The sequence below is a fragment of the Lithobates pipiens genome, unplaced genomic scaffold, assembly GCF_037356315.1.
Source record: "Lithobates pipiens isolate NorthernLeopardFrog02 unplaced genomic scaffold, aLitPip1_a1.2 Scaffold_8, whole genome shotgun sequence".
NCBI lineage: Eukaryota > Metazoa > Chordata > Amphibia > Anura > Ranidae > Lithobates > Lithobates pipiens.
Genome location: NW_027507903.1, coordinates 646,445,755 through 646,565,020, shown reverse-complemented (window position 1 = coordinate 646,565,020; position 119,266 = coordinate 646,445,755). Strand labels below are relative to the sequence as shown.

At 46.5% G+C, this 119,266-nt stretch overlaps 2 protein-coding genes and 1 non-coding gene across 4 annotated transcripts; all 3 read right to left on the bottom strand.

The window, feature by feature from the left end:
* Positions 1–22,467: 22,467 nt before the first annotated feature.
* On the bottom strand, positions 22,468–61,358 carry LOC143961669 (uncharacterized). Its single transcript, XM_077470991.1, has 6 exons — positions 61,198–61,358; positions 39,414–40,132; positions 33,880–33,990; positions 32,425–32,479; positions 29,067–29,234; positions 22,468–22,884 (listed from the first exon to the last, which is right to left on the bottom strand). The coding sequence occupies exons 1-6, from the start codon at positions 61,241–61,243 to the stop codon at positions 22,736–22,738; spliced, it is 1,248 nt and encodes a 415-aa protein (XP_077327117.1). The 5' UTR covers positions 61,244–61,358; the 3' UTR covers positions 22,468–22,735.
* A 20,299-nt stretch (positions 61,359–81,657) lies between these two features.
* LOC143961668 (eukaryotic initiation factor 4A-I) lies at positions 81,658–93,181 on the bottom strand. 2 transcript variants are annotated; one of them, XM_077470990.1, is made up of 11 exons: positions 93,067–93,181; positions 87,172–87,226; positions 86,294–86,426; positions 85,578–85,717; positions 85,061–85,229; positions 84,669–84,778; positions 84,104–84,247; positions 83,708–83,845; positions 83,412–83,501; positions 83,108–83,187; positions 81,658–82,317 (listed from the first exon to the last, which is right to left on the bottom strand). In XM_077470990.1, the coding sequence occupies exons 1-11, from the start codon at positions 93,087–93,089 to the stop codon at positions 82,173–82,175; spliced, it is 1,227 nt and encodes a 408-aa protein (XP_077327116.1). In that variant the 5' UTR covers positions 93,090–93,181; the 3' UTR covers positions 81,658–82,172. The 2 variants fall into 2 exon arrangements, with proteins under 2 accessions (XP_077327116.1, XP_077327115.1); XM_077470989.1 differs by lacking the exon at positions 93,067–93,181 and adding an exon at positions 92,610–92,653.
* LOC143965219 (small nucleolar RNA SNORD10) lies at positions 84,329–84,468 on the bottom strand. The gene has a single exon (XR_013271598.1). It is a non-coding gene; the product is annotated as a small nucleolar RNA SNORD10 (small nucleolar RNA).
* Positions 93,182–119,266: the final 26,085 nt, after the last annotated feature.

The following is a 119,266-nucleotide window of genomic DNA, read 5'->3' as shown; positions in this document are numbered from 1 at the left end:
CCCCCCAGTCTCCCACATTGCCCCTGAAAAGAACCCCAGCCTTCTGAAGAAACACCCAGACCTCTCCATAGACCACATTCCCCACAGGTGACCCCCCCCCCCCAGCTCCCTTCAGGAACTGCATCACCTTTTGTGCCTCCAAGCCCCCTAAGAGCCCTCAGAATCCACAGTCCCCTCCAGTCTCTTACATTGCCCCTGCAAAACCCCCAGCCTCCTGGAGAGACGTCCAGAGACCACACCCCCCACGGGTGCCCCCCACCTCCTTTCAGAAACTGCATCACCCTCTGTGCCTCCAAGTCCCCATAGAGCCCTCAACCCCCACAGTGCCCTCCAGTCTCCCACATTGCCCCTGAAAAAAAAAAACAGCCTGGAGAGATGCCCAGACCTCTCCATAGACCACATCCCCCACAAGTGCCCCCCAGCTCCCTCTAGGGACCCCATCCCTACGAGTTGCCCCTAGCTCCCTTCAGAAACCACATAGCCCTCTGTGTCTCCAAGCCCCCTAAGAGCCCTCAGCCTCCACAGTGCCCTTCAGTCTCCCACATTGCCCCTGCAAAACCCCCAGCCTCCTGGAGAGATGCCCAAAGCTCTCCAGAGACCACATCCCCCACAAGTGCCCTCCAACTCCCTCTGGAGACACCATCCCGGACGGGTGCCCCCAGCTCCTTTTCAGAATTCGCATCCCCCGCTGTTCCTATAAGCCACATAAGAGCTCTCAGTCTCCACAGTGCCCGCTAGCCTTCCACAGTGCCCTCCAGTCTCCCACATTTCCCCTGCACAAAAAAAAACAACCTTCTGGAGAAACGCCCAGACCTTTCCATAGACCACTTGCCCCACAGGGGCCCCCCGGCTTCCTCCGGAGACCCCATCCCCCACTGGTGCCCTCCAGCTTCCTTCAGAAACCACATCACCCTCTGTGCCTCCAAGCCCCGTAAGAATCCTCAGCCCCCACAATGCCCTCCAGTCTCCCACATTGCCCCTGCAAAAAAAAAAAAACAACCTCCTGGAGAGGCGCCCAGATCTCTCCATAGACCACATTCCCCACAGGTGTCCCCCCAGCTCCCTCCAGAGACACCATCCCCCACGGGTGCTCCCAGCTCCTTTTCAGAAACCGCATCCCCGCTGTGCTTATAAGCCACATAAGAGGCCTCAGCCCCCACAGTGCCTGCTAGCCTTCCACAGTGCCCTCCAGTCTCCCACATTGCCCCTGCAAAACCCCCAGCCTCCTGGAGAGACACCCAGGCCTCTCCATAGACCACATCCCCCACAGGTGCTCCTCAGTTCCCTCCAGAGACCCCATCCCCCAAAGGTTCCCCCCTAGCTCCCTCTAGAAACGTCATCCCCCACAGGGCCATCAATTCTATGGCAGAGTTCCCTAGCCCCCTCCAGAACTTTCACTTCCCCCATAGCAACACTCAGCCCCATCCAGAAACTATCATGGAATCCAATACATATTTTGTATTCCAATACTTTGATTGCATGAGTATAAACTTTATTTTGGCTTCAGAAGGTTTCTGATAAGAGACCCAGATAGAACACCTTTTGGATGAATTAGAGTGGAGACTACGAGCCAGGCCTTCTTGTCCAACATCAGTGCCTGACCTCACAAAACCGCTTCTGGAAGAATGGTCAAACATTCCCATAGACACACTCCTAAACCTTGTGGACGGCCTTCCCAGAAGAGTTGAAGCTGTTATAGCTGCAAAGGGAGGGCCAACTCAATATTGAACCCTCCGGACTAAGACTGGGATGCCATTAAAGTTCATGTGTGTGTATAAAGGCAGGTGTCCCAATACTTTTGACAACATCATGTATGTTTGGATTGGAGTTTCACTGTAACTTAGTGGACTATTTATGTATCCGCTTGTCTTCTTATCTCACGTAAACGATTTCCCTGTTCAGTGATCCTGACCCCCCCTCCCTACGTATTGCAAACAACAGTTGCAAAATCCATCCTGCAGCACTCCGTAGAGGAAGTTGTGTTTCCAAGTGCTGAACACAGCAGATTATTGAGGATACCGGTTGTTGAAGCAGAAAACAATTCCGACTTTTTTTTTTTTTTTCTTTGTGTTACAGTAACAGCTGACATCTCTTAAAATAAAAAATGGGGGGATGGGGCGAAACGTCTAGTGAAGTCACCATGTTCGTAATATAGTCCAAAAAAGCCGCAAGCGCGTCAAAAATTTCAATGCTGAAGCATACATACACTTTTTTTTTTTTTTTAACTATTGCATATATTTTCATTTATTCATTATTTCCTCTTTTCCTCTACCCTCTCACTTCCTCATTCCCCTCGCAGCCTCCTACGATGTTCTTTTACATGACTTTATTGAGATTGATGGGGTTGCACCTTCATCGGGAACAGTGATCTCTGTCATGTCCCTGCCGGCCCATCACCCCCTACAGCTAGAACACGCTGAGGGAACACAGTTAACCCCTTGATCCCCCCCCCTATTGTTAACCTCTTCCCTGCCAGTGACATAATTACATTGATCAGTGCATTTTTATAGCACTGATCACTGTAATAATGTCGCTGGTCCCCAAAAAGTGTCATTTGGGGTTAGATTTGTCCACAGCAATGTCACAGTCCTGCTAAAAAGCGCAGGCTAGTAAAAACAATAAAAAATAAAAGTCCCTAAATCTATCCCATAGTTTGTATATGCGATAAGTTTTGCGCAAACTAATCTATATACGCCTATTGCGATTTATTTATTTTTTTTTCAAAAAATATGTAGAAGAATATTTATCGGTCTAAACTGATTAATTTGTTTCTTTATATACTTTTTACATATGTATTATAGCAAAAAGTAAAAACTACTTTTTTTTTTTTTTTTTTTAATTGTCGTTCTTTGTGTGTTTATAGCGCAAAAAACTAAAACCGAAGAGGTGATCAAATACAACCAAAAGAAAGCTCTATTTGTGGGAAAAAAAGGATGTCAATTTTATTTGGGTACAAAGTCGTACGACCGCACAATTGTCAGTTAAAGCGACGCAGTGCCGTATCATAAAAAATGGCCTGGACATTAAGGGGGCAAATCCTTCCAGGGCTGAAGTGGTTAAAGAAAAGAAAAAAAGGAACCTTTAGAACCACTTTAAGATATTTTCTCTTGACTTTCTGTGTTTGTTATGAGTGGTTCTCACTCCTCTGTTTGAATGGTTTTAGGAACATCCAAGACTCTAAGGCCGCGTACACACGGGCGGACTGTTCGCCCAACTTTGTCCGTCCAACAGTTTCGGCAAACAGTCCGCTCAAAATTAGCATGGACGGACATGGCCACACACGACGAACGAACAGTTTGCTGAAACCGTGCGCGATGACGTGAACGGCACGTACGACGGGACGCAAAATACGACGTCCTATACACTGCATTATAGCTTTCGGCGTGAAAATCCTTTCTGAGCATGCGCGCAACTTTGTTTGACGAACAAGCCTACACACGAGCGGGCTGTTCGCTGAAACAAGGTTTCAGCGGACAGTTTTTCGGAAATTCCGAAAAACCTTGTCCGTCCAACTGTCCGCTGAAAGCCCACACACGAGCGGACTGTCCGCCCAAACACTGTTCAGCGGACAAAGTTGAGCGAACAGTCCGCCCGTGTGTACGCGGCCTTAGATTCATCAGCCCATCATATCTATAGCTCAATCCTAAACCGCTACATCAACCCATCCTAACTATATTCAAAGTCAGTGGGTACATCAACACACCATAGCTGTACTCAAAGCCAATGGATCCATCAGCCCATCATATCTATAGCTCAATGCCAACAGCTACATCAACCCATCATGGCTGTACTCAAAGCCAATGGGTCCATCAGCCCATCATATCTATAGCTCAATGCCAACAGGTACATAAACCCATCATAGCTGTACTCAAAGCCAATGGATCCATCAGCCCATCATATCTATAGCTCAATGCCAACAGCTACATCAACCCATCCTAACTTTATTCAAAGTCAGTGGGTACATCAACACACCATAGCTTTACTCAAAGCCAATGGGTCCATCAGCCCATCATATCTATAGCTCAATGCTAATAGCTTCATCAACCCATCCTAACTTTATTCAAAGTTTGTGGGTACATCAACACACCATAGCTGTACTCAAAGCCAATGGGTCCATCAGCCCATCATATCTATAGCTCAATGCCAACAGGTACATCAACACACCTTAGGCCGCGTACACACGGGCGGATTGTCTGCCCAACTAAGTTCGTCAGACAATCCGACAAACAGTCCGTTCAACTTTTGAATGAACGGACTTGACCACACACGATGAACAGACAGTCCGCTGAAAGCTTGCGCGATGACGTATACAGCACGTACGTCGGGACTAGAAATACGACGTCCAATACACTGCAATGCAACCTTCGGCCGTGTAAATCCTTTCTGAGCATGCGCCATACTTAGTCCGTCCAACTTGCCTACACACGAGCGGACTGTCCGCTGAAACCAAGTTTGGACGGACAAAACCAAGTTTGGACGGACAAAATTACGGAAATTCTGAAAGACTTAGTCCGTCAGACTGTACGCTGAAAAAATCCGCTGAAGCCCACACACGAGCGGATTGTCCGCTGAAACACGGTTCAGCGGACTAAGTTGGGCAGACAATCCGCCCGTGTGTACGCGGCCTTAGCTGTACTCAAAGCCAATGGGTCCACCAGCCCATCATATCTATAGCTCAAAACCAGCAGGTACGTCAACCCCTCATAGCTGTACTCGAGGCCAATGGGGCCATCAGCCCATCATATCTATAGCTCAATGCCAACAGGTACATCAACCCATCATAGCTGTACTCAAAGCCAATGGATCCATCAGCCCATCATATCTATAGCTCAAAGCCAATAGGTCCATCAGCCCATCATATCTATAGCTCAATGCCAACAGGTACATCATCCCATCATAGCTGTACTCAAAGCCAATGGATCCATCAGCCCATCATATCTATAGCTCAAAGCCAATAGGTCCATCAGCCCATCATATCTATAGCTCAATGCCAACAGGTACATCAACCCATCATAGCTGTACTCAAAGTCAGTGGGTACATTAACACACCGTAGCTGTACTCAAAGCCAATGGGTCCATCAGCCCATCATATCTCTAGCTCAAAGCCCGCAGGTGCATCAACCCCTCATAGCTGTATTCAAGGCCAATGGGTCCATCAGCCCATCATATCTATAGCTCAAAGCCAATGGGTCCATCAGCCCATCATATCTATAGCTCAAAGCCAGCAAGTACATCAACCCATCATAGCTGTACTCAACGCCAGTGAGTACATCAGTCCATCCTATCTATACACTTTTTAGTAGCCTTCCATACTAGACCAGAAGAGACTTTCAATAGAAAATCCTATGTGCTCCCCTGCCCTGCAGCTGCCTCAGGAATACCCACTACTCCTAGGTAAGTAGTAAAATGGGGCACATCTTCTTACCCCCACAAAGTGCAGACCTTGATTTATAAGCAGCTAATTTCTGGGTCTCAGTGCTGTCACATGAAGAGGAGAACAACAGCAGCTGATCTAGCAAAAACTCCAGCTTCCTCCCAGTCAGCATAGGATCTGCAATAGATTTGTGTGTGTTTCTGTTCATTCTGGACCTTTGGAGGTAACAGTTTTGCAAACAACTGCAATGGATTTGTTGTTTTTGTGGCAGTTTTCCACTTAAACTCTAGTCAGAACTGTATTCAGATATAGTTTAGTTTATAGTATAAATAAAAACAGTAAGCCAGTCCCTGTAAAACCCATCCTCTAATGAGCATGCATGAGCATGTTTTTACTAGTGTCCAAGGAGAATGAACTCTTTTTCTTAAGCTCTGCTGAGAAAAGTCTAACCGGTCTTTGTTAGCTTTTGTCCTTCGTTTTTTTCCCATCAACTTCAGTCATGACTCCTCACTACAGTACTGCTTGAGCTGGTCTCTATATAGCAGTTTTCCTAAACCTGACTTTGGAGTGCCGTACCCCGGGCTTACAGGACTGGATGCACGTGGATAGCGTGTCTGGAGTGTCAGGTCTAGAGACATGGCATTGCCTCAACACTTGACCCTATCTGTGAAGTCTTACTTTGTGAGTAAGGCCATTTAGGATGTAGCACCAGGAGCTACCTCGCTACCTCGCTACCGCAATCAGCCAACAAAAACCTCCTCCTCGTGCCCAAAGCCCGGTATAAATCCAAGGGTGATCGGAGATTCGCTGTCCAAGGGCCTCGGCTATGGAATGCTCTACCAATCAACATCCGCCTGGACGAAAATCACCTGGCTTTTAGGAAAAAACTCAAGACCTTCCTCTTTTAGCAGATGATCAAAGCTCGCCACAGCGCCTAGAGGCGATTCAGTTCGCATTGTGCGCTATACAAGTATTTCATTCATTCATTCATTCAACCCTCTTGCTGCTGCTTCTGCTTACTAAGCACCATGTAGAGCTCTTGTCTCCTGCCCATTCCCGCTGCCCACTGGTAGAAGGCTTGCTACCCTTAGGGAGTCTATTGATCAGCAGCTAGAATCCCTCTTTAAAACTGAATAGGTTAAATGCTTGTTTTGCCCTAGGGCAATGATGGTGAGCCTTGGCACCCAAGATGTTTTGTAACTACATTTCCCATGATCATGCACTCTGCAGTGTAGTTGAGCATCATGGGAAATGTAGTTCCAAAACATCTGGGGTGCCAAGGTTCACCATCAATCACTGCCCTAGGGTATAAGTAAAAAGCATTTTTACGTATTTTATCTGGAGGATTACTTCTCTAGCATTCCACTCACTAATGCCTTGCCTCCTTCAGTTCCCCTTTTTTTTATCTCCCATGTGCTGCTGCACAGGACAATGCACCTTTCCCAGTCTTCTTGGGTTCCTCATACCTCATGACCCCTTGCTCCAGTCCATATGTTAACTTTGTCCCATCCAGGCCTCCACTCTCTGCTTCAAGAAAATCCCCTTTCCTTGGGATTGAAAAGCCCCTTGTGGCCTATGGTACCCTCCAGTGTGTCTTCCCTTTTAGAGGGACTACTTGACATTTAAGGTTGACCAAGAAGAGCTTTGACTGCTCTATACCTGTATAAGAAACTGGATCCTCAGGGTCACTCTGGCACACGTGCTACTTTTCAAAGCATTGACCATTGTTTTTAGCCTAGTGTCTTTTCCAGGCACCCTCATCATGGGATGCTCAGATGATTACTTGTGAAGCGATCTTTATAGACCCTTGTCGTCAACACCTTCCCGAAGGTGCCTAACACCTGCAACATCTGGCCAAATTAGGCTGCACTGGGTTCCATCCTTGACAGCTACCTGTCGCCAGTGAACAAGGCTATTCAGCTTAACCCTTGCTAGAAAAAGGTCCACACCCTTAGATTGTTATGTCCTCAAACAAAGGAGTTCAACCATTCTTCTCTATTGTGGGAATGTAGGATGTTGGGAGGAACCCCCTTCAAGGTGGCCTGAGCATACTCCTCTTTTTTCCTGGTCCTTTTCAACCCCCCTCTCTGTGGTCACAGACTTGAATTCTGGGCCAACCTCAGAATTCTGTCTCTATAGATCAGGTAGTCCCTAGTATGATTCTTTATCCTCTTTGGGTGACTGGGTGGTTCTTTCTCCCTTTACCTCAGGATTTAATTATCTGTAGTACCTCTATCCCCAGGGTTCCTGTTTGGTTCCTCCAGAGCAGAGAGTTCCCTCCAAGTCAGGGGACCCCGCCTTGAGCAAGTTTCTTGTTTTAGACACCATCTTGGGTGTTGCAGTGACCTTGCATATAGAGGGGAAGTACTCTGGTCCCTGTTCTGAACGATGCTGGGAGTATTAGCTTTGCTTGTTCTGTCTCCTGTAAGAACAATGTCTCCTCAAGAGAAGGATTGTGCACCTAGGTGCACCTCAGATCCTACACAATGGGCAGACATCGTCGTTTGAGGGTCCTATTCCTCCCTGGATTGTTGACAGGAGGACCACACCTGCTTCCTATTGTAGATATGTTCTGTGGGAAATCCAGAATCCAAAGCACATCCAGAGTACTTTATGGAACCTGTTCAATGGGGATACATTCTCTTTCTTTGGACTAATCTGCAGCCTCTTAAGAAAGGTCTTCCAGCTGCCTTCCCCTGTTCTGCCCGTAATCAGATGAATGGTAAGATTCCTGTACCCCGCTCCAAGGCTGTTGGTGCTTTGCTGGACCTGGGGGAATCAAGAGCTTCTTGGACCCATAGCTTCTAAATGGGACTAGGCAGGTTTTGCAGCATCCTTCTACAGAGCCCCCCAGTGACACCTCCCGGGGATCAGTTCCTTCTGCAGATTAGGCAGGTGCCTTTTATATGTATGACCTTGGTCAAAGGTGGACATTTCATGCAAATAGTTTAAATCATACGGTACTCTTTGAAAAACCTGCACAGATCCATGATATGAGGACATGTTGTATAACTGGGCAAAGAAGTTTAATCTTTGCATATGGAAAGGCTTATTTACAGGAAGAGCTGTGAAAATGTGGAACAGTCTGAGAAAATAATGCAAATATTTTATAAATTATAATAAAAAATACAGGATCGTTCAAGGGAAGGAATTCATCCCCTGGTGGTTCTATTTCCATTATCTGACACCTCCGCAGAATAACAAACTTTGGGAGACATCTCGCCTCTTTCGAGAAAGCATGTGAAGGAGAAGGTCCACCCAAGTAGGAAGTGAACTAGACATTTCTGTTTCTGACAATGAATGGTGGGATGATTGTTTCTTGGTACCTAAGAGTCCTGTCTGCAGTCTAAGCCAGAAAACGAATTATGAGACTTTAACACATTGGTATAGAACCCTATTAAATCTAAGCAGGATATATCCTCCTCAAGTGCCCCAGATATGTTGGAGATTACTTAGGAATTGGATTCTCCTATATCTTTTGGTCATGCCTTAAGTCCTATTGATGGAAAAAAGACAACCTGATAACCAGTATCACAGGAATGGATTATCGGTTTACTCCTGAGACATATTTTGTCCACTTAGTTACCAGATGACTCGTCCTTTACAAAACCCTTGCTCAGACATTTGATAAAGGCAGCACGGGCAAAATTTCCAAGATGTTGGAGGTCAGCCCGAACTCCGTCCCCAACAGAGCATAACAGGTAACTCTTATACGGTATGTGAGTTGGAAGAACTATTGTTAAGTAAAGAAGAAAAACTAAAAAACTTTTATACGTAAACATACAAACTATTGATGCCTAAAGCCCCATTCACACCATCAGTTTTTCTGCTGAGTTTTTCCTTCGGATTTACCAAAACCATATAATATGAGGTCAAACCTTAGGAGTTTCAATGTGTATGCAATCAGGCAGGCCCTTGCACTACATGGTTTTGGTAAACCTGAAGGAAAAAAATCAGCAGAAAAACTGGCCGTGTGTATGGGGCTTGATACTGACTAAGCTAGTCAATATCACTCATAGATGGTCCTGCCCAACCCAACGATCGACAAATGTCTTGGAATTCCCCTGGGTTGGGAATGGGGAGGGGGTGCTGACTCTGCACTACTTACTACTTGTATATACAGATTTGTTTTTTTCCCTTTTTCTCTACACTTCCTTGCCCTTACTATCCTCCCCCCCCCCTTCTTGACTATGCTTGTTCATACTATTTCTTAGCCCCTGTACACACGGTCGGAGAATCTGTCGGAATGAGTCTTATCGGACCGTGTCGACAGATAATCCGACTGTGTGTGGTATGCATCGGACTGATTCTGTCCGAATCTCCGTCCGACCCAATTTTCCAACTTGTTGGAAATATTTCCCGACCAACTAGGCCGGACGGACCTAATCCGATCATGTGTAGAGAATTTTCATCGGACCAAGTGCCACGCATGCTCAGATCAAATTCCTACATCAAAGCTATTGGCTACTAGCCTGAATGTAGTCCCATCGTAACTAAATTACGTCATCACGTTCTGAAAGATCGGATTTTTCGCCAACTTGGCCCGACCGTGTGTATGCAACAGATTCGGACACAATCCGTCGGACTAAATCCGACGGATTTGGTTGGCAAAATCTCCGACCGTGTGTACGTGGGCTCAGACTTACCCATTCAAGAGGCCCCCTGACTCCTACTTCTCTCCATATGTCCTTCATAACAAAACATACCTACCATGTCCCATATATCCCTTACCTTACTGTATATGTCTGCAAGCCAATAAAATGAAACCCTTGAGAAAGAGCTTGGGTAGATTGGAGCAGTCCCTTTATTCTCCCTTACATATAATTCCAATACATGTATTTGTTTTCATGTTTTATGATATTTAATGGACGTTCCATTATGTCGCAATGCATGTGGCCTTGTAAATCACTTGATGATATTGTGCATCAAGAAGGAGCCTATTGTTTAGTACTGGAATTAACATATAATTATATGTAGAGCAGAGGTACTGAAATAAAATTCACGGAGGTCAGGTTAATAACATTTTCTTTCCACAAAGGAAATCTAATTTTAGTCCGAATCTAATTTTTTTTTTCTATGACTCAGGTCTTTCACCTAACGGCCCCCTTTACATTAGTGTCCTCAGTCCCCTCTTTCCCATCACAGCCCCCTTTCACATCAGAGCCCCCCCGCCCAACATTACAGCCCTGCTTACATCACAGCTCCCCTTGCAATCACAGACCCAGGGGCGGCTGGTGTTTTTTTTGGTGGGGACAAAAAAACACCCATCCCACCCCCCCCCCCACGAGCAGCACCAACCCCCCTCCCCACCCCAGACAGTCCAATAGGATTGCTTGGGGGGGGTGGCACCCATGCACCCTTAATGGATGGACCGCCTCTGCACAGACCCCTCACTCACAGCACAGACCCCTCACTCACATCACAGTCCTTCCTTACATCACAGTCCCCCTTGCAATCACAACCCCCCACATCACAGCTCCCCCCCCCTCGTAACATCACAGCCCCCTTTTAATCACACCCCTCTTACTCACATCACAGAACCTTCATATCACGGTTTCCTCCTCTCACATCACAGCCCCCCATATCATAGCTCCCCCTCACATCACAGTCCCCTATATCACTGCTCCCACTCTCACATCACAGCCCCCCCCCCATATGACAGCTTCCTCTTCTCACATCACATCCTGCCCATCTCACAGCTCCCACTCTCACATCACAGCCCCCCCCCCCCCCATATGACAGCTTCCCCTTCTCACATCCCATCCTACCCATCTTACAGCTCCCACTCTCACATCACAGCCCCCCCCCCATATGACAGCTTCCTCTTCTCACATCACATCCTGCCCATCTCACAGCTCCCACTCTCACATCACAGCCCCCCCCCCCCATATGACAGCTTCCCCTTCTCACATCCCATCCTACCCATCTTACAGCTCCCACTCTCACATCACAGCCCCCCCCCATATGACAGCTTCCCCTTCTCACATCCCATCCTACCCATCTTACAGCTCCCACTCTCACATCACAGCCCCCCCCCCATATGACAGCTTCCCCTTCTCACATCATATCCTGCCCATCTCACAGCTCCCACTCTCACATCATAGCCCCACCATATGACAGTTTCCCCTTCTCACATCACATCCTACCCATCTTACAGCTCCCACTCTCACATCACAGCCCCCCCATATGACAGCTTCCCCTTCTCACATCACATCCTGCCCATCTCACAGCTCCCACTCTCACATCATAGCCCCACCATATGACAGTTTCCCCTTCTCACATCACAGCCCCCTGTATCACAGCTCCCCCCTCTCACAGCACAGCCTGCCCATCTCACAGCTCCCTCTCTCAAATCACAGCCCCCCCCCATATTACAGCACTCCCTTCTCACATCACAGCTCCCCCCTCTTACATCACCGCTCCCCCCTCTCATTTCACAGCCCCCCTTTACACAGACTCCCCCCTCTCACATCACAGCTCCCCCCTCTCATTTCAAAGCCCCCCCTTTACACAGACTCCCCCCTCCGACATCACAGCCTGCCCCCATAATCTTCCCCCTACCCTAACTCGGCATTGTGGAGGGTGGGAGGATTTGCAGGGTGGACTCTTCTTTTAAATGTACTGACTTGCTGCCACCGCTGCTAAACTCACAGCAGGGAAAAGGACGGGAGGCAAAAAGGTCTACACTGAAGGCAAGAGCACTTTGTTAATATGAAAGGTTGAGCAGCCGCTGCTCCCCCTGTAGACTCTCCGTGCCTCCCATCCTTCTCCCTACTGTGAGTTCAGCGGCGGTAACATGCAAGCACATTCACAAGAGGAGTCCACCCTGCCATTTCTCCAACCCTCCTCCCTGCTGTGAGTTCAGCAGCGGTGGCATGTGAGTACATTCACCAGAGGAGTCCACCCTGCCATTCTTCCCACCCCATTCTCTGCTGTGAGTTCAGCAGCGCCAGGCAAAGCGCATACAGAAGAGGTGTCCACCCTGCCATTCTTCCCGCCCTCTACAAAGCTGTGATTTTTAATAGTTGCACTGATGAGAGATGAAAAGAGGAATCCACTTGGGCTGCTAAGTGGTGCGGCCACGGTCCAGACAGGACTGTCACCCGGTCCGTGTGGGGACCACGGTCTGCCATTTAGTGATGCCTGATGTAGAGAATGGATAAATTTAAAAAAAACAGAGTATCGCTACCTGCATATGATTAGAACTTTTTGGGAGCAGTCTCAGGAACATGGTTATATTAATATACACTATATGACTAAAAGTCTGTGGTCACCTGGCCATCACATGAGCTTGTTGGACATTCCATTGCAAAACCATGGTCATTAATATGGAGTTGCCGTCATTGCAGCTAAAACAGTCCCCACTCTTCTGGGAAGGCTTTCCACAAGATTTTTGAGTGTGTCTGTGGGAATTTGTGCCCATTTGGAGGGAAAGACCTGGTGCACAATAAAAAATTCCAATTCATCCCTCAGTTGTTCAGTAGGGTTGGGAACAGGGCTCTAAGGATGCTACTGAAGATTCTCCACACCAAACTGGTCAAACCATGTCTTTATGGAGCTGGCTCCGCTTTTTCGGGAAGCCTTCCCTCATGATTTTTGGAGTGTTTCTGTGAGAATTTGTGTCCAAACAGACAAAAGAACATTTGGATGAGAAGGCCTGGCTCACCATCAGTGTTCCAATTCATCCCAGAAGTGTTCAGTAGGGTTTAGGCCAGGGCTCTGTGCAGGACACTCAAGTACATTCACCTATTACACCTATATCAGCTTGTTGGTCATCCCATTCCAAAACCATCACCATTGATATTGAGCCCCCTCCCCTTTTTTTGCAGCTATAACATCCCCCACTCTTCTGGGAAGACATTTCACAAGATTTAATAGGGTGTCTGTGGGAATGTGTGCCCATTTGTGAGGTCAGGTACTGATGTTGGTTTGAAAGGAGACCTGAGTCACAATTGGTAGTACTTCAATTCATCACAAAGGTCCAAAGGTAAAATAGGGTTGAGGTCAGGGCTCTGTGCAGGACACTGGAATTCCTCCACACCAAACTGGTCAAACCATGTCTTTATGGATCTGGATTTGTAGACAGGGATATAGTCATTCTGAAACAGAAAGAGCATAGGATGCACATGTGGTTAAGGGAGAAGAGTAGTCTCAGAGAGGGAAGTGTGATTTCTCGAGAGGGAAGTGTACCTGCTGGAGCCAAAAGTCACATTATGTACACCAGAGTCAGAAAGGTTTTATTAGCAATGATGGAGAGTTTTTTTTTTTTAAACGAGCAACAGAATTCTTTATATTCTTTATATTTCTAGGGACAACTGCACTGTCAGGGTTCAGGTTCGGAGACTAGTAGCTGTAGCATTAGAGAATTTCACAATGACCAGCAAGATAAGTACTCAAGCAAGTCAACCTCCTGGATGACGCAAGTTCACCCAAGGCACCGTTTGTAAGCGCCCCCCTGTGGCCAAGCTGAACATCTCATCGTCCTAACACAGGAGCCAAATTTAGTCAAATTGGCACAAACCAAACTGTGGTTTGGGTAAAGCTTTAATTTTGAAAACATAGCATGTGCTTTTCAGGAGCCCGCTGCTACATATGTAAATAAGACATCTTCTTTTATGGGGCTTTAGCTTAAGTGTCAAGGAGCAGGTTGCCTGATGTCTGACAATTGCTGGCATGGCATTCACTTGACCTCACACACTATTTTCCAGCTCCTGAGAGTACATAACAGTGTGCAAGTCCTCTACATGGATCTGTTATTTGCTGTTATGCACACACAGGAGCTGTGAGCATCTGTAGGGTGTCAGGCTGGGCTGCCAGTGTCAGACCTCAGAGGTCCTCCCAGCAGTAAATCTAGATAAGGGGACAAATATAAGCTGTCCACAGGGAAGCCCACACACTCTAAAGTAGAAGTATAATGAGAAAATGCTGATGATAGTTTTATTGTTATGGGGAAAGAGACTCTGTAGGTCTCATCATTTAAGCAGCAGTGTTTTTTTTTTTTAAGCCCACCAAAAGGCTTATTTTTGGATGATGTAGGGTAGGGTTACATCTTCTGTTGGGTTTTTATTGCTGTGTCCATGCTGTGAAGATGTTCTCTTGTTTTGACATCCAGCACTTGCACAGAAAATCAGGAGGGAATCTCCCCAATGAGGACACAATCAGGAATGATATCCTGATCAAGGTTCTAAATCTTCCCTACTCTACTAAAAATCTGCGTTTATTGCTTTTTACTTCCTGTTTTGTTAAATAGGAAGGGTGCCTTGATAAATAAGGACATGGGCTGCAAAAAAAAAAAAAGATAGTTGGCAAAAGTTACATCCAAAAAGAACAACTTTGGCTGGAGTTAAAGTGAAAAAGGGCCATAAAAACAACAAATCTGTCAGAGCTGTTTGCAAAATTGTTGTGGCTGGCAATCCAAAGCTGAAGGTGTTGGAAACACACAGGTCTCTGACAGATCTTTTTCCCCCAGTGTAAATGAGGTAGGTTTTTGCTATGTAAGAGTCTGATTCTGTTTCTGTCCCCTTCTATCCCTTCTGTGTTGCACTACGCCCATGTAACAGCACTGAGACTTGTCGACAGGTGTGCACTGTGTCTCGTTTCACCCCTTACCCAGAAGAAGAGCTTTTTTTCAGCTAGAACTCAGTTCCACCACCTCTAGCCCATGTACTTTGCGCTCTGTGTGTAGCGCACCCCTGAACTCTGCGCTCTGTGTGTAGCGCACCCCTGAACTCTGCACTCTGTGTGTAGCACACCCCTGAACTCTGCACTCTGTGTGTAGCACACCCCTGAACTCTGCACTCTGTGTGTAGCACACCCCTGAACTCTGCGCTCTGTGTAGCACACCCCTAAACTCTCTGTTCTGCGTGTAGCACACCCCAGAACTCTGTGTTCTGTTTGTAGCGCACCCAGGAACTCTGCACTCTGTGTGTGGCGCACCCCTGAACTCTGCGCTCTGTGTGTAGCACATCCCTAAGCACTGCACTCTGTAGCACACCCCTGAACTCTGTGCTCTGTGTGTAGCGCACCCTTGAGCACTGTAGTCTGTGTGTAGCGCACCCCTGAACTCCATGCTCTTTGTGTAGTGCACCCCCGAACTCTGCACTCTGTGTGTAGCGCACCCCTAAGCACTGCACTCTGTATGTAGAACACCCCTGAACTCTGTGCTCTGTGTGTAGCACACCCTTGAACACTGTAGTCTGTGTGTAGCGCACCCCTGAACTCCATGCTCTTTGTGTAGTGCACCCCCGAACTCTGCGCTCTTTGTGTAGCGCACCCCTAAGCACTGCACTCTGTATGTAGCAGACCCCTGAACTCTGCGCTCTATGTGTAGCACAGCCCCGAACTCTGCACTCTGTGTGTAGCACACCCAGGAACTCTGTGCTCCATGTGTGTCACACACCCAGGAACTCTGCGCTCTGTGTGTAGCACACCCCAGAACTCTGCGTGTAGCACACCCCTGAACTCTGCGCTCTGTGTGTAGTGCACCCCTGAACTCTGCATTCTGTATGTAGCACACCCCTGAACTCTGTACTCTGTGTGTAGCGCACCCCTGAGCACTGTAGTCTGTGTGTGGTGCACCCCTGAACTCTGTGCTCTGGACTTAATGCATAAGTTATATGTTATACTTACCTCCACTGTGCAGCTCGTTTTGCACAGAGTGGCCCCGAACCTGCTCTTCTGGGGTCCCTCGGCGGCTGTCTCTGCTTCCTCCCGCAGGTACTTCTCACGTTCATACAAGCTCCCTCGCATGGTGAGATGCACCTGCGGGCGCGCTCCTGTGATACAGCCGGTGGCTATAGCCGTTCGCTGTATCACATGGCCCCGCCCCCCGGCGCTCCGCATCAGTGGTTGTGATTGACAGCAGTGCGAGCCAATGGCTGCGCTGCTTTCCATCCATCCACTCCAGCCAATCAGGGGCCAGGCTGAACGGTGAAGAGGACAGCGGGGGCGAGCGCGGGATTTTCGAGGGGTCAGGTAAGTAAAACGGGGGTGCTTGGGGCGCAGGCAGTGTCAGATGTTTTTTCACCTTAATGCATAGAATGCATTAAGATGAAAAAACATTTACCTTTACAACTCCTTTAAGTACCCTCTACCAGAATGCAAAGCAGGACGACCCGCCCACTGAGTTGATTCCGAGAAAGATGGCACCCAATGCACCCAGCTGAACTGCGTTCTCACACCTGCCAGAGATGACAGCGCCACCTATAGCCAAGCAGAACACAGTGCAATCCAGCCAGACTGGTACTGAGACCACAATTTGGTGTAATTGAACCCAAAACCAAACTGTGGTTCCAGGAATGTTAAATGAGAAAAACACATAGCGCGTGCTCTTCAGGAGCCGGCGCTACACCTGTATTCTGTGCATAACACTCCTGTCCCCTGCATTTTGTGCATAACACCCCTGCCCCTTGCATTCTGTGCATAACACTTCTGTTCCCTGCGTTCTGTACAAAACTCTTCTGTTCCCAGCATTCTGTGCATAACACTCCTACCCCCTGCATTCTGTGCATAACACTCCTGTCCCGTGCATTCTGTGCATAACACTCCTGTCCCATGCATTCTGAGCATAACACTCCTGCCCCCTGCATTCTGTGCATAACACTCCTGTCCCATGCATTCTGTGCATAACACTCCTGCCCCCTGCATTATGAGCATAACACTCCTGCCCCCTGCATTTTGTGCATAACACCCCTGCCCCTTGCATTCTGTTCATAACACTTCTGTTCCCTGCGTTCTGTACAAAACACTTCTGTTCCCTGCATTCTGTGCATAACACTCCTACCCCCTGCATTCTCGGCATAACACTCCCACCCCCTGCATTCTGTTCCCTGCATTCTGTGGATTACACTCCTGTCCCGTGCATTCTGTGCATAACACTCCTACCCCCTGCATTCTGTGCATAACACTCTTGTTCCCTGCATTTTGTGCATAACGCCCCTGCCCCTTGCATTCTGTGCATAACACTTCTGTTCCCTGCGTTCTGTACAAAACACTTCTGTTCCCTGCATTCTGTGCATAACACTCCTACCCCCTGCATTCTCTGCATAACACTCCCACCCCCTGCATTCTGTGCATAACACTTCTGTTCCCTGCATTCTGTGGATTACACTCCTGTCCCGTGCATTCTGTGCATAACACTCCTACCCCCTGCATTCTGTGCATAACACTCCTGTTCCCTTCATTTTGTGCATAACACCCCTGCCCCTTGCATTCTGTGCATAACACTTCTATTCCCTGCGTTCTGTACAAAACACTTCTGTTCCCTGCATTCTGTGCATAACACTCCTACCCCCTGCATTCTCTGCATAACACTCCCACCCCCTGCATTCTGTGCATAACACTTCTGTTCCCTGCATTCTGTGGATTACACTCCTGTCCCCTGCATTATGAAGTTCTTCTTTAACCTCTTGGCGCAAGCCGCATGCAAATATGTGGTCTCTCAGCGGGTGTACCTTGGTGCTGAGCGATCTCATATTTGCACTCACTAATGCAAAAACAGGTAAGCCTGCCCACACCCCCTCATTCTGAAGTTCGAAAGTTGGGAGGTAGGTCTTCATATCAAACATCTCAGAAGGCTTCAGGTCCCTAAGTGCAGACGTTTTTCAAGATTCCACACCTGCGTACACGTTGGCTATAAAGGTGCAAAAATCTCACAATACTTCGGCCCTGATCAAGCCATCCTCCTCCTCTGATAGGTTTTTCCATCTGACTTGACGTTTTTGTCCTGCCAGCAGCCCTTCGTAATTTCTTTTCCATTTCAAAGCTGAAAGTTACAAACATCTGGAATCTTCAATCGTTGCCAAGTTCAGGAAACGCAACCTTAAACTTCCTCTATGGAATGTCACATGATGGGTTTTGTAACTGTTGTTGCAAAATGGGGTCATACTCAACGAAAAAAGGGAAACCGTTTTCAAGAGAAAATCTCTCTTTTCAAAATTTTTGGTCTTTTTTTTATTTTTGCGCAAATAATAAAAACCCCAGTGGTGATTAAATACCACCAAAAGAAAGCTCTATTTGTGGGGGGAAAAATTATAAAAAAATGTGTTTGGGTACAGTGTAGCACTAGTCTCAAGGAACCCTTACTAAAACCAATTCATTGGTGGTCACCTGTTCGGGACAGTACTAGCAGTAGGGAAAGGTTCCTGAAGAGGAGGGAAAGCGTAGGGTCCCAACTCCTTTTGGACATCTTCCTGCTTTGGGCAAGAAATGACTAGGCCGCATTTCCGCAGTCTTAACAGATGCTGTGAATCCAACTGATACCTATCATCTTCACATCATTGGAACCCGTGAGTGTGTACCCGGCTGGGCAGGCATCTCCCTGGGTTGATCATTGAGCCAGAAGAGTGACTGACACTGTGTGCCTGGCTGCTGGTGCTCTTATTGTGGAAGGAACCTTGAAACCAAACCAGAGGGCCATTTTGGGGGAGAGTGCTACAAATCCTTTGCATGGGGCATTTTGTCTCTCTCTCTCTGCAGACCTGTCTTTCTCAAAAATGTTATCCTGGAGGAACCCTTGAAATCATTTTCTAGTCTCAAGGAACCCTTACTAAAACCAATTCATTGGTGGTCACACTGGTCAGTAAAAACAAATGGCTCTTACATTTGTGGTCATGTGGAATGAGGCGGCCCAAAAAGATTGTTGGCTTCATGCAACTGGCTCTACCAAGTGGCATTGACCTCAGAACTATGCAGACACCTTAAGATAGGAGGTCAATCAGCCAAAGCTCAAGGAACCCCTAGCAACTTTTGGAGGAACCCTGGTTGAGAAGGTTGGCTGCTCTTTTGGCTTCATGCAACTGGCTCTACCAAGTGCCATTGACCTCAGAACTATGCAGACACCTTAAGATAGGAGGTCAATCAGCCAAAGCTCAAGGAACCCCTAGCAACTTTTGGAGGAACCCTGGTTGAGAAGGTTGGCTGCTCTGTTGGCTTCATGCAACTGGCTCTACCAAGTGCCATTGACCTCAGAACTATGCAGACACCTTAAGATAGGAGGTCAATCAGCCAAAGCTCAAGGAACCCCTAGCAACTTATGGAGGAACCCTGGTTGAGAAGGTTGGCTGCTCTGTTGGCTTCATGCAACTGGCTCTACCAAGTGCCATTGACCTCAGAACTATGCAAACACCTTAAGATAGGAGGTCAATCAGCCAAAGCTCAAGGAACCCCTAGCAACTTTTGGAGGAACCCTGGTTAAGAAGGTTGGCTGCTCTGTTGGCTTCATGCAACTGGCTCTACCAAGTGGCATTGACCTCAGAACTATGCAGACACCTTAAGATAGGAGGTCAATCAGCCAAAGCACAAGGAACCCCTAGCAACTTTTGGAGGAACCCTGGTTGAGAATGGCTGCTCTAGACTTTATATCTCTTTTTACTGGTATTGCATGTTATTATTAGGTCTATGATCTAGAGGGACATCCACATCCTTCTCCACAATTGATCCAAATGCACTATTTCCCCAACTCAAATTGTTCTTGAAGAGATGGTTGTGTGTAAGTGGGTGCTGCAGAGACCCCCCAGCTGGAACCCGAGGATAGTCAGAGCAAAAGAATGCGACCAGCACACCATGGATCTTCCAGAATGTGTCCAAAGTAAGGTTTCGGAGCCACACGGGACCCCTTCATCAGGCATGTTCTTCACCATTGACTTCCCCCAGTTGTACTTCCCCTACATTATATGACAGAGATCTCCAAACTGCGGCCCTTTGCTTGCCTTAATCCGGCCCTTGAGGGACTATCCCTCTCACTGATCAAGACGCTATTCTCCCACCTGACACCACTAATGGGGCACTAATCCTTCCTATGTTACAACTAATGGGGCACTATTCCTTCCTATGATGCCAATGAAGGGGGCGCTATTCCTTCCTATGACACCACTAATGGGACACTATTCCTTCCTATGATACCACTAATGGGGCACTATTCCTTCCTATGATACCACTAATGGGGCACTATTCCTTCCTATGATACCACTAATGGGGCGCTATTCCTTCCTATGACACCACTAATGGGGCGCTATTCTTTCCTATGATACCACTAATGGGGCACTATTCCTTCCTATAATACCACTAATGGGGCGCTATTCCTTCCTATGATACCACTAATGGGGCGCTATTCCTTCCTATGATACTACTAATGGGGCGCTATTCCTTCCTATGACACCACTAATGGGGCACTATTCTTTCCTATGATACCACTAATGGGGCACTATTCCTTCCTATAATACCACTAATGGGGCGCTATCCCTTCCTATGATACTACTAATGGGGCACTATTCCTTCCTATGATACTACTAATGGAGCACTATTCCTTCCTATGATACCACTAATGGGGCGCTATTCCTTCCTATGACACCACTAATGGAGCACTATTCCTTCCTATGATACCACTAATGAGGCACTATTCCTTCCTATGATACCACTAATGGGGCGCTATTCCTTCCTATGACACCACTAATGGGTCACTATTCCTTCCTATGATACCACTAATGGGGCGCTATTCCTTGCTATGATACGAATAATGGGGCGCTATTCCTTTCTATGATACCACTAACGGGGCGCTATTCCTTCTTATGATACCATTAATGGGGCACTATTCCTTCCTATGATACCAATAATGGGGCACTATTCCTTCCTATGATACCACTAATGGGGCACTATTCCTTCCTATGATACCACTAATGGGGCACTATTCCTTCCTATGATACCACTAATGGGGCACTATTCCTTCCTATGATACCACTAATGGGGCGCTATTCCTTCCTATGATACCACTAACGGGGCGGTATTCCATCCTATGATACCACTAATGGGGCACTATTCCTTCCTATGATACCAATAATGGGGCACTATTCCTTCCTATGATACCAATAATGGGGCACTATTCCTTCCTATGATACCACTAATGGGGCACTATTCCTTCCTATGATACCACTAATGGGGCGCTATTCCTTCCTATGATACCACTAACGGGGCGGTATTCCATCCTATGATACCACTAATGGGGCACTATTCCATCCTATGATACCACTAATGGGGCACTATTCCTTCCTATGATACCAATAATGGGGCACTATTCCTTCCTATGATACCAATGATGGGGAAGTAATAACAGAAGTTTACTTCCACTGATACTAAGTAGACATGTGCAATTCGCGTAGTTCCGAATTCGTTTTTTAACAAATTTTGACAAAGTCGCTAATTCTGAAATTTCCGAATATTCCATTTATCGAATTTCAGAATTTTGAATTTTCAAAAATTCAAAGTTTTGAAATTTGGGAATTTGGGAAATTCGAAATTTCAGACATTTAAAATTTTCTAATTTTCAAATTTCCAAAGTTTTCGGAAATTTGAAAATTCAAAATGAGGAAAGTCAAATTTATCCGAAGTTACGGATTATCTGAAATAACGAATGCCACATCTAAATGAATGGAACGTCACAATCTAATAATAATAAATTATAATAAAAAGGTTTTATTATTATTATTATTGTTATTATTAATTTGTTTCATTCCATTTGTTTAGACGCGGCATTCATTATTTCGGATAATTCGTAAATTCAGATAAATTTGTATTCGTTACATTCACATACAGCCAAATTTGAAAAGAAATTCCAATACCTATAATTTAAAAGTTAGTTATTATTTCAAATTTTACTGATTTTCTTTCTTTCAGATTTTCGGATTTTATCATTTTTGAATTTTCGAATTCCGAAAATCCGAGAATTCGGAAATTTGAAAATTCGAATTTTCGGATTTAGGAATTCTCAAATTTTCCAATTTCCAAAAAAAGCAAAAAAAACAAATAAAAACGAAAATTAAAAAAAAAATGTCAGTGCAAATGTCTAATACTAGGAACATTTCCACTCCTGTTGGCCAAAGTCTGGCCCTCCTATAGAGTCTGAAGGACAATAAACCGGTCCCTTGTTTAGAATGTTTAGAGACCCCTGTGATATGATGGATGAATGTTTTTACCCCCCCCCCTCCCCCCACATTCAGAACTTTTTATAATTTATCAAGGTTAAACCTCATTTGCCATGAAGTTGCCCAACCAGTCAATGCACCCAAGACATCGTACAAGAATTGTAATTTACTACATCGATGAGTGAACATCGTCATTGGTTTCCCTTTATTTTAAATAACAAACATAAATAACCTACAGCTTTTCTAAATCACTCACAAATAAACAGCAAGTTGATCGTTTGAGATTGGAAAAAAAGGGTTGAAAAATATACAAAAAGTAAAAAAAAAGACACAAATGGAAACAATTTAAAAAAACATAACAGAAAAAGTTATCTTTTTTTTTTCTTTTTTTTTTTTTTAATGGTGGAGCTCTGATCTATGTTGGTTTGTCCTCCCAAAAAAGGTGTTACAGAGGTTGGTATCCGGCAGATCTGTGGCGTAATTTACGAGCAATCACGTACGCAGCCACCACAGCGATGATCAGCACCACGAGGACGATCCCCACCACGATCGGCACCGTCTTATTGTGAGAGGGGGAAGAGGAGCAGTTCATCTCTGCAAGGGAAAAAGAGACGTACTGTTACATCTTTTCACAACTTTGTAACATTCTTCATCGCTCCATAATACATTGGGGGGGGGGGGGGGGGGTGGAAATAATGATTTGATCCCCTGCAGGTTTTATAAATTTGCTCACTTACAGAGAAATTAAGGGTCTATCATTTTTTATCATAGATGCATTTTAAATGATAGCGACAGAACATCAACCAAAAATCCAGAAAAAATAAAAATAAAGCAAATGCTATAAATTAAGTTGCAGTGCAGTGAGTAAAATAAGTATTTGATCCTCAAGCAAAACATGACTTAGTAGTTGGTGGAGAAACCCTTGTTGACAAGCACAGAGGTCAGACCTTTCTTGTAGTTGGTGACCAGTAGGGATGAGCTTAATGCCACGTACACACGACCGGACTTTCCGGCAGACTAGGTCTGACGGAATCAGTCCGTCGGACAATCCAATCGTGTGTGTGTGGGCTAATTAGATCGGTTTTCATTAAAAAAATCCGACCAAATCTGCCCGACAGACGAAATTCCTATCGGGAAAACCGTTCGTCTGTATGTTAGTCCGACGGACCAAATATGACGCAAAGGGAAGCTATTGGCTACTGGCCATTGAACTTCCTTTTTTAGTCCCGTCGTACGTCATCACATTCAAAATGAATGGACTTTCGAACGGACTTAGTCCATTCGCATGTGGCCAAGTCCGTTCGTTCGGAAAGTCTGTCGGAACTCCGCTGAAAAGTCAGTCTGGAAGACCGTCGGACCTAGTGTGCCGGAAAGTCTGGTCGTGTGTACGCATTACACAAACAACCCCCCCCCCCCCGGTTCGATTCGCACCAAAACTTGCGAACAGCCCAAAAAATTTGTGCGCATGCCTATGGGACACAAACATGAAAAAATCAAAAGTGCTAATTTTAAAGGCTTATATGCAAGATATTGTGTTTGGGGACCCGGGTCCTCCCCAGGTGACATGTATCAATGCAAAAAAAAACTGACGCTTTTTCGGGAGCAGTGATTTTAATAATGCTTAAAGTGAAAACAATAAAAATGAAATATTCCTTTAAATATCGTGTCTGAGGGGTGTCCTTGGTCTGCTTGTAAATTAGCACATCTTTCCCATGTTTAGAACAATACCACAGCAAAATTACATTTCTAAAGGAAAAAATGTAATTTAAAACTGCTTGCGGCTGTAATGAATTGTCAGGTCTCGACAATATAGATAAAAAATCATTGGAAAAAAAAGAGCATGGGGTCCTCCCCAGTCCATTACTAGGCCCTTTGGGCCTGCTGTGAATATTAAGGAGAACCCTGGACCAAAATTTAAAAAAAAATGCGTGGGAGTCCCCCCAAAATCCATACCAGGCCCTTCAGTTCTGGCATGGATTTTAAAGGGAACCCGAGTCAAAAATTTTAAAAAAATTGAGTGGGGGTCCTCTCCAAAATCGATACCAGACCCTTATCCGAGCACGCAACCTGGCAGGCCCCCTCCTGAACCATACCAGGCTACATCCCCCCCAACATGGGAGGGTGTTTTGGGGTCCCCCCCCAAAGCACAAATTTAACGAATATAACTAAACAAAATTAATTAATTAACAAATTAAAACTAAACACATTTTTTTCCTTTTGCACATGTCTAATTGTGTCTCTATCATTGAAAATACATCTATGATAAAAATGATAGATCCTTAATTTCTTTGTAAGTGGGCAAACTTACAAAATCTGCAGGGGATTAAATAATAATTCTCCCCACTGTACATATTGCAAAATTGGCAGTTCTGAGTAATATGGGTGAATGAAAAATGGCATTTTCTATTTCAATTTAATTAAACTCATTTAGTATATACCACAACAAGAGAAGAGGGGAAACTTCCAATAGGGACACCTGTTCAGGTGACAGCTGTCCAAGAGGGGATTTCCCCTCACTTCATAGAGCTTTCCCTAGAGGGGTCACCAGCAGAAAGGACATCCCGTTTCCTCTATATAGATCTTTATATCACTAGAGGGATCACCAGCAGGAGTAAGGAGGTCCTGATTCCTCTATATAGATCTTGATATCACTAGAGGGGTCACCAGCATGAAGAAGGAGGTTCTGATTCCTCTATATAGATCTTTATATCACTAGAGAGATCACCAGCAGGAGGAAGGAGTTCCTGATTCCTCTATAAAGATCTTGATATCACAAGAGGGATCACCAGCATGAAGGAGGAGGTCCTGATTGCTCTATATAGTTCTTTATATCACTAGAGGCGTCACCAGCGGGAAGAAGGAGGTCCTGATTCCTCTATATAGATCTTTATATCACTAGAGGGATCACCAGTGGGAGGAAGGAGGTCCTGATTCCTCTATATAGATCTTTATATCACTAGAGGGGTCACCAGCATGAAGAAGGAGGTCCGGATTCCTCTATATAGATCTTTATATCACTAGAGGGATCACCAGCAGCAGGAAGAAGGTCCTGATTCCTCTATATAGATCTTTATATCACTAGAGGGATCACCAGCAGGAGTAAGGAGGTCCTGATTCCTCTATATAGATCTTTATATCACTAGAGAGGTCACCAGCATGAAGAAGGAGGTCCGGATTCCTCTATATAGATCTTTATATCACTAGAGGGATCACCAGCAGCAGGAAGAAGGTCCTGATTCCTCTATATAGATCTTTATATCACTAGAGGGATCACCAGCAGGAGTAAGGAGGTCCTGATTCCTCTATATAGATCTTGATATCACTAGAGGGGTCACCAGCATGAAGAAGGAGGTTCTGATTCCTCTATATAGATCTTTATATCACTAGAGGGGTCACCAGCAGGAGGAAGGAGGTCATAATTCCTCTATATAGATCTTGATATCACTAGAGGGGTCACCAGCATGAAGAAGGAGGTTCTGATTCCTCTATATAGATCTTTATATCACTAGAGGGATCACCAGCAGGAGGAAGGAGTTCCTGATTCCTCTATAAAGATCTTGATATCACTAGAGGGATCACCAGCATGAAGGAGGAGGTCCTGATTGCTCTATATAGTTCTTTATATCACTAGAGGGGTCACCAGCGGGAAGAAGGAGGTCCTGATTCCTCTATATAGATCTTTATATCACTAGAGAGGTCACCAGCATGAATAAGGAGGTCCTGATTCCTCTATATAGATCTTTATATCACTAGAGGGATCACCATCTGGAGGAAGGAGGTCTTGATTCCTCTATATATATATATATATATATATATATATATATATATATATATATATATCTTTATATCACTAAAGGGACCACCAGCAGGTGGAAGGAGGTCTTGATACCTCTATTTAGATCTTTAGCTTTCACTAGAGAAGTGAGCAATGCATAATCTACCTCTGGTCCATAAATAGCAACGGAATCACACCGTGTTGGTGACCATGGTCCATTGAGAATATGCTAGTTCCCTTTTCTATAGGTAGGAGAGGAAATGTGTGGTGAGAAGAAAGAACTATTCAAATTACAAACCATTGTGAGCAGTAGTGCAGGTTGTTCCCTCTCTCTTTCACATTTAAATTAAATTCAAATAGGCTTTATATCCCTGAACGAAGTCTTGTCTTTGTAGCCAAGCAATACACTGAGAAGCTGGTGCATCCCAAAGATCAAACACAAGCGAAGTAACTTGGTATATGCAGTTTAGTGTAGTGAAGGATGTAAAGACTTGTGCATTGGAGAGAAACAACCTCACAACAAACAGATGGCCCAACATAAAAGAGTAAATTTACAGGACAGAATTTGGCAGTCTTCATACACCTTAAAGAGACCCCATCACCAGATAATTCATCAAAATCTTTCCATAATATTCTATGTGCATTTAACATATTCATGTGATTTACCTGTAAATCCGCCTTTGTATGGACATCCATAAGCCCTGAGACCCTGCTGGGTGCCGCCATCTTGGATGTGATATCAGCAGCCCCGGCAGACTCAGGGCGGTTACTCGAGTGACACTCTAGTTCCCTCTTTGCTTCTCCCTTAGCAGCTGCATAAAAGGTTATGTAGGGAAGTGAGGGGGGGGGGGGGGGGGGCAGAGGAACTGGGCTAAGATAGACAGTAATTAGACCAGCCTTTCTCAACACCACAGAGGAACCCTTGAAATAGTTCTCTGGTCTCGGAGAACCCCTGCTAAAAATGAGAAATCTACAACTTATGATACATTAGTGTGATGGTCAGTGGGAAGAATGGTCCTTACACTTGTGGTCATTGGGAAGAATTACCTCCTTACAGAGAGCTAAAAAGGTCAGTGGTGTCAGTGGGAACTTCTTCTGAGATGCAGAAATTGCCCAATGCTGAAGGAACCCCTAGCAACTTTTGGAGGAACTTTAAATTGAGAATCACTGAATTAGACACTTGCAGAAATGGAGAGGGCTATGACATGCAAGGAGGGTGGGGGATGTGCTTGAGAATTGACTCTTCCTGGAGTAGTCACATTTTCTACCAAGGCATATTGCAAATGAATAAAACATCTTACATGGAAAGGAAAAAATTTAGTAAGCATTCAATATGCTTGATTTTCCTATGTCTTTACCCATTTTTTTGTTTTTTGATGGTGACAAAGTCTCTTTAAGAATAACAGTCATTCTTTGGAGGACAGTGAGGTCTGGTCACAGCAACCCTGGAATTTGGGAAAGCAAATTTCCACTGCCACTATTTCACTTTAAAGCTGGCCATACACTAAAATGTCCTACTCAAAGCACTAGAAAATCGAATGAGTGCAATAGGACAGTGCCTAAGAAAATCTACTCAGTGTACTGGGGCAGCACCTAAGAGAGAATCTACTCAGTGTACTGGGACGGTGCCTAAGAGAGAATCTACTCAGTGTACTGGGACGGTGCCTAAGAGAGAATCTACTCAGTGTACTGGGACAGCACATAAGAGAAAATCTACTCAATGTACTGGGATGGTGCCTAAGAGAGAATCTACTCAGTGTACTGGGACAGCACATAAGAGAAAATCTACTCAATGTACTGGGACAGCGCATAACAGAAAATCTACTCAGTGTACTGGGACAGTGCCTAAGAAAATCTACTCAGTGTACTGGGACAGTGTCCAAGAAAATCTACTCAGTGTACTGGGACAGTGCCTAAGGGAAAATATACTCAGTGTACTGGGACAGTGCCTAAGAAAATCTACTCAGTGTACTGGGACAGTGCCTAAGAACATCTACTCAGTGTACTGGGACAGTATCTAAGAAAATCTACTCAGTGTACTGGGACAGTGCCTAAGAAAATCTACTCAGTGTACTGGGACAGTGCCTAAGAAAATCTACTCAGTGTACTGGGACAGTGCCTAAGAACATCTACTCAGTGTACTGGGACAGTGTCTAAGAAAATCTACTCAGTGTACTGGGACAGTGCCTAAGAAAATCTACTCAGTGTACTGGGACAGTGCCTAAGAGAAAATTTACTCAGTGTACTGGGACAGTGCCTAAGAAAATCTACTCAGTGTACTGGGACAGTGCCTAAGAAAATCTACTCATTGTACTGGGACAGTGCCTAAGAGAATCTACTCATTGTACTGGGACAGTGCCTAAGAGAATCTACTCATTGTACTGGGACAGTGCCTAAGAGAAAATCTACTCAGTGTACTGGGACAGTGCCTAAGAAAATCTACTCATTGTACTGGGACAGTGCCTAAGAGAATCTACTCATTGTACTGGGACAGTGCCTAAGAGAAAATCTACTCAGTGTACTGGGACAGCACCTAAGAGAGAATCTACCAATGTACTGGGACAGTGCCTAAGAGAGAATCTACTCATTGTACTGGGACAGAGCATAAGAGAGAATCTATTCATTGTACTGGGACAGTGCCTAAGAAAATCCACTCAATGTACTGGGACAGCACCAAAGAGAAAATCTACTCAGTGTACTGGGACAGTGCCTAAGGGAAAATCTACTCAGTGTACTGGGACAGTGCCTAAGAGAAAATCCACTCTGTGTCCTCAGACAGCACTTAAAGCTCACCACACACATTACAATCTGACAGTTCAATATTAGATCAACCTACTGTGTAGTACAAGGGCCAGCCAGGCAAACAGTATTTTTTAAGAGGAGAGGTCAGAAGTTGTAGACCATGTTGTTCTCTTAGAACAAGTTTCCTCTGGAGGGTTTGGTCATTAGCTAAACATGCAGATAACACACTTATCAATATTATCTTCCCAGCAAAACTTACCTGGTCCGAAATTTCCACCTTTCAGTTCAAAGGCCTGAGCCTTGACATCCTTTAATGCAAGTTTCACACTGGAAGAAACCTCCAAGTCCACCTCTTTACAGGTAAAAGAATGCCCAAGTGGGGTAACCATCCCATTTAGAGATACATTCGCTCCTTTAGAGGTCCTCCCTGTGAAGGAAAAAAAAAGAGAGCGTATGTCTAAGTATGACTGCAGAGGTCAGTAAGGCAAATGATGTTGGGGGCTGGTATCCAAGGAACCGAGGTTGGACATGGATAAAAACTAGTATACAAAGTGAACAGTACTACTGTATACCTGCCTAGACTGATATAAAGAAAGTACAGTGGCCATCACCCATATCACAACCCACTAGACCTTTCCATCAAGATCAATAACACAACTATCAGTCCCTCCCATAATGCTAGGTGTAATCCTAGACTCTGACCTCTCCTTCCGACCCCACATCCAATCATTGTCAACATCTTGCCACTTTGACCTCTAACATTTCCAAAAAAATAAATGCCCCTTCTTAGCCAATGATACCACCAAGCAACTAATTCAGGCCCTTTTTGTCTATTGCAACTCCTTCTACATTGGAATATCTCTACACAGGCATGTCCCCTTCAGTCTCTCATGAATGCCACTACCAGACTCACCCACCTTACCAACCGCTCATTGTCCATTACGCCTCTTTGCCAGTCCCTCCACTGGCTTCCAATCACCCAACAAATAAAATTCAAACCACTAACAACATACAAAGGCATCAATAACCCTGTCCCAAGCTACATCACTAACCTTATCTCAGAATATCACTCAAATTTTCTTTGCTCCTCACAGGACCCCCTGCTCCCTATGTCCTTCTTCACTTTCTCCCATGCTTGCCTCCAGGACTTCTCCAGAACCTTTTCCCTCCTCTGGAACGCCCTACTCCAATCTGTCCGGCTATCTCCCACTCTGTCCACCTTTGGACAATCCCTGAAAGCTCAGAGAAACCTATCCCACCTCTACCTAGCAACTGAAGTTTTACCTTCTCCATCAACTTAACTCCAAACAGTTAACACCTTCCTGTATAACTAATCTGTCGCTTTTAGATTGTTAGCTCTCATTGTCAGGGCCCTCCTAACCCTCATGTCTCGATGTTTGTGGTAATTTTACTGACTCCTCTTATATATAAATCCTATATAATATTATTAATAATAAAACACAAGTAGGGCAACAAGGAAACGAGTCGTAATCCAGCCTGCATTGAAAAGAAGGGTCATTACACTAGAAGCCAAACACAAGGACTAGTAAAACTAGAGAAAGACTGGATACAATATTGTTGGGCTAAGGGGTTTGCTTTATCTAGAGCAGTGTTTCTCAACTCCAGTCCTCCAGAAAGACTGGAGACCAGAACCACTGCTCCCTGGGACAGGAGGTGGTCCAGGACAGTCTGTAAATATGGTTGTTCTCAACTCCAGTCCTCAAGGCGCCCCAACTAATCATGTTTTTCAGGATTTCCATTATTTTGCACAGGTGATTTAATCAGTTTCGCTGCCTTAGCAATTACCACAGCCGTTTCATCTGAGGGAAATCCTAAAAACATGACCTGTTGGGGCACCTTGAGGACTGGAGTTGAGGAAGACTGGTCTAGAGTGAACACTGAAGACCAGAACCACTGCTCCCTGGGACAGGAGGTGGTCCAGGACAGTCTGTAAATATGGTTGTTCTCAACTCCAGTCCTCCAGAAACACTGGAGACCAGAACCACTGCTCCCAGGGACAGGAGGTGGTCCAGGACAGTCTGTAAATATGGTTGTTCTCAACTCCAGTCCTCAAGGCACCCCAACAGGTCATGTTTTTAGGATCACCATTATTTTGCACAGGTGATTTGATCAGTTTAGCTTCCTTAGCAATTACCACAGCCGTTTCATCTGAGGGAACTCCTGAAAACATGACCTGTTTGGGCGCCTTGAGGACTGGAGTTGAGAAACATTGGTCTTGAGTGAGTACTGGTTGTAACCAGGTCCAGCATACAAAGATGGTCATAGGTGATAATGGGCCACAACTATACAGTGTAGAGCAGAAACTACTAGGACACAAGGGGGTTGATTTACTAAAACTCTAGGCTGCACAATCTGGTGCAGCTGTACATGGAAGCCAATTAGCTTCTAACTTCAGCTTGTTCAGTTAAGTTTTGACAAAAAGCTGCACCAGATTTTTCACTCTCTAGCTTTAGTAAATCAACCCCAAGGATATAATGGCGAGCAAGGGTTAGGATGGGTACGCAATGAACCAGTGCTGCACAAGGGTAAAATCTGTAGTTGTGCAGCAATTATTGGAATTAGCTAGGGGAAGCTATACAAGTCAACAACTGTGAAAATTACTCCAGGTGTTAAGAGAATATACAATACTGAGTATAACTAGAACAAGTACAGAAGTATACAGTGCTGAGCTTAAATGGTCAGTTCACCCAAAAATGATACAGACGGAGCCTGGTGGGAAAAGTTATCATCTGGCTTCTTATATGTCTTGGCCCTTGTACACGCGGTCAGAGATTCCGACGGAATGTGTCCTATCGGACCGTTTTGTCAGATATTCCGACTGTGTGTGGTCTGCATCGGACTGTTTCCGTCGGAATATCCAACGGACCAACTTTTCCAACTTGCCGGTAAAATTTTCCGACAAAATGCTCCGATCGGACATACTCTGATCATGTGTAGCCTACTCCGACGGACAAAGTGCCAGGCATGCTCAGATCAAATTCCTAGACCAAAGCTATTGGCTACTAGCCTGAACGTAGTCCCGTTGTAACTAAATACCATCATCACGTTATGTACAATCGGATTTTCTGACAACTTAGTCCGACTGTGTGTATGCAACATCACTTCCGGACCTCTTCTGGAATTAATCCGTCGGAATTACTCCAACGGATTTGGTTGTCGGAATCTCCGACCGTGTGTACAAGGGCTTAGACCCTCTAGTGGCAAGATCTCCCTCCCATATTTCTCAACTCCTCTTCTGTCCTTCTGGGAGTTCTGGGTGTTCCTTGTGCTATGTTGTGTGTTCTAGCTTCTCCTCTTCTATTGTAGGTAATGTCAAATAAAAAAAATATATATAAAAAACTAGAAAGGATGGTGAGAGCTCCTCATAATAGCCCTAGCAGAGTCAGGGGCTCAGCACAGAGATCTCACCAACAAAGTCCCCCCAAAAATAGAAGAAACCATGAAAAGAGGCCAACTTTCCAGCATTTCCCATTCATTAAAATGTCAGTTTTGGAAGGTGTGACCTTTAAAATAACACATTTGCATACAGCGCTAACCAAGGTTTGATTTTGTTGCTATTGTATTCTAGAAGTTTGAAGTTGTTTTTGGTGTATTACCTTCATGAACGGTAACATTGATGACCTCCAAATAAAACGAACTTTTCTTCTTGTCCTTCAAAAAAAGAGTGAAAAATATTCCATAAATATAATTTTTACAAAACACCAAACTGTCTATCTTATCCTTTCTGATAGCCGCTCTCTTATTAGAAAATGCTTTCCGTGATAGCTACAACAGGCTACCTGCTGGATAGCCTGTGACTCCTCACCACCATCTCCCATATACCAATGTAGCGGTACCCCCTGCTGAGTGATGTGGCCCACCTTTCAACCTGGCATTCACTTCCACATATTCCAAGACAATGAACAAGTCCATCAGCTTTGGGTTTTTTTTCTATTTTTTGTTTTTTTGAGGGATTAGAACTTGGATGGGGTTAAGGAATTCATAGGATGCCCAGGAAAAAAAAGATTCTTGCATGGTATGGGACAATTCAGGTATTCTCCTTCTGCACAGCACTTACTGCAGACTATCTCTCCTTCTCCCTCCAGCACAGTTCTTCAGGCACAGCTAGAACATGGTTAGGCCTGGCATTGGTTTCAGCCAGACCTTAGCAGAAGTGCCTTATTACAGGCAGGGACCAAGGGCCACTATTGTGTAGCAAATTAAAGTTCTGATGCTAGATGCCCTCGTTGGTGGACTTCTGCTCCCAGTCAGTCCTCTTTAGACTCCAACAGTTCTCCTGGCCGCCACTGCCTACTTTTACTGCCCATGAAACCTTAATGGCTCTACATCCATCTCAGATTGCATCCTCCCAATCTGCTCCGACATGCCTCCCCAGTGTCCCTGGATGTGTGTCACTCACCAACACCTGGTGGATCCCTCCTGTAGACTTGCCCCGCAGTCTTTCCCACTGTCCTCTCCTGCTCCTGTTCAGGACCTCCTTAAGTTGTGTGTGGGTTCCTGTTCAGCTCCTAGACCCTGGCTCAAGGTCACCTCCCTCAGACTGGGGAGCTTCCTCAAAGGCCCAGATAAACTAATACTTCATTTCCAGTTCTTCCACCCAAACAACACCTCCCCAGCTGGGCTGACTCTAGGTATTTAAGAAGGCCTCCCCCCTGCCAATCCAGGTTGGGGATTGGTCAGAGCTCCTTAGAACACCCTAGACAGCTCCACTCTTCTCCCCCAGCTTCCTTCTAGAGGCTTCTAGAAGCAGAAGGAAGGTAACCGAAAAGGTGAAGCTAGCTGTGAGTCACCAGCCTACTCTAGGCCACTCCCAGCCCACAGATCAAAACAAACAGGCCTAGTTTTTGGCTAGGCCTGCTTCAATTTACCTGCATGACAAAGGAAAATCTTACTCTAGCACCTACCTAAGGTAAAGGGTGTTACACCTGTTATAACTCACCACCCAATAGACTCAGTTCAATGGGTACTCTCGTATTTATGTATCTTTATTGCAATACTCCAAGGGTTAAAAGCATTTAAAAGTCTCACCATCCAATCTTCATCCTCCATACCTTTTTGAATGTCAGGGAAAGACTTCCTTTTGGAAAGGTCAATATCAGTTCTGCTGTGTCAGGACTACAACTCCCATTGGCCTTTGTGGTCGGAGGTGATGGGATGGTGTACTGAAGAAGAGAAGAAACACAGGGATCAGTGCAAGTTAACCTAACTGACTTATGTATCTATCCTGAAACTCAAGACTGGCACATACATTCAGCAAAATTGTGATGTCTATTTATGGAATGTTTTAGTATTTGGTAGGACCCTTCCTACAGCTATGACTATGATAAGTATGATAACTATAACTATGCATGGGCGTAGATCATTTTTTTTCCCTGTGGGTGGGTGTTCAGCCTTGGGTACCCAGGTGACATAACATACTGATGAGGCAGTGGGCCATGGGGCCGCTGCCGCCCCCCTTACCTCCTCAGTAAATGTCAAGCTTAAACTCTCACAAAAGTCCCTCCCTCTTGACATCCCCTCTGAAGGACTCTCACAGCTGAAAGTCTACACTAGCCTAGCTTCTGCAAAGTTGATGGATGCTCGGAGGGGGGGGGGGGGGGGGTGGTTGGTCCCCCTTGACTCCCCCCTTATCTACGCCTCTGTAACTATGACCATGTGTATGCTCCATCGGAATTTAGCTGTCCGAATTTCCGACAGCCAAAAATTGATAGCATGTTCTCAATTTTCTCGACGGAAGAACTTTCTATCGGTAATTCCGATCGTGTGTATGCAATTCCGACATGTCAAAAATCACGCATGCTCAGATTCAACTATGAGACAGAAGCTATTGGCTACTGGATATTGAACTTCCTTTTTCTAGTCACGTCATACGTGTTGTACATTACCGCGTTATAAACGATCGGAATTTGATGTGATCACGTGTAGGCAAGACAGCTTGAGCCGAATTCCGTCGGAATTCTGTCGGGAAAACCATCAGAGATTTTTCCGACGAGAATTCCGATCGTGTGTACGTGGCATGGGATGATAAGAGCTTGGGAAGCATAATTTTTTCAACCAATTATAATATCAGGCTGTTTTAAAATACAGTATATGGTGCTGCCCTTTGTTGACAGTCCTGGATGGGACCATAGGATGTCATATAGTCATTGATCTGGTAATCAAAGGTCTTGACAGGACAAGCTAAATCAATCATCTTTGGCTTTCAAGGATTATATTTGATCCACTGACTCTCATAGCAGATGATAGCAGAAAAAGATCAACTGGTCCTAGAAATCTGTTTTTTCTTGCCTTCTGTTGGTGGTCATGTGACTGCTCACGTCCCTTTTCTTCCCCCAGCTCTGACGGTGGGAGTCGGAAGAAAAGACACTTGGGGGGCTACCGCCAATGTCACAGGTCCCAAAAAATCTTTCACTCCATAGAGGCCGGTGAAATATCTTCCAGTAGCAATCTGAATTCGGAACTACAGACATATTGAGCATCGCAATGGCATCCCATAGGTCAGACGGATCTAATCCTCTGCCTAGCATGGTCAGTTACAGTACAAACAGGAAGGGGTTCCTTCAGAGGAGGACTGCAAGGATCAACGGTGCTGTATTTTCTGGCTTTTTCAACTCTTAGGAACATTACAGAGAATGCGATGGGCTTAAAAAGAGGCCAATGCCGAAGTATGATATGCCTTTGGTTCCAAATACAGATCACTGCTGGAGGACACTCGAGTCCTCAACTTTGATTTCAAGGTTCAGATACACTTTACCTTCACTAAAGCCTTGTACACACGGTCGGACATTCCGACCACAAAATCTGACGGATTTTTTACGACGGATTTTGGCTGAAACCTGTGTTGCATATACACGGTCGCGCAAATTTGTCGGAAAATCCGATCGTTCTGAACGCGGTGACATAGAACACGTACTATGGGACTATAAAGATCTCTTCATTTATTTATTCTGAGCATGCTTGGCACTTTGTCCATTGGAACTGTCTACACACGATCGGAATTTATGTGATTGAATTTTGTTGTGGGAAAATTTTATATCCAGCTCTCAAACTTTGTGCGTCGGAAAATCCGACGGAAAAAGTCAGATGGAACCCACACACAGTCGGATTTTCCGACAACACAATGCGATCGCACATTTTCCGGGCGGAAAATCCGACCGTGTGTACAGGGCATTACTGTTAACTGACTCACTGCCTCTGCTGGAAGTCTATTCCAAGCATCAACTACACTTTCTGTAAAATAATCACCTCTGCGTTTTTTTAAATTTTTTGCGCTATAAACAAAAAAAAAAGACAGGCAATTTTGAAAAAAATAAACAAAAAAAAACAATATTTTTAACTTCCTGCTGTAAAACAGATCTACAAAAAAAAATCTTCATAAATGTAATATTTTTTAGTAAAAAATCCCAATAAGCGTATATCGATTGGTTTCCGCAAAAGTTATACTAAACTATGGGATATTTTTATTAATTTATTTATTTTATACTAGTAACGGCGGTGATCAGCGACTAGATTGCGATATTGAAAATTGAAATACAAGTTATCTCCTCTATAAGGGGGACTTTCAAGCAGGGTGAGTGGCCAATGAAATATAAGGCATATAGTAAAAAATATAATTCTAATAATAATAGTAAAATATATATGGGCACTTACAAATTAAAGTAGACAATACAATCCTAAATATACATGTTTACAGGAAACTGGAGCAACACATTGTACATATTGTTTGTTCATATAACTGATGCATGTCACATTAATTCCGCTACGCTGTACAACACTGCGGCAGATATATGTACCCAACGCGTTTTGAGACTTTTCACTATGTGTTCCTTTTCTCTTCCTCAGGGGTAGGGGGAGATTGCGATATTGCAGCAGACATTCTGACACTTTTGACACTTTTGGGGGGACCAGTGACACAAATACAGTGATCAGTGCTAAAAATATGCACTGTCACTGTACTAATGACAGTGGCTGGGAAGGGGTTAACATCAGGGGCAATCAAAGGGTTAACTGTGTGCCTAGCCAGTGTTTTACTAAACTGTGGGAGGGGCTATTACTAGGGGAAGACATAGATCCTAGTTCCTGCTTTTGCGGAGACACAGGACCCATGCCTTCCCTCCTGTCAGATCGCCGCTCTGCCTCTCCCCTGGATGATCGGTGGGTGCCTGCGGACATCAAGTCTGTGATACGCACTGTTGGGCACCTGCTGTGTAAAATCACAGCAAGAGCGAGCCGGCACGCATGCGCGCCCACTACCCGGAAGAGCCTTATCACGAATATATACTTGATCCGGTGCAGAGGTGCCTCCCTCTAGCAGTAAAACTGCTATAGGGCGGACCTTAAGTGGTTAAAGTGTAACCGAACCCAAAAATGTGTTATATATTGCAGCTTACCCATCTTTACAGTCACTGGCTACCATAGTTCTTATTCAAACTATGAACAATATTGGTATAGAAAATACCGGCCTGTTGATCTCACTAGAAATACAATGCCCTTGTCGCTTCCTGTAAGATGACCTGGAAGAAAAAAAATGACTACTGTGCAAACTACTACTAACCCCATTAGCCCACATGCCATGGAGATGAACAAAGGAAGACATGTTTCACTTGCGGCCTGGGTTAAAACCAGGGACATTGCCTGATGAAAATACAAAAACTCAAAACAAGGAAATCAACGCACCTAAGGAATGGTAGAATGCAGTATAATACATTTTTATTTTTGAGTTTAAATACTTTGGGCTCCTCCAGTCTCTCCTAATATGTTTCTTCCCTAAAGCCATCCAGAGATGGAGCAAAATGGCTCCATTCCCCTATCAACACATTGATAGGGGAATCAAGCCATTTTGTCCCTTGACCTTTGTCCCTTTTGACCCATTGTCCATTCTCAACAGCCTGCAGAACCGGCCGAGACTTGAACTGTCTATGGCCGGCTTTAATGGGTTTCAGGAGAGAAAAATTGCTTGTCAAAGGCAGTGTTGATGGAGGAGCCATTTTGGTCTCCAGCTTCTTCCTCCTGCTGGTGACCCCTCTAGTGATATGAAGATCTGTATAGAGGAATCAGGACCTCCTTCTTCTTACTGGTGATCCCTCTAGTGATATCAAGATCTATATAGAGGAATTGGGACCTCCTTCTGGAATCAGGACCTCCTTCCTCCTGCTTGTGACCCCTTGTGATCCTTCTGATGGTGACTCCTCTAGTGATGTAAAGATCTATATAGAGGAATTGGGACTTTCTTCCTCCTGCCGTTGACCCCTCTAGTGATATAAAGATCTATATATAGGAATTGGGACCTTCTTCCTCCTGCCGGTGATCCCTCTAGTGATATCAAGATCTATATAGAGGAATTGGGACCTCCTTCTGGAATCAGGACCTCCTTCCTCCTGCTTGTGACCCCTCTAGTGATATAAAGATCTATATAGAGGAATCGGGACCTCCTTCCTCCTGATGGTGACCCCCTCTAGTAATGTAAAGATCTATATAGAGGAATCGGGACTTTCTTCTTCCTGCCGTTGACCCCTCTAGTGATATAAAGATCTATATATAGGAATTGGGACCTTCTTCCTCCTGCCGGTGATCCCTCTAGTGATATAAAGATCTATATAGAGGAATCTGGACCTCCTTCCCCCTGCTGGTGACCCCTCTAGTGATATAAAGATCTATATAGAGGAATCGGGACCTCCTTCCTCCTAAAGGTGACCCCCTCTAGTGATGTAAAGATCTATATAGAGGAATCGGGTCCTCCTTCCTTCTGATGGTGACTCCTCTAGTGATGTAAAGATCTATATAGAGGAATTGGGACTTTCTTCCTCCTGCCGTTGACCCCTCTAGTGATATAAAGATCTATATAGAGGAATTGGGACCTCCTTCCGGAATCAGGACCTCCTTCCTCCTGCTTGTGACCCCTCTAGTGATATAAAGATCTATATAGAGGAATCAGGACCTCCTTCCTCCTGCTGGTGACCCCTCTAGTGATATAAAGATCTATATAGAGGAATTGGGACCTCCTGCTTGTGACCCCTCTAGTGATATAAAGATATATATAGAGGAATTTGGGCCTCCTTCCTCCAGATGGCGACCCCTCTAGTGACACAAAGCTCTATATAGAGTAATCAGGACCTCCTTCCTCCTGCTGGTGATCCCTTTAGTGATATAAAGATCTATATAGAGTAATCAGGGCCTTCTTCCTCCTGCTGGTGACCCCTCTAGTGATATAAAGATCTATATACAGGAATCAGGGCCTCATTCCTCCAGATGGTCACTCCTCTAGTGATATAAAGATCTATATAGAGGAATCGGGACCTCCTTCCTCCAGATGGTGACCCCTCTAGTGGTATAAAGATCTATATAGAGGAATCAGGACTTCCTTCCCTTCCGTTGGTGACCCCTCTGGTTTTGCACCCCACAGTTTGATTTCCCTGCTGCCTGACAATATTCTTTGCTCATTGTGCAATCATATGGAATGAGCACCCCCCAAAATTTTCCTTAGTTCTTAGTAATACTTTTCCCCAAATATTGTACTCTACGAGATCACCTTCTAGATTGTGCCCAGGATTTCTGCTAAATTACTCAGCTATGACCAGTAACTTACATTTGGAAACGTAGTGTTTAATGTCAACACAAAGACAGCCTTTATCCTTAGACAAACTTCGGACGTACTATTCACAAAATACTCTGTGGGAGGCGGTAGAGGGGAAGGTGTGGTATGAGAGGGAGTAGTTTGGTTAGTATGGGGTGTAGTGTGGTTGCTAGGTGAAGTTGTAGATGCTTGAGTTGTATGATTGGTGTGTGCCGATGTGTGTGGAGCAGTTGTATGATTGGTGTGTGCCGATGTGGGTGGAGCAGTGGTGTGATTGGTGTGTGCCGATGTGTGTGGAGCAGTGGTGTGATTGGTGTGTGCCGATGTGTGTGGAGCAGTGGTGTGATTGGTGTGTGCTGATGTGTGTGGGGTAGTTGTATAGTTAGTATGTGTGGTTGGATCTGCTGTAGTTGTATGATTGGTATGTGCCGTAGTGGGCGATTCAGTTGTATGATTGGTATGGGCCGTTGTGGGTGGTTCAGTTGTATGATTGGTATGGGCCGTTGTGGGTGGTTCAGTTGTATGATTGGTATGGGCTGTTGTGGGTGGTTCAGTTGTATGATTGGTATGGGCCGTTGTTGGGGCAGTTGTAGTGTGGCTTGTAAGTAGTGTGGAATATGTTGTTGTTTGGTGTGTAGTAGTCTTTTTTGGACAATTGACACACTGCGGAGTTGTTGTAATCTGCATAGTAGCCGATGTTGGTCTGACAGCTTGATTGTCACCGAAGCACTCTGTAATAAAAACACAAAATGAAGACAGTTGAGTGACATCATAATGACAGCTATGGCATATTAGGTTTTTGCTGAATATAGCAACAGTCAATACTGTAGATCACGTTTCATGCATAATGAACGTAGACAAGTTATCACACACATTTTTAAGCCATTTTTCCTTTGAGAAAAACAAGAGACTGCAGAAACTGCATGTGAAAATAGTGACAGAACTGTAATTGAAAAGAAGAAAAGATCTAAAAAATCTTGCCAATTTCCAGAAATGGCTGTAATGGTGCCCAGCGCTGGCATGGTACAAATCTGAAAAGATCAACCCAGAATCAAGAAAAGCTCGGAGTCTGATGTCTATGATGGACCCATCCTTTATGGAGGATTGGGCTACCTCCAGGCCCCCCTGCCCCTTATCTAATAGAATGCATGTGCTCCCACTATGGAGACTCTCATAAATTTAGAAGGGTTAGGATCAGCAATGTAAGTAACTCAGTTGAAATAAACGGAGTTACTTAACGCAGTTACTTTAGAGGGTAAAGAGTAATCTGACTACTCTTCCCCTCATGGTAACGCCGTTCCCATTACTTGGTCGACGTTACCGCAATTACATCCTGTCTGGACCGCCCCATCCCGCCCTGCCTATCCAGAGAGAGAGAGAGAGAATGTAGGGAGGCGGGGCGGACACTGAAAAATGAAGTCAGCTGACCAGCTTAATTTTGAATGTGACTCCAGGTAGACGGGACTAGCGAAGGAAGTGAAAGTCGCCACCTCCATCGGTGAGATTGACACCTCGTGAGCACCATTGCCTGGTATGGATTTAAAGGGGAACCCCTACGCCGAAAAAACGGCGTGGGGGTCCCCCCAAAGTCCATAGCAGACCCTTATCCGAGCATGCAGCCCAGTCGGTCAGGAAAGGGGGTGGGGACGAGCGAGCGCCCCCCACCTCCTGAGCCGCGTGCCCTCAACATGGGGGGGGTTGCTTTGGGGAAGGGGGGCCCTGCGGCCCCCCCACCCCAAAGCACCTTGTCCCCATGTTGATGAGGACAAGGGCCTCTTCCCGACAACACTGGCCGTTTGTTGTCGGGGTCTGCGGGCGGGGGGCTTATCAGAATCCGGGAGCCCCCTTTAATAAGGGGGCCCCCAGATTACGGCCCTCTACCCTATGTGAATGAGTATGGGGTACGATGTACCCCTACCCATTCACCTGGGGAAAAAAGTGTTAATAAAAAAAAAAAAACACAACACAGGTTTTTAAAGTACTTTATTAGACAGCTCCGGGGGTCTTCATCCGACTCTGGGGGTCTTCTCACCAGGCTCCTCCACTATCTTCTGCTCTTTTACCACTGGCTCTCTTACTAGCTGAGGATCCCGGCTTTCTTCTTCGTCGCCGCCGCCGCCGTCTGAGGGTCTTCTTCCGACTTCAGGGTATTGTCCCGCTCTTCGCTTCTTCTGCCGGGCCTCCGCTATCTTCTTACAGCTCTTTTACCAGTGTTGGCCCGGTCTTGACGCTGTCGCTTTTGCTGTTGCTGTCGCCGCCGCATTCTTCTTCTTCTTCCTTCCGATGTTGACACAACGCTCTCTCCGGCCATAATGGCAGGGACGTGTTGTGCGGTGACTTATAAAGGCATAAGGGGCGGGGTCACCATCCCCGGGACTGTGACATCATAAGGGGTGTGGTCACCATGTGACATCACCCGGTGACCCCCACCCCTTCTGCCTATATTTAGTCGCCGCACAACGCATCCCTGTCATTACGGCTGGAGAGAGTGTCGTGGAAGAAGAAGAAGGCGACAGCAACAAGCGACAAGACCGGGCCAATGCTAGTAAAAGAGCTGCAAGAAGATAGCGGAGGCCCAGCAGAAGAAGCGAAGAGTGGGACAAGACCCCCGAAGTCGGAAGAAGACCCCCGGAAGGCGACAAAGGAGAAAGCCAGGCTCCTCCGCTAGTAAAAGAACTAGCGGTAAAAGAGCAGAAGATAGCGGAGGAGCCGGGCGAGAAGACCCCCGAAGTCGGAAGAAGACTCCCGGAGCTGTCTAATAAAGTACTTTAAAAACCTGTGTTGTGTTTTTTTTATTAACACTTTTTTCCCCAGGTGAATGGGTACGGGTACATCATACCCCATACTCATTCACAAAGGGTAGGGGGTCGGAACCTGGGGGCCCCCTTATTAAAGGGGGCTCCTGGATTCTGATAAGCCCCCTGCCCGCAGACCCCGACAACCAACGGCCAGGGTTGTCGGGAAGAGGCCCTTGTCCTCATCAACATGGGGACAAGGTGCTTTGGGGTGCCCCCTTCCCCAAAGCACCCCCCCATGTTGAGAGCACGCGGCTTGGTACGGTTCAGGGGGGGGCGCTCACTCGTCCCCACCCCCTTTCCCACAGTTTTTTTGGTATAGGGGTTCCCCTTTAAATCCATACCAGGCAATGGGGCTCGCAAGGTGTCAATCTTGCCGATGGACATTCACTTCCTTCGCTAGTCCCGTCTATAGAATATAAAAAAAAAAGTCAGTTACTTTGCTGAGTAACTAATTACTTTTCCAATGTAGTAACCAAGTTACTAACGCAATTACTTTTTGGGAGAAGTAATTTGTAACTTAACTAATTACTTTTTTAAAGTAAAATGGCCAACACTGGTTAGGACTGCAAGTAATACAGTGTGCCGTGAAGGGGCCTTGCGGCTTACGCATGCGTTTGCAAATGTATGCTAACTAAACCCCTGTTTGTAACGCATACTGTTGGACAGGTTAATTGGGTTGGTAAGCAGACTGCTTGGTGAGTTGAGCTGGGGGAATGTTTTCTGGTTTTGTCTTTCATGTGTTGCCTTTCCCTGTGCCTTTCCATGTGCTCCTTGCTGTGAAGGCCAGTTATAGGTGGGGGCAGGGGCTATCTGTTTGTCTATGATAGACCAATAACACACATTGCTGGCTCTCAGCTGATCCACCATGACAACTGAAGCTCCAAGAGGGACCACAATGATGGAAAATTACAAAAAGGAGGGCATACACAGCCACAAGCATGGTAAACCCACCAGCAGCTACAAGCATGTTGGCAGGAGCAGTTAGTTTGCCTGCCACTAGATGGATCTGTTGCCAATGGAATATGGTAAGAGAAAATGTTAATCAGGTGTTGGCCCCCCTTTTAGAGAAATCCCTCATCTATTGAAGTAATAGTTGGAGTTCGTGTCCATATAAATGCCAGTAAGTGAGGGGGCCCCTGGATTGTCCAGGGTATGGGAACAGGACACCTCAGAGCTGCTAAAATGTTGTCCTACACAGAGCTAGTCTTCAGAGACCTGAGCAGGGCTGAGGTCCCAAGAAATTTGTTACAGATCAAGGGAGGAATTGCTGAAATCACCCTGTCTCGCCCAACCTTCTTCTGCAGGTCCTATAGGGGGTGCCTCTGGCCGGGAGTGTGACACAATATGGTGGAGGGTTTAACTCGACAACGGGTGGGTGGCTGCCCTATCCATGAAGAAGATGGGCAGGTGTGGCTCCCCTTTTAGAGAAACCCCTCCTCTAGTGAAGTAAAGGGTGGAGTTAGTGCCCATATATATGCCAGTGTGGGAGGGGTCAGGCTATGCAAACAGGACACCTCAGAGGTGCTAACATGTAGTCCTACACAGAGCTAATCTAAAAGGCCCCTTTCAGGGCTAAAGTCCCAGGAAACTTGGTACAGATCATGGGAGGAATTTCTGTAGTCACCATATAGCCGGGTGCATAAGTCCTGGACAGAGTCCTCTGATGGAGTAGTGGTGAAGCCCGGGAATGAGTGTGTCATCCGGGAGCGCGCTCAGCTGGGCAAAGAGTATAGAAGGGAAGAGACTGGTATACTAATGAAAGCACCTTGTTCCCCCTGACCATCAGCTGCAGGTCCCGTGACTTGGTGATGGAAGCTTAATGTCGTGGACTTATGGAAGAGTGTGTGTATGGAAGAGGTCCCAAATCCTGGTGCTCCCAAGGAGAGAGGAGAGATTGCTTAACTAAAAGATGTGTACTTGTGCTCTGCACTAAAGAAACTACAAATGAATATCCAGTAGCTTCACATGTGATGAGTTGTCAGTCCGCCCCTGCTTGTCAGTATGGTTACTGAAAAGGAAAATACATTTTCTAGAAAGTAGAAGGCAGGGGTTCTCTGCCTACAGGACATTGGTGTCCTGGAGGTGACATTTAACCTTGGGTTGAACCCACCAATATCTAACACTGGGGACAGATGATCCTTGGCCTGTTGGAGCTGGACAGGCACACCAAACTTTTTTGCACAGTGCTTTTTGTTCCCTGATGACCATTTATTCAGCTTGCAGTGGTTTGGTTGGTGGGTCAAGGTTGATCTCCTAATGACTAGAAAAGACAACAGGGTAGGTGTCGTGTGGTGATCATCATGTCCTCCATGTTTCCCTCCTCGTTGGGTGCCAAACAAGGGTCACATGAGAGGCATACCCCGGGGTGGGTTCTTCTGAGCTATGCTAGGCACTTTATACAGGGTCTCTGCCATATACATGGGGTACCATTACTCGAGCCATGCTCGACCTTGACAGATGATCAAACATGAACTCTAGTAAACTCTCTTGATACTCTAAGCATCACCTCGATTACGTGTATATTTAGGAGAGATACGCAGGGCTAATGCTTTCTCCACCTGTTCACTGTATCACCTTTAACTCACTCCCAGTATTGGTATGGGGTCCCGCCATGCATGCACTTCACTTAACTCTTACTCTTCTCTATCTGTGCACAGGATAAGGACCTCTATGGTGCTGAACTGCACCCATTGATATCGGAGGCAAATCACAGCTGTCAATAACGCACAAAACGATATGGCATTAAACTTGCAGTAACACACACAGAACTAATCACGAGTCTCGACAACAACTCCCTCACTGCAAGAGGCTATCTCACCTGCCACCTATACACTTATGACAGGCTACTAGAGAAACCTTTGGTAACCATTGTATCTTCAGACTGCATTAACTCTGGTACTGATGTTTTCATATCACAATATGTCTAGTGACCCCAATCTGTAGGCTACATGTGCCAGTTACTTGCATTTCACCCCTTCAGACCATTCACTTCAGACCAGGCCAAGGCAAAGTTTTACATATCTTACTTCATAGTTTCATAGTTAGTAAGGTTGAATAAAGAAACCAGTCCATCCAGTTCAACCTGTGTGAGTGTCTACCCCTATCCCTGTACATTGCACACTCACATTGGTCCCTACCCTCAAGGAGCCCACAATCTAAGGTCCCCATTCATATACTAAGGCCAATTTTGGACAGAAGCCAATTAACCTACCTGCATGTCTTTGGAGTGTGGGAGGAAACCGGAGTACCTGGAGGAAACCCACGCAGGCACAGGGAGAACATGCAAACTCCAGGCAGGTAGTGTTGTGGTTGGGATTTGAACCAGCGACCCTTTTTACTGCTAGGTGACAGTGCTAACCACTACACCACTGTGCCGCCCTAACTTGAAGAATAAATGAACATGATGACAGAGACAATCAACAATCCAAGATAAAGTACCAACATTCCCTAACATCCCTAGTCCCTAACTACAGGCTTGTGGCTGCCCCAGCATACCTGTAAAAGTCCATGTGTGGCATTTGATTTCGACTACAGCATGTTACTGGCAACAAGGCTCAGGCGACTCTGGCAGGCCTAAGCCGAACCTCTTCTTTTTCTCCCCTTTCCTTCACTCTGCGCCACCCCCGCCCCCTCCCCCCTGGTCTGGATCTTCATCCCTTTTATATCACACAGGACCGGAGGGTCGGACTCAGCAAAAGCCGCCCTAACTTGAAGAATAAATGAACATGATGACAGAGACAATCAACAATCCAAGATAAAGTGCCAACATTCCCTAACATCCCTAGTCCCTAACTACAGGCTTGTGGCTGCCCCAGCATACCTGTAAAAGTCCATGTCTGGCATTTGATTTCGACTACAGCATGTTACTGGCCACAAGGCTCAGGCGACTCTGGCAGGCCTAAGCCAAACCTCTTCTTTTTCTCCCCTTTCCTTCACTCTGCGCCACCCCCCCCTGGTCTGGATCTTCATCCCTTTTATATCACACAGGACCAGAGGGTCGGACTCAGCAAAAGCCGCCCTAACTTGAAGAATAAATGAACATGATGACAGAGACAATCAACAATCCAAGATAAAGTGCCAACATTCCCTAACATCCCTAGTCCCTAACTACAGTCTTGTGGCTGCCCCAGCATACCTGTAAAAGTCCATGTCTGGCATTTAATTTCGACTACAGCATGTTACTGGCCACCAAGGCTCAGGCGGCTCTGGCAGGCCTAAGCCGAACCTCTTCTTTTTCTCCCCTTTATTTCACTCTGCGCCACCCCCCCCCCCCCCTGGTCTGGATCTTCATCCCTTTTATATCACACAGGACCGGAGGGTCGGACTCAGCAAAAGCCCGCCTAGAAAAACCCAGGAACTACAGTTAACCCTCAACTTCCCACTGACACAGGAGCAACCACTATCTGCCTACAACGGGCCTCCACAGCAACATTAATGTCTACAGGTGTACGACAGCCAAAGGGTAGTAATAATAAACCAATGTGGTCCTCATTGCTATAGTGCACTACATAACACGACAACTATTGAGGGTTTTTATTTGCAGGGAAAATAAAGGAAACTGTGTTTATCAGGATTGACTAACTGCTGACAGCTACTTCTGCTTATCCAAGGTTAATTCTTGCCCATAACCTCAGACAAGGGGAGCCATTGCAATACTGTCTGCAAGACTAAAGTTTCATTTTTCAGATTAATGTTATACAACCAAAGATAGAACACTTTTAGAATCCATGGAATCTTTTTTCCCCCGGTATGTGATTATCTTTGTGGCTTAATTTGGCAAATGTTCAAACAGAGGCAGACAACTTCTTCATAGCCGTTTTCAATGGTTTCAACCCATATTGGGAGGGTAGCAAAGCTGGATCACCCACAAGGCTAGGAAGAAGCTGGGGTCTGCTAAATGTCTAGGTGGCCCGGGTACAAACTTTCACACTTCTGTAATAAACCACGGGGATAGTGCAAGTGATTACAGGCAGCTGTGTCCTATCACTTAACAAGGGAAGATGTACTTGTCTTGTAGGCAGTTGTTACCTGATGGGGGCCAATACAGTGCAAAGCAAATCAGGAGTAGGGATGGGTGAATGGCTTGGCCCGAGCACAAGTTCGGGCCGAACTTTCGCTGTTCGGACGTTTGACGAACAGCCGAACAAACAGGTCATTTGACTGTTTGTTTGGCCCCCCCGAACCGACCACAATGCATTGTGGAGCTGAACAGTGCATTGCAAGCCATGATTGGCTGAAGCAGTGAAAGCTTCAGCCAATCAGGGCAAAGAGCACTGTCAGAGTCATGACTGGACATTGTCATTATGACTTTATCCAATCATGGCTCATTCCTGCCCCCACAGTAGAAAAGTATTCTTTCAATGGCAGCCATTTTCAGTGTGATTTCGACGTAGAGAGAGAGATAGAACAGGGCTCTGCTCAGTGCTATCAGTTAGTTAGTGTGTTATACTGTGCTATTTTGCTTCAATTGTCAGTGTAGAATATTAGTTTAGTGTCAGTCTAGGGATAGTGTGAGTGTAGTGAGGAGGACCATCATTCAGCTTTGCACAGTGTGCAGCTAGAGTAGGGACAGTTCAGATAGTTTCAGTGTAGCGTAGTGAGACCGTGTCATTCATACATACATTAGTGTACAGTAGGGACAGCTCAGATAGTTTCAGTGTAGTGTAGTGAGACTGTGTCAGTAATCATTTACATTAGTGTATAGCCTAGAGGAGGGACAGTTCAGATAGCGTCAGTGTAGTGACGGTTGAACACTGTCTATTTGATTGTGCTACTGCCAGTTTAACGCCATTTACTTCTCTGTGCGTTACTGCCAGTTTAATGCTATATAGTTTTGTGTGCGTTGCTGCCAGTTTAACGCCATATAGTCCTGTGTGTGTTACTGCCAGTTTAACGCCATATAGTTTTGTTTGTTACTGCCAGTTTAACGCCATATAGTTCTGTGTGCGTTACTGCCAGTATAGTTTTGTGCGTTACTGCCAGTTTAACGCCATATCGTTTTGTGTGTTACTGCCATTTCAACGCCATATAGTTCTGTGTGCGTTACTGCCAGTTTAACGCCATATAGTTTTGTGTGCGTTACTGCCAGTTTAACCCCATATAGTTCTGTGTGTTACTCCCAGTTTAACGCCATATAATTTTGTGTGTGTTACTGCCAGTTTAACACCATATAGTTTTGGTCATTACTGCCAGTTTAACGCCATATAGTTCTGTGTGTGTTACTGCCAGTTTAATGCCATATCATTTTGTGCGTTACTGACAGTTTAACGCCATATAGTTTTGTGCGTTACTGCCAGTTTACCACCATATAGTTCTGTGCGTCACTGTATGTTTGGCGCATTATATTGCAGTATATTATAGTGTATCCATGGAGTGTGTCTGTGTAGTGTGAGTACTCAAATTAAAGTGCACCAAACACCTCTTTTTATTGATTAAAGTGCATCTACGTACAGATTTCAACTTCTTCTTTAAATTTGCTTATAAGCACCAACCCCTCTCTCCCTCCCAATAATGTCTAGGAGGACAACAAGGAGAGGCAGATGTTCCCTTGGCCCTGTAAGGGGGGGGGGCAGCAACAAATGTTTCCACAGGCAAAGGTGGACATGGTGGTCAGTCCTCAGGCAGAGCATAATTTCCTCTGTTTAGTGAGTTTGCCCGTGCTATCCAGCCACAGCATGCAGAGGAGGTGGTGGACTGGCTTACTAAACCTTCCTCATCCTCCTCCTCCTCCTCTGTCACACAAGCAGAGACAAGTGTGCAGTCCCCTGCAGTTGCCAGAGTGGATAAACCTGCCTACTTGTCCACATCTATTCCTGCCATAGCCCCAACATCAGCCATTGAGGAGTCAGCTGAGTTATTTGACCACAGCATCAGCCACTTGCACCTTGATGATGCCCAGCCATTACTGTATTCAGATATTGGTTCTGAGGTTTAGGAGAACAGGAACATGAGCCGAGAGAGAGGTTAGAACACCGGTAGACAAATTGGCATTCATGTCCCCCAAGCCACAGTGTATTGCCAAGTTTTCTCCAGTGGTAATGATGAAGATGGAGGAGATGTAGATGATAATGATGATGATGATGATGATGGTGATGAGGTCACTGATGCGACTTGGGTGCCAGATAGAGCAGAGGAGGAAACTGAAGGTGAGGCGGCACAACCCCAAGGAGGCCGACATCAAGAAAGAGTAGAGAGCAGCCACCCTATTCCATCACATTCTGCAGCTGTCCTCTCCTGGCCCACTCCCCAAAGTTCAACTGTCTGGGCCTTTTTCAGCACATCTGCAGCAGATCGCACTGTTGCTATCTGCAAACTGTGTCTTCGGCACATCAAACATGGCAAAAACACCAACCATATGCATATCAATGCAATTTTTTTTGCCTTCATTAAGAGTGCCTCTATAGGGTTATGGTGGGAAGGAGCCCCCAACACAAAGAGTAATTTTTCGCACCTGTTTGATAGGTGCATATTACGGTGAGAAGGCGCCCCCGACACCCAAAGACCAATTTTTACGCATCAATTACTTCTATCCAAAGTCAAAGTGGCACCAGAATGTATCCAAAAAATCTCAAATCTTGTTCCCAGCGCACTACATTGTGGCCCAATCATACACACTGACTCCCCAGCTGTTGCTGAGCAAAATAAAGGCAGCTTGCAGGGAAAATGTATAATTTTTTTTGGCTTTATAAATGCAATTATTGCTGTAGCAGATTCTAGACATGGTACAGATCTGCCACTTTACAGATAGGCTAAGGGGAGGCCCCCCCCCCCCCCCCCCCGGCACTATTTTGGAAGGATTTTTTTTTTAATTTTTAGGCTTTCACTTTAAAAATCAAAAAAAAACACTGCTCATTTAAAAATTATGTTTTTCACAAACTTTTTTGTTTATTGAAACATGTCCCCCAGTGCAGGACCCGGACCCCTATAACCATTGCATGGCCAATTACTTGCATGCAAACCTCTAAAATGGGCACTTGATTTTTGACGTTCGGGTCCCATTTACTTTAATGAGATTCGTTATTCGGGTCTGAACTTTTGCGGTGTTCAGAAGTTCGGGTGCAAACGGAACAGGGGTCCGTTCAGCCCATTGCAGTTGGAGGGGAAGTCAAGAGGAATATGGTTCCTCTATGGTTTCATGGGTCACTGGGGGAGCTATATGGATGGATGCTGCCATCTGTATGACTCTGGAGGCCATCTTAGGTTAGGCAGAAGAACAAACAACAAAATATTCCTCTTAATCCAGCACTGAGGGGGGTTTATGGCTACAAACTACTTGAGGCATACATCAGAAAAGTCATAAAAATGTCTATGCCCACGGTTTTTGATAAAAAGATTAATTGTAAAATCAAAGTCAATTGATTCCAATAATGGAAAGGTTTAAAATATGTGGAAGCAAAAAACTCAAAAAAAGGGTACTACTCCAGAAGGTACCCTTAGAGCATAGAGGACAATGAGGACAATCATTGTCCTCTATGCTCTAAGGGTACCTTCTGGAGTAGTACCCCTTTTTTGAGTTTTTTGCTTCCACATGTTATTTAGGGATGATGGTACCTCTTTCAATGTTTGTCTATTGAGGCGATACTCTTTGCAGGGTTAAAATATGTCTGACAGACAATCAATGTTAAACATCATGATTGATTATGAACTCACCAAAACCTCGGCAGGCATATCAAGGCCGGTGCTAGGGGTGACTAAAAGGTGTGTAGGAGCCAGATGTCGCATTGGGCATCCACCCAGTGGAAGGGATGGTAGACCACTGGTTGAACCCATAAGGGTCAGTGATGTGGAGAGGCCCCCGATGGACTGGACAGAGGACTCCAAACCGCCGGATGGTGCAGCTGGTGTGGTCGGGGGGCATGCTGGATGTGATGTCACGAACACAGAGCGATGTTGGAGCGACTCACCACAACGATGCTTCAGATGGAACGCAGATGAGGTGGTAGAGCAGATGGAAAGCTGTCAGCAGGCTGTAGTCATGACAATGCATTACGGGCATGGTCCTTTATCAAATCAACTAGGGTCAGGCAGAGCTTATTTAGGGTCCTGACTTCTGGGCTTGGCTTTCATTTTGCATGTGGGCAGTGTAGGGACAGGTTATCCGTCTGACAGGGACAGTATTAGCAGCAAAGACAGACGCTGTCGAAGCATTCGAGACCTGCTGCTAGACTGTCTTCGGCAACATCTTGTGAGTGCACCCGGTCGGGTTACCTTCTCGCTGGGTAGTTGTTTGAACTTTAACCACAATTCAGCTTTGTGACTGCATCTGGTCTCAGAGTGTTTAATGCCGCCACACCACGCTGTACCTCCCCACACCCATATATTAACCCAAATCATCAAGGTCTCTCACAGGCAGAAACTTTAAGGAAAACAGGTGTTTCCAGATTTGCCGTTCAAGCTTGTTCTGTAGAACCATTAAGAAACAGTCAACGCCGAGGACCAAAAACACAGAGATTGTCCAAAGAAGTGAAATGAAAGCAAATGTAAAGCTTCCCTTTACAATCAGAAGATGTCCAGTGGCGCCATCAGCTCAGACTTGGCAAAAAATTGTGGGACCCTGCTAACCCAACTACAGTCTAGAGAAGTCTGGTCAGAAATTATCTTCATGGAAGACTTGCTGATAAAAAAAACCCATACCTTTATGTGGAAAGAAGGCCTTGTGACTCGTCTATGCATGAAAACACGAGAACTGGTGCACAGAAAAATGGCAGCAGGTGTTCTGAACTCAAAAGTCAAATTTTTGTCTGTAACAGAAAGCAGTTTGTTTGGCCAAAGCCTGGAGAATAGTAAGTAAATAGTAAAGGATCAGTGTCTGCAGGCAACAGTGAAGCCCCATACACACTATCAGATTTTCTGCTGATTTTTTCCTTGAGATTTACCAAAACCATATAATATGAGGTCAAACCTTAGCCCTTGTACACACGGTCGGAGATTCCGACGGAATGTGTCCGATCGGACCGTTTTGTCGGATAATCCAACTGTGCGTGGTCTTCATCGGACTGTTTCCATCGGAGTATCCGACGACCAAGTTTTCCAACTTGTCGGTAAAATTTTCCAACAACATGATCCGATCGGACCTTGTCCGATCATGTGTAGGGAATTCCGATCGGACAAAGTGCAACGCATGCTCAGATCAAATTCCTAGACCAAAGCTATTGGCTACTAGCCTGAACGTAGTCCCGACGTAACGAAATAACGTCACCACGTTCTGAACGATCGGATCTTCCGACGACTTAGTCCGACCGTGTGTATGCAACAGTTTCAGACAAAATCCGACAGACAAAATCAGACGAACAAAATCCGACGGATTTGGTTGTCGGAATGTCCGACCGTGTGTACAAGGGCTTAGGAGTTTCAATTTGTATGCAATCAGGCAGGCCCTTGCACTACATGGTTTTGGTAAATCTGAAGGAAAAAAAAAATCAGCAGAAAATCTGTGTATGGGGCTTGAGACATGGTGGAGGTTCCTTGCAGGTCCTGATTTCTGACTATAAATCTTTGTATCAGTAGAGGAATCCCCAGCAGGAGGTCCTTATTAGTCAATAGAGATCATAGTAATCACTAGGGGGATCACCAGCAGGAGGAAAAGTGTCCTCATTCCATTATACAGATCTTTATATCGCTAGAGGGGTCACTAGCAGGAGGAAGGAAGTCCCGATTCCTCTATATAGATCTTTATATCACTAGAGGGATCACCAGCAGGAGGAAGGAGGTCCTTATTCCTCTATATAGATCTTTATATCACCAGAGCTGCCTTTCTCAACCTTTTCAACACAGAGGAACCCTTGAAATACTTCTCTGGTGTTGGGGAACCCCTTCTAAAAATTTTAAATCTACAACTGATACATTAGTGTGATGGTCAGTGGGAAGAATGGTCCTTACACTTGTGGTCATTGGGACGAATTCCCTCCTTACAGATAGCTAAAAAGATCAATAGTGTGAGTGGGAACTCATCTGAGAGGCAAAAATTGCCCAATGCTAAAGGAACCCCTAGCAACCCCTGGAGGGACCCTAGGGTTCCATTGAACCCTGATTGAGAATCACTGCACTAGAGGGATCACCAGAAGAAGGTCCTAATTCCTCTATATGGGTCCTATGGCCCTACATACTACTTTCAACATTTGATTGGTGGACCAACAAAGGACTCCTACATATAGCTGACCTATGCGATCATAAGGGAATATTGACAAGAAAGGTTTTAATGGAGAAATATCAAATGCCGTCTCAGAATACTTCCGATACACACAGATAATGTACGTTTTAAGCACTATATCACGAAATTCTGATAGAGCAACGATGTCCCCGATAAAATACCTGTGTCAGAATTTCAATAAAATCTGAGGACATATTTCAGAAATGTATACTATCTTGACTAATTCCTCTATTAAAAGGGCTACATGGCAAAATGGGAGGTAGACCTCCAGGAGACTATTGAACTAGATGAATGGCATATTATAGCCCAATGGGCCTCGAGGTCACTTATAAATACTTCAATCAAAGAAGCCAATTATAAAGTGCTTCTGAGATGGTACATGGTTCCAGCCAGGCTGGCAACTTATGTGCAGGCAGCACCCCCTTTGTGTTTCCGCGGATGTGGACAGGAAGGGACAATGTACCATGTGTGGTGGCAGTGCCCTAAGGTAAGGCTTTATTGTATTAGGGTGTATAATTTCATATACACTCTCACCCAAGTGAACCTTGTCAAATCCCCGAGACCGGTGCTGCTGGGCAGCAAGATGGAGACAGTGTTGAAATCCCAGAGACGTCTCATGACATTTATGTCAGCAAAAATTATTATTGCAAAATCCTGGAAAACGGTTGCCTTGACATTCGTACAGTTAAAGCACAAACTTTCCTGGATTATTGCTTAATGAGCACATGACAGCTATCTTACAAGATAAAATGCAGAAGTTCGAGAAAGTCTGGGACCCATGGGTCAAATATTTGACGGGAGATACCCGATTAGAGCTGTTTCTGAATGGTGGGAATTGGAGCACGGGGTCATTTTCTACTTCTCTACTTTCCTACTTTTCTTTCAACCTGTCCTTCCTCTCCCTCTTTCCACTTTTTTTTTCCTCTTGGTCTTTACTGTAGTTTTATGAGGGTCGCCTTGGAATATTCCCTATAACCCCTGAACAGTGACTACTTCTTCAGAATTATTTCTGGTCTCAGGGAGCCAAGGGATGTGGTATCCTCAATACCCTTTTGTTAATACATACAGTGGACAATACGTGCATCTACAAGTGGAAGGTCAATTTTAAATTACAAAAAGTAGAGGCTCTATCTCTAATGCCGCGTGCACACCACCGGACTTTTTGACAGCAAAGGTCCGACGGAACGAGTCAGTCGGACAATTCGATCGTGTGTGGGCTCCATTGGACCTTTGCTTTACAAAAATCCAGCGGACTTTAGAAATAGAACATATTTAAAAATTTTCCACCGGACCGAGAAATCCGTTTGTGTGCATGCTAGTCCGACGGACAAAAACGGACACTAGGGCAGCTATTGGCTACTAGCTATGAACTTCCTTATTCTAGTCCGGTCGTGCGTCATCACGTTCGAATCCGTCAGACTTTGGTGTGATTGTGTGTGGCCAAGTCCATTCATTCGGAAAGTCTGTCGGAACTCCGCCGAAAGTCCGTCGGACCTAGTCCCTCGAAAAGTCCGGTTGTGTGTACGCGGCATAACAGTATATAGAAGATGCAATATATTATATTTAGGTCACATCTGAAGCGCTAAACGAGAATTTGGGTTACCTCATACAGACGAGGCTAGTATAATTTTTATAGACAGTGTGATATTGGGGGAGGGGATGTCTAGCTCAGTAATAGATGCGTTTTCAGTAAGTTCACAGCCAACAGGAACTTCAGTTTAAGGGCGTGGTAGCCCACTTTTATTGAAAGTAACAAAAATGAAAGTTCATACATGCATGGGTTGTCCACACAGGGGTTCTTCTTCAAAAAATTACAACACAGACAAAAATTCCAAGCCACCAGGCTCTCAAGGCTCACTCAGCCTTGGTTGCAGTACAAAGCTGCGCAGGCCCACTCCTGACCTCTATGAAGGGGTTCTCTTGACACTCCAGGCTTTCACACTCCTCCAAGACTCATGGTCCCCTCTGGTCCCCAAGACTCTCTCTTCCAGTTGTCTCAGCTATGGTCTCCCCGATCCCGGTCAGCTGGCCCAACTCTCTCAGTCCACTGACCTGGAACCTCTCCCACATGGAGTGCCGTCTCAAGGATATTGGCTGGGTTGTTAAACGGTAGCACCCCTCCCTCCTGAGTTATGTTCAGATCTGCCTTATAATGAGTGTGTGCACCTGGACACACACACTCACAACCTGCAGAACTTCTGGAAAGCCCGAACACAAGACTGAAGACTCCATCCCTCCCAATGCTCTTTGAAGTCTTCAAGTTTCCAGCCCCAATCCAGACTTACAAATTCCAGAGAAGACTTAAAGCCTAGTTTTCTATGCTTCACCAATCTTCTGCTGGAACTTCTCAAACTGCCTCTTTGAGAGTCCTGTGTCCATTTTACACACTTTTTCACTGAGACAGGGGCTCCCAATCTCACATATCCCTCCCCTTTGTTTCGATCCAGAGGTAGGAACACCAGCACCCGTCATCCGGGTTGGGACACCCATGTGCTGGCTGCAGCAACTTCTCCAACACCAACTCTCCTGAGTTATTCTCAGATCTGCCTTATAATGAGTGTGTGCACCTGGACACACGCTCACAACCTGCAGAACTTCTAGAAATCCCGGACACAAGCCTGAAGACTCCATCCCTCCCAATGCTCTTTGAAGTCTTCAAGTTTCCAGCCCCAATCCAGACTTACAAATTCCAGAGAAGACTTAAAGCGGAGGTCCACCCTAAAGTGGACCTTCCGCTCATCGGAACCCTCCCCCCCTCCGGCGCCACAATTGGCACCTTTCAGGGGGGAGGGGGGTGCAGGTACCTGTAGAGTACAGGTATCTGCACCCACTTCCGGCGTAGATTCTGCAGAAGCTACGCCCCTTTCCGCAGAATCTACGCCCCTTTCCGAAAGTCCCCCGCTGCCTGCTGGGAAACACACGGATCCCAGAGGCAGCGGGGACCATCCTTATTGCGCAGCGCGACTCGTGCATGCGCAGTAGGGAACCGGGAAATGAAGCCGAAAGGCTCCACTTCCTGATTCCCATACCCAAGATGGCGGCGGCAGCACCCGAGAGACGATCGAGAGATCGGCTTTGGGTGCTGACATCGCGGGCGCGCTGGGCGGGTAAGTGTCACTATTTTAAAAGTCAGCAGCTGCAGTATTTGTAGCTGCTGGCTTTTAAAAAAAAAAAAAAAAACGGCGGAACTCCCGGCGGACTCCCGATTTAAAGCATAGTATTCTCTGCTTCACCAATCTTCTTCTGGAACTTCTCAAACTGCCTCTTTGAGAGTCCTTTGTCCATTTTACACTAATTTGCACCGAGACAGGGGCTCTCAATCTCTCAACAGTAAAGATCTATACTTAAAACAACACACACTGTAGGTGTATCTACATGTTTGCAAATTATTTGGATATCCATAGATTTAGTATATATTTTTTACTGTACTTATTCCTTATAATCAAGTTTGTATTCTCTTTTGTGAAAGCCTCAATAAAAATATTGAAACAGAAAGCACTTTGTTATAGCTGTTTCAATAAGTGTGAAAAATACCAATTGATCTGCCAAAAATCTTGCAAGCTGATAACATCCTGTGCTGCATTCTTATCAGTTACATTGTCCCCAGCTATCTCCATGGACCACAGAACCTCATTCCCCCTCTATGATATAAAAATAAAAAGACGGGGTGTGTTCTCTGATCCTGTTATATCTTAGCCCTTGTACACACGGTCGGAGAATCCGTCGGACCGTTTTGTCGGATATTATTGTGTGTGGTCTGCATCGGACTGTTGTTTCCGTCGGAATATCCGTCGGACCAAATTTTCCAACTTGCTGGAAATATTTTCCGACAAACTGCTCCGATCGGACATACTCCGATCATGTGTAGAGAATTCCGATCGGACAAAGTGCCACGCATGCTCAGATCAAATTCCTACATCAAAGCTATTGGCTACTAGCCTGAACGTAGTCCCATCGTAACGAAATAACGTCACCACGTTCTGAAAGATCGGATTTTTCGACAACTTTGTCCGACCGTGTGTATGCAACAGTTTCAGACAAGATCCGTTGGACAAAATCCGACGGATTTGGTTGTCGTAATCTCTGACCGTGTGTACAAGGGCTTAGGGTGACAATGCTGCTCCTCCATGGAGACGGTACAGAGAACGTTGTCACCCTAGGTCAGTGATGGCGAATCTCGGCACCCTAGATGTTTTGGAACTACATTTCCCATGACTGCAGAATGCATGAGCATCATGGGAAATGTAGTTCATAAACATCTGGGTTGCCAAGGTTTGCCATCACTGCCCTAGGCCACTGGGAGGAAAGAAGCCTGAAAAAAACCTCCAAAAAATAAAAAATGAATACCTCCACCACCTCAAAGGACTGGTAAGGTGCAATATATTACATTTCTGTTTTTGGGTTTAGATATATTTTTATTTAACCACTTAAGGACCGCCGTATTGCCAATGTACGTCATTACAATGGCACAGGCAGGCACAAGCACGTACATGTACATGCTTGCCTTCCAGCGGGTGGGAGGTCCGATCGGACCCCCTCCCGCTGGATACGGCGGTCCGGTTCGCTGCAGGAGCGAACCGTGATGAGGGGATGGCCGTTGGTTTCTGGCCATCCCCTCTCGATCGCTCCTGGCCAATGAGAAGCTTCCTCCCACTGTGTATTGTATACACAGGAAGGAGGAAGTGATGTCATTCTCCTCGGGGCGGTCTTTTTGACCGGACTACGAAGAGAAGACAGAAAGTAAGTGCACCAACACTACACTGACATGTAGGTACACACAGGCACACAACCCCCCCCCCCCCCCGATCGCCCCCCCCCCCCCCAGTCACAGTGTCACTGATTGCAGTGATCATTTATTTACTGATCACTGCATTCAGTGTCAGTTGTAAAAGTAAAAACTGTCAGGGCAGTTAGTGTTAGGTCCAGGGTAGCCCCCTACCACCCCCCAATAAAGGTTTAACCCCCTGATTGCCCCTAGAGTTAACCCTTTCACCCCCTTTTGCCAGTGTCACTAAGCGATCATTTTTCTGATCGCTGCATTAGTGTCACTAGTGTCGCTAGGTAGCTAGTTATTTTTTTAGGTTCACCGCCAGGTTTTTATAGCGCTAGGTACCCCGATATACTACCCAATAATGGTTTTAACCCCCTGATTGCCCCTAGTTAACCCTTTCACCCCCTTTTGCCAGTGTCACTAAGCGATCATTTTTCTGATCGCTGCATTAGTGTCACTAGTGTCGTTAGGTAGCTAGTTATTATTTTAGGTTCACCGCCAGGTTTTTATAGCGCTAGGTACCCCCATATACTACCCAATAATGGTTTTAACCCCCTGATTGCCCCTAGTTAACCCTTTCACCAGCGATCACAGTATAAGTGTCACTGGTGACGCTGGTTAGCCAGTTAGTTATTTAGGTTCCCCGTCAGGTTTTTATATAGTGCCAGGGACCCCCATATACTACCTAATAAAAATTTGAACCCCCTGATTGCCCCTAGTTAACCCTTTTACCAGTGATCACCGTATAAGTGTTACGGGTGACTCTGGTTAGTTTGCTTTTTATAGCATCAGGGCACCCACCATTTATTACCCAATAAAGGTTTAACCCCCCGATCACCCGGCGGGTGATATCAATTAGGTTTTAGGGTCAGGGTCTGCGTCGCCCCAGGCAGCGCTAGGTTAGTGCCAGTACTGCTAACACCCACGCGCAAAGCATACACCTCCCGTAGTGGTATAGAATCTGAACAGATCAATATCTGATCTGATCAGATCTATACTAGCGTCCCCAGCAGTTTAGGGTTCCAAAAAACGCATTGTTAGCGGGATCAGCCCAGATACCTGCTGGCACCTGCGTTTTGCCCCTCTGCCCAGCCCACCCAAGTGCAGTATCGATCGATCACTGTCACTTACAAAACACTAAACACATAACTGCAGCGATCGCAGAGTCAGGCCTGATCCCTGCGATCGCTAACAGTTTTTTTTGGTAGCATTTTATATTTAAATCCGGAAGGCAGTGCTTGGTTTTCGGGGTCCCGTACGTGGCTAGGCTCCCAAAAAGTCCCCCACATGTGGTATCCCCGTACTCGGGAGAAGCAGCAGAATTTATTTTGGGGTGTAATTTGACTTATACCCATAGCATGTGTGAGCAATATATCATTTAGTGACAACTTTGTGCAAAAAAAAAAAAAAAATTGTAAAATTCCTGCAACTTGTGGCAAAATATTAAATATTTCATGGACTCAACATGCCTCTCAGTAAATAGCTTGGGGTGTCTACTTTCCAAAATGGGGTCATTTGGGGGGGGGTTTGTGCTATTTTGGCATTTTATGGCCTTCGAAACTGTGATAGGTAGTGAGGAGTGAAATCAAAAATTTGCACCCTTAGAAACCCTGAAGGCAGTGATTGGTTTTCGGGGTGCCGTACGCAGCTAGACTCCCAAAAGGTCCCACATATGTGGTATCCTCTTACTCAGGAGAAGCAGCAGAATATATTTTGGGGTGCAATTCCACATATAACTATGGCATGTGTGAGCAATATATCATTTAGTGACAACTTTTTGTAAACTTTTTTTTTTTTCTTTTTTGTGTCATTATTCAATCACTTGGGACAAAAAAAAAAATATTCAATGGGCTCAACATGCCTCTCCACAACTTCCTTGGGGTGTCTTCTTTCTAAAATGGGGTCATTTGTGGGAGTTTTGTGTTATTTTGGCATTTTATGGCCTTCGAAACTGTGATAGGTAGTGAGGAGTGAAATCAAAAATTTGCACCCTTAGAAATCCTGAAGGCAGTGATTGGTTTTCGGGGTGCCGTACGCGGCTAGACTCCCAAAAAGTCCCACACATGTGGTATCCCCGTACTCAGGAGAAGCAGCAGAATATATTTTGGGGTGCAATTCCACATATAACTATGGCATGTGTGAGCAATATATCATTAAGTGACAACTTTTTGTAAACTTTTTTTTTTTTTGTGTCATTATTCAATCACTTGGGACAAAAAAAAATAATATTCAATGGGCTCAACATGCCTCTCCACAACTTCCTTGGGGTGTCTACTTTCCAAAATGGGGTCATTTGGGGGGGGGGGGGGGGTTTGTACTGCGCTGCCATTTTAGCACCTCAAGAAATGAGATAGGCCGTCGTAAATTAAAAGCTGTGTAAATTTCAGAAAATGAACTCTAGTTTGTAGACGCTATAACTTTTGCGCAAACCAATAAATATACGCTTATTGACATTTTTTTTTACTAAAGACATGTGGCTGAATAAATGTTGCCCTAAATGTATGACTAAAATTGAGTTTATTCGATTTTTCTTATAACAAAAAGTAGAAAATATTTTTTTTTCTCAAATTTTTTGGTCTTTTTCCATTTATATCGCAAAAAATAAAAATCGCAGAGGCAATCAAATACCATCAAAAGAAAGCTCTATTTGTGGGAAGAAAAGGACGCAAATTTCGTTTGGGTGCAATATTGCATGACTGCGCAATTACTAGTTAAAGCAGCGCAGTGCGAAATTGTAAAAAGACCTCTGGTCCTTAGGGTGTTTATTGGTCCAGGGCTGAAGTGGTTAAAGCAACCATTTATAAATCCACCCCCCACATCAAGATTCATCACAAGATTATCAGCCCTTGACCTCTCTCTCTTTTGAATGTACAGTCAATCTCCCCAAGTACAAACAACATGGCATCTTTGCAGGTTTTTCTTTATATAACTGTTCCTGGATCAGAAAGGACCCAGGGGATGTCAGATGAGGAAAATCCTGAAAAACTGACCTGTTCTAGGTGGATAAGCAGAAGAATGGACAATCGCTGATCTAATGACTCCATTGGAGGTCAAGATGGAAAATGGTGGGTACCTTACCTGCTATGAGGACAGAAATGATGAAAAGTCTCCATAGATAATCCATGTTTAGAGTCAGGTGCTGTGATTAGCTGTTTCTCCCCCAGTCTGATGATTATTTCCCCGTCCCGTTATCTCTTGTACGAGGCTCTAGGCTCATGTGACCGCTCAGCAAACTTGAACGTCCCTTTTCTATCAGTTAGAGGAAGTGAGAGGAGGAAGCAGCGAGACAACAATAAGGGTTAACAGGAGTCATTCGTCAAAATGAAACCTGCAATCATTTAGCTTCACCGTATATGGTGGATGAAACCGCGCTTACCAAATAACAAATTAAAAATCAAGATCAGCAGCAACCCTAATGTGTGATATACACAAGAACAACATAAAATAAAGTGCCGCTATAGCCGAATGATGACTACAGCGTGGACCTACTTTGCCGGGAGGACGTCAATAGACATCCTCCCGTGCCCGAGCGGCCTGCGTGCCACCTGTATTGCGCGCGCGGCACGCTCTGTGATCAGCGAGTCTATGAGACTCGGCTGATCACAGATTGGAGTAAGGGGTCGATCCTGACCCCTTACCACGTGATCAGCTGTCAGCCAATGACAGCTGATCGTGTGATGTAAACAGAGCCGGTAATCGCCTTTTTTTTCTCCTCGCGCTGACAGCGTGAGGAGAAAAAAAAAAGCCGATCACCGGCGGCTCTCAGAGGGACATCAGTCCCGATCAAGGAGAGCTGCCGCCAGCCCATCTGTGCCCACCTGTGCCACCTAGCAGTGCACAACGAGAAAATAAAACACTACACACCCAATCGCAGTCTTCGATCATCTAACCAAAACCTCCTCCTCATTCCCAAATCCCGCTACAAATCAAAGGGAGAACGAAGATTTGCAGTCCAAGGACCACGGCTATGGAACGCTCTACCTACTTCCACATGGAAGAAAACCATCAGGCCTTCAGGAAAAAACTCAAGACCTACCTCTTCTAAGAAGCTGGACAACACAGGACGATTCCAGCACCTTGAGGCGATTCAGTTCGCATTGCAGCGCTATACAAATTATTTATTCATTCATTCACAACAGTGCCACCTACCAGTTCCCACCAGTGCCACCTACCAGTGCCCACAGTGCCACCCATCAGTGCCCACAGTGCCACCTATCAGTGTCATCAATCTGCCTCATCAACAGTGCTGCTGATCAGTGTTACCTACCAGTGCCCATCAGTGCCATCTATCAGTGGTACCTATCAGTGGCCGTCACTGCCACCCATCAGTGCCATCTTATCAGTGGCCATCAGTGGCCTTAACTGTGCCTATCAGTGCCCACCAGTGTAGCCTATCAGTGCCCACCAGTGCCGCCTCATCAGCGCATAGCAATGAAGGAGAAAAATTATCTGTTTGCAAAAACAAACTATAAAATATGATTTTTGCTCCACATCGTGTGAATCCATTGCTTTATTGTTAAAAATATCCCCCATACATGGAGGAACAAATAAAAATATGCGAAAAATGAACACCCGCACATCTGGGACTTCATAAGTCGTGATGTCGTCAGCACGCCGTCCGCCCAACTAGTTTTGTTAAAGATTAACCTCGTCCTGGGGCACCATGACTCATGTATCAACTGTTTGTACTTTTTCTTTTTCAAGTACTTTATTCGTTTGTAGGGCCTAACAAACACGCATTGCCAACAATATAACAAAAGATTCCAGGTAAATGAGGGAACGATATTATACATCAAGACCGGCCTTTCTCAACCATTAAAAGAATTCAGGCGTCCAATGCTAAAAACACTCATCTGAGGTCAGTAGGAAGAATGAACCGCCCTTGGGGGAGAAGTGAAGGGCAAATGGAAGGGAGTGTAGTACTGGACCTCAGCAAAGGGGAGAATGGAATAGAATGAGCCCTAGATGACTTATAGGAGGTCTCCTGGACCTGGAGGAGACTTCTTTAAATGTTCTTGCCAGGTGGGTCCAGGGATATATCTATTAGATGCTATGACCCTGAGTCATAGCATCTAATAGATACCGGTATATCACTGGAACCACCTAAACCATATGATTAACATCTCTATAAACAAAGATCTACGATTACTTGATACCTTTTGGTCTATTAAGTATCCCACTGCTATCTTTGTAGACTACAGGGGTCAGTAGGAAGAATGCATCCCCCCTGGGGGAAGAGGGAAGGAGAAATGGAAGTGAGTGGTGTACTTGACCTCAAGTGGACAATGGGTTAGAATGGGCCTTGGATGACTAATAGGAGGTCTCCTGGAGGAGACTTCTTATGGGACTCCATAATTTGTACAGTGAAGTTGGGTTTACCGTTTTGGGTTTTCTTTTGTAAATTCCCTTTTCTTCCACAGACATGTGTACAGAATACATCAAATGTGATATAATAAAACAAAGATCTCTTTAAGCTTAGGATGTGACAAAGGACAGGTCTATCGAATCCACCTCATAAGGCAAGTGGCCACTGAGCCGTATACAGGCATGCTGTAAATCAGGGGTGTCGAATTCAGTTTAATTGTGGGCCACATCAGCATTATGGTTGCCCTCAAAGGACCGGTTGTATCTGTAAGGCTAGATGTCCAGAGCACCCCCACCCTTACATTCAGTACCGGGACAGGGTCGTCTAGTGTCCAAGCATGGATCTAGACTTGTGCCCCCCTCCCACACTGTTAATAAATATTATAGATTGGGTGTACCACTCTCCATCTATTGTTTGGCCCCTTGCTCCTCTGCGCCCGGGGAGCTGCCCCTTCTGCTCACCCCTTTTACCGACCCTTCCTACATTAGATGTCTAGAGCCCCCCCACCATCAGAAATCAAGAGTCCCTCACCCTGCCTTATATCTCAGTGCACCCCCTTACCTTGTGCTGCTACTGGGAAGAATCTGGGGGCGGAACTGGGAAGCAGAAATTGCAGGGTCTGGAAGAGGACCAGAGGATCCTCCCCTCAAGATCCATACCAGACCCTTAAGGTGAATAAGAAAAGGTTATTCCTGCGCCTAATCAGGAAAGAATCTAGTATTCGTACTGCTGCATACACTGTGGTGGGGTGCTTGAGTCCCAGTAACAGAGTAAGAAGGTAAAAAAGTAGTGATGCGCGGTACTATAACAGGGAATTTAAGCCTAGGAGGCTAGTATATTCTATAGGCACTAAGATTGTAGGTGATATATATACTAACGTATAAAGTAAAGGAAGGTATATAAAAAGTTGTGCGTGTTTTATATTATCCCGAATATTATCATGTTATAGTGGTGAGGGTCCCATACCAGACCCTTATCCAACTATGCAGCCTGGCAGGTCAGGAAAAGGGCGGGACAGGTCCTGGTATGGATCTTAAAAGGAAACCCCATGCCAAGATAAAAAAAAAAAACAGTGTGGGGATCCCCCTCCAAGATTTGGAGGGGAAACCCCATGCCAAAAAAAAATGGCATGGGGTCCAAACCAAAATCCATACCAGACCCTTATCCGAGCATGCAGCCTGGCAGGTCAGGAAAGGGGGTGGACGAGCGAGGGCCACCCCCACTTCCTGGACCATGCCATCAACATAGGGGGGTAGCTGCTTTGGGGCAGGGGGGGCTCTGTGCCACCCACCCAAAGCACCTTGTCCTCATGTTGATGGGGACAAGGGCCTCTTCCCAATAACCCTGGGCGGTTGTTGTAGGGGTCTGTGGGCAGGGGACTTATAGGAATCTGGAAACCCTCTTTAAAAGGGGCCCCCAGACTCCATATACATTGTACCCCTACCCATTCACCCTAAAAAAGGCAGTGTAGTGTAATTAAAAACAAGAGACTATTTTGACAAGTCCTTTATAAAAATTCTTCTTCCGGTCTTCCTCTGGTCTTCTCCCTCCGGTCTTCTCCCTCCGGTCTTCTCCCTCCGGTCTTCTTCCTCTGGTCTTCTCCCTCCAGTATTCTTCCTCTGGTCTTCTCCCTCTGGTCTTCTTCTTTGCCGCCGACCCAGTCCTCCTCATAGGGAGCCATTGACTTTGAATAGAGGCAGAGAAACGCTGCTAAAAGCTGATGAGCCTAAACAGCAAATAATGCCAATGCAAAAAGCTACTAAAAAAACTCAATAAAAATGATTGTTTAAAAAAAAAAACGTGTTTTTATAGCAGCTGCCGTTGGTAGTTGCATGAGGACTTCCCCCAGTGCCTGAAATGTGAGACTGTCACAGGTGGTTAGTCAGGTCTGAAATGTCAGATGGTGTTTAGCTGCTGGTGGAGATTTTACAGGCAATTAAAAATAGCAGCGTAAGAAAAAAAAAGGAAATGATAATGGTTTGGGGTCATTAGTTATTTATTTTGGAGGTTTTTAAATTATGACTCATACTTTTTTTATAACTGTTAATACAAATCCATTTTTTTTTCTTCAAATAAACAACAGATAGAGTTCAGCTATGACATCGGTATCACTGATTACTGTGGGTTATATATCAGAGAGCACAGCAGAAGCTGTTTGCCTTCAGACTCTTTTTTTAGGTTCATGTTCACAGTTGAAGAGAAGATAGGGAATCATTTCTCTGGAGGGAGATTATTCACTGTCCTGGAGAGGGAGGGAGGAGTCATTGCCCTGGAGGAGGAGTCATCACACTGGAGTGGGAGAAGTCATTGTTCTGGGGGGAAGGAGATTAGCGTGCCCATGTTGGAGATTGGCATACGTGCCAGGTCTTTGCTTATTCTTCCTCAGGTTAGGCCCCTGATACCCTTGCTGGGCTAGGATCCTTGTCCTGTGAGGTTGCATCCTGTTGCTGTTTGCCCCTTGTGATGCCCAGATCTCTGCCCTGTGCTCCCGGGACCTATCCCCCTGCTGTTCTGTATTGCTGTCTGTAGCCCCAACCAGATAAACCCTATTTGCACCTCAGACTGCTATCATTGTGACTCTGGACTTATCCTTGATGTTCCGTGATGCTGTTTGGGGCCTCATTACTTGCTGTACCATGTTGCCACCCATTTTTTTTCTTTGTTGTGCCCTACTACCACCCTTGACCTGTGATTGCTGCCCTGTGAATTTAGCCCTTTGCCCAGAACCCTTTTTTTAGTTGAACCCCTCAATAAAAGAACCCCTTAGCAGGGGCCATAAAAACGACATGGCCCCTTTTGTGTTCTACTCCTCCCACTCCGTCACTAACTGCTTTTCATAACCTTTCATTGTTGATTTTTAGTGTAACCCGCAGATGAGAAATTTGAGTCACCATTCAGTTTGCATTGTTTTAGATCGGGGTATCTAAACTTTCTAAACAAAATGGCCAGTTTACTGTCCTTCAGACCTTGGGGGACCAGATCGTGGCCAGTGGGAGTAGAAAATGTCCCAGCACCAATGGGAGTAAACCATGCCCCATCTTTGGAGTCAGTGAGATGAATTAAGCCCCCATGATTGGTCTTATTGGGAGGAACTTTGCCTCATGATTGGTGTCATTGGGAGGAACTGTGCCCCATTGTTGGTGTCACTGGGAGGAATTATGCCCCATCGTTGGTATCAATAGATGAAATAGCGCCCCAAGGGCCAGGTAAAAGCAAGCAAAAGGCCGCAGTTTGGGGACCACTGTTTTAGAGGCACTGTTGGAGTAAATATTTCCTTTGAGGGTCTCTAGAAGTCTATAGTAAAGATTTGAAGGAAGAACTGGCCTCCTCACTAGTTGGGTAGAATTTTTTTTTTCTAAAAACTTTCAAGGGTTGGAACTGCGATTCTGAACACTCTCCATTTTTGTAGAATGATGAAGCAGAGTTTTGATTACCAATTGTTTTCCGAGTGTGTTGTGGCGAGGCCATCAGATCTTCTAATAGCACATGGTAGGATGACTTGGTTGGTTCATGTGATGACAAGTCAAGAGATCCACCATCACTTGTGACAATGGGGTTGGGTCACGCTGAGTCTATGCGGTTACTGGTGTCCTGCCTGCTGTCTTACGTGGCTCTGTCAGAATGATGAACATATCCCTCTATTGATACATAAGGGGTTGACTCATTCTGGTCGTGTGACCATCCAAAGGGGAAGTAAGAACAGATGCTCTCAGAAAGTTCCTTGCGCAAAGATTTCTCAATCACCTGCCGCATCTATGATGAGTTTGTAAGTTGTAAGAACTGCAATTATGCACAAAAGCACAAAAATTATTGTTATTTTTGTGCTTGGAGACAATTCCCACCCTATGCATTGAGCTTGGCGTGCTTTTCCAACACAGTTCCAATGCACAGTCAAGCTAATTTGCTATCCTACCACTTGCCGACTGCAATATGTACAGTTTACACTGTATATGTTGAAGTGGTGTAAAGCGTCAGCCATAACCCTGATATTTTTTTTTTAAGCCGGCGATTCTGTTTTTCATAAAAGCAATCCAAGCGGCTGATTAAGAGGCTGAGGGATAGTTCCCAGCCCCACCCGTCACTCACCGGTGTTTCTCAGGCCTACCTTTCTTACCGGCGAGCCCAGGAAACGATCCAACGGTTCGCGCGGCTGGCCACAGAGGTGAACAGAGACCAGATCATCTCTGATCAACTCTATGATCTCGGAAGATTGGAGCGAGGTCTCATTTCCGGTCTAGGGTGAAAGTAATCATTTTTATTTTATTTTTTTTAAATCAAAAGATCATTTTTTTACCTTTTGCTTTCAAAGGTAGAGGAGAGATTTGGGGTCTTATAGACCCCAGATCTCTCCATAAAGAGGACCTGTCATCATTATTTCTATTACAGGGGATGTTTATATTCCTTGTAATAGGAATAAAAGTGATTAAAAAAAAAAAAGGGACAGTGTAATAAATAATATATATATATTTTTTTAAAGCACCCCCATCCCTTTGTGCTCGCATATATAAGTCAGGCACAGATATGTAAATGGGGCTCCTCCGCTAGCAAAAGAGCTACAAGAAGATAGCGGAGGAGTCCGGCAAGAAGACCCCCGAAGACGGAAGACCCCCGGAGCTGTGCAATAAACTATTTTATCTTGTGTGTTGTGTTTTTTTTTGTACTTTATTTTTCAGGTGAATGGGTAGGGGTACATTGTACCCCATACTCATTCACATAGGGTGGGGGGCCGGTATCCGGGGGCCCCCTTATTAAAGGGGGCTCCCGGATTCCGATAAGCCCCTAGCCCGCAGACCCCGACAACCAACGGCCAGGGTTGTCGGGAAGAGGCCCTTGTCCTCATCAACATGGAGACAAGGTGCTTTGGGGTGGGCACCCCCCATGTTGAGGGCACGCGGCCTGGTACGGCTCAGGAGGGGGGGGGGGGCTCGCTCGTCCCCCCCCTTTCCTGGACCTGGGGGGACCCCCACACCAATTTTTTTTGGCGTTGGGGTTCCCCTTTAAGTCCATACCAGGCGGCGGGGCCAGCAATGTCTCCTTCGCGGGCCCCGCCTACCTGGAGACCCGCTCGAAATGAGCGGACTTTTCTCTGGGGGGGAAAAGTCTGCTCATTTCAAAAGGACTGGCACACACACGGCCGGATTGTCCGCCACAATGCGAGTCCGGTGGGAAGATTGGAGTGCAAAACTACTTTCTAAGTCCGCCGTACTTTTGTGTCAAAAAAGTATGCCGGAGGCTACACACGGGGGGATTGTCCGGCCGACTTGAGTTTGCCGGACTTTTCCACCCGCTTGTTTGATCGTGTGTACGCGACATTAGAGTGAGAGAAATAATTCTAGCGCTAGACCTCTTCTGTAACTCTAAAGTGGTAGCCTGCAAAAAATTTGAAAGCGTCGCCTATGGAAATTTTTAAAGTGGTTCTGCACCTAAAAAAAAAATATTAAAAGCCAGCAGCTACTAATATTGCAGCTGCTGACTTTTAATAAAATCACACTTACCTGTCCCAGGGTCCAGCGATGTCGGCGGCAGATGACGAGCGATCGCTCGTCTCGCTGCTGCCCCCGCCGCCATCCTCTGTCAGGGAATCGGGAAGTGAAGCATTGCGGCTTCACTGCCCGGTTCCCTACTGCGCATGCGCGAGTCGCGCTGCGCGTCTCTTCTGGTCCCCCGCTGTGTCCTGGGAACTGTGTGTTTCCCAGAACACAACGGGGGGGCGGGGCGTCTGCGGGGGTCTGCGGCGGTCTGCCCGGAAGTGGGTGCAGATACCTGGATTATCCAGGTAACTGCACCCCCCTCCCCCCTGAAAGGTGCCGATTGTGGCACCGGAGGGGGGGAGGGATCAGATTAGAGGAACTTCCCCTTTAGGGTGAAGAACCGCTTTAAGTATTGTAATTTGTTGCCAGTTAGTAGGAATAGTGCCCACTTGTTAGTGTCAGTTGGAGGAATAGTGCCCCACCATTAGTGTCAGTAGGAGGAATAATGTCTTGTATGAATAAGAGGAATAGCACCCCAAGGGCCAAAAAAAAGGCAAGCAAAGGGCCACATACTGTTTGGAGACCACTTATCTAGTAGAATGCTCCATGACAGGAAAGGGAGGAACCCAATCCTTAGGACCCTAAGCTTGGATGGTGGTCTGCATGAGCCATGGAGAAATGGTGAAACAAGAAGCTGGTCCCATTTACCAGGACTATGAGGGATGACAAATAGAGTTAGTCTATATAGGCAGACACACACAGAACCAATTACATCCAGGCGATGGGGGGAGATCATTCACATGTGTTGACCATTCCTGTGCTGAGTTCCTGGGTCTGCACACCTGTTGTGCCCATTATGAAGGGTTCCCACCAATCCTGTGCTGAGTTCCTGGGTCTGTACACCTGCTGTGCCCATTATGAGGGGTTCCCACCATCCCTGTGCTGAGTCCCTGGGTCTATACAATTGCTGTGTCCATCATGAGGGGTTACCGCCATCCCTGTCCTGAGTTCCCAGGTCTGTACACCTGTTGTGCCCATTATGAGGGGTTCCCACTCTCCCTGTGCTGAGTTCCCGGGTCTGTACACCTACTGTGCCTATTATGAGGAGTTCCCACCATCCCTGCGCTGAGTTACTGGGTCTGTACACCTGCTCTGCCCATGATGAGGGGTTCCCACCATCCATGTGATGAGTTAGTGGGTCTGTGGGGTTCCTGTTATCCCTGAGCTGAGTTCCTGGGTCTATACAATTGCTGTGTCCATCATGAGGGGTTACCACCATCCCTGTCCTGAGTTGTCAGGTCTGTACACCTGTTGTGCTCACCTGTTGTGAGGGGTTAATTTTATTTATTGGAAAATCTTACAAACAACAACATATATACAATAAAACCATAATAAATAAAACATATTTACTAAATAATTGAATATCACTATACAAACAAGAAAGAACAAGAACAAAATAAACGGAATCAGGTAAGTCTTGATCAGATCAACCTTTTCCCTTAAGGAAAGTCACCAACCTTTCCAGCTTGCCACCTTGGCATGGGCATTCTCTAGCCTGTTCACCCAATTTGCATGACCATAGTCACTTGGGCCAAATTCAATGCCTAGAACTCTCATTTTTTGTTGGGGCTCCGGGAAGTCATCCAGGAGAACAAAGCTCTCATCTTCCACGCCCAACCAGAAAGCTTCACACTTGTCCTGGTTGACCTTTGAACCTGATGCTTCTGTATACTGCGTTATCACTGAGACCACCTCCTGCGCCTCCCCAGTCCCAGAGACAAAAACAAAAACATCATCAGCATAGGCCACAACTTTCAAAGGAGGCTCACCAGGGATGCCCAAAGGTACCCCACACAATGGCCCATTCTCCAGCCTTCTAATGAAGGGGTCGATTGCAAATGCATATAACAGAGGACTCAATGGGCACCCCTGACGCACACCCGAGACGACCACAAAGGGTTGCCCGACCCAGCCATTAACCAGAGGAAAGCTTTCAGGCCCTTTGTACAAAATCTTGAGCCAATCAATGAAACCCCCCTCCAGGCCATATCTGCCAAGAAGGAGCCATAAGTACTCATGATTAACCCTATCAAAGGCCTTAGCCTGATCCAATGTCAGCAAAAATGTACCCCAACCAGCAGCCCTAAAACGCTTCAAGGCCTCCTGGACAGCTAACACTGCTGAGAAAGTGCTTCTACCTTGGACCGAACAGTGCTGGTGGTGGGATAAAAAACTGCCTGCCACTGGTGATAATCGCCAGAAAAAAAACTTTGCCAGTATCTTTCTATCGACATTAAGAAGGCTAATGGGGCGCCAATTCTCAATCATCGAAGGATCTTTACCCTTTGACAGAAGGATCACTGCAGGTTGCCTCATGGAGGGAGGGAGAGAACCTTCCTGCAAACAGCTATTAAAAAACTCCGCAAGGTAGGGAGCCAGGATCGTCTTAAAACATTTATAAAACTCAGCTGTCAACCCATCTGGCCCTGGCGTTTTCTTGATGGCCAGTTTATCAATAGCCTGGACTACCTCATCTGCAGTGATTTCATCTGTCAAATTCATCAAAGGAACATTACTTTCCAGTCCTGGTGTAGAGTCCAAAAAACCCAACATCCTTGCCCGATCAAGGTTCCTTCCTCCCAGGATATCGGCATAGTATGACCTGACCACCTCCAGGATCCCTGACCTAGACTTCGTCAGAGAGCCCGTACTGTCCTTCAGGCCATGGACTGTCTTAACTGCTACGCTCTGTTTACAGTTCTGGTAAGGGTCAGGCGAATGTTATTTCCCGTAATCCCTCCCCTGAGCCAAAGAGGCATGCCGGTCATATTCATGTCTCCTAAGGAGGAGCTTCACCTCAGAGATCGCCCCAGAATCTCCTCCATTCGAAAAAAGGCGGTCAAGTTTCCTCCGCAAACGCTAGTAGGTGATATACTTATCTTGCTGCTTCTTTCTTCCTATGGCCTTGAAAAGCCTAACAGTCCGCCGTTTTACAAGCTCCCTCCATTCTGACTTGCTGTTGCAAAAGTCTAGGATCGTTACCTGTGCTAGAAAACAATCCTCAAAGGATTGTCTTACTCTCTCGTCTTCCAGGAGGGCCAAATTCAATCTCCAGATACCCCTCCCCCTAGGTGGCATGTCTGAGGCATTCAGAGTCACAGATGGGCAGTGGAGTTTTCTGATCACTGTATTCTGACACACAGGTGCCGAAAAAGCAGAGTCTCCCTTTAAAAAAAATGTAAAAAAATGTATCCTACTCTGACTACTACCTCGCTGAAAAGTGAACCCTGTGCTGTTTCTGCAACGCTTAATGTGCGCATCCACCAGACCTGCTTCCCTAACTATGGCATTGAGAAAAAGGGTGTCATAGCCCAGCTGATCTCTGAAACCTCTCCTGTCTTTAGACCTAGTAATGGTGTTGAAATCACCTCCAAAGATAACCTGCTGGGCCGTAAAAAGAAAAGGCTTAATCTTTGTAAAGAGGCTTTTTCTGTCCCACTTTGTCTGGGGACCATAGATGTTAATCAGGCGCAAGTCCTGCCCCCTTACAGAGACGTCCAAGACCATGCATCTCCCAATCTCTACCTCAATTACTCGCCGGCACGTTACCATACCAGAAAAAAGGACTGCAACCCCGCTGTAAGGTTCAGCCGCAATAGATCAAAATGAGGGACCACGTCTCCACTCCTTCTTTGCCAGATGTATATCAGCCAGACTACTCAGATGGGTCTCTTGCAAAAACAAAATGTCAGCATCAAACTCGCTGAGCAAAAATAAGGCCATATGACGAGCGCTTACTGATCTTAACCTGGCAACATTCTTTTATCACAGTGGGAACTGCCATTAGGGTAGTTGAGGCAGACGTGTCTTAGCCTGACTACTCCCTCTCCCTGGAGAACCAGCGCGCTTTGTTGCACCCTCACACTCATCATCCATAGAGGACGCTGAACTGAACTGGTCCCAATCATCATCATCATCATCATCATCTGACAGGACCTTGAACTTATTTTCCAAAGGCAAAACTTTAGGATTGAAGGGAACTAAACCCCTTTTTTTTGCTTCTTTTGCCCCTCCTCCTCCTATCCTCCAACCACTCCATATCATCCTTAGACAAACCAGAACCAGCCTCCCCACACCTATCCTCCCCTTCACCCCCCTCCCCCCCCACTCTCCCTTCCCTTATCTACCACCAGGCCGGCCTCCCCACTATTTTCCCCACTCCTCTGTCCCCCACGATCCGCAATAGAAACCCTGCAGCGTTGGGAGAGGGGGACTGGCACCACACCTGACACACCACCCTCAGGACCCACCTCCCCCCCCCTTCTCTGAACACTCTGCTTCAATCCTGGGATCCATCACAGTCTTGGCTGCTGTAGACTCCTGGAGAATTGTAGAACTACTGCTCCCAGCATCTCCTCCACCATTCACAGGAACAGCCGCTATGCCTGGTTCAGGCAAAGTCTCTGACAGTTATTAGCAGATGTTATTGCTTACTGTAGATTGTCGATGGGTCTGGGCTGACTGCCTGTAGCATTACAACCCACAGCAGGCCCATTGTCATTAAATTAATGCCGCGTACACACGAGCGGACTGTATGGCGTACTTAGTCCGTCATACAATCCGACGGACAGTCCGTCATACTTTCCACTGAACGGACTTGACCACACACGGATACCCAAACAGTCCGACGAAAGCTTGCGCGATGACGTGTACAGCACGTACGACGGGACTAGAAATAGGAAGTCCAATACACAGCAAAGCATCCTTCCGCCGTGTAAATCCTTTCTGGGCATGCGCCATTCTTAGTCCGTCGAACTAGCATACTGACGAGCGGATTGTCCGCTGAAACCAAAGTACGACGGACAGAATTTCGAAAAATCCGAAATTCTTAGTACGCCGGACTGCACGCTGAAAAAGTCCGCTGAAGTCCACACACGAGCGGACTGTCCGCTGAAATGTGTTTCGACGGACTAAGTACGCCATACAGTCCGCCCGTGTGTACGCGGCATAAGAAGAAAAGAAGAAAGAAAGAGAAAAGCAGGTAAATCCACAAATAGAGGGTTAAATTAATTCTACCCCTATTGAGTCCTTATTTAAGGTATTGACGCCGTAACCGAATAGCATATACAAAAAGAGAAGGGGGATGCAGTTCGATAGGCGCGGGCTGCAAAAAGAGGTTACTTTAGGCACCAAAAGGATTTTTTCAAAGATAAGGTTAATTTATACAAAATTTTATAATTTATTTTGAATTTTAAATAATATAATTGACCATGATTTAATCATTAAAAAACCAAGACAATCCATAGAGAATGTCCTTATTCCAAATAGAAAAAACATATATAATGTGAAACAGACCACAGACAGAACATGTCATTTATGTTCTGTCTGTGGTCTGTTTCACATGATATATGTTTTTTCTATTTGGAATAAGGACATTCTCTATGGATTGTCTTGGTTTTTTAATGATTAAATCATGGTCAATTATATTATTTAAAATTCAAAATAAATTATAAAATTTTGTATAAATTAACCTTATCTTTGAAAAAATCCTTTTGGTGCCTAAAGTAACCTCTTTTTGCAGCCCGCGCCTATCGAACTGCATCCCCCTTCTCTTTTCCATTGTCATTAAAGATCCCACCATCCTGCACACACACTGTACCTGCACCTGCTCTCTCCACAGGTCTTTCTTCCACAGGGCTGGGAACGGTGTCCATCTTCTCCTCACCATCCTGGGGGGCTGAATCTGGACTGGACTCCAGTTTATTGATGAAATCCAGAATGCCAGAACCTTCAACCTCCTGCTCAGATGTTCCATATTGCTGGGGAGGGAAGGGGACAGAGGCCTCCGCCATTGAGGGCTCAGCAGATGTCTGAGGTGTTGAAGAGCTGGGCTCATCCTCCGGGCCCACTTTCTCACTCTCTGCTGTTTGTACCTGCATCTCCTCACTCTCCATGCAGGAAGCGGCTCCTCTTCTCATTTGGTTAAATCTTTCTTCATTTGTGTATTTTTCTTTAAATGCTCCACTATTCTCCTTCAGAGAATTCACCAATTCTTTCTGCTTCCGCAGAGCTTGTTCCAGATCTTTCAATTCAGGCCTCAGAGCCGGTCTGTTCTTGCTGAACACTTTAGCACAAATCTGCTTTTTCTTTTTGAATTCAGCTTTCAAAGCTCCCAACTTCTCCTCTTCCTTCTCAATCTGCTTCAGCGTTTCCACAATCCTCCGTCTAAAGGCAGACAGAGATTCATCCTTCCTTGGGCCAGGCCCAGAATCTTCCACAGGCTGAGGCCTATCCAGGGGGCCCCCACCAGGGTCCTCCCCAGGATCCAGCATCTCTCCTGGGGCAGAGAATTAACTCTAGCCCTTGGTCTCTGGAAGCACAGGAGCAAAGGGACTAGCAACCTCACACCTCACTGTCAAGGAGCGGAATGTTAGCTTCCCACCATCCCTGAGCTGAGTTCCCGGGTCTGTACACCTACTGTACCAATTATGAGGGGTTCCCACCATCCCTGTGCTGGGTTCCCGGGTCTTTACACTTGCTGTGCCCATTATGAGGGGTTCCCACCATCCCTGTGCTGGGTTCCCGGGTCTTTACACTTGCTGTGCCCATTATGAGGGGTTCCCACCATCCCTGTGCTGAGTTCCTGGGTCTGTACACCTGTTGTGCCCATTATGATGGGTTTCCACCATCCCTGTGCTGAGTTTCTGGGTCTATACAATTGCTGTGTCCATCATGAGGGGTTCCCACCATCCCTGTGCTGAGTTCCTGGGTCTGTACACCTACTGTACCAATTATGAGGGGTTCCCACCATCCCTGTGCTGAGTTCCCGGGTCTTTACACTTGCTGTGCCCATTGTGAGGGGTTCCCACCATCCCTGTGCTGAGTTCCTGGGTCTGTACACCTGTTGTGCCCATTATGATGGGTTTCCACCATCCCTGTGCTGAGTTCCTGGGTCTGTACACCTACTGTACCAATTATGAGGGGTTCCCACCATCCCTGTGCGGAGTTCCCAGGTCTTTACACTTGCTGTGCCCATTATGAGGGGTTCCCACCATCCCTGTGCTGAGTTCCCAGGTCTTTACACTTGCTGTGCCCATTATGAGGGGTTCCCACCATCCCTGTGCTGAGTTCCTGGGTCTGTACACCTGCCCATTATGATGGGTTTCCACCATCCCTGTGCTGAGTTTCTGGGTCTATACAATTGCTGTGTCCATCATGAGGGGTTCCCACCATCCCTGTGCTGATTTCCCGGGTCTGTACACCTGCTGTGCCCATTATGAGGGGTTCCCACCATCCCTGTGCTGAGTTCCCGGGTCTGTACACCTGCTGTGCCCATTATGAGGGGTTCTCACCATTCCTGTGATGAGTTAGTGGGTGTGTGGGGTTCCCGCTATCCCTGTGCTGAGTTCCTGGGTATGTGCACCTGCTGTGTCCAATATGAGGGGTTCTCACCATCCCTGGGCAACAGAGTCTGGGATAGTGTCTGGGAGACCTCACTGTCAGAGTATAGAAGACACAAAGTTTCATGTGCTGAATAAAACATCATAATAGACTCAGCTACAGCACAATACTCATCTCACTGTGCTCTATCACCCCCTGCTGGTACAGCAAACTATTGCATGTACTTTTCTGCTGGTATAGCTACTGTGTAACAAAATGTTTCCTACTCTCTGCTTATGGTGATCATATAACATGTATAATAACAATGTATCTATACGTAGTCTCAGACTTCGCCCATGCTGTATATGGTGATCTTATACATAATAATATTTTATCTATACATAGACTCAGACCACCCAGAATCTATATGGTGGTCTTATATATATATATATATTATTGTATCTATACATGGACTCCATAGATCATAATACCTCCATCTAAATACTGTATTTGTAATGTCAGTCTCGCTGGTCCATTGATTGACAAAGGAATTCTTAAACCATTAGGTTATAGTGCCACCTGCAGGAGGAATGTACAATGCCAACTAGAAAGGCCCCAGCCTCCACCATAACCCCTTCTCTACCCAGTCTCAGTTTTGTCCCATTGCTGGTGTCATTGGGAGGAACCGTGCCCCATTGTTGGTGTCATTAGGAGGAACTGTGCCCCATTGTTGGTGTCATTAGGAGGAACTGTGCCCCATTGCTGGTGTTATTGGGACCCAGTCGCTCTCCCCCAACCTTAGGTCTTCATGCCCCATGTTGGCATTGTGTCCACCTTAGCATTTTCAGTGGCAGACTAGCGACTGGCCAGAAAGGGATTACTTTGACGCAGTTGGCCGGCTTAAACCATGTATTGCAATATATGTGAACTAAAAATCCCAGTTTTTCATTGCATAGTTTGCTGGGAAGGGTGTAGCAGTGTGCAGAGGGTCCACCCAGAATTTGTATTGGGAAGAACTGAGCCCCATCTTTGGTGTCATTGAGAGGAAAAGTGTCCCACCGTTGGTGTCATTGGAAGGAACTCTGCCCCATCGGTGTCAGTGGATGAAATAGTGCCTCAAGAGCTGGGTAAAAGCAAGTAAAGGGCAGCAGATGCAGGCTCCCGGGGAGACCGGATCTAGTGAATGCAGGCTCCCGGGGAGACCAGTTATAGAGAATGTAGGCTCCTAGGGGGACCAGATCTAGTGAATGCAGGCTCCCCAGGAGAGTGGATCTAGTGAATGCAGGCTGCTAGGGAGACCGGATCTAGTGAATGCAGGCTCCTTGGGAGAGCAGATCTAGTGAATACAGGCTCCGGGGGAGAGCGGATCTAGTGAATGCAGGCTCCCGGGGAGACCAGTTATAGAGAATGTAGGCTCCTAGGGGGACCAGATCTAGTGAATGCAGGCTCCCCAGGAGAGTGGATCTAGTGAATGCAGGCTCCTAGGGAGACCGGATCTAGTGAATGCAGGCTCCTTGGGAGAGCAGATCTAGTGAATACAGGCTCCCGGGGAGAGCGGATCTAGTGAATGCAGGCTCCTGGGGAAAGCAGATATAGTGAATGCAGGCTCCCGGGGAGAGCGGATCTAGTGGCTGCAGGCTCCTAGGGAGAGCAGATATAGTGAATGCAGGCTCCTAGGGAGACCAGATCTAGTGACTGCAGGCTCCTAGGGAGACCAGATCTAGTGAATGCAGGCTCCTGGGGAGAGCAGATCTAGTGAATGCAGGCTCCTGGGGAGAGCAGATCTAGTGAATGCAGGCTCCTGGGGAGAGCAGATATAGTGAATGCAGGCTCCTGGGGAGAGCAGATCTAGTGACTGCAGGCTCCTGGGTTTAGTAACACTTTAAAGTGGCGTTCCACCCAAAAGTGGAACTTCACTCCTCGCCCCCCTTACATGCCACATTTGGCATGTACACTTTTTTGGAGTGGGTGCTTAGTTTTCAGTGGGACTTCTTGTACCACTTCCTGCTTCCGAGTACGGGCCCCCTCCTCTCCTCAATCTTCTGTGACACATCACAGGTCTCATAAAATTGCCTGGCCAGCCGTCACTGGCGGGTGCCCACAGTTTCAATGGAGGCTCTGTGCGCCCACAACTCTGGACTTTATTAAAAGTCAGCAGCTTAAAAAAAAAAAAAAAAAAAAAAATATACAAAAAAAAGTCTGGAACTCAGCTTTAAGTAAATTCCCCCCTTGATCCTGCCAAAAATGTTGGCAAATCACTTCCTGTGCCATCCCGATACCGTTAGTTGAGTTGTCACTATACGGGCAGAAGTGTTACTGGGCATCGATGGTGATCCAAGGACTTGGTGTTTAGATACAGTTCAACCATGACCAGTCCATTTTCTGTTATACAGCACTGTTACTTTACCAATTGTGCGATCGTGCAACGCCGTACCCAAGTAAAATTTATGTGCCCCCCCCACAAATATTTAAGTGACATTTGATCACCTGTTTTTTTTTTGTGGCACAAAAAAAAAAAAAAAAAGAATAATTTTTTCTCATCAATTTAGGCAATCATGGCTTCTGCAACACTTTTTTTGGTAAGCAAAAATCCCAATAAACGTGATTAGTTTGCACAAAAGTTATAGCGTAAAAAAAATCCGTTTGTAGACGCTATAACTTTTGCGCAAACTAATCACGTTTATTGGGATTTTTGTTTACTGAAAATGTGTAGCAGAAGCCATGATTGCCTAAACTGATGAGAATTTTTGAAAACTAGTAATGGCAGTGATCAGTGACATCACAGTGGACACTTTTTTGGGGACCAGCAATATGAATAGTTAGTGCTAAAAATATTCACTGGCCGGGAAGGAGTTAACGTTGGGGGGGGGGGATCAAAGAAGAAGGGGTGCTTTAAATAGGAGGAAGGCAGAGATCTGTGTTCCTACTTTGCAGAGACATAGGATCCATGTCAGAACAGCGATCTGCCTGTTGCACTGAACAATCAGGCCTGCGATTAGTTTGCTGCATCTAAGGTGCACATGCCCCCAAAAAAACAAAAACGCATCAGATGACATACTAGGGAGGCGATCTTGTGCAAAGTGGCTGCCCTATATCTGGATAACCAGATTTTACACCCTTAAGCACTTCTGGACCCCCAAAAGATGTAAAAAACATTTCTACTTGGTCATAAAAGTGTGTGTGTGTGTATATATATATATATATATATATATATATATATATATATATATATATATTACACACATACACACAAAAACCCACACCCTTTTATCAATTTAGGACAAAACATTCTGCTATATGTCTGGTGTAAAAAAGACAAGTGTATAGCGTTTATATATATATATATATATATACACACACACCCTATTATATATGCAGCTATACTGTAATGGGGGGGTCAGTAACTTCTAGCAGGACTGTGACAGGAAATCTGACACTGGCTATGGGGATCACCAACTGTGCCGGGTACAAGGTCACCCAACACCCAGGACAGAGATGCCAAAACTGCATCCCCCCCCCCCGTGATGTGCAAACTTAGGAGGATCCGACACCCAGCAGTCACCGACTTGTCAAACTCACTGCCTGTCACTACTTTAGTCAGCCTTAGGAAGGTACTGCGCCGCCCCCATAACAGGGAAACATTGCACCTCTACCACACCATCACCCCCCCCCCTCCCCCCATTATCCCCACCCTGACACTAATAGTGCTCAATGATAAAGCCGGCCATAGACTGTTCAATTCTCAGGAACCAATTCGGTTCAAACCTCATATGGGCAAGCTGAATGTACCCCCAAGATGACCACCAACTTGGGTACAACATGTACTAGCCCGTCAGATTGGTTGTACCCATTAGTGAGCAGAGGACGACAACAACTTGCCCAAATATGGTTTGAACCTCATTGGTTCCCGATTTGAACAGGTCTATGGCTGATGATCATTGATCTCCGTTCTAGCCACTGGCAATAATCCCGGTCTTCTGGTGGGGAGCGCTGGGAGAAGACAACGGAGTCATTCCCACAATACTGTCTGGAAACTGCTGTCTATGGTCAGCCCAATACTGTATCAGTGACACTGGCTGGGAAAGGGAGGCGTTAATATCTACAGGCAATCAGGGGTTAACTGTGCTGCTTTTCTAGCAAAAAACAGCCAGCTTGCTGTTCTGCTTTTTTTGTAATCACTGGCTGAAACCTGCTGACCACCAGCCATCCCCATCACTGGCTGAAACCTGCTGACCACCAGCCATCCCCATCACTGGCTGAAACCTGCTAACCATCCCCAATCACTGGCTGAAACCTGCTAACCAACCATCCCCAATCACTGGCTGAAACCTGCTAACCATCCCCAATCACTGGCTGAAACCTGCTAACCAACCATCCCCAATCACTGGCTGAAACCTGCTAACCAACCATCCCCAATCACTGGCTGAAACCTGCTAACCATCCCCAATCACTGGCTGAAACCTGCTAACCAACCATCCCCCATCACTGGCTGAAACCTGCTGCCAAACTCATGCAGCGTCCAGTTACAGCACAGGTAGGTGCCCCATGTAAGTTGCCCAGCCTGCCACCCACTTGCAGTATATTTACTGTGAAAAGGATTGGTGATCATGTGACCTCTGACTGGGTGTCACATGATCAGGAGCCAATGTCCACCTCACCTTGCTAGTGGCAACCAAGGGGACATTGGCCAGATACTGAAGCCTATGTGTTAAAGGGCCCAACCTTTTGCCTCTGCACATGTGCATTGTGAGTGGCAAGAAAATAAAGACCTCCTGTGGCTAAAGGTTTACATCAGAGGCCACACCTATGGTGTTGCAGCCTATAGGGCAGTGATGGTGAACCTTGGCACCCCAGATGTTTTGGTGCTACATTTCCCATGATGCTCAACTACACTGCAGAGTGCATGAGCATCATGGGAAATATAGTTCCAAAACATCTGGGGTGCCAAGGTTCACCATCACTGCTATAGGTAGAGCAGGTCACGTTGCACTCTTGCTTGCATAGCTCCCATGTAAACTGCACAAGAGTACAGCTACAGTCACAAACCACACTCTAGGTGGCTTATCCTGCCATTTTATCACAGCAGCTGAATGTTTGTAGCTCCAAAACCCAATGCCACTAGAGGGCGATGTTTGGAAAAACCACTGTAAATGATAATCAACATTTGTCTGCAATATAATAAAGCATTTCCCACCAAAATAAGCCATATGAAGAGGATGTAGGGAGAGGGTAGGGGGTGGGGAAGCTGCTTAGTTTTGAGGGGGTGGGGGGGGAGGTAGTTGGGGAATGAAAGGGTTGGGGGACAAGCAAAAAGAGACAAACTAAGTTGCAAAAAAAAAATGTTTTATTTAATAAATACTATACAGAAAAAGCAAAAAGAAAATGGCGACAATTTATAGTATTTTGGGGGAAAATTTGAAAAAATAAATGTTTGAAGTCCGAATTGATAGCAGCCTGATTGGAGGAGGGGGGGATGGGTAGCGATTGTTTGGTCCACTGATTTGGTGGGGTAAACTTTTGGGGGTACAGAGGAGTGGGGGGAGGGGGTTAGTGTTCAGTTTACAGAAGAAACACAAACAAATGTTTTACGGTCACAATACCTCAAAATAACATTTATTTGAAAAAAAACAAAAAAAAGTAATATAAATCATTTAGTCATACAGGGGTGGGGGAAGGGAATGGGGGAAGCCCAAACGAGGGGCTTAATAGAAAGCTGTATGCCTCCTCCCTGCCCGGGGACCCCTGGGGGGGGACCGCCGTAGACAGAAAGGTGTTTTTTGTATTTTCAGTTATACTATTTTTTTGTTCTTTTTTCGTTAAATCTCTGGTGGGGGACCTCAGATGAGATCCGCCACGTTCATCGGCATCTCTTCAACGGTTGTGTTGTAAAAAGTCTCAATGTCCTTCAGGGTGCGCTTGTCTTCCTCGGTCACCATGTTGATGGCGACACCTTTCCTACCGAAACGACCGCCTCTGCCGATCCTGAGAAAGAGGGGAGCAGCATATGAGAAAGAGGGGGGAGCAGCATATGAGAAAGAGGGGGGAGCAGCATATGAGAAAGAGGGGGGAGCAGCATATGAGAAAGAGGGGGGGAGCAGCATATGAGAAAGAGGGGGGAGCAGCATATGAGAAAGAGGGGGGGGAGCAGCATATGAGAAAGAGGGGGGGAGCAGCATATGAGAAAGAGGGGGGGAGCAGCATATGAGAAAGAGGGGGGGAGCAGCATATGAGAAAGAGGGGGGGAGCAGCATATGAGAAAGAGGGGGGGAGCAGCATATGAGAAAGAGGGGGGGAGCAGCATATGAGAAAGAGGGGGGAGCAGCATATGAGAAAGAGGGGGGGAGCATATGAGAAAGAGGGGGGGAGCATATGAGAAAGAGGGGGGGAGCATATGAGAAAGAGGGGGGGAGCATATGAGAAAGAGGGGGGGAGCATATGAGAAAGAGGGGGGGGAGCATATGAGAAAGAGGGGGGGAGCATATGAGAAAGAGGGGGGAGCATATGAGAAAGAGGGGGAGCATATGAGAAAGAGGGGGAGCATATGAGAAAGAGGGGGAGCATATGAGAAAGAGGGGGGGAGCATATGAACACATCAAGGTTCATAGCTGGGGGTGTAGGCCATGTTTAAGTTGCGAAACGCGACTTTACAGCGTTAATCGCGGTGGAGCATGGTCCCGATTCATCTCCCAAGAGCCTACTGTCCGCATCCAGCATGGAGGCTGGTCAGAGAGGGTGCCCTTGGGTACAACATACATCATAGATGGCAACTTACCTGTGAATATAGTTTTCTCTGTTTGTTGGCAAGTCATAGTTAATGACCAAGGAGACCTGCTGGACATCAATTCCTCGAGCCTACATGAAGGAAACAAAGGGGTTAACTCAGACGAAAAGGCGTCATGTCACTGGTCTCTAGTGAATGGATAGGCTGTATTCTCAGTGGCGTCACTGGTCTCTAGTCAATGGGTAGGCTGCATTCTCAGTGACGTCACCGATCTCTAGTGATGGGATAGGCTGCATTCTCAGTGACGTCACTGGTCTCTAGTGATTGGATAGGCTGTGCAGTCAGCAACACTCACCAGCAGATCTGTAGTAATGAGGACACGACTGGACCCGGATCGGAACTCCCTCATAATGACGTCTCTCTCCTTCTGGTCCATGTCTCCGTGCTGGAAATAAAGGGTGATATGTTAGAACACACCCCCGGTTGATGTTATTCATGTCCCCATGGCATGAACCAGCCAACAGTCACAAGTGCTGTACTGGGATGAACATGGGTGGACTCTATACCCCAGTCAGATATAAGACTACACGCCACGTGACGTGTCCTTGCCCAGTGATCCGGGGAGACGTTAGAACATATTGGAAGACTCACCAGAGCGGATACAGTGAAGTCTCTTGCGTGCATCTTCTCCGTCAGCCAGTCCACCTTCCGGCGGGTGTTTATAAAGATGACGGCCTGTGTGATGGTGAGCGTCTCGTAGAGATCGCAAAGAGTGTCCAACTTCCACTCCTGAAAAGACAAACCAGTTGAGGATCACAACCACCACAACTGAGGTACAAAACAAAGTGAGGGGCCAGCTGCTGCCCCAAGGCGAGGGACTGTCCCCACAGCATGAACCAGCTGACAGTGACTGAGCGGCTGCGCTGGGATGAATATGGGGTTGTATTATATACCCCTGTCAGATATAAGAATACACGCCATCACGTGACGCATCCTTGCCCAGTGACAGGGAAGGGGGGGAGGAGTTATTGCTAGGGAGACACCCACCTCACGCTCCACGTTGATGTAGAACTGCCGGATACCCTCCAGAGTCAGCTCTTCCTTCTTCACCAGGATACGGATCGGGTCCCTCATGAACTTTTTCGTCACCTCCAACACATCAGAGGGCATGGTGGCTGAGAGCAGCACCACCTGGGACAAAGACAACACCAATTATTAGGTGCCTCTCCAATGGCAAGCAGAGATTCCATGAATAATAATAAAAAAAAGGTTGCTTTCAGACAAAGTGGTGTGATCATATCCCAGACTCCTCTGCGGCAGACTGTCCTGGCCGGCAAGACGCAGACCAGAGAGCTGCCACAAGAGGGAGACGTGGGCTTCAGATGACACGCATGGGATATCATCATTAAAGCAGCCTATGTTAGTGCCCACTACCAGAACAACTCCAACCTGTGCCAATGGCATCACTCAGACTTGACCAAGCCATAAGGCTCAGACCCTCATGCAAAGGCCTCTCACCCCAGCAGAACATATCCCAAGGTTGATCTTCCACCCCCCCCCAGGCATTATGAGACCCCCCCCAGTTAATAAAATTTCACAACTGTCTCCTTACCTGAGCGTTACTGCTCAGCTTCTGGAAAATATCGTAGATCTGGTCCTTGAAACCTCGACTCAACATTTCATCAGCCTCGTCCAGAACGAACATTTTAATGTATTTGGGAGCTGGAAAGGAATACAAGGTGGGTTAGACAGTGCGGAAAGCCACCATACACCCCTCAACAAGCAGAAACGGGGGGGGGGGGGGGGGAGCTTCATCTCCTAGAACCCCTCAGTAAGGTTTGTCCCCACAGCATGAACCAGCTGACAGTGACCACACAGCTGTGCTGGGATGAATATGGGGGTCACTCTGCCCCCGTCAGATATAAGACACACATCACGTGATGCGCCCTTGCCCAGTGACAGGGGGAGGGTGGGAAACGCACTGGCACCTGGATAGATACTTACACAGGTATCGCCTGTTCAACATGTCGAATACTCTCCCTGGAGTGCCGACCACTATGTGCGGAGCTTCCGACTGCAGCTTTTGTACCTCCGCTCGCACGTTGGTGCCGCCAATACAGGCGTGACACCCGGCGCCCATGTAGTCTCCCAGCGCCATCACCACCTTCTGGATCTGGAAGAAAAAACAGGCGATGTCAACTAAATCCATGAACACTGTATTAATAGTTGTAGTCTTGGTTTGAGCCAGTAGGTGGTGCTGCAGGCCGCTTTTAATGTTTTCGAAGGGACCAACAAGCCCCTTTGATGTAAAGCGGACCAGTTAGAGCTCATACTAAGTGCACCCACCTCATCCACACACCTCACCGTGCCAACAGGAGTCCCTATAACTCTCCAGGTGGAAACCATCCAGATCACACTTTCAACCACGAGTCTGCTCACCAACAGGGGGTGATGCCCCCCTGCCCTTCACAATCATCCCCACACCAGGAGAAGTCCCATCCAAACATCAGTCTGTACTCACCTGCTGGGCCAACTCTCGGGTTGGGGCCAAGACAAGGGCTTGTGTGGCCTTCATATCCAGCTCAACTTGCTGGAGGATGGAAATGGCAAATGTGGCTGTTTTCCCAGTTCCAGACTGAGCCTGAGCGATGACATCATAACCTGCAGAGAGACCGCAAGCTTACTACGGCTGCACTAGCCCACATGTTTAACCTCCCTTTATATGAACATCTAGGAATGGCCAGAAACTATGGGTGGGTCCCAAAAGCAAGGACAACTCTTCTAGGAGAAGGTCAGGAAGCTCGCTTTACAGCTGGCTGGGAAAAACATTAGAGAGCCTGCAAGGAAAACCTCTGTTTTTATGTGGAAAGTTCCCTATGCTGCCCAGACTCCACTATTTGTTCTAATGCAACCCAAGTTTACTGTGTCATGCCCAGGGGGATGCAACCCATGCATGCCATACCAAGCCCAGGGTGACATAACCCAAGTGTGCTGTGCCAAGCCCAGGGAAGTGACAGAGGAAACCCAAAACAGACCTCGACTGCATGCAACCCCCAAAACTCAGCTCCATCCTTCCAGGAGGCAACAAGAGCTGCGTCCCACCAGAAAACTCATGCAGACCACTCACAACCACCCTGGAGAGGACAGAGCGGTGTGTGCTGCACAATGGAGCTGAACACAGTTCTATGGGATAGTTCTGCAGAATGATAAAAGACAACATGGGGGAAGTCCACTTACCCTTGATACAAGGTAGAATAGCTCGCTGTTGGATAGCAGACGGTTTCTCAAAACCATAGGCGTAAATCCCTCTCAGGAGAGACTCTGACAGGTTCATATCGTCAAAACTGTCCACCACCTCATTCCAGTTACTCTGTGGAGAAAACAGAAGAAGGATTTAGCTGGCAGTCCCATCACTACAACCCCCACAATCTCAGGGCTTACTGACACCACAACATCTCCTGAACCTATCTAGGACCCCAAAGAGCCAGTTACCACTAGACTTGTGAAGGAACCCAAAGAACCCCCTTTCCCCCCCACCAGTAAGGTTTGTCCCCACAGCATGAACCAGCTGACAGTGACCACACAGCTGTGCTGGGATGAATATGGGGGTCACTCTGCCCCTGTCAGATATAAGACACACATCACATGATGCGCCCTTGCCCAGTGACAGGGGGGAGGGTGGGAAATATGCCAGCCCCTGGATACCACTAGACCTCTGAAGGAACCCAAAGATCGAGTCCCCACAACTCATCTACAGTGGGTCACCATCACACCTGCATCATTTACTAAAAACACTGCCAACTCATACTGAGAGTGCAGGCACCTGTAGAAAAAAAAATGCAGTGTTTTGGTGTGAATGGGCCCTCATTCAGCCACAGGATTCCTGAGGTGACTACTACCACAAAACATCCATCAGTGAACATGATGAATACCAAGTGAAGTTCCCTCCCATCATAAGATAACAGCATGTCCTAAGTTCACCAATAACAGTCTTTGCCATATGGAACTCCAAGAACGTCTTTAATTATGACCTGTGTCCCGAGTTAAATACCATTAGGTGGAGGGCATGAAGACAGAAAATTGACAAAAAAAACCCACACAAGACCACCACTTACCTCAATGATACCATCGGGCTCCATACCTTCGGGCCCATTGTCTCTAGATCTTTCTCTAGAAAGAAAAAGAAAAAAAAAAAAAAAAACACTTGTGAAAAAAAAGGCACATCCTATGTATGTATGCATGCATGCATGCATGCATGTATGCATGTGAAGACTGACAAGATGACACTTGACCAGTAATGGTACACAGATTTTTTTTTTTAATTTGTAAAGCCTATTGGGTCCTTCCCCACCCACAATGATGTGAGCTCAGAGAAGTCACCCTACATGCCCCCACCCACATGACTGACCACCCGAGCTTGGCATCTGGGCCACCGGTCAAAGATTGAACCAGCCAAGTTGAGTTCAGCTGGGGCTCACTGAAAGAACCAGCCATCACTCAACCCCTGGAGGAACCCAAAGAGAACCAGCCATCACTCAACCCCTGGAGGAACCCAAAGAGAACCAGCCACCACTGAACCCATTAAGGAACCCAAAGAGAACCAGCCACCACTGAACCCCTGGAGGAACCCAAAGAGAACCAGCCACCACTGAACCCCTGGAGGAACCCAAAGAGAACCAGCCACCACTGAACCCCTGGAGGAACCCAAAGAGAACCAGCCACCACTGAACCCCTGGAGGAACCCAAAGAGAACCAGCCACCACTGAACCCCTGGAGGAACCCAAAGAGAACCAGCCACCACTGAACCCCTGGAGGAACCCAAAGAGAACCAGCCACCACTGAACCCCTGGAGGAACCCAAAGAGAACCAGCCACCACTGAACCCCTGGAGGAACCCAAAGAGAACCAGCCACCACTGAACCCCTGGAGGAACCCAAAGAGAACCAGCCACCACTGAACCCCTGGAGGAACCCAAAGAGAACCAGCCACCACTGAACCCCTGGAGGAACCCAAAGAGAACCAGCCACCACTGAACCCCTGGAGGAACCCAAAGAGAACCAGCCACCACTGAACCCCTGGAGGAACCCAAAGAGAACCAGCCACCACTGAACCCCTGGAGGAACCCAAAGAGAACCAGCCAGCACTGAAACCTCAAAGGAACACAAGACTTCTGAAGGAACAAACCCCCTCCCCTCAGTTAAGGTTTGTCCCCACAGCATGAACCAGCTGACAGTGACCACACAGCTGTGCTGGGATGAATATGGGGGTCACTCTGCCCCTGTCAGATATAAGACACACATCATGTGATGTGCCCTTGCCCAGTGACAGGGGGTGGGTAAATATGCCAGCCCCTGAAAGAACCTGGCACCACTGACCATACGAAGAAACCCAGAGAACCAGCAACCACTGAAGCCAAAGAGAACCAGTCACCACAACCTATGAAGGAACCAAAGAACCACACAGGAACCCAAAGAGAACCAGTCACCACTGAACCCATAGAAGAATCCAGAACCAACCACCACTGGAAGAACCCCAAGAGAACCAGCCTTCAATGAAACCTCAAAGGAACACTAGACAGTCAACCCCTGAACCTAAAGAAACCTAAAGAACCAGTCACCACTGAACCCATGGGACAATAGTCAATGTTAATTTTGGCAATTTTCGATTTAGTCTTAGGACTAAAACGTTTTAGTCCCACTTTAGTCTTCTGTAATAGTTTTAGTTGTATTTAGTTGACTAAAATCTAATGGGTGTAGTTAAAAATTGTAATACATTAGTTAATATTTCTCTACACTTTCCAAACTCATACTGCCGGAGTGAAAAAAACCATGTTATTTAAGGCATTGAGGTATGACTACACTACAGACCAGTGTTAATTTTGAAGTCAAATTTCAATTTAGTTTTGTCTAAACTAAAAAGCCATTTTAGTCCCATTCTAGTCATCTCAATTGTTTTTGCCGTAGTTTATGCGACTAAAAAATAGTATGAATTTAGTCGATGAAACACTGTAGTCACCACTGAACCTACAGTGATGGGGAACCTTGGTGCCCCAGATGTTTTGGAACTACATTTCCCATAATGCTCAACTACACTGCAGAGTACATGATCATTGGAAATTTAGCGCCAAAACATCTGGGGTGCCAAGGTTCACCATCACTGCTATAGAGGAACCCCAGAGAGAACCAGTCATCACTGAACTAATGAAGGAACCCAAAGTGTACCAGTCAACGCTAAACCTACAGAGGAACCCAAAGCCCACCTGAGATGTAGGTTTGCCCTCTGCCTGGCCACACACCATCAATAAAAGCAGAGGTCCACCCTAAAGTGGACCTTCCGCTCATTGGAATCCTCCCCCCTCTGGCGCCACAATTGGCACCTTTCTGGGGGTGCAGGTACCTGTACAGCACAGGTATCTGCACCCACTTCCAGGATAGCTCTCTGCGGAAAGGGGCGTAGATTACGCCCCTTCCCAAAAGTCCCCCACTGCCTGCTGGGAAACACAAAGATCCCAGAGGCAGCGGGACCATCCTTATTGCGCAGCGCGATTTGCACATGCGCAGTAGGGAACCGGGAAATGAAGCCGAAAGGCTCCACTTCCTGATTCCCATACCCAAGATGGCGGCGGCAGCACCCGAGAGACGATCGAGAGATCGGCTTCGGGTGCCGACATCGCAGGCGCGCTGGGCGGGTAAGTGTCACTATTTTAAAAGTCAGCAGCTGCAGTATTTGTAGCTGCTGGCATTAAAAAAAAAAAAAAAAGTGTGATCAGGCAGCCAACAGGACAGCAACCATCAGATCCCAATGGCCCTTGCAATGACACTTGTGTTTCTAGAACAGGTCCACTTTAAAGGGGAACTGCAGAAGTTTTTATCCTATACAATAAAGACCATTTAGACAAAATTCTTCATGCTAGGCCACCCCAAAAGCCCAGCACTAGATCTGGACCTACATTTCCTGAAAGATCTAGATTTGAGGCTGAGCGCTTCCTCCGACCATGCCATTATGTGATTGGGGGGGGGATATACAATTACTGCTAGTAGAGTGATAATACAAAGGGCTGTGGGTGTCACTAGAGGACAGTAGATAAAGACTACAAGATGGCTAAAACAGCCAACTATACCTTAAAAATGTCAAAGTCTCAAATCTGATCACATCTTAAATTTATGGAATTCTCAAATCAGTCAAGCAGACATCTTCATAAAATCACAGGCTGACTGCCTTTACAGCTCCTATGGTAGGATTTTGGAAAATGTGGCCTGTCCGTGACCATGGAGGAAGGTTTTGAGATGCTGTTCTAGGAGGCCATGACAACCAGAAATGTTACAGAACAGAGGAACATTGTACACCTGGAGCCCGAGATCTAATCCAGGACCCCCATGACAGTGTACAGCCTTGGATCCCACCCAGGACCTCGATTGGTGGCTGTCTACGGCCTCCCCGGGATCCGATACCGGGGCCCAGTAGCAGGCCTCAATGACGTAGATACATCTCAGGCCGGCTGCACAGGAGGAGTTAATAGACCGAGGACATTTTCCAGGGGCGGAGCGGCCCCGGGAATGTATGACAGCGTGACGTCACACAGGCTGAGAACATTGGGCGGATACCTGAGACACGCCAGGGTTGTACAGGACCCCCACCCTCCCCCCGGCTGGAGCCCAGTGATAACCCATCCCCCGGCTTAGTCATACCGCTGACGAATGCACATTGTGTAACCCCTGCAGGGCTGACAGTGAGCGCCTAGAACCATCGGGGACAGAAGACTGGAAAGAGCCAGGGGTCATGTGACCCACCACCAGGTCCGACCTATGTCATCTATAGACCACAACCAGCCCGGGGGGGGGGGGGGGGGAGACACACGACTACCTCCCCAGAGATGATCAGCTGGGTAACATACAGAGTACACGCCACTCCATAAGCTATATGGAGACTCATTATTCAAGTCCCCCAAGACATGCTGGGGGTTGTAGTCAGTACACATTGCATAACCCTGCATCCATCCTTAGTGATGGGAGTTGTAGTACCTCAGAATGGACGACATTGTGTCTCATCACCTGGAAAGGAATGTGACCCCCCACCATTACCTAAACTTCACCCAATGAGACCACTCACCATCCACACTGGGAGTAGTAGTTCTACATATCCGCCTCCCTATGGTTAGAACCACAGGAAGGCCTTATATGTCCAATTATCGGAGGTATATATATACAAACGCTATGGTACCCCAACCCAAGCTGTAGTCCATACAACTACCATGAAAAATGTAAAATTATCCTAATCACATCCAGGACATGCTGGGAGTTGTAGTCCACCCCATTAGGCCTCAGCACTAAATGCAGCCTTTCCATAACAGAATCAGCCATGATGGGAGTTACACTGCTCAGTACACTACACTGAGTGCTAGAGGGCCCGACTAGGGGTTGTAGTCCCCCATAAACCAGAATCATACAGGGAGGTTGTAGGCCTCAGTGCTATACATCAACCCCTATAGTGCCATGCTGGGGGGGGGGTTGTATTCCTCACAAAACAAAATCAGTCATGCTGGGCGTTGTAGTCTTAAGTGATATATACGGCCATGCTGGGGGAAGGGGGTTGTAGGCCCCCATAAGCCAGAATCAGTCATGCTGGGGGTTGTAGTCCTCAGTTTATATTGCCCCATATAGGGCCATGTTGAGGGCTGTAGTCCGCGTAAAACAGTCTACAGGGGTCTAGGGGGGTGATGTCTAGTAATGAGGGTGGTGCATGGCTGATTCTATATTATAGGACACTGTAGACATCACCCCCCTATGTGGCCATACTGGGGGTTGTAGTAGTCAATACTGTCTGTCACCCCCCCCCCCCTGAATCAGCCATGCTGGGGGTTGTAGTAGTCCCCCATACACCGCCCTTTATAGGGCCATGCTGGCAGCCATCGCCATTACTAGATGTCACCCCCTAGAGGGCCATGTTGGGAGTTGCAGTCCCCTCTAATAAAGAACCAACCATGCCATCAGTCCTCGGTATGAACTGTAACCCCCCCCCCCATAGTGCCATGCTGGGGGTTGTAGTAGTCCTCTACCGTATATCGCTCCCTAGAGGGCCATACTCCACAATATAGGCTCAGCCATGCTGGGGAGTTGTAGTCCTCTATAGGGCCATGCTGGCGGTAATCTTCCTCAGTACTGTACATCGCCCCCTAGAGGGCCACGTTAGGGGTTGCAGTCCCATAAGATAGAATGGTCCATGCTGGTAGTCCTCCATACCATAAATCGCCTTTAGGGCCATGCTGGGGGTTGTAGTAGATCTCGGTATATCAACCCCTAGAGGGCCATACACCTTAACATAGAATCAGCCATGCTGGGGGCTGTAGTCTGCCATATACCACCCTCATAAGGCCATGCTGAGGGTTGTAGTTCTCCACACCCCACCCCCTAGAGAGCCATGCTGGGGGTTGTAGTCCACACACCACCCTTTATTGGGCCATGCTGGGGGTTGAAGTCCTCCTCAGGTACTGTATGTCGCCCCCTATATGGCCATGCTGGGTGGTTGCAATCCCCATAGTATAGAAGGTTCCATGCCGGTAGTCGTAGTCCTCCTGTAGGGCCATGCTGGGTGTTGAAGTCCTCCGATGTATGATGGATTCTCCCCTCCTCCCCCCGGGGTCCACGTGCAGCACCGGAAGTGTCCGCCATCTTAGAGGAAAGTTTCCCCCTCCCCCATCCCGGCGGCCATCTTGTCTCTCTCACCCCCCCTTCCCCCACACCCGGGTGTCGGTGCGCCCACGTGCACCGGGCGGAGGCCGCCATCAGAGCCGGGAGATGGGGGAGGGGAGCGCACACGGAAAAGTGCCCGGTCTAGTGAGGGTTGTATTTCTTCCCCTTTCCCCCCCAGGTTCGGGTGATATGAAGGTCGGAGGAGAGGGAACACTCCACACCGAATATACCTCACCCGACTCTCTGTATGTCCCGCCACCCACACCGTGTGCGCCCTTCCCAGAGGGCCCCGCCGCCATTATCGCCGTCCCCTAACACTCACCGGTTATCGTAGCTCGCAGACATCCTCAGAGCGGAAGCTTCTTCGTAGCCGGTGACCGCCTGTTATATACCCACCTGGGAGCCACGCCCTGACGCGCTGCCATTGGCCGGCTGCCTGCGACGTGGGACGTGCTTTTCAGTGCTTCTCATCCCTGATTCGGCGGCGGGCCCGCCACTCAACCCGGCGGCCGACCGGCTCGGAGCGCCATTGGCCGGGATCGGCGGAGGGGAAGGGATACGCCCCCGGATGGCGAAGGAGCCTTTTCTTCGACCACCATCCCCCCACGAAGACGTAACTCATTGGTCGGCCACGCGCACGTGACTCCCTTACTGCAGAGACCAAGCCCGCCAAGTATCTCGCCCGCTCATTGGCCGGGCCGCCTGGCAGTCACCCGTGCCCGGGGTAGGATTGGCGGGCCGGTACGTCGCTCTGCGCTTCCGGGCGCCTCATTGGCTGCGAGGCGGCAAGAGACCCCGCCCGCTCGTGTTATTCCCTCCAGGAAGGAGAGCCCATTCCTGACTGTCCCCCTCAGACAGAATGGAGGGGTGGAAGACGGCCATGTCTGAGCACAGGACACGTCTGACTGAGGCCACATATGACCGGGCCCGGCTCCATCCTGTACTGAGGGGCATTAGCGTGTGAAAAACATGGCTGATGGGGACCCCCCTATATAAGGGGGATCAACTTGAGAAAAACATGGCTGAGGGGGGCAATAAATGTGACCAGACACGTCACCATGGAGAAGGAGACCCCAATATATGAGGGGGGACAGTGTGTGAAAAACATGGCTGCCCCATGTATGAGGGGTAGTAAATGTCTACTGCAAAATCATGACACCCCTCCGATATATGGGGGAAAGGAACCCCGATATACAGGGAGGCCATTTTGTATTGTCATGGCAACCAAATACAACGCCATGAAGACGGGGACCGCAATATATGCAGGGGAGCAGTGTGTTAAAAACATGGCTGCCCCATGTATGAGGGGCAATAAATGTCCACTGCAAAATCATGACACCCCTCCAATATATGAGGGGAAAGGAACCCCCGACATACAGGGAGGCCATTTTGTATTGTCACGGCAACCAAACACAACGCCATGAAGTTGGGACCCTGATTTATGAAGGGGGCGAAGGTACAAAGGGGCCCCAATACACAAGGAGGCTATTTTATTTTAATGTCACAGACACCAAATACACGGCCATGAGCTCCTTTTTGTCTGTCTCGCATCAAATAATGGCCATTCTGTTTATGTGCTTGAGAGAGGAAACCATCTCCTTCCGCACAAGCCTCAGACAGGGAAAAAGGGCGACATCACCCCAAATATCACTGAGAAAGAGATGTGCCATCACTTCAAATATCACTGAGACTGAGGTGCACCATTGTACTCACCTATCACCCCAAATTTAACTCGGAAAGAGGGGTGCCATCACCTCAAATATCACTGAGACTGAGGTACACCATTGTACTTACCTATCACCCCAAATTTAACTCGGAAAGAGGAGCACTGTCTCCCCAAATATCACCAAGACTGAGGTGCACCATTGTACTCACCTATCACCCCAAATTTAACTCGGAAAGAGGGGTGCCATCACCTCAAATATCACTGAGACTGAGGTACATTATTGTACTTACCTATCACCCCAAATTTAACTCGGAAAGAGGAGCACTGTCTCCCCAAATATCACCAAGACTGAGGTGCACCATTGTACTCCCCTATCACCCAAAATATAACTCTGAAAAAGGAATGCCATCATCCCAAATATCACTGAGACTGAAGTGAACCATTGTACTCACCTATCACCCCAAATATAACTCAGAAAGAGGCGTGCCATCACCCAATATAAAACTAAGAATTAGGTGCACCATTGTACTCACCTATCACCCTAAAAAAGGGTTGCCATCGCTCCAAATATCACTGAGACTGAGGTGCACCATTGTACTCACCTATCACCTCAAATTTAACTTCAAAAAAGGGTTGCCATCACTCCAAATATCACTGAGACTGAGGTGCACCATTGTACTCACCTATCACCTTAAATTTAACTTCAAAAGAGGGGTGCCATCACCCCAAATATCACTGAGACTGAGGTGCACCATTGTACTCACCTATCACCTCAAATTTAACTTCAAAAAAGGGTTGCCATCACTCCAAATATCACTGAGACTGAGGTGCACCATTGTACTCACCTATCACCTCAAATTTAACTTCAAAAGAGGGGTGCCATCACCCCAAATATCACTGAGATTGATATGAACCATTGTACTTACCTATCACCAAAATATACGTCTGAAAGAGGGGTGCCATGACCCCAAATATCACTGAGACTGAGGGGAACCATTGTACTCACCTATCACCCCAAATATAACTAAGAAAGAGGGGTGCCATCACCCCAAATATCACAGAGACTGAGGTGAACCATTGCACTCACCTATCACCCCAAATATACCCCTGAAAGAGGGGTGCCATCACCCCAAATATCACTGAGACTGAGGTGAACCATTGTACTCACCTCTCATCCCAAATATAACTCCCATAAGAGGCGTGCCATCACCCCAAATATCACTGAGACATGTGAACCATTGTACTCACCTATCACCCCAAATATACCTCTGAAAGAGGGGTGCCATCACCCCAAATATTACTGAGACAGGTGAACCATTGCATTCACCTATCACCCCAAATATAACTCCGAAAGAGGGGTGCCATCACCCCATATACAGTATCTCACAAAAGTAAGTACACCCCTCACTTTTTTGTAAATATTTTCTTCTATCTTTTTATGAGACAACACTGAAGAAATGACACTTGTCTACAATGTAAAGTAGTGAGTGTACAGCTTGTATAACAGTGTAAATTTGCTGTCCCCTCAAAATAACTCAACACACAGCCATTAATGTCTAAATCGCTGGCAACAAAAGTGAGTACACCCCTAAGTGAAAATGTCCAAATTGGCCATTTTCCCTCCCCGGTGTCATGCGACTCATTATTGTTACAAGGTCTCGGGTGTGAATGGGGAGCAGGTGTGTTAAATTTGGTGTTATCGCTCTCACTCTCTCATACTGGTCAATGGAAGTTCAACATGGCACCTCATGGCAAAGAACTCTCTGAGGATCTGAAAAAATAATTGTTGCTCTACATAAAGATAGCCTAGGCCAGTGATGGCGAACCTTGGCACTCCAGATTTTTTGGAACTACATTTCTCATGATGCTCATGCACTCTGCAGTGTAGTTGAGCATCATGGCAAATGTAGTTCCAAAACATCTGGGGTGCCAAGGTTCGCCATCACTGGCCTAGGCTATAAGAAGATTGCCAAGACCCTGAAACTGAGCTGCAGCACGATGGCGAAGACCATACAGCGATTTAACAGGACATGTTCCACTCAGAACAGGCCTCGCCATTGGTCCACCAAAGAAGTTGAGTGCACATGCTCAGTGTCATATCCAGAGGTTGTCTTTGGGAAATAGACATATGAGTGCTGCCAGCATTGCTGCAGAGGTTGAAGGGGTGGGGGTGCCCACGTGTCCCGGATTGCCTGGGACTGTCCTGCAATTTCTATCTCTGTCCCTGGTCCCGGGCACCTTCATTCTAGGACAATACAGTGTCCCGGAATGAAATTGAGGACACAGCCCTACTAACTAATAACTACATTTCCAGAACTGGTTGCTAGGGCCGGCGTCTAGAAACCAGTGATGTCACAGTCTCTCACTCTCTTAGAAAGTGAGGCCGGAAGTGAGGCCCATGCCTAGTACTGCACTGCTGTCTCCACCCACCTTGGCACCTCCTCCTTCTCCGGCACCCGAGGCAAGCAGCAGGGACTGGTGTGATCATCTATACAGATAGTGTCTGAATGTCTCCTCTCTCCACCCACCTCCTTCTCTGGCGCCTGGTGGCATAAAGAGCAAGTGACAGCAGCCGAGACTGGTCATCTGGTGTCTGCTCTGTGTGCTGCTACTGGATCAGATGGATGGTTGCCCAAGTGCCCGACTTCTCCTTCTCTCACCCACAGCCTGACTCACTGTTCACACTGGACAGTAATGAAGGTGACAAGTGAGGTCAGTGATGGGAAGGTGACAGAGGGGAACATGGATGGCATTGGTAATTGACGTGGCTGCAGGTGGCAAGTGGCATACTGACTCTGGTGGCATGCTACGGGTGGAAAGCAGCACACTGCATCTGGTGGCAGACTGTTGGTGGAAAGTAGCGTGCTGCATCTGGCAGCAGGCAACAGTGGCAAGTGACACACTGCATCTGGTGGCAGGCAACAGTGGCAAGTGGCACACTGCATCTGGTGGCAGGCTATGGGTGGCAAGTGGCACACTGCATCTGGTGGCAGGCTATATGGGTGGCAACACTGCATCTGGTGCCAAGTGACAAGCTCAGGGTTTCCACTGATTATGCATTATGGTGAGCTGAACTATTTCATTATATATTACAATGCAGTAATAGAAATAATGTGTTTTGATCATCCTGACATCAAATCAAGCATGATGTCTGGATGATTTAGGCGCTAACACCAGCCCTTCCCCCCTGACAAACCACCCACCGCCGAATTCCCCATCAACCCCCGAGACAACATCCCCCCCCCCTTCATCTTTTTTTGGAAAGGGGGGTGTCCCTGAATGGTAGTTTGGAAATGTGGTCACCCTAGGTGGGGGGGTCAGCCTGTCAGTGCTTAGACTATACGCTGCACACTGCATCAAATTGTTCTGCATGGCTGTCATCACCCAGAAAAAATATAACCTAGAACGAGTTACACCTTCACTTCAAAGATCGCCAAAAGGAAGGTTCACCATCACCTCAACTATAGCTCAGAAGGCGTTACATCTGGGAATGAGGTGTGCCAGTGCTCCCCCTGATAAAACTTCCTTTATCTCTGGAAGGGTGGGGCCATCTTTGTTTAGCCATCATCCAGGGGCACCATCTACTTCCTGGACCTGGACTTTGGCCATTGTGAATGTAATGAATATTTACAATGGCCGACCACATGGTAACAGCAGGGGGGAATCAGCTATTGTGACACACACAGTGACTGTATTTACACTACAATTATTTTGGCAAAACAGGTAACATGAATGTTGTTGTGCCATTCATTTTCAATGAAACCCATTGAACTAAAGCCACACACCTATAGTACACTTGCATTGTGAATGGGCTGCCTTAAGTTAAAGTCTATGTACACCCCAACATAGACTCCATGTGCACCCCAACCATAAGTCCATGTACACCCCAACCATGAGCCCATGTACACCCCAACCATGAGTCCATGTACACCCCAACCATGAGTCCATGTACACCCCAACATAGAGTCCATGTACACCCCAACATAGAGTCCATGTACACCCCAACATAGAGTCCATGTACACCCCAACATAGAGTCCATGTACACCCCAACATAGAGTCCATGTACACCCCAACCATAAGTCCATGTACACCCCAACCATGAGTCCATGTACACCCCAACCATGAGACCATGTACACCCCAACCATGAGACCATGTACACCCCAACCATGAGTCCATGTACACCCCAACATAGAGTCCATGTACACCCCAACATAGAGTCCATGTACACCCCAACCATAAGTCCATGTACACCCCAACCATGAGTCCATGTACACCCCAACCATAAGTCCATGTACACCCCAACCATGAGTCCATGTACACCCCAACCATGAGTCCATGTACACCCCAACCATAAGTCCATGTACACCCCAACCATGAGCCCATGTACACCCCAACCATGAGCCCATGTACACCCCAACCATGAGTCCATGTACACCCCAACCATAAGTCCATGTACACCCCAACCATGAGTCCATGTACACCCCAACCATGAGTCCATGTACACCCCAACCATAAGTCCATGTGCACCCCAACCATAAGTCCATGTACACCCCAACCATGAGTCCATGTACACCCCAACCATGAGTCCATGTACACCCCAACCATAAGTCCATGTACACCCCAACCATGAGTCCATGTACACCCCAACCATGAGTCCATGTACACCCCAACCATAAGTCCATGTGCACCCCAACCATAAGTCCATGTACACCCCAACCATGAGCCCATGTACACCCCAACCATGAGTCCATGTACACCCCAACCATAAGTCCATGTACACCCCAACAATGAATGTCTCTCATATGCTCCCATGCAATCTGTTAAATAACCAATTGAAAGTATTTGTTATATCTGTCTGATAACTGCAAAAAAGAAAAATACCTGTTGATGATCCTGCTAGAAGTGTTGTCAGTCGATAACTTTCTGCGCACTCATATATTGTCCCCAGCTTTCTCTGTGGTCTACTGCAGTGGTCTTCACACTGCGGCCCTTTGCCTGATTTTATCCAGGCCTTGGGGAACTATTTTCATCCGCTAATACCAACAATGGGACATAATTTCCTCCACTGACACCAATGAAGGGGTAGATTTCCTCCCAATGATGCCAACAATGGGGTCCAATAACACAAATGATGGAGCACAATTTCTTCCAATGACACCAACAAAGTGGTGCAACTCCGCCCTGTGACAGCAACAATGGGGTCCAATGGCACCAATAAAGCGGCACAATTCCTCCCAATGACACCAAAGATAGGGCACAATTTCCCCAATGACGCCAACAATGGGGCACAATTCCTCCCAATGACACCAACAATGGGGCACAATTCCTCCCAATGACGCCAACAACGGGGCACATTTCCTCCCAATGATGCCCACAATGAGGTACAATTCCTCCCTATGACACCAACAACAGGGCCCAATGAACCAATGATTGGGCACAATTCCTCCCTATGACACCAACAATGGGGCATAATGCCTTCCAATGACGCCAACAACGGGGCACAATTCCTCCCAATGATGCCAATAATGGGGAACAATTCTTCCCAATGATGCCAACAACGGGGCACATTTCCTCCCAATGATGCCCACAATGAGGTACAATTCCTCCCTATGACACCAACAACAGGGCCCAATGAACCCATGATGGGGCACAATTCCTCCCTATGACACCAACAATGGGGCATAATGCCTTCCAATGACGCCAACAACGGGGCACAATTCCTCCCAATGATGCCAATAATGGGGCACAATTCTTACCAATGATGCCAACAATGGGAAAAAATTCCTCTCAATGATACCAAATATAGGGCATAATTCCTCCCAATGACACCAACAATGTGGCCCAATGACACCAACAAAGCCTTGCAATTCCTCCCAATGACACCAAAGATAGAGCACAAATTCCCAAATGAGCCCAACAATGGGGCACAATTCTTCCCAATGACGCCAACAACAGAGCCCATTTCCTCCCAATGACTCCCACACCAAAGATAGGGCACAACTTCTCCAATGATGTCAACATTGGGGCACAATTCCTCCCAATGACACCAACAATGGGGCACAAATTCCCAAATGAGCCCAACAATGGGGCACAATTCTTCCCAATGACGCCAACAACGGAGCACATTTCTTCCCAATGACTCCCACACCAAAGATAGGGCACAACTTCTCCAATGATGTCAACATTGGGGCACAATTCCTCCCAATGACACCAACAATGGGGCACAATTCTTCCCAATGACGCCAACAACGGAGCACATTTCTTCCCAATGACTCCCACACCAAAGATAGGGCACAACTTCTCCAATGATGTCAACAATGGGGCACAATTCCTCCCAATGACACCAACAATGGGGCACAAATTCCCAAATGAGCCCAACAATGGGGCACAATTCTTCCCAATGACGCCAACAACGGACCACATTTCCTCCCAATGACTCCCACACCAAAGATAGGGCACAACTTCTCTAATGATGTCAACAATGGGGCACAATTCCTCCCAATGACACCAACAATGGGGCACAATTCCTCCCAATGACGCCAACAATGGGGCACAATTCCTCCCTATGACACCGACAATGGGGCCCAATGACACAAATGATGGGGCACAATTCCTCCCGACAGGGAGCTATTCCTCCTCCTGACACCAAATATGGGGCACATTGTTTACTCCCACTGAAGACCCTTTCTACTCCCAATGGCCACAGTCTGGACCCCCTTAAGTCTAAAAGAAAGTAAACTGGCTCTTTGTTTAGAAAGTTTGGAGACCCCTGGTCTACAGAACACCACCGTTCTCTTACAATTATGGAGATAAGGAGAGGTGGGGAGGTGTTCTGTAGTCCTGCCCCAGGGTGTTGTTATGTGTTCAGGTAGCTGTGTACAGCTAACCCACATGCCCTTTCACCCACTTTATCCTATGCCAGGTACCTATTCTACTGCACTTCTCAAGTATCATTACCTCCTACTACTATTTCTGACTCATCACCTGTCTGCCCCAGATACATGTATTATAATAATTACCCTTTACCAGCAGTTGTGACCTCAGTGCACTTTGTCACCAATAAAACGGTTATTGTGCTTTGTATTGCTTTCTTAATAAACAAAACTATTACATTAATTACCCGGTAGGCCGCAAAAACTTGCCCCGCATAATGTGCACATCACTCGGGTCCCTGTGCCTTCCAGTAGCGAGGAACGTGATTATATTTTTCCTAATTTTAAACATTTTATTACCCACAGTAGAGAATGTTAATATCACCCAATGACTAACCATAATATAATGTTATAGCTTTTCCCGGCTCCATAAATCTGTTCAGCTATCCTCACCAACTGGCCAGACCAGAGGATGACACTGCAGGGTAACAGAGGGTTTCTCAAGGAGTCCATGTTGTGGGCTAAAGCAGTAAATGGCCAATCTGTTTGCGGGCAATCACATATAATGCTTACACCCCCCCCCCCCCCCCGGCCCTTATTATATTATATACCACTTTCTGGTGGATAAGAGTATGACTAAAGATAGATTGACTTCTGACCATCAGGGCCACCATTATATGAATTCCTGACTATTAGATTTACCACTATATGACCTCAAGTATGTGGACTCCTGACCATCAGATCTACCATTATTTGACTAAAACTCTATAGACTCTTGAGCATCAGATCTACCACTGTATGGACCAAAACTACACATACTACTGACCTTCAGATCTACAGTACTATTATGACCCAAACTATGTGAACTCCTGCCCATCAGATCTACTATTATATGACCCAAACTACCTGGACTCCTGCCCATCAGATCTACCATTATATGACCCAAACTACCTGGACTCATGCCTATCAGATCTGCCATTATATGACTCAAACTATTGGACTTATGGCCATCAGATCTACAACTGTATGGAACAAAACTACACATACTACTGACCTTCAGATCTACAGTACTATTATGACCCAAACTATGTGGACTCCTGACCATCAGATCTACCATTGTATCACCAAAATTATGTGAACTCCTGCCCATCAGATCTACTATTATATGACCCAAACTACCTGGACTCCTGCCCATCAGATCTGCCATTATATGACTCAAACTACTTGGACTTATGGCCATCAGATCTACCACTGTATGCCTAAAGGTGTGTGAACTCCTGACCATCATATCTATCAATATATGACCCAAACTACGTGGACTCATGACTGTCAGATCTACCACTGTATGACCAAAGGTGTTTGAACTCCTGAATCTCGGATCTATCATTATGTGAGGCAAACTATGTGGACTACGTAACCATCAGACCCACTACTATATGACAAAAAGAGTGCTGACTTCTGAGCATCAGGCCTACCATTATATGACCAAAAGTATGTGAACTCCTGACCATCAGATCTGTCACTATATGACCTCGTGTGTGAACTGACAATCTAATCTACTAATGTATGACAAAGTATGTAACCATAATATCATTTTATAGCTTTTTCCGGCACCATAAATATGTTCAGTTATCCTGACCAACTGGCCAGACTAGAGGATGACACTGCAGGGTAACAGAGGGGTTCTCACGGAGTCCATTTTGTGGGCTAAAGCAGTAAATGGCCAATCTGTTTGCGGGCAATCACATATAATGCTTACATTCCCCCTCCCCGGCCAGGGCTGGACTGGGACAGAAAGTTGGCCCTGGACTTCATCCAGACCAGCCCACTTACATTTTGAGTGTCCCATCACCAGCCCCCTTACAACAGAATGTCCCATCAGCACCCCCTTACATCAGAGTGTCCATCAGCACCTCCTTACATCAGTGTCCCATCAGCACCCCCTTACATCAGAGTGTCCCATCAGCACCCCCTTACATCAGAGTGTCCCATCAGCACCTCCTTACATCAGAGTGTCCCATCAGCACCCCCTTACATCAGAGTGTCCCATCAGCACCCCCTTACATCAGAGTGTCCCATCAGCACCCCCCTTACATCAGAGTGTCCCATCAGCACCCCCTTACATCAGAGTGTCCCATCAGCACCCCCTTACATCAGAGTGTCCCATCAGCACCCCCTTACATCAGAGTGTCCCATCAGCAGCCCCCTTACATCAGAGTGTGCAATCAGCAGCCCCCTTACATCAGTGTCCCATCACCAGCCCCCTTACATCAGAGTGGCCCACTGAGCCATCGGCCCACCGGGAAACTCCCGGTGGTCCCAATGGCCAGTACATGCCTGCCCCCGGCCCTTATATTATATACCACTTGCTGGTGAAAAAGACTATGACCAAAGATAGATTTACTTCTGACCATCAGGGCCACCATTATATGAACTCCTGACTATGAGCTCTACCACTATATGACCTCAAGTATGTGGACTCCTGACCATCAGATCTACCATTATTTGACCAAAACTATACAGACTCTTGAGCATTAGATCTACCACTGTATGACCAAAACTACACATACTACTGACCTTCATATCTACATCACTATTATGACCCAAACTATGTGGACCCCTGACCATCAGACCTACCATTGTATCACCAAAAGTATGTGAACTCCTGCCCATCAGATCTACCATTATATGACTCAAACTACTTGGACTTATGGCCATCAGATCTGCTACTGTATGCCTAAAGGTGTGTGAACTTCTGATCATCATATCTATCAATATATGACCCAAACTACGTGGACTCATGACTGTCAGACCCACTACTATATGACCAAAAGTATTTTGACGTCTGACCATCAAGCCTACCATTATATGACCAAAAGTACAGTATCTCACAAAAGTGAGTAGACCCCTCACATTTTTGTAAATATTTTATTATATCTTTTCATGTGACAACATTGAAGAAATGAAACTTTGCTACAATGTAAAGATCTGATATACTACTGTATGACAAAGTATGTAACCTCCTGACTATCAGATCTACTATTATATGACCCAAACTACGTGGACTCATGACCATCAGATCTACCACTGTAAGACCAAATGGTGCATGAACTCCTGACCATTAGATCTATCATTATATGACCCAAACTACGTGAACTCATGACCATCAGACCCACTACTATATGACCAAAAGTATGTTGACGTCTGACCATCAGGCCTACCATTATATGACCAAAAGTATAGTATCTCACAAAAGTGAGTACATCCCTCACATTTTTGTAAATATTTTATTATATCTTTTCATGTGACAACACTGAAGAAATGACACTTGTCTACAATGTAAAGTAGTGAGTGTACAGCTTGTATAACAGTGTCAATTTGCTGTCCCCTCAAAATAACTCAACACACAGCCATTAATGTCTAAACCGCTAGCAACAAAAGTGAGTACACCCCTAAGTGAAAATGTCCAAATTGGGCCCAATTAGCCATTTTCTGTCCCCAGACTGGTTAGTGTTACAAGGTCTCAGGTGTGAATGGGGAGCAGGTGTGTTAAATTTGGTGTTATCACTCTCACTCTCTCATACTGGAAGTTCAACATGGCACCTCATAGTAATGAACTCTCTGAGGATCTGAAAAAAAAAAAGAATTGTTGCTCTACATAAACATGGCCTAGGCCAGTGATGAAGAACCTTGGCACCCCAGATATTTTGGAACTACATTTCCCATGATGCTCGTGCAATGTAGCTGAGCATCATGGCAAAGGTGCCATGTTGTTTGTACTTGGGGAGATTGACGGTCCATTCAAAAGAGTGAGAGGTCAAGGGCTGATAATCTTGTGATGAATCTTGATGTGGGGGGTGGATTTATAAATGGTTGCTTTAAATAAAAATATATCTAAACCCAAAAACAGAAATGTAATATATTGCACCCTACCAGTCCTTTGAGGTGGTGGAGGTATTTGTTTTTTTTTCTGGAGGTTTTTTTCAGGCTTCTTTCCTCCCATTGACCTAGAGCAGTGATGGCGAACCTTGGCACCCCAGATATTTTGGAACTACATTTCCCATGATGCTCGTGCAATGTAGCTGAGCATCATGGGAAATGTAGTTCCAAAACATCTGGGGTGCCAAGGTTCGCCATCACCTGCCTAGGCTATAAGAAGATTGCAAACACCCTGAAACTGAGCTGCAGCACAGTGGCCAAGACCATACAGCGGTTTAACAGGACGGGGTCCCCTCAGAACAGGCCTCGCCATGGTCGACCAAAGAAGTTGTGGTCATGTGCTCAGTGCCATATCCAGAGGTTGTCTTTGGGAAATAGACGTATGAATGCTGCCAGCATTGCTGCAGAGGTTGAAGAGGTGGAGGGTCAGCCTGTCAGTGCTCAGACCATACGCAGCACACTGCATCAATTTGGTCTGCTTGGCTGTCGTCCCAGAAGGAAGCCTCTTCTAAATATGATGCACAAGAAAGCCCGCAAACAGTTTACTGAAGACAAGCAGACTAAGGAGATGGATTACTGGAACCATGTCCTGTGGTCTGGTGAGACCAAGATAAACTTATTTGGTTCAGATGGTGTGAAGCGTGTGTGGCGGCAACCAGGTGAGGATTACAAAGACAAGTGTGTCTTGCCTACAGTCAAGCATGGTGGTGGGAGTGTCCTGGTCTGGGGCTGCATGAGTGCTGCCAGCACTGGGGAGCTACAGATCATTGAGGGGACCGTGAATGCCAACATGTACTGTGACATACTGAAGCAGACCATGATCCCCAATCAAAAGTATGTGAATACCTGACTATCAGATCTACCATAATATGACTAAAACTACATGGACTTCCGACCGTCAGATACTACCATTGTGACCCAAATTTTATAGACTCCTGACCTGGATTTCGAACTAAACGATTTTGTTCAGGGGTTTCCAGTGAAGGATACTGATAATACAACATACAAAGACATTGTAAACAATTGTGCTCTTCCAACCTGGTGAAGACCCTTTTGTGTTTTAACATGACTGCCCCTGTTTACAAAGCCAGCTTCATAAAGACATGGTTTGACCAGTTTGATGTGGAGAAACACAAGTGTCCTGCACAGAGCCCTGACCTCAACCCTATTGAACTGGAATGCCAATTGTGAGCAAGGTCTTCTCGTTTCACACTGTGTTCCTCCACACCTGACCATCAGACTTACTACTATATAACCAAAAGCATAAAGACCTCCTCCAAATGATTGCGTTTAGGCGTTTCAAGTGAAGGGTACAATTGAGCTCTTTCAACTTTGTGGTAACAGTTTGAGGAAGTCCCTTTTCCGTTTCAGCATGACTGTAGCCCTGTGTACAAAGCCGGCTCAATACAGACATGGTTTGACCAGTTTGGTGTAGTTGAGTTTGGGCACCCTGTACAAATCCCTCAAACCTTCTGAACCAAAATGCAATCTAAGAGCCAGGTCTTGTTAAACAAAGCTTCTCTTTTGGTTAACTGAACACAAATTCCCACACACTTTAAATGTTTGTGGCCAACTCCACCTGGTTTGACATGTTTGACCAGTTTGGTGTGGAGGAACTTGACTGGTCTGCACAACGCTCTGACCTCAACCCTACTAAAAAAACAACTTTTGGGAGAAATTGGAACACTGATCGTGAGCCAGGCCTCATCAGTATCTGTTGGGCAAAGACACTCCAAAATCTTGTGGAAAGCCTTCTCAGAAGAGTGTTGGCTATTGTAGCTATAAATGGGGTCCAGGTCCATATTAATGGCCGTGGTATTGGAATGGGATGTCCAACAAGCACCTATAGGTGTGATAGTTAGGTGTCCACCAATGTTGAGCCATGTAGTGGATTTCAGTGTGGCAGGATCCTCCCCCCGGATGGGTAACCCAGTTTTAGCCACAGATACACATTTGAAGATGGCACAGCACAGGCTGGGTACTGACGGGGTCTTTACTTGGGTTGTACATGGTTACATATGCCAAAATGAACGCCAATGCAGGCCAACAAAAGTTTGGCCATATCATGTAGACCAGTGGTTCTCAACCTCAGTCCTCAAGTATCCTCAAAATACCATGTTTTCGGAATTCCTCTTAGATAAAATAGCTGTGTAAAATAACAAGCCATTGACTCTGATTTAAAGCACCCATGCAAGATACAGGAAAACCTGCAAACATGGCCTGTTGGGGGTACGTGAGAGAGGTTAAGAACCACTGATGTAGATGAACAGTTCCCATGAACAGAAGACCAGTGTAGAAGGTGAAACACCTGCCATAACTTTTTTTGTATCAGTTTAGATTTGTATTCCCCTCTGTGTCCCCTTAGGGGAGACTTCCCCTTTCCACTCCAGTCACGAGGACAGATCTTCAACAACGTGAAGATAGACAGTAGCAAATACCAGAACCTATCCCTTAATAGCTCAGGCCAAATGTTCAACTTTAAAGCTGAACTCTAAACAAATACTGTCTAAAATACAGGAGTCTTGTGTATTATTCCTTGAATCTTGGGTGAGCTATGTGTATTTATGCCAGAGCTGTGCAATAATCCAGTGTGAGACTTTGCCTCTGTGCAGGAGACCACTCACTGCTGCTCTCTCTCCTTGTGCAGGGTGACTGGCCTTGTCTCCGCCCCCTCCTGTAGTTTTCTGCAGGCAGCCTGTAGTGGGTGGAGCCTGCAGGGCCCCTCCCACAGCTCTGCTTGTCAGGGGGACTGGTCTTGTCTCTGCCCCCTCCTGTCGTTTTCTCCAGGCAGCCTCTAGTGGTTGTGACCTGCTGGGCCCCTCCCATAGCTATACTGTCTCTCCTTTTGATGGGCAACTGGTCTTGTCTCCGCCCCCTCCTGTAGTTTTCTGCAGGCAGCCTGTAGTGGGTGATGCCTGCTGGACCCCTCCCACAGCTCTGCTCTCTCTCTTTGTGCAGTGACTGGTCTTGTCTCTGTCCCCTCCTGTAGTTTTCTGCAGGCGCCCTGTAGTAGGTGGAGCCTGCTGGGCCCCTCCCACAGCCCTGCTTGTGTAAGGGGACTGTTCTTGTCACCGCCCCCTCCTGTAGTTTTCTGCAGGCAGCCTGTAGTGGTGGAGCCTGCTGGGCCCCTCCCACAACTCTGCTTGTGTAAGGGGACTGTTCTTGTCTCCACCCCCTCCTGTAGTTTTCTGCAGGGGCCCTGTAGTAGGTGGAGCCTGCTGGGCCCCTCCCACAGTCCTGCTTGTGTAAGGGGACTGTTCTTGTCAACGCCCCCTCCTGTAGTTTTCTGCAGGCAGCCTGTAGTGGGTGGAGCCTGCTGGGCCCCTCCCACAACTCTGCTTGTGTAAAGAGACTGTTCTTGTCTCCACCCCTCCTGTAGTTTTCTGCAGGCAGCCTGTAGTGGGTGGGGCCTGCAGGGTCCCTCCCACAGCTCTGCTTGTGCAGGGAGACTGGTCTTGTCTCTGCCCCCTCCTGTAGTTTTCTGCAGGCAGCCTCTAGTGGTTGTGACCTGCTGGGCCCCTACCACAGCTATGCCATCTCTCCTTGTGATGGGCAACTGGTCTTGTCTCCGCCCCTTCTTGTAGTTTTCTGCATGCGGCCTGTAGTAGGTGGAGCCTGCTGGGCCCCTCCCACAGCTCTGCTTGTGTAAGGGGACTGTTCTTGTCTCTGCCCCCTCCTGTTGTTTTCTGCAGACGGCCCGTAGTAGGTGGAGCCTGCTAGGCCCCTCCCACAGCTCTACTTGTGTAAGGGGACTGTTCTTGCCTCCGCCCCTCCTGTAGCTTTCTGCAGGTAGCCTCTAGTGCAGGGATATGCAATTATTAAAAAGGAGATGATGTCACTGCTCCTTTTACAAGGTAATATCGGAGTTTGCAAAGGCATCTGGTGCTCACAAAGTGGATTTATATCCTTTTTAGATGTTGAGGTGTATAACTGAATGAAAAGTTTCTATGGCCGGAGTTCGGTTTTATTTCCAAGCCAGGTCTCGTTTTTGCCAAGACAAGACTGGGAAGTGAGACGGGGGGGTTGGGGGCACCATCATTACTTCGATTACAAGCTGTGTCAGCATAACTGCTTTCAATTAACTACTTGAAGCCCCCTGGCCAATTCTGAACTCTCTCTCTCTCTCATGTAAATATCAGTTGCAATAGCATGGGAGAGATCTGGGGTCTGTTATGCCCCATACACACGATGAGATTATCGGACGAATGATCGTCCGTTTTTTATTGCATGCTAATCTCAGATCGAATCTGATGAGTTTACTAAAGTCACGAAAATTCCCGCACGACAGAAAAAAAATTCGGAAGTGATGTCATGTGTTGTAATGCATTTGTATTGCATTTTCGAACGATAGCTGTACTGATTAAACGAAAATCGTACAATCTGGCACAGTACGAAAAAAAATTCTGCGCATGTCCGATAGAATAATATCGGATGAACTGTCCTAAACGGCTCTCGAAAGCTCTGTACTAACGATCCGATTATCGTACGATCGATTCGAAAGCGGTATTTTCCGTACGATTTTCGGATCGGGTGTACAGGGCATTAGTCACCAGATTACTCTTCTGGCCTTTTTTTTTGGGGGGGGGGGGGATATTTATTACAGCAAAAATGAAAAAAAATGTTTTTTTTTTCAAAATTGTCGCTATTTTTGTGTTTATAGCACAAAAATGTAAAAAAAAGCAGAGGTGATCAAATACCACCAAAAGAAAGTTGTATTTGTGGGGAAAAAAAAGGACGTCAATTTTGTTTGGCTGCTACGTCGCAGGACCGCGCAATTGTCAGTTAAAGCGACGCAGTGCCGAATCGCAAAAAGTGCTCTGGTCAGGAAGGGGGCTGAAGCGGGTTGACATGCAGCTATATACCCGTTTACAGAGTGCCGGTCGGCGCTCACGTGACCCACCGGCTCTCTCCTCTCTCACATGGCAGCTGCAGAGGGCAGGGCTGAGGATCTCCTCCCGACGTCAGTCAGGAGGGGAGGAGGAGAGCGGTCGCCCCCCTGCATCCGTCGTGCGAGAGAGGAGAGAGCCAGCAAGTCACGTGAGCACTGATTGGCGCTCAGTGAACAGGTATATAGCTGCATTTTTGTTTTATAAAGTAGTCACAGGGGGACATTATATGAATTGACTGAGAGGATAATGTAAATGTAACCCTAATTTGAGCAGCAGGAGGGGGGGCAGGCACGGAGCTGACAGGCAGGGAAGGGAGGGGGGAGAAAGGACAGAGGAGAGCTGCAGATGACGGACGCACGTAAACTGACCACGGTGTCAGGGTTCAGCAGCCATTACAAACCGTGGTCAGTTTACAGGGGGAAGGGCAGAACCAGCCAGGAATTTCAGGTGATAGAAAGGGGGCCAAATGACACAACACAAGCACTGCGCTGTACATGCTTTAAAGGAACAGGATCTTTATTTTTTTTTAAGGTTAAACACTTCAAGGGAGAAAAATCTTGCAGAGGTCAAGTGGTTAAAGGACAACAAAAATGTAGTTTACTGCGCTCGCCTGTCCTTCGATGTCGTGGCTGCATTTGTTTTCATTTTTCAGGCTAAGCACATGTTCAGAAAGTACAGAAGCGCAATGTTATCTTTTTTCTGTAAACTACCAGGACCGTCGACCTCCTATGTAATGGAGAGGAACACGACTGCGTGACAACCTTGGCTCCTTCCATCGAGTACAGTGAAAGCGTTGTCACCCCCTGAAAGTTAAGGTGTATAGTGATTGTGAGGATCAGCGGGGGGGGGGGGGCAGCCACTACTTCTAAGCTGCAGCATGTTTTTTTTTTTTTTTTTTTTATAGGTTCGGGTAGGCTTCAAGGACTCTTCCATGCTGGCCTCAGCAAACTCACAGAACGTAAATATTGCAGGGCTGTAAATGATGACCTCATCTGAAATAGGTAATGCTGAGACGGGTTGTTAGGGGGGACACAATGCTATAGATTGCCATTCAGTTCTAGCACTGTCTATGGCAGCACTTTTCCCCATACAACCAGTCCATCTCATCACACCGGACTGGCAATAAAGATTTTTTATTTTTTTTATTGCTACTTTAACCATTTTAAGACCCCGGCCTCTTTTTTTAGATGTGTTGTTTACAAGTTAAAAAAGTTTTTTTTTTTGCTAGAAAATTACTTAGAACCCCCCAAACATTATACATTTTTTTTCTAACACCCTAGAGAATAAAATGGCGGTCATTGCAATACTTTTTGTCACACCGTATTTGCGCACTTAAAAAAAAATAAGAAAATGGTACAGTTAGCACAATTTTTTTTTTATATTGTGAAAGATGATGTTACATCAAGTTAATTGATACCCAACATGTCACGCTTCAAAATTGCGCCCGCTCGAGGAATGGCGACAAACTTGCCCTTAAAAATCTCCATAGGCGGCGTTTAAAAAATTCTACCGGTTGCATGTTTTACGTTACACAGGGGGTCTAGGGCTAGAATTATTGCTCTCGCTCTACCGATTGCAGCGAAACCGCACATGTGTGCTTTGAACAGGGGCGGACTGACAACTAATGGGGCCCCCGGGCAATAGAAGCTCATGGGGCCCCCTTGGGCGCCACACCTTGCCAGGGAGACAAGGGGGGGAGCACACAGGGGGAAACTGGAGGGAGAACGCAGACGCACTCACACAAACACAGGGAGACACACACACACCACACACAGGGGGACACACTCTCACACAGAGAGACACACACACGGGGACACTCACACACCACACACGGGGGGGGGGGACACACACAGGGGGATACACTCACGCACACACACACAGGGGGACACGCACACACACACAGGGGGGGGAGGACACACTCTCACACACACACACAGGGGGACACACTCTCTCACACAGGGGGACACACTCTCACACACACGGGGGGGGGGACACTCACACGGGGGGGGACACACTCTCTCAAATACACACACTCACACACACACAGGAAAATTTACTCACACACACACACACATATACGGGGACACTCACACACACACATATATACGGGGACACTCACACTCACACACGCGGACACACACACACACACACACACGGGGACACTCACACACATACGGGGACACACACACACGGGAGGGCACAGGGGGACACACACAGGGGAGGACACACACAGGGGAGGACACACACACACGGGGGGGACACACACGGGGGATCCGGGGCCCCATGCATCTGTACCGCCACCCCCCCCATCACTTGTGGCAGGCCCAGGCTTCACTTACCGGCGGATGCCGATAATACTTTTAATGGCGCAGCTCCCCACTGGCCCCTGCACTCTTCTGCGTGCCCATATCTCATGCCGATTACAATACGGCTAACTCCGCGCTGCTCCCCGCCGGCCCCTCCTTCCCAGGTGCTTGTACTGTATGCGTTGTGACATCACCTGGGACGGATGGGAGGGAAGGAGGGGCCGGCGGGGAGCAGCGCGCCGTATTGTAATCGGCATGATCGCGGCATGTGATACGGGCACAGCCGCTTCAAGTGGCCGAGACCAGGCCCCTAATGACCTCGGGCGGCGTCAGTCCGCCCCTGGCTTTGAACACCGTTTACGTATGCGCTTGCTTCTGCATGCAAGCTCGGCGGGACGTGTTTAAAAACATTTTTCTTTCTTCTTTATTTTACCTTTTATTTTTACACTGTTTTAAAAATAAAAAAATTGTGCCACTTTTATTCCTATTACAAGGAATGTAAACATCCCCTGTAAAAAAGCATGACAGGACCTCTTAAATATGAGATCTGGGGTCAAAAAGACCTCGGATCTCATATTTACACTAAAATGCAAAAAAATAAAAAATATTGTAAAAAAAAAAAAAAATTTTTTAAATAAAATGGCCCTTTAAGAGCTATGAGCAGAAGTGACGTTATGACGTCGCTTCCGCCCTGCGGTGTCATGGAGACGGGTGAGGGCCATATTGCCCTCACTCGTCTCCATGCACAACACTGAGGAGGATCCAATCGCCTCTGCTGCAGGCCAACGGCTCCGGCAAGCGGTGGAGGGCACCGGAATCGTGGCGGGAGGGGGGCCCTCTCCCACGCCGATAAAAGTGATCTCACTGCGAATCCGCCGTAGAGACCACTTTTATCTTGTACCAGACCGCCGGCCGAGCACAGAGATACCGGGGTTATGGAAGCTAGCTGCTGCCATAACAATATCCGCCCCCAAAGTAGGGATGTACATGGGCACGCAGCGGTCTGGAAGTGGTTAACCGCTTCAGCCCCAGAAGATTTTGCCCCATTCCTAAACAGAGCACTTTTTTTTGAGATTTGGCACTGTCACTTTAACTGACAATTGCGTGGTTGTGCGACAATTTAAAAAAAAAAAAAAAAAAAAAAAGCTATATTTTTTACCATAATAAGAGCTGGTTCACACAGGGGCAACCCGGGATCCGACTTCAGGTCGCCCCAAGTCGCACTGTTGAGAAAATCAATGGTAGTGAATGGAGCCGTCTTAATGTACTCTACAGCAGTCACTCCAACTTCAAAAAAGGTTCCTGTACTTCAAACCGACTTCTAGGCGACTGGTACCCATTGGTTTCAATGGAAGTCGCCTCCGAGTCAGATCTCCATCTATATTGAAGCGACAATGTCGCCTCTCTAATATTAAAAACCGGCACGGGTTCCCCCTCCAAGGGCAAACCAGGCCCTTAGGTCTGGTATGGATTTTAAGGGGAACCCCCTACACCGAAAAAACAGTGTGGGGGTTCCCCCAAAGTCCATACCAGACGAGCGAGCGCGCCCCCCCCCCTCCTGAACCGTACCAGGCCGCATGCCCTGAACATGGGGGGGTGGGTGCTTTGGGGAAGAGTGCCCTGCGGCACCTCCACCCCCAAAGCACCTTGTCCCCATGTTGATGAGGACAAGGGCCTCTTCCCAACAACCCTGGCCGTTGGGGTCTGCGGCCGGGGGGGCTTATCAGGATTCCCCTTTAATAAGGGGACCCCCAGATCCCAGCCCCCCCACCCTATGTGAATGAGTATGAGGTGCATTGTACCCCTACCCATTCACCTGGGGGGAAAAAAAAGTGTTAATAAAAAAAAAAACACTAGACAGGTTTTTAAAGTAATTTATTAGTCAGCTCCGGGGGTCTTATTCTGACTTCGGTGGTCTCTTCAGACTCCACCACCCTCTCTGGCCTCTTCTCCCGTTCTTCTGCCGGGCTCCTCCGCTATCTTCTTCCAGTGCTTTTGCTAGTGGTGGCCCGGTCTTCTCCATCATCCTTCCCTCTTCTTCCGATGTTGACACGACTCTCTCTCCCACTGTAATGCCATGTGCGAGATGACTTATATAGGCATGGGGCGTGGTCACCGGGTGATGTCACACGGTGACCCCACCCCTTATGACATCACAGTCCCAGGGTATTCTGGGACTGTGAGGTCATAAGGGGCGGGGTTGGGCTACCACTCACACGACACTGAGCAGTGATCTCTGTCATGTCACTAGGCAGAATGGGGGAAATGCCTTGTTTACATAGGCTTCTCCCCGCTCTGTGACACGATCGCCGGACATCGAGGACGTGGGTCCCGCAGGCACGCGCCTGCTAGCCCTGCCAATTAAAGGGGATGTACAGATACGCCCATTTGCCTACCGCTGCCATTGTGTCAACCTATATCGGTGTGCAGCGGTCGGCAAGTGGTTAACTGGGAATTGCGTAGTCACGCAACACAGTAAATTAAATTTATATCTTTTTTTTTTCTCACACAAATAAAGCTTTCTTTCAGTGGTATTTGATCACTATTGTGTTTTATTTTTATTATATAAAATATATACATTTTGAAAAAACAAACAAACACGATTTCCTAAATTTATGCCAAAATGTCTTCTGCCACAGGGGCAGATTACAGCGGGAGTCTGCCTGCTTATCATGGAATCTGTCCCTGCTGATGACAAGTCCATGTCCCCTCCGCTTATGCAGAGCGGACACAGACACAGCCCGCTCGCCTGTCACATTTGTTTGTTTTCATTTGGGTAGACTATACAATACAATCTATTTGCTTCCTTGTAAAAAAAAGAGTACTTACATGTAAACACTGTTTATTTATTGTTACCTATGGTTTTCATTGTAATGTCCACAGATGGGAATGTAATGCATCATGAGCCCCTGAGGAAAAGGTTAAATATCTCTGGACAACCTTAAAACGCGTCGGACCTCTGTTGGTTCCAGCATTGATCTGTGATCAACAACGGTGGTGTTATCATCCCCAATATGCTGTTTTAGAAATACTGGAATTTGTTGTATCTTTTAGTAATTGAATGTAGATAGAATGTCGGCAGGTGTAAAATGGACATATATACATAGTCACCCGCTACTCCATAGAGTGCAATGCATGGTCCGATTGGATCTGCCTAAAAAAAAAAAAAAAAACTGACAGACTTGATTGGTCCACCCATGTTAACCCTCAATCACATAGGCTGAGTATTCTCAGACTCTGGGGGCATTCCCAAGCAATGAATGAGAAGGGTGAAAAAAAAAAACAAGGCCGCGTCAACAGACCCAACTTTCTGCTGCCAAAAGCTGTATCCACAGAGGATTTGCCATCTACCTGTCATAACTAGAAGTCATCAACAGAAGACCAGGTGGCAGGCCTCGAAGGCTAGGTTCACACTCTTGTGAATTGGATGCGGAGAACCCCCGCGTCCAATTTGCAATAGCGGGAGATTTTGACCGGCTCTCTATGGAGCCGGTTCACATACGGTTGTGCTCATAAGTTTACACACCCTGGCAGAATTTATGCTTTCTTGGCCATTTTTCAGAGAATATGAATGCGAACGCAAAAACTTTTGATTCACTCATGGTTAATAAATGGCTTCAGCCAAACACTATCGATCAAATGTGTTTACTTTTTTAATCGCAACAGAAACTACCCAAATGACCCTGATGAAAAGTTTACACACCCTGGTGCTTTTGGCCTGATAACATGCACACAAGTTGACACAAAGGGGTTTGAATGGTTATTAAAAAGGTAACCATCCTCCCCTGCGATCCGTTTGTAATTAGTGTGTGTATATAAAAAGGGTCCATGAGTTTCTTGACTCCTGACAGACCCTTGCATCTTTCATCCAGTGCTGCACTGGACGTTTCTGGATTCTGAGTCATGGGGAAAGTAAAAAAAAAAAAATGGTCAAAAGGATCTGCAGGAAAAGGTAGTTGACCTGTATAAAACAGGAAAGGGATATAAAAAGATATCCAAGGAATTGAGAATGCCAATCAGCAGTGTTCAAAATCTAATCAAGAAGTGGAAAATGAAGGGTTCTGTTGAAACCAAACCACGGTCAGGAAGACCAACTAAAATTTCAGCCACAACTGCCAGGAAAATTGTCCGGGATGCAAAGAAAAACCCGACAAATAACTTGAGGTGAAAAACAGGACTCTCTGAAAACATGTGGTGTGGTTGTTTTAAGATGCACAATAAGGAGGCATTTATGGGCTGCATGGTCAAGATGCCAGAAGAAAAGCATTACTACACAAATGCCACAAAGTATCCCGCTTACAATAAGCCAAACAGCACAGAGACAAGCCTCAAACCATCTGGCACAAAGTCATTTGGAGTGATAAAATTTAGTTTTTGGCCACAACCATAAACGCTACGTTTGGAGAGAAGTGTCAACAAGGCCTATGATTCCTATCGTGAAACACAGAGGTGGATCGCTGATGTTTTGGGGATGTGTGAGCTACAAAAGGCACAGGAAATTTGGTTAAAATTGTTGGCAAGGTGAATGCATTATGTTATGAAAAAATACTGGAGGAACATTTGCATTCATCAGCCAGGCAGCTGTGCATGGGACGTACTTAGACATTCCAACATGACAATGATCCAAAACACAAGGCCAAGGTGACCTGTCATTGGCTACAGCAGAATAAAGTGAAGGTTCCGGAGTGTCCATCTCAGTCTCCTGACCTCAATATCATTGAGCCACTCTTGGGAGATGCACGTGCAGTTCATGCAACACAGCCCAAGAATGTACGGGAACTGGAGGCTTTTTGCAAAGAGGAATGGGCAGATTTACCATCCAAGATAAAGAGCCTCATCCACAAAAGACTTCAAGCTGTCAATGTTGTTAAAGGGGGCAATACACAATATTAAGAACTGGGGTATGTAAACTTTTGATTAGGGTAATTTGGGTAGTTTCTGTTACGCATATGATTTAAAAAAAGAGTAAACACAGTTGATCGATAATAAATGGCTTCAGCCAAACACTGACCATGAAAGAAAAGTTTTTGTGTTACTCATATTCTCTGAAAAATGGCCAAGAAATCATAAATTCTGGCAGGGTGTGTAAACTTATGAGCACAACTGTAGCTCCACTGCGAATTTGCACAGGGTCCCAGTGCGTCTTTTGGTCCGTATTCAGCCAAAAATTCAGGTTGAAAGCTAACCTGAAATGATGAACGGGGACGCACCGGACGCCTGATTGTGAGCGGCATACGAAGATAGTGTGAACGCAGCCTAAAAGCTGGCAACAGCAGCTTATTGTCAGAGAGTGCCCAGGAAAATCCCACCAAGCTGGTGTAATAAGTATGTATTAAGTGCAGGAGGCGTTTTATCATTCCCAAATGGAGTATCTTGAAGCAGGATGTCTCTTGAAAGGTCTTGAGCTTTGGACAAATAGGCAGCCCGTCTTCCCGAAAGAAGCTGTATCTTTTAGGTAACACTCTGATGGCTCTGACCACGTTCACACAGTGAAGAGCAATCACCTTTGAGTGCTTGGGAGCAGGGCACAAGGAAAGAAGAACTAGGTCTTTGTTGAGGTGGAACGCTGATACCACCATAGGAAGAAAAAGGGGAGTGGGGGTCCTGGATGCAAGACTACTTTAGCCTTGTGAAGAAATGAGAAATAACTCCTTACAAGAGAGAGCCAACTCACTCTTGGACATGTCTGACAGATGTGATAGCCACCAAGATGTATACCTTTCAGGAGAGATTCAAAGGAGAGTTCTCTGATGGGTTCAAAGGCTGCTTTCTCTGCAGGGCAGGGAGAACCAGACTGCGGTTGTAAGGAAGTACAGGGTACTGTGATGACAGCTTGATCCAGGAAACACCTTCAGCAAAGGTTTTTGTCAAGGCCGAAAACCTGCCCTTTAAAATACTTCAGGCCAACTCCGCCATGGCCAGACCGAAGCCCAATGGTGCGAAAGATGGAAGATTGTCAAAACAAGCTCTGTAAAAACCATTTGCTATATAAACAAAACCTATGAATATATGAACTGAATGGATATTGCTTACGAGATCTATTATGTGTGTGGATAATAAGGTTAATAAGGTGTGATAAGAAAATACTTCAGGCCAAGTTCTGATTGTAGGAAGGCCAAAAGGCCAGAGCAATCTGGGGGGGGGAAAGAAGGGCCCATGTTTAAAGAATTTCCAGGTACGATAATAGATCTTTCTGGGAGTAGCTTTCCTTGCTTTTAGCAATGTAGGTCAAACTCCGAGACATCTCTGTCCTTCAAAATCTAAGCTCCAAAAGCAATGTCATTAACCACCTGACCACCCCCCCAGGTCAGTTGACATTTCTCTAATATTGTAAAAAAATGATTTTTTTATTTATTTAGAAAATAACCAACTTCGAACCCTCAAATCTTTTATATATTTTTTTTTTTTTTAAGCGCAGGCCCTGGACCATAAACCGGTGGATATTGCAATTTTTTTAAAATCACACAATATTTGCACAGAAGGTTAAGCGCAAATTTTCAGGAAAATAAAAATAAAAAATTAAATGAATTTTAGTAAACGCAATATAATACCCACTTGTTTACTAAACTATAAAAGATGCCAAGTAAAGAGATACCAAACACGTCATGCTTTAAAATTGCGCACGCCCATGGAATGGTGACAAACTACAATACTCTAAATTATCAATAGGTGATGCTTTAAAAGCCTTTACAAGTTACCAGTTTGGGCTGCTTTCACACTGCGGCGGTCTGAGTATTAGCGGTAAGGCTGCATTCGCGTAGCGTAGCGGTTTCAAGCATTTTTTTACCGTGATTTTGTGCAGGGCAAAAGGTCACCAATGTTAAAAGAAGAAAAACGCCCAAATCTGC

Coding starts and splice junctions, on each gene's coding strand:
- LOC143961669 (XM_077470991.1), bottom strand. CDS start 61,243: ATGGATTATCTATGGAGACTTTTCATCATTTCTGTCCTCATAGCAG. Junction 29,235..32,424: donor CAATGTTACCGTTCATGAAG/GTAATACACCAA, acceptor TTTCCTTCACAG/GGAGGACCTCTAAAGGAGCG. Junction 22,885..29,066: donor AGGTGGAAATTTCGGACCAG/GTAAGTTTTGCT, acceptor TTTCCCTTGCAG/AGATGAACTGCTCCTCTTCC.
- LOC143961668 (XM_077470989.1), bottom strand. CDS start 92,638: ATGGCCCTACAGGAGGACTACGACTACCG. Junction 86,427..87,171: donor AGCCCGATGGTATCATTGAG/GTAAGTGGTGGT, acceptor TTTTCTCCACAG/AGTAACTGGAATGAGGTGGT. Junction 83,188..83,411: donor TCATTACTACAGATCTGCTG/GTGAGTGTTGCT, acceptor TCCTTCATGTAG/GCTCGAGGAATTGATGTCCA.